A 114453-nucleotide genomic window follows, 5' to 3' on the forward strand; every position below is an offset into this window, starting at 1 on the left:
CTGAGAAAAGTCTGAATCAGCAAGAGAGTGAATAGTCTCTCCATCCACTGATGCAATCAAAACATCACGATTTTCATAGAAGATTTTCACACGACATATTATTTATCTTTTACTTTTGTTTTCATGTGCTTTAAACCCCTTTATAAGTCTAATAGAATATATTATCCCTTACTTACACACTGAAAATGGGTCATTGATCAGTCAGTGGCATCACTTCATTTACATTTAAATAAAATAAAAAAAGTCCTATTTCAAAAGGAACAAACCAATCCCAAATGAATCTTATTCATAATTTTACAATATTAATATGCATGATGTCACACAGTCACACAAGTATCGATATTGGAATACAAAGTATCTGTATTGTAAAATATATAAAATATCGCTATATATTGCAAAATTGATGTACACAATACATACATTTTGCAATATATAGCAATATTTTATATACAGATACTTGTCTACCTGGGGTCTAATTTTTTATTAAAGCTGCAGCTTGAAATTTCGAGACCTCTATGAATAAAATCACATAGTCCTATATTTCTGTCACCCAAACACTTCCTCAAGCTCCTTCATTGCTGTGTACTTAATATAACTGTATAAAATGGCATAACTATAAAACATTTATCAACAGAATTAAATCATGACGAAATACAACAATAAACTACTCATGAATCAATGTTTCATGTCATTTGTAAACCTTTAGTTATAAATGAACAGGCATATTTTCAACAAGTTTCAAACAACTATGCTTAACCCATTTACAAAAGTTTTTTTTTTTCATGAGCAAATAAAAATTGAATGTAATAATTATTAAAATATGCTCACAAAATGTCAACAATATATATTTCAAGTTGTGTGTTACTTGTACATCTTTAATTTATAATGAACAGGTTACATTTATAAAGCATGTTTAAGATTAGGTGACATTTAAGAAAATATCAAACAAGTCACACTGACAAAACATTAACAAACACGAGTTAATCATGAACTAACAAACAATGATCCAACACAGAACAAATATCGCTGGTTTGTAAAGATTTACAAATGGCATAGAAATTCAAGTTTATATCATTAACTCCTTGTTTCTTAACATTCATCTATAATTAAATGTTTATTTTTAATTTATATGGATCCTGCTATTTGAGAGCAATATAAGTCAGCTGGGCTTCCTGGGGTTCACTCCAAAAAAGCATAACATAAGGTATTACAAGTGAAGTCCTCAGGATCTTGAGGGTCCAGGATGCTGCCTTCAAATCTGGTGACAAGGAGGAACTGCGGACAGCTAGGGCCAACCTGTCCCGTAACATCAAAAAAGCCAAGAAGCAGTATTCCAAAAAGATAACAGATCACTTCAGAGACAGCAGAGACACTCGGAGTCTGTGGGAGGGAATAAAGACCATCACAAACTATACAAACCTGTGACAGTGACACCTCTCTGTTGAACGCTCTAAATGAATTCTTTGCTCGCTACGAGGCACTCAACAGAACCCCGGCACAAAAGTCAACACCCCCTCCAAAAGACCAGGTGCTGAAGCTATCTCCAGAGAGTGTGAGAAGATCTCTGAGCAGGATCAACGCACACAAAGCACCAGGTCCAGACAACATACCACGTCGTGTGCTGAAAGGTTGTGCTGATAAACTCACTGAAGTCTTCACAGACATTTTTAACACATCTCCGCAGCAGGCTGTGGTCCCAACATGCTTCAAAGCAACGACCATCATTCCGGTGCCAAAGAAGTCACCACCCTCCCGCTTCAACGACTACCGCCCAGTAGCACTCACTCCAATTCTTATGAAGTGCTTCAAGCAGCTCGTCATGGACCACATCAAGTCTGTTCTCCCTCCCGCCCTGGACCCAGACCAGTTTGCTTGTCGGTCCAATCGCTCAACTGAAGATGCCATCTCCACTGCGCTTCATACAGCCCTCACTCACCTCGAAACAAAGGACTCCTACGTTAGAATGCTGTTTTTAGACTTAAGCTCAGCATTCAACACTACAATCCCACAGCAGCTAATACACAAACTGTTCCACCTGGGGATCAACACATCACGGTGCAACTGGCTGCTGGATTTTCTGACGGGGAGACCACAGGCTGTACGTGTCGGCGGCAAGTCCTCCAGAACCATCACACCGAACACGGGGGCTCCCCAAGGCTGTGTGCTGAGCCCCCTCCTGTTCACTCTGCTGACCCATGACTGCAATCCAAAGTACGACTCAAACCTCTTCAGCAAGTTTGCAGACGACACAACAGTGGTGGGTTTCATCAGCAACAGAGACGAGTCAAACTGGAGGAGTGAGGTGAGCAGTCTGGCCATGTGGTGCACACAGAACAATCTCTCTCTAAATGTGGAGAAGACAAAAGAGATTGTTCTGGACTTTCGAAGAGCGCGGGTCCAGCATGCTCCTCCAACAGTCAACGGTGCTGCTGTGGAAAGGGTGACCAGCACTAAGTTCCTGGTTGTGCACATCACAGAGAAGCTCTCCTGGACCATGCACACTACATCACTGGTCAAGAAAAGAAATCAGCGTCTCTACTTTCTCCGCAAGTTGGGAAGAGCCAGAATCCCAGCCTCTGTTATGTCCAACTTCTACAGAGGGACTATAGAGAGCATCCTGACCAGCTCCATCACTGTGTGACACGGCGTCAGCACTGCCTCCTGCCGAAGGAGCCTCCAGTGCATTGCAAGAGCAGCGGATAAGATCTGTGCAGCCCCTCTCCCCTCTATTAAGGACATGTACTCCACCCATCTCACCCGCAAAGCCATCAAAATCACCAGGGACCCTTCGGACCCATCACACAGTCTCTTCAAGGTGATGCCTTCAGAGAGGAGATTGCGGAATCCACGGGTCAGTTCCAGTCGACTGAAGAACAGTTTCATACACAAGGCCATCAGGAAGCTCAACTCCCCCAAAGCCTGTCCATAAAATAGTATGTTGGAAAAACATAAGGAAGGAAAAATATATTTATTCGTTAAAATGAACCACTTTACACCAGTATTTAGCAACATCCCTTGCTAGATGTTGCTTTTTATGTAATTTTAGCTGTTAAATAAAAACAAATCGATAAGGCAGCCCCCTTATCGATTTTTTCGGTAACAGAGTGAGTCTAAGGGTTAATGACCTGCTGTATGAAACAAACCAGCTGCAGTTTTCAGTTCAAAGCAACTATGAAGCACGTTTTTATTCTTCTGATGCTTTTTTGGGACAATGTGGAAAATACTCTGACTGAACGAGGTACTAATATATTACCTATAATGGCTTTAAGTAAAAATGTGATTTTTTTAATTGTGTTTAAGAATGTTCTCCAAGTGCCAGTCAATGTGAGGCTAAAATAGACAAAAGCTAAGGTAAGGTCAATATGTAAAAACGATGGCCTATTCCTTTAAATGTGTATCATTTATTTCAGCTGTATTGTCCCAGCAACTTTCTTTAAAGGAATAGGCCACAGTTTTTACATACTGAGATATGTTCTTACCTTTGCTTTGACGAGTTCTTTAGGACCTGTCTGATCTTCACCCGTGCCCTCAGTCACGTAAACACAGCGCAGACGGCGTTAGCATTTAGCCTCTCCCCCTCTCCACTATAGATAGTTTTCCATTGACGTCACACTCCTGCATAGTTCCATATGGCGCCATCATGTGTGTCAAGGGTCTAATTGTTTGTGTTACGGATCATTGATAATATGGTGAAGAAATAGTGCTCACACCTGTGTTGTGTTGGGCTGATCCCGACATGACGAAGAGAAAATGTCTCAATATCCCAAAAGTAATTCATCACTAAGTAACAGAAACACAAAAACTTTCGTACAACAGATTTAAACTATGGCCGCCTACCGCTTGTCCCGGGTGTAGGGTCTGACTTTACGGGGCAGCCTGTGCTTATTCCGCTCTGTGTCTGTGTCTGAGTCTCATGTCTTGGCTGATGTACACTGGTTTTGCCAGGATCTGTCAGCTTTTATCTGACAGATAACAGATAAATGAGAAAAAGTGGCATCAAACAGATGTGACAACGGGGCTAGCTGCTAGCATGAAATAAGCAAGTCTAGAATGAGCTCATAGTAGACTTGTATTTTTTCATGCTGCAGTCAAACGCAAACCAGATACAGTTAGCAGCTAGCAGAGAAATGAGACTGGACAAATCACGGAGGAAGCCCAGGCCGTCCCTGTAAAGTGAGACCCGGCGAGAGCGAGTGGCGGCCGGGGAGTGTGAGGAGAAGGCCGGGGAGGCGAGAGCAAGAGGCGGCCGAGGAGTGTGAGGAGAAGGCCGGGGAGGCGAGGCGGCCGGGGAGTGTGAGGAGAAGGCCGGGGAGGCGAGAGCGAGGCGGCCAGAGAGTGTGAGGAGAAGGCCGGGGAGGCGAGAGCGAGGCGGCCGGAGAGTGTGAGGAGAAGGCCGGGGAGGCGAGAGCGAGGCGGCCGGAGAGTGTGAGGAGAAGGCCGGGGAAGCGAGAGCGAGGTGGCCGGAGAGTGTGAGGAGAAGGCCGGGGAGGCGAGAGCGAGGCGGCCGGGGAAGAGCGTGAGTCGCTCGGGGAGAGTGTGAGGAGAAGGCCGGGGAAGAGCGCGAGTCGGCCGCTGTTACTCTCTTCGTTCATCAGAAGGTAAACGCAGCACAGATTGGCACTGATACACGTTATAAATACAGCCATTCCTCATTGTTTAACCGCTCACATGACGGCTGTTTGTTTGGTTCGATGGACAAGTTTAAGTGCACGCTGGGCCTTACGTGTTTTACTGTTATGATTACCGTGCATGTGTACATCACAATGATTATGTTAGCCTACCCATCACATGGCTCATTGTGAGTGAAAAAAAACACATTAGCGACTACAGAACGGCCGTAGTAGACACAATTATTCATGAAATGTGCATGCGAGTCGTGCATAAACATTGTCGAACGCCACACAAAATGGCAGCGCGGCGCAGAGGATCATGGGAACGGAAAACCATCTATAGCTCCAAAACTGGTCAAGATAGAAGCTACCAAACACTTCCACGTTTTCCCTATTAAAATATGGTTACGTGAACACTACAAAGTATAATTACACAAAATTAAACAATGTGGATTTTCAAAGCGGATAAAAGGGGGAACTATATTGTAAGGTGTAATAATACCAGGAGTAGTTTGGCATCCACACAGTAAAGTGAAGATTACTGCGCGGATTTCGAACTACTCCTGGTATTATTACACCTTACAATATAGTTCCCCCTTTTATCCGCTTCGAAAATCCACATTGTTTAATTTTGTGTAATCATACTTTGTAGTGAAACACTTCACGTAACCATATTTAAATAGGGAAAACGTGGAAGAGCTTGGTAGCTTCTATCTTGACCTGTTTTGGAACTATAGAGGAAAGAGGGAGAGGCTAAATGCTAACGCCGTCTGCGCTGTGTTTACGTGATTGAAGGCACGGGTGAAGATCAGATAGGTCCTAAAGAACTCGTCAAAGAACATATCTCAGTATGTATAAACGATGGCCTATTCCTTTAAATGTGTATCATTGATTTCAGCTGTAATGTCCAAGCAACTTCCTTTAATGCGGTCCCTGGACCCAACAGGCATCAAAACTTGGTCTCTAAATCATACGTTTTTATACATTTCTTTCGATACTTAATTATTTTTTTATATACCAGAAGCTTAAACGAATCAATCAAAGTTAATTTACCACTTTACAACAACAAATCTTTTTCTAAATCGTATTGCTCAACAGTACCCAGCCTTACCCTTGGTGCTGAAAAAACACATTAAAACTTAAACCTATTCATTTGTTACTTGCCTAAACGGACATTGAGTCTGTCAATAAAGAATACTAATTTTACCTGATGTTTATGTGTTGAACTGCAGATATTGATTGTGGAGACCCAGATCCCCTGTTAAACGGAGGCGTGTCCTTCCTCTCTGGTGAACCAAACCAGTACGGCTCTGTGGTGCAGTATTACTGTGATGAACCCTATTATTCTCTGCCTCCTGGAGCTGTGAATGGTGAGTTTTCAATATGCTTTAGGCTTGTTCCAGCTCATGTTTTCACAGCGTGGTGTATGCATAGTTGTAACAGATGTCCACCCTCTTGAACACATAAAAGTATTCACCAATAAGCATTAAAATACAACCAGTGCACATGTTCTCCTCTCAAGTAAATACATGAACGGGCGGTGGGAACACAAGTGCAATCTGTAAATGTTTTCAGAAACATGATTTTAAATGCAATCTTTTCCTTCACTCAGTAAGTTTCAGTTGTGAAGCAGACGGAAAGTGGAGAGCTGTCGATGACTTTGGTCTAAAACCCATTTGTTCACCAGGTAATATCCCTCTTTCTGCACTTCCACTTGTGTCGCAGGAGTTGTTTTCTAATGATGTTGTACCTTTAGTCTGTGGTAAGCCCAGAGTCGATTTATTGGGTATCGAGCGGATTATTGGAGGCAGAAATGCTCCACAGGGCAGTATCCCGTGGCAGGTGCGTGTGTCTGGTGGAGGGGGCATGCTCATCGCCGATCGCTGGGTCCTGACTGCTGCCCATGTCCTGAGTCCATACATGCAGCCAAGACCAGCCAATGATATAGAGGTAATAAACAGGAAAATATAATATTTTTTTATTTTTGAAGTATAAGCTCTTTAGTGATAAATCATGAACACGTCCAAAAGAGACAGTTGTTTGATTGCCTTAATGCAACTGGACAGAGCTGTTGTTTTTTGTTTTACTTGTGCAGATGTTTTGGGGAACAAACACTCAGACAGATTTCCAAGTTCCAAATGCGATTGCTGCTTCTGTTCATCTACACCCAGGATACAATAATACTGAGCATTTGAACTTTGACAATGACATCGCCCTGATTAAACTTCCAGCGCCTGTAACTTTTAATAAGTTTGTGATGCCAATCTGTCTGCCCCCAGAGAACAACACTCTTCAAAACAGGACGGGGTAAGAGCAGGATAGAGTCACATGATCTTCTTTTTATTTTATTTGTATTCATATTATTGTAGAGACTAATCTAAAAACAAAAATCTAATAATAATCTGTAATGATTTTAACTGACTTTCAGTACAAACAATTACAATAAAACAATATGAATGTTAAAAATATTCATAACTGATGTTTCCTTTCAGAGTTGTTTCGGGGTTTGGTCTCACAAGGACAGTTGAAAGTGGCTACCATCTATCAAAAACACTTAAATATGTGCGCCTCCCAGTGGTGGATCCAAGGGCTTGCACTAAATCACGCGATGTCCTTAGAAGAACCATGTCCAATGTCCCAGAGGAATCTCTCAACATGTTTTGTGCTGGACTCACAAACGGAAAAAAGGATTCTTGTGAGGGGGACAGTGGAGGTCCCTTTGCCCTCTGGAGCAACGACCACTACTGGGCGGCCGGGATCGTGAGCTGGGGGGTTGGATGTGCTGAAGCTGGCAGATATGGGTTTTACACCCGAGTGTCCAACTACGTGGACTGGATCCACAAAACTATGAAAGAAAACACACACGCACAGTCTCTTCAAGGTAATGCCTTCAGGGAGGAGAATCCACGGGTCAGTTCCAGTCGACTGAAGAACAGTTTCATACACAAGGCCATCAGGAAGTTCAACTCCCCCAAAGCTTGTCCATAAAATAAGTACTTTTGAGAAACATAAGGAAGGAAAAATATATTTATTTGTTAAAATAAACCCCTTTACACCAGTATTTAGCAACATCCCTTGCTAGATGTTGCTTTTTATGTAATTTTAGCTGTTAAATAAAAACAAATCCCTTTGGATAAAGTTCATTATTATTAGTGGGAGGCCCCTAGACATTTTCAAATCGATAAGGGGGCTGTGTTTTTGGTAACAGAGTGAGTCTAAGGGTTAATGACCTGCTATGAAACAAACCAGCTGCAGTTTTCAGTTCAAAGCAACTATGAAGCACGTTTTTATTCTTCTGATGCTTTTTTGGGACAATGTGGAAAAAACTCTGACTAAGCGAGGTACTAATATATTACCTATAATGGCTTTAGGTAAAAATTAGGGATGTCCCGATCAGGTTTTATTGCCCCCGAGTCTGAGTCATTTGATTTTGAGAATTGCCCGATACCGAGTCCCGATCCGATACCTAATACATTATTTTAAAAATTAAGAAAAAAAAACGATACTATTCAACTTGTTTTCATTCAAGGCGCTATATAAATAAAGATCTTCTTCCTCTTCTTCTTTGGATATAGAGAGTAACTCTACTAAGTCTGTTTTCTCAAGTAAGCAAGAATATTAGTCTTTACAGTGTAATATAGTTTACACAGAGAGGGTGATCTAGAATCCCATTCTTTATTAAATGTGTTTGTTGATTGGCAATGAAAACAAAACTTGGTCAATACATTTTTTAAGCACTGCAATGTAAAAAACTGTCTGGCAGCACAGAAAAAAAACACAGCACTAATGTGGCAGTTAAATAACACAATATATTTGGCCAAAAGCTAAACGTGCCATGTTAACTTGATTACAGTCTCTTTAAAAAGTAGATATAGGGTGACCACATTTCCCAGCCTGAAAACCGGGACAGGGTGGAGGTCCGCGCGTGCAGAAACGCGAGGAGGGTTTCTCTGCTCAGTGGGGTCTGAGTAGGCATGGTTTAGTCACATGTAGCGGTGTAATAGCGATAAAAACAGCTGTTTGCTACTTCTCACCGCTCTCTCCGCGTCCTGTCTTCCCGTCCGTTATCACTTCTCTCTCCTTGCTTAGCCTACAGTAAACTCTGCACGGGTTATGGGAGATGTTGTTATTGTTCTCCTGCGCTGGCACTTGTGTGGATTTGTGGATTTCTCAGACAAAGGGGGGACATGGACTGAGCGATGGTGCGAGTGGTTTGACGCAGCAGGTGGAGTGAGTGACAGAGGCGCTGGGCCGGGGGAGAGGACAGAAAGTGGTTCGCGGTAGCTCGAAATCTGATCAAAAGCAACGAGAATGGACACGCATAAATATCCGAGTCCTGATCGGGAGGTGTTGTCCGATTCCGATCGAGTCCGTAGCCACGTGATCGGGCCCGATTTCCCATCACGTGATCGGATCGGGACATCCCTAGTAAAAATTTGATTTTTATTGTGTTTAAGAATGTTCTCCAAGTGCCAGTCAATGTGAGGCTAAAATAGACAAAAGCTAAGGTAAGGTCAATATGTAAAAACGATGGCCTCTTCCTTTAAATGTGTATCATTGATTTCAGCTGTAATGTCCAAGCAACTTCCTTTAATGCGGTCCCTGGACCCAACAGGCATCAAAACTTGGTCTCTAAATCATACGTTTTCATACATCTGCTTTCGATACTTCAATTATTTTTTATATACCAGAAGCTTGAACGAATCAAAGTTAATTTACCACTTTACAACAACAAATCTTTTTCTAAATCGTATTGTTCAACAGTACCCAGCCTTACCCTTGGTGCTGAAAAAACACATTAAAACATAAACCTATTTATTTGTTACTTGCCTAAACGGACATTGAGTCTGTCAATAAAGAATACTATTTTTACCTGATGTTTATGTGTTGAACTGCAGATATTGATTGTGGAGACCCAGATCCCCTGTTAAACGGAGGCGTGTCCTTCCTCTCTGGTGAACCAAACCAGTACGGCTCTGTGATGCAGTATTACTGTGATGAACCCTATTATTCTCTGCCTCCTGGAGCTGTGAATGGTGAGTTTTCAATATGCTTTAGGCTTGTTCCAGCTCATGTTTTCACAGCTTGATGTATGCGTAGTTGTAGCAGATGTCCACCCTCTTGAACACATAAAAGTATTCACCAATAAGCATTAAAATACAACCAGTGCACATGTTCTACTTCAATTGTGTGCTTGCCCTTAGGCTGCGCTATTGCATATCTCTCGGAAGCGCCAGCTTCCCGCCCTGAGAGGATCAAAGAACTGACCGCTCCAATCATACTTGGGGTCCACTCACTCCTGACCCCTATAAAAGGGGGACTCTCCCTTCAATCGTCTCCTTTTTCTCTCAGCTTTGCTCTGAATTGGATTCTCGACTTCTAGAATTGACGAAGATTTCAAGAATTGACAAAGATGACTCACCGCATACCTTCGCTTGAACCCCCGTCGCCCTCCGGCGTCAAGCAACGGGTTTGCGGGTCCTGCACGGCGCCGCTCCTCGCGGGGGATCAGCACGGTAGCTGCTTCCTCTGCCTGGGCCGGCGCCACTCTGCAGATGACGGTTCCTGTGCCGCTTGCCTCGCGCTCCCTCGGGAGGAGCGCGAGCGTCGCCGCGCCTTTTTGGCCCCTGCCTCTCAAAAGTTATCCGATCAGGAATCGGATACTTCGAGCGGGGATTCCCCGGCTTCAGTCTCCCCGGCGCGGGAGCGGAGCCCGCCGCCTCCGCCTGTTCCGAGAAGGGACTGGGCTGCGGACGATGAAGATGATGAGCAGCGCTTCTTTGATGAAGACGCACTCTCTCTTTTCTCCGAGGAGATGCAGCCGCGGGAGCGTTACCCCATGGATCGCCTCATCACTTCAGCTGCGGCTCGAATGGAGCTGACGATGCCTCCGCAGCCCCCAGCTCCAGCGGCGGATCGGTTCCGCGTCCTGTTTGGCAACACCCGCGACAGGCAGCGACCGGTGGTCGTTGCCCCTCGCGTGGATTCCCTCCTCCACTACGCTATGCGTGACTGGGGCAGTCCGTACTCCGCCCGCACTCCAGCACTAGCGTACGGTGTGTACGCCACTGTGGAAGGATGGGGCCAGCCGAAGAGCGTCCCCGCCATCGAGGACGGGATTAGAATGTCCCTTCTCCCGTCCTCTTCTCTCTGGCCCGGCGGTAGAGTGGACCTTCCCTCAGAGCGGGATAGGTTCACAGCTTCCATCCTTAACCGCTGTTACGCTAACGCTGCACAGGTCGTGGCGTTAGCTAACAATATGGCCCTGCTCACCGCCTCTCTGGACAAACTCATCCGCGGTCGTGACCAGCTGTCCCGCGAAGAGTTCGAGGAGGCGGAGACCACCATGGCGGCCTTCGCCCGCATGTCACAGGCTCTTGCCCTCGACGGTGGACGGACCATGTGCGCAGCACAGGTCGGCTGCCGCCATCTTTGGCTGGGCTTGTCCACGCTGAAGGAGGCGGACAAACGCAGATCCCCCCCTCGTCGAGGCCCCGCGTCCTCCTCACGTGCAGCTCCTCGACGCCCCCAGGTTCCGGATCGTCGGTGCAGCGATGATCCCAGCCCGAGGCGTGACCGCCGTCCTGCTCCGGGCTTCAGGGGAGGAAGGGGGGGATTTAAAGACGTGAATATAGGCCGCTCGGCCCGTTACAGCAGGGCTCAGGGGGCCCCGCTGAACGCTCTTTGCCGCTCAGCTCCGCTGCCTGTCAAGGACGCGTGTGTAACGCGCTCTGACTCTTGCACTCGGGCTGCGGATGGAGCTAGCCCTCGTGTCACCGCGGCTATCGCTACCGCGAGCGCACTGTCTCACATGAGTGAATGTGGGCATACTGCTGCTCTGACAGCGAGACCCAGCTGTGATGCGCTGTTCCTCGACAGTGATTGGTCGACTGTACATAAGACAGCGAACATGGAAGAAAGAGGGGGCTCGAGCAAAATAAGGCCTGTGATTGGCTCTCATACTTCTGCTCAGTGCTCGTCTCCGCGCTCCCGCTCTCTGCCGCTGAGGAGCGGGAGAGGAAAAAGGCGATATGACATGTCAGGCACGTTAGCTCCCCATGATGTTGCAGCTCGTCAGCATGCTTCTCTAAAAGCCTCGGGGCAGCGGTGTAAGTCTATGTGTAGACCCTCTTCCCTTACACTCCCCACGCGCTCTCAAATCCCCGCTAAGAAGCGTAGATCTGAGCGCGCTCTTTTCTCGGCCGATGAGTCTGTTCTCTCCCGGGAGCGTCAGCCCTTTCGGGCAGGGCCCCCCACGCTGCGGCTCACCGCCGAGAGCGGAGCCTGTGGGCGGGCCCGTTTACCCACTCTCACTCAGTGTCGTGGTACGGCCCCTGACAGAGTTTTACCAGGTCTGGAAAGACACAGGGCTCCTCAGAGCGCCCTGGCTGGACAGAACGCTCAGAAGGGGATACGCTCTACAATTCTCTCGGAGACCTCCAGGCTTTCGCGGTATCCTCAAGACAAGGTTACGCAGCGCAGCCGAGACAGCGGCGCTCACAAGAGAAGTGGTTTCTCTACTACGGCGCGGCGCCATAGCAGAGGTGGAGCCGCTCAGAGCGAGGATGGGGTTTTATTTCCCGTATTTCCTCGTTCCCAAAAAGAGCGGCGGTGTGCGGCCCATTCTGGACCTACGGGTTCTCAATCACTACATTGTGAAGAGGCCTTTCCGCATGCTCACGGTGCAGCAGCTGCTGCAATGCGTCAGGCCCGGAGATTGGATGACTTCAGTGGACCTAATGGACGCATACTTCCACATCCCCATTGTCCCAGCGCACAGGAAGTTTCTCCGGTTCGCAGTCGGGGACAAATGCTACGAGTATTGCCGCCTCCCATTTGGCTACTCCCTCTCCCCACGCACCTTCTCGAAGTGTGTGGAGGTAGCGCTGGAGCCGCTTCGCCGTCAGGGTCTCAGAATCCTGACTTACATCGACGATTGGCTTATTTTGGCCTCCTCCCCACAGGAGGCCGAAGCCCACACGGCCGCTGTGCTGAGGCACATTTCTCGGCTGGGGCTGGTTGTCAATCGGGAGAAAAGTCGACTGGCTCCGACCCAGGAATTGGTCTATCTGGGTTTGCGCTTGGATTCCAAGGGCATGAGGGCCTCCCTCTCCCTGGAAAGGCAGTCGGTGATTCTGGATCTGGGTCTACGGGTGTTGTACCACGGATTGTACCACGGCGAATCCGCTCCCTGCTCGGCATGATGGCATCAGCCCACCCGGTGGTTCAACTGGGTCTGCTGCATATGAGAGGCCTTCAATGCTGGTTTTCACGCCTCGAGTCCCGCCGTGTGAGGGACTTGACGCGGGTGCGGTTGTCCCCCGCCGCAAGGTCCGACGTAGAATTCTGGTTGGACCCCGAGCGCCTCCATCGGGGGGTCCAAATGGGCTACGGGCTCCATTACACGGAGGTGTTCACAGACGCCTCCCTGACCGGCTGGGGCGGAGTACTGGGCCATCTCACGGCGAGCGGTGTTTGGCCCCCGTCTCTGAGACACATCAACCTCCTAGAGATGGAGGCAGTGCAGAAAGTCCTCCTACACTTTGCCACCCATCTGCAGGGTCGCCACGTGTTAGTTCGGTCGGACAACACCACAGTGGTGGCCTACCTGAACAGGCAGGGGGGGACCAGGTCCCCCGCTCTCCACAGGCTGGCAGCGGAGGTGCTCAACTGGGCGAGCATCCGCCTGGCCTCTCTGAAAGCGCGCCACATTCCCGGATCTCGCAATGTCGGCGCGGACAGGATGTCCAGAGAGGGCGCCCTACGGGATTATTATTATTATTATTATTAATAATGACACAATGTCTCTGTTTCTCTGAGTCAGTCATTCCAATTATTACCAACAAACAGCAGCACAAGCTTTAGAAAATATGAACATTTGATCCCTGTATTTTGCAGTTAGAGCATGTTTGATGATTAAACTTTGAATGATTATTCAATTTAATAACTACTTTTTCTCTGCCTCTCTCTCCCTCGCGCCAAAGGGGCTAAAAAAACTTAAGTAAAAGAGGTCTAGCTTCAACGCGATCTCCGCTGTTTATTATTTCATTAGGACTTTTATTTCTCAAACTCGTTGCCTTATGCTGCTCACTTTGAGCTCCTCGTGGGGCAGCAGCAGCAGCGGAGGTGACCGGGGAGGAGGAGGCAGTGCGCGGTGATGTCGCTTCGGAGGCGGCCAAGAGTGGAGTGAGCTGAGTTAACAGGTGGACGATGTGAGTGTCGGGGCTCCTGTAACCGCCTCCTCACATACGGAACACACGCGCCTTTTTCTCTCCCATGGCCCGGGAGAGCTGGCGCTGGGAGCGTTCAGGCGCTCTCTCTCTCTCGCTGATTCCCCGGAGCCGCGCTCTAAAACCCTTTCCCCGCGGTCCGCGCTCACGTCCCGCGCGTCGTGCATTCGAATAATACTGTACAAAAAATGAGCCGTTCACCTCCACGAACCCGTTCATATCACATCACTAGAGCCGCCGACAGACACACACACACACGCCAGAGGAGCCGTGGACGGGCACACAGACACAATAAAGCGTCTGCAGCCGCTCACTGCAAAAAGTCAAGGATATTTTTTGGTTGAGCGTGTGATATGAGGAGTGTGGCGTGAGAGCGTGTGAAGGCACTCAAATGCGTGTGTCTCACGGTGAAACCGTGAGAGTTGGCAGCCCTGGGCACGACCTCTCTTCGATGGCTGAGTTCAAAGGAGACGATTGAAGGGAGAGTCCCCCTTTTATAGGGGTCAGGGGTGAGTGGACCCCAAGTATGATTGGAGCGGTCAGTTCTTTGATCCTCTCAGGGCGGGAAGCTGGCGCTTCCGAGAGATATGCAATAGCGCAGCCTAAGGGCGGCGCACACATTTCGTAGAACTATAGTTACATAGGTAACTTAGATTTCTCCTCTCAAGTAAATACATGAACGGGCGGTGGGAACACAAGTGAAGGATTTATCACTGGCCACTAGGGGGCAATGTAGGATGTTACTATTACCGGCTAAGTGAGGAACCGGATATATTGGTTGTTACGCTCATGTTCATGGCAAGGTGTTTGATTGTGCTATTCAGCCTAATTCATGTAAGTCCCATGTTTAATGTTTTAAAACGTAATTTACACAACAGTTGCATATTATGTGCAATGTTGTAATATGTAATTACCTATGTTATTGTACGGTCACATTTAGGAGTTTTACCATTCACTTATCCTGCAATTGTTTGTATTATTGTAGGGCTCCTTCATCTCTGTCATTAAAGACATTATTCGACATTGAGGAGTGTTTCTTCATGAAGGAGCCATGGTTGTCGTTGGATGTTCCGTCCCCGGATGCACTTTCGTGACTGAAGATGTGTCTGAAGCCCTCGCCATAGCCCTGCTAACGAATCATGGATTTGCCCATCAAAACCCGCCTGCCACAGCCACGCCAGCCCAAGCCCCAACACCTCTAGGCCCAAAACTTGATCGTCCTAAAGTCGACATCGGTGTATCGATAGAGGAATGGAACGTATTCACACGTCGTTGGGATGTCTTCCGCACTGGCTCGGGCATAGGCGACACCCAGGCTACTTTCCAATTGTTTCAGTGTGCTGGGCCTGGACTCGGAGACAGCCTGTTGAAAGCGAACCCACATGCCACTGGTCATTGGCGGATTTGATGGCCGCCATGCGCTCGCTAGCAGTTATTCCGGTTGCCACATGTGTCCTGCGCACTGAACTGCTTCAGCTGCATCAGGAGCGAGACGAAGCATTCCGGGCCTTCACTGCCAGAGTACGAGGGAAGGCGGAGACGTGTGACTGCAGTGCTTTATGTTTATGTGGCCAGAACGTGGACTACACTGACCACATCATACGTGACGTCCTACTTAATGGAATTTATGATTCAGACATACGTCGTGAGACACTAGGCACGCCTGATATCCTGTGGAAACCCGTGAACGAGGTGATTGCACTTGTTGAAAACAAAGAAATGGCTCGCAATGCTCTCCCGTCACCCACTCTATCAGCCATGTCATCATTTCGGCGCTTGAAGAAGGACCCACCGATGAGCCCCACACAGGCTACAGCCCCAGTAGACAAGGCTAAACAGGCCTCTTGCCCGGACTGTAACAGCGCCTTTAAAGTCTTCACAGAGGGGCCTCGGGGATGGAATTCTAAGCCTCACCAGGTCTGCATTGACTGTTACAGAGCCCGTCGGCGTAAGAGGCGGCCCCCACCATCATCTGAAGGCCAGCAGGCTGCCATGGCCTCAGAGCTGATCTCCCAGATCTCATCAATGGCTGGAGCTCGCCCTGGTAATCATCGTGGGAGTCGACGCCACACTCGCGCTACACATGGTAGTGTCAACAACCCCAAGCCCATCAAGCTTGAGCACCACATCTTCTCCAGGGGCGAATGGAGGCGCGCCAGGCTGAGAGACCACCCCCGGGTGTCAATTACCATCTCAGTGGACGACGCGGGCGTGCCAAGAGGCAGCTCCAGTGGCAGAGGTTCGGACGCTGGGGTAACAATATCCGCCATTGCTGACACTGGCGCACAGTCAGACCTTTGGTCCCTGGCAGAGTTTCTGTCGTGTGGATTCTCACGCGACGTCCTACGCCCCGTCAACCTCAGTCTGTCGGCTGCCAACCGCTCTCCCATAGCCATTGAGGGAGCCTTCTTCGCCATCCTGTCGACAGCCCCGGACAGCGGCGTGGCACCATGCTGCCGCTCCATGGTGTATGTGAGTAGCTCAGTCCGCGCCATGTACCTCTCCTATGAGTCACTTCTCAGCCTCGGCCTCTTGCCTAGAAACTTTCCGTCGACAGATGGCAGGAGAGGGCCTGTAGATGGATACTGCCCTGACATCCTCACCGCACCTACACCCTTGTCTGTCAACGCTACTCGCTCCGCTGGCAGTCGCAGCAGGGACCTTGTTAGTCCAGAGGATGTCCAGTGCTCATGTCCCCAGCGTATGGCGCCGCCACCGCGGCCTGCGGCACTGCCATTTCCATGCACAACGGAGAACAACGGCCGTATGAGGAAATGGCTGCTCGACAGGTACGCCTCGTCTACGTTCAACACCTGCCCCCATCGGGCCTTGCCTTGTATGGAGGGGCCACCTATTGAGATTCACGTAGACCCAGCAGCCACGCCTAAAGCATGCCACACCGCGGCCAACGTGCCCCTGCACTGGCAGCAGAGGGTCCACGATGACCTCCTCCGTGACGAGGCCCTTAGTGTCATCGAACGCGTACCTTATGGTGAACCTGTGACATGGTGCCATCGCATGGTAGTCACTCGGAAACATGACGGCTCCCCACGCAGGACTGTGGACCTCTCACCCCTCAACAGGTTCTGTAAACGTGAGACATTTGCCACTGAATCCCCATTCCATCTCGCCCGTCGCATCCCAAAGGACACTTGGAAGACGGTCACTGATGCCTGGAATGGCTACCATAGTGTGCCTTTGCGTGAGTCTGATCGTCACCTGACCACCTTCATCACACCCTTTGGCCGCTGGCGTTACACCAGGGCGCCTCAGGGCTTCCTGTCTTCAGGGGATGGCTACAATCGACGCTTTGATGCCATCCTCTCCGACTACGAACGCAAGGAACGGTGTGTTGATGACACCATTCACTATGACACTGACCTTGAACAACACTGGTGGAGGACGATTGACTTTCTCACACGTGTCGGTCGGTCAGGCATCGTGCTGAACCCAGACAAGTTCCAGTTCGCAGAGAAGGATGTTGACTTTGCTGGCTTTAGGGTCTCGGACACCACCATCGAGCCACTCCCAAAATACCTGGACGCTATTCGGGATTTCCCCACTCCAGACTCCACGACAGATATCAGGAGCTGGTTTGGCCTGGTGAACCAGGTGGCCAACTACGCCCAGCTACGTGACACTATGGCACCATTCAAGCCTTTCCTCAGCCCTCGGTGCAAGTTCTCCTGGTCTTCTGAACTGGAGGATGCCTTCCAGGCATCCAAGCAGGCCATAGTTGAGGCCATCCGTGAGGGTGTGGAGATCTACGACATGCAGAGACGCACTTGCCTCCGCCCCGACTGGTCGAGGCGCGGAATTGGTTACTTCCTTCTTCAACAGCATTGCGGCTGCGCCTCTGGCATACCGGACTGTTGCCTGGGTGGATGGAGGATCACCCTTGCCGGGTCGCGTTTTCTGTCCTCGGCAGAGCAACGCTACGCAGCCATCGAAGGGGAGGCCCTAGCGGTCGCCTGGGGCCTTGAGCAGACGAAATTCTTCACCCAAGGATGTGACAACCTCGTTGTGGTCACCGATCACAAGCCTCTGGTGAAGATCTTCGGCGACCGCACGCTCGATGAGATTACGAACTCTCGCCTGTTCAGACTCAAGCAACGTACTCTCCCGTGGCGTTTCGACATTGTGCACCTGCCTGGCGTGAGCAATCATGCTGCTGACGCAACCTCAAGGCACCCCTCTCCCTCAGGCACAGCAAACGGGCTCCTGCTGGGATCACAGAGTGTGGCTGATATCACGGAGTCAGCACTCATGGCCTCCATCCGTGACGATGCTCAAGGCCTTGGTGCCATCTCATGGCCCCTCCTTGCTCAGGAGACAGCAGCAGACGCGTGCCTCGCCCACCTCCTCTACCTCATCGAGCATGAGGGGAAGATTGACGTGACCGACCCCGCTCTAGCTAGCCTGTCATCGGTCTGCGAGTCTGTCTACGCGCAGGATGGGGTCCTGTTATACAACGACCGTGTTGTGGTCCCGCCGTCCCTCCGTTGCAAAGTTCTCGAGCATCTCCACGCCGCCCACCAGGGGACTTCAGCGATGGAGCACCGTGCCCGTGCCATAGTTTACTGGCCCGGAATGGCGAGGGACATTCTGGCCACCAGGGCCAGTTGTGCTGACTGCAACCGCAATGCCCCGTCGCAAGCAGCCACGCCCCCCCTGCCATCCTCGCCTCCATCCACCCCATTCGAGGCGGTGTTTGCCGACTTTTTTGACTATGGGGGTCGCCACTACTTGGTCATGGGAGACCGACTCTCGGGCTGGGTTGAGGTCCTGAGCTCCTCAGCAGGCACAGACACTGGAGGCTCGGCTGGTCTGGTTCGCCACCTCCGTTCGTTCTTTGCGACTTTTGGTGTGCCAGAGGAACTCTCTAGCGATGGCGGCCCGGAGTTTATGGCCGGTCGCACGGCGGACTTTCTCCGGTTATGGCATGTCAAGCACCGTGTGTCCTCCGTTGGCTTTCCACAATCGAACGGCAGGGCGGAAGTTGCTGTGAAGTCTGCCAAACGCCTTCTAGCGTCCAATACTGGCCCAACTGGCAGCCTTGACCATGACCGCTTCCTGCGTGCTATGTTGCAGCTGCGCAACACACCTGACCCCGACTGCAACCTCTCACCAGCACAGATTATTTTTGGCCGTCCACTCCGGGATTCACTTTCTTTCGTCAATAGACTGGAAAAGTTCTCCAATCCGCATGTCCGCCCGCTTTGGCGCCAGGCGTGGGCGGCAAAGGAAGATGCCCTACGGACCCGGATGTCACGCACCACTGAGTCTCTGAGGGCTCACACTAGGCCTCTCCGCCCGTTGAAACTTGGTGAGACAGTCTTCCTCCAGAATCAGCTGGGCCCGAGCCCACGCAAGTGGGACAGGTCAGGGGTGGTGGTAGAGTCGCTGGGTCACGATCAATACCGGGTGAGGGTTGATGGGTCAGGTCGTCTGACTTTACGCAATCGGCGATTCCTCCGTGCCTATACTCCGGCCTCCCCCTACACCCTACAGCGGCCACCTGTGCCGCCGATGCCCTCAGTGCCTGGGCGTGAGACCTCACCTGCCGCTCTGGGCCCTGCACCGCCCCAGGGGTTGGCTGTGCTCCCAGTGGACGGACCCCAGGGCATGGCACCAGTTGCGGCCCCACCCCCTGACCTTGAGCCTCAGGGTGACCCCGCCTCTATGGATGCCGTGCCGACCGTGCCATCACAGGCGTCACTGCCCGCACCAACGTCACCCCTGCTCTCACGTCTGAGCCGGGCTAGGAAGCCCCCCAGGCACTACGAGCCTGAGTCTGGCCATTGGATATGATTCTTAGTCCGTTAACCTCTCCTGTAGATTTCCGGACTGGGGGGGATGAAGGATTTATCACTGGCCACTAGGGGGCAATGTAGGATGTTACTATTACCGGCTAAGTGAGGAACCGGATATATTGGTTGTTACGCTCATGTTCATGGCAAGGTGTTTGATTGTGCTATTCAGCCTAATTCATGTAAGTCCCATGTTTAATGTTTTAAAACGTAATTTACACAACAGTTGCATATTATGTGCAATGTTGTAATATGTAATTACCTATGTTATTGTACGGTCACATTTAGGAGTTTTACCATTCACTTATCCTGCAATTGTTTGTATTATTGTAGGGCTCCTTCATCTCTGTCATTAAAGACATTATTCGACATTGAGGAGTGTTTCTTCAACAAGTGCAATCTGTAAATGTTTTCAGCAACATGATTATAAATTCAATCTTTTCCTTCACTCAGTAAGTTTCAGTTGTGAAGCAGACGGAAAGTGGAGAGCTGTCGATGACTTTGGTCTAAAACCCATTTGTTCACCAGGTAATATCCCTCTTTCTGCACTTCCACTTGTGTCGCAGGAGCTGTTTTCTAATGATGTTGTACCTTTAGTCTGTGGTCAGCCCAGAGTCGATTTATTGGGTGTCGAGCGGATTATTGGAGGCAACAATGCTCCACAGGGCAGTATCCCGTGGCAGGTGCGTGTGTCTGGTGGTGGAGGGGGCATGCTCATCGCCGATCGCTGGGTCCTGACTGCTGCCCATGTCCTGAGTCCAAACATGCAGCCAAGACCAGCCAATGATATAAAGGTAATAAACAGGAAAATATTATCTTTTTTTTTTTTACATTTTCTAAATCTCAGATGGAGTTAATGATGTAACTCAGTGGGGTGAGACAGATTGAGGGAACATGTAGACATTTTAATTTTAACAGATTGCACCACTGTGACCACTTTGTTTTTAAAGTATATGCTTGTTTGTGATAAATCATGAACACAGTCAATAGTTTCAGTTGTTTTATTGCCTTAATGCAATTGGACAGAGCTGTTGTTTTTCGCTTTGTTTTTGCAGATGTTTTGGGGAACAAACGCTTGGACAGATTTCCAAGTTCCAAATGCGATTGCTGCGTCTGTTCATCTACACCCAGGATACAATAATACTGATCATTTGCACTTTGACAATGACATCGCCCTGATTAAACTTCCGGCGCCCGTAACTTTTAATAAGTTTGTGATGCCAATCTGTCTGCCCCCTGAGGGAAGTTCTCTTCAAAACAGAACGGGGTAAGAGCAGGATCGAGTCACATGATCTTCATTTTATTTTTTTATTCATATTATTGTAGAGACTAATCTAAAAAATATATATAATAATAATCTGTAATGATTTTAACTGACTTTCAGTACAAACAATTACAATAAAACAATATGAATGTTAAAAATATTCATAACTGATGTTTCCTTTCAGAGTTGTTTCGGGGTTTGGTCTCACAAGGACAGCTGATAGAGGCTACCATCTATCAAAAAAACTGAATTATGTGAACCTCCCAGTGGTGGATCCAAGTGCTTGCACTGAATCACTCGATGTCCTTAGAAGAACCATGTCCGATGTCCCAGAGGAATCTCACAACATGTTTTGTGCTGGACTCACAAACGGAAAAAAGGATCCTTGTCAGGGGGACAGTGGAGGTCCCTTTGCCCTCTGGAGCAACGACCACAACTGGGCGGCCGGGATCGTGAGCTGGGGGGTTGGATGTGCCAGGGCTGGCAGCTATGGGTTTTACACCCGAGTGTCCAACTACGTTGACTGGATCCACAAAACTATGAAAGAAAACACACACGCACAGTCTCTTCAAGGTAATGCCTTCAGGTAGGAGAATCCACGGGTCAGTTCCAGTCGACTGAAGAACAGTTTCATACACAAGGCCATCGGGAAGCTTAACTCCCCCAAAGCTTGTCCATAAAATAAGTACTTTTGAGAAACATAAGGAAGGAAAAATATATTTATTTGTTAAAATAAACCACTTTACACCAGTATTTAGCAACATCCCTTGCTAGATGTTGCTTTTTATGTAATTTTAGCTGTTAAATAAAAACAAATCCCTTTGGATAAAGTTCATTATTATTAGTGGGAGGCCCCTAGACATTTTCAAATCGATAAGGGGGCTGTGTTTTTGGTAACAGAGTGAGTCTAAGGGTTAATGACCTGCTATGAAACAAACCAGCTGCAGTTTTCAGTTCAAAGCAACTATGAAGCACGTTTTTATTCTTTTGGTGCTTTTTTGGGACAATGTGGAAAATACTCTGACTGAGCGAGGTACTAATATATTACCTATAATGGGGATGTCCCGATCGGGTTTTTTGCCCCTGAGTCCGAGTCTGAGTCACTTGATTTTGAGAATTGCCCGATACCGAGTCCCGATCCGATACCTAATACATTATTTTAAAAATTAAGAAAAAAAAACTATATTATTCAACTTGTTTTCATTCATGGTTTTGGATATAGAGAGTAACTCTACTAAGTCTGTTTTCTCAAGTAAGCAAGAATATTAGTCTTTACAGTGTAATATAGTTTACACAGAGAGGGTGATCTAGAATCCCATTCTTTATTAAATGTGTTTGTTGATTGGCAATGAAAACAAAACTTGGTCAATACATTTTTTAAGCACTGCAATGTAAAAAACTGTCTGGCAGCACAGAAAAAAAACACAGCACTAATGTGGCAGTTAAATAACACAATATATTTGGCCAAAAGCTAAACGTGCCATGTTAACTTGATTACAGTCTCTTTAATAAGTAGATATAGGGTGACCACATTTCCCAGCCTGAAAACCGGGACAGGGTCGAGGTCCGCGCGTGCAGAAACGCGAGGAGGGTTTCTCTGCTCAGTGGGGTCTGAGTAGGCATGGTTTAGTCACATGTAGCGGTGTAATAGCGATAAAAACAGCTGTTTGCTACTTCTCACCGCTCTCTCCGCGTCCTGTCTTCCCGTCCGTTATCACTTCTCTCTCCTCGCTTAGCCTACAGTAAACTCTGCACGGGTTATGGGAGATGTTGTTATTGTTCTCCTGCGCTGGCACTTGTGTGGATTTGTGGATTTCTCAGACGAAGGGGGGACACAGACTGAGCGATGGTGCGAGTGGTTTGACGCAGCAGGTGGAGTGAGTGACAGAGGCGCTGGGCCGGGGGAGAGGACAGAAAGTGGTTCGCGGTAGCTCGAAATCTGATCAAAAGCAACGAGAATGGACACGCATAAAAATCCGAGTCCTGATCGGGAGGTATTGCCCGATTCCGATCAGTCCGTAGCCACGTGATCGGGCCCGATTTCCCATCACGTCATCGGATTGGGACATCCCTAGTAAAAATGTGATTTTTATTGTGTTTAAGAATGTTCTCCAAGTGACAGTCAATGTGAGGCTAAAATAGACAAAAGCTAAGGTAAGGTCAATATGTAAAAACGATGGCCTCTTCCTTTAAATGTGTATCATTGATTTCAGCTGTAATGTACAAGCAACTTCCTTTAATGCGGTCCCTGGACCCAACAGGCATCAAAACTGGGTCTCTAAATCATACGTTTTCATACATCTGCTTTCGATGCTTAATTTTTTTTATATACCAGAAGCTTGAACGAATCAAAGTTAATTTACCACTTTACAACAACAAATCTTTTTCTATATCGTATTGTTCAACAGTACCCAGCCTTACCCTTGGTGCTGAAAAAACACATTAAAACATAAACCTATTTATTTGTTACTTGCCTAAACGGACATTGAGTCTGTCAATAAAGAATACTATTTTTACCTGATGTTTATGTGTTGAACTGCAGATATTGATTGTGGAGACCCAGATCCCCTGTTAAACGGAGGCGTGTCCTTCCTCTCTGGTGAACCAAACCAGTACGGCTCTGTGATGCAGTATTACTGTGATGAACCCTATTATTCTCTGCCTCCTGGAGCTGTGAATGGTGAGTTTTCAATATGCTTTAGGCTTGTTCCAGCTCATGTTTTCACAGCTTGATGTATGCGTAGTTGTAACAGATGTCCACCCTCTTGAACACATAAAAGTATTCACCAATAAGCATTAAAATACAACCAGTGCACATGTTCTCCTCTCAAGTAAATACATGAACGGGCGGTGGGAACACAAGTGCAATCTGTAAATGTTTTCAGAAACATGATTTTAAATTCAATCTTTTCCTTCACTCAGTAAGTTTCAGTTGTGAAGCAGACGGAAAGTGGAGAGCTGTCGATGACTTTGGTCTAAAACCCATTTGTTCACCAGGTAATATCCCTCTTTCTGCACTTCCACTTGTGTCGCAGGAGCTGTTTTCTAATGATGTTGTACCTTTAGTCTGTGGTCAGCCCACAGTCGATTTCTCGGTTACCCAGCGGATCATTGGAGGCAACAATGCTCCACAGGGCAGTATCCCGTGGCAGGTGCGTATCTCTGGCGATGCAGGGGGCATGTTCATCGCCGATCGCTGGGTCCTGACTAGTGCCACTGTCCTGAGTCCACTCATGGAGCCAAGACCAGCCAATTATGTAGAGGTAATAAACTGAATAGTCATCATTTTTTCACATTTTCAAAATCTCAGATGGAGTTAATGATGTAACTCAGTGGGGTGAGACAGATTGAGGAAATATGTAGATATTTTAATTTTAACAGATTTGGTTGCTTTTTGTTTTGTTTTTGCAGATGTTTTGGGGAACAAACACTCGGACATATTTCCAAGCTCCAAATGCGATTGCTGCTTCTGTTCATCTACACCCAGGATACAATAATACTGATCATTTGAACTTTGACAATGACATCGCCCTGATTAAACTTCCAGCGCCCGTAACTTTTAATAAGTTTGTGATGCCAATCTGTCTGCCCCCTGAGGGACGTTCTCTTCAAACCAGAACGGGGTAAGAGCAGGATAGAGTCACATGATCTTCATTTTATTTTATTTTGCCTCCAGAGAACAATACTCTTCAAGACGGAATAGTGGGGTAAAGTCATTATTACTTGTTTTATTCTATTATTAGAGCAGAAAAAATGTCCCGTAGAGCACAGCAGCATCCACCATTAGTAAATGGAAGAAATGGGAGAACCTTACAGACGGACAACCATCTCTGCTGCAGAAATCAAGGTTAAGGTGTCCGACATATTGTCCCCATAGGGAAATTTGTCCTCTGACCCGTCCTTCGATGCCACTGGGGCAACCCGTCAGGAGCTGTGGGCGACATCAGTGCCGTGGCCGGGGATCCATCTCCAGATGTCGAGCCAGGCAGATGGTCAGAAACACCTGGCTGGAGGATTCACCTTTTGTACATGTTTTAGTTGATGGGGGAACTGGAGGAAACTGATCCAGAAAGAGAGAAGGGGAGAAAAACATGCAAACTCCACCCAGAAAGGTCCGCACAGGAATTGAACCCGGGACCTTCTTGCTGTGAGGCAAAAGCGCTAACCGCTCAGCCACTGTGTCGAGATGTTTGTCCATCTGAAAGGTTCTCCTTTGATTACTCAGTGTGAGCGGACGGCCAGTATTTCTCATTATGGGGTATTGTGTGATAAAAAAACAATTTAATCCATTTTGGAATGAGGCTGTAACAAAATGACGGAAAAGTTTAGGGGTGTGAAAACTTTCCGGATGCTTTATAAATGTATTAGTACATGCAATACTCTTTCATGTATTGAAACATTATTGTTTCCTTTCAGAGTTGTTTCGGGGTTTGGTCTCACAAAGACAGTTGATGGAGGCTACCATTTGTCAGAAAAACTTCAATATGTGCACCTCCCAGTGGTGGATCCAAGGGCTTGCACTAAATCACTCGATGTCCTTAGAAGAACCATGTCCGATGTCCCAGAGGAATCTCACAACATGTTTTGTGCTGGACTCCCAGATGGAAAAAAGGATTCTTGTCATGGGGACAGTGGAGGTCCCTTTGCCCTCTGGAGTAACGACCACTACTGGGCGGCCGGGATCGCGAGCTGGGGGGTTGGATGTGCTGAAGCTGGCAGATATGGGTTTTACACCCGAGTGTCCAACTACGTTGACTGGATCCACAAAACTATGAAAGAAAACACACACGCACAGTCTCTTCAAGGTAATGCCTTCAGGGGGGAGAATCCACGGGTCAGTTCCAGTCGACTGAAGAACAGTTTCATACACAAGGCCATCGGGAAGCTTAACTCCCCCAAAGCTTGTCCATAAAATAAGTACTTTTGAGAAACATAAGGAAGGAAAGATATATTTATTTGTTAAAATAAACCACTTTACACCAGTATTTAGCAACATCCCTTGCTAGATGTTGCTTTTTATGTAATTTTAGCTGTTAAATAAAAACAAATCCCTTTGGATAAAGTTCATTATTATTAGTGGGAGGCCCCTAGACATTTTCAAATCGATAAGGGGGCTGTGTTTTTGGTAACAGAGTGAGTCTAAGGGTTAATGACCTGCTATGAAACAAACCAGCTGCAGTTTTCAGTTCAAAGCAACTATGAAGCACGTTTTTATTCTTTTGGTGCTTTTTTGGGACAATGTGGAAAATACTCTGACTGAGCGAGGTACTAATATATTACCTATAATGGGGATGTCCCGATCGGGTTTTTTGCCCCTGAGTCCGAGTCTGAGTCACTTGATTTTGAGAATTGCCCGATACCGAGTCCCGATCCGATACCTAATACATTATTTTAAAAATTAAGAAAAAAAAACTATATTATTCAACTTGTTTTCATTCATGGTTTTGGATATAGAGAGTAACTCTACTAAGTCTGTTTTCTCAAGTAAGCAAGAATATTAGTCTTTACAGTGTAATATAGTTTACACAGAGAGGGTGATCTAGAATCCCATTCTTTATTAAATGTGTTTGTTGATTGGCAATGAAAACAAAACTTGGTCAATACATTTTTTAAGCACTGCAATGTAAAAAACTGTCTGGCAGCACAGAAAAAAAACACAGCACTAATGTGGCAGTTAAATAACACAATATATTTGGCCAAAAGCTAAACGTGCCATGTTAACTTGATTACAGTCTCTTTAATAAGTAGATATAGGGTGACCACATTTCCCAGCCTGAAAACCGGGACAGGGTCGAGGTCCGCGCGTGCAGAAACGCGAGGAGGGTTTCTCTGCTCAGTGGGGTCTGAGTAGGCATGGTTTAGTCACATGTAGCGGTGTAATAGCGATAAAAACAGCTGTTTGCTACTTCTCACCGCTCTCTCCGCGTCCTGTCTTCCCGTCCGTTATCACTTCTCTCTCCTCGCTTAGCCTACAGTAAACTCTGCACGGGTTATGGGAGATGTTGTTATTGTTCTCCTGCGCTGGCACTTGTGTGGATTTGTGGATTTCTCAGACGAAGGGGGGACACAGACTGAGCGATGGTGCGAGTGGTTTGACGCAGCAGGTGGAGTGAGTGACAGAGGCGCTGGGCCGGGGGAGAGGACAGAAAGTGGTTCGCGGTAGCTCGAAATCTGATCAAAAGCAACGAGAATGGACACGCATAAAAATCCGAGTCCTGATCGGGAGGTATTGCCCGATTCCGATCAGTCCGTAGCCACGTGATCGGGCCCGATTTCCCATCACGTCATCGGATTGGGACATCCCTAGTAAAAATGTGATTTTTATTGTGTTTAAGAATGTTCTCCAAGTGACAGTCAATGTGAGGCTAAAATAGACAAAAGCTAAGGTAAGGTCAATATGTAAAAACGATGGCCTCTTCCTTTAAATGTGTATCATTGATTTCAGCTGTAATGTACAAGCAACTTCCTTTAATGCGGTCCCTGGACCCAACAGGCATCAAAACTGGGTCTCTAAATCATACGTTTTCATACATCTGCTTTCGATGCTTAATTTTTTTTATATACCAGAAGCTTGAACGAATCAAAGTTAATTTACCACTTTACAACAACAAATCTTTTTCTATATCGTATTGTTCAACAGTACCCAGCCTTACCCTTGGTGCTGAAAAAACACATTAAAACATAAACCTATTTATTTGTTACTTGCCTAAACGGACATTGAGTCTGTCAATAAAGAATACTATTTTTACCTGATGTTTATGTGTTGAACTGCAGATATTGATTGTGGAGACCCAGATCCCCTGTTAAACGGAGGCGTGTCCTTCCTCTCTGGTGAACCAAACCAGTACGGCTCTGTGATGCAGTATTACTGTGATGAACCCTATTATTCTCTGCCTCCTGGAGCTGTGAATGGTGAGTTTTCAATATGCTTTAGGCTTGTTCCAGCTCATGTTTTCACAGCTTGATGTATGCGTAGTTGTAACAGATGTCCACCCTCTTGAACACATAAAAGTATTCACCAATAAGCATTAAAATACAACCAGTGCACATGTTCTCCTCTCAAGTAAATACATGAACGGGCGGTGGGAACACAAGTGCAATCTGTAAATGTTTTCAGAAACATGATTTTAAATTCAATCTTTTCCTTCACTCAGTAAGTTTCAGTTGTGAAGCAGACGGAAAGTGGAGAGCTGTCGATGACTTTGGTCTAAAACCCATTTGTTCACCAGGTAATATCCCTCTTTCTGCACTTCCACTTGTGTCGCAGGAGCTGTTTTCTAATGATGTTGTACCTTTAGTCTGTGGTCAGCCCACAGTCGATTTCTCGGTTACCCAGCGGATCATTGGAGGCAACAATGCTCCACAGGGCAGTATCCCGTGGCAGGTGCGTATCTCTGGCGATGCAGGGGGCATGTTCATCGCCGATCGCTGGGTCCTGACTAGTGCCACTGTCCTGAGTCCACTCATGGAGCCAAGACCAGCCAATTATGTAGAGGTAATAAACTGAATAGTCATCATTTTTTCACATTTTCAAAATCTCAGATGGAGTTAATGATGTAACTCAGTGGGGTGAGACAGATTGAGGAAATATGTAGATATTTTAATTTTAACAGATTTGGTTGCTTTTTGTTTTGTTTTTGCAGATGTTTTGGGGAACAAACACTCGGACATATTTCCAAGCTCCAAATGCGATTGCTGCTTCTGTTCATCTACACCCAGGATACAATAATACTGATCATTTGAACTTTGACAATGACATCGCCCTGATTAAACTTCCAGCGCCCGTAACTTTTAATAAGTTTGTGATGCCAATCTGTCTGCCCCCTGAGGGACGTTCTCTTCAAACCAGAACGGGGTAAGAGCAGGATAGAGTCACATGATCTTCATTTTATTTTATTTTGCCTCCAGAGAACAATACTCTTCAAGACGGAATAGTGGGGTAAAGTCATTATTACTTGTTTTATTCTATTATTAGAGCAGAAAAAATGTCCCGTAGAGCACAGCAGCATCCACCATTAGTAAATGGAAGAAATGGGAGAACCTTACAGACGGACAACCATCTCTGCTGCAGAAATCAAGGTTAAGGTGTCCGACATATTGTCCCCATAGGGAAATTTGTCCTCTGACCCGTCCTTCGATGCCACTGGGGCAACCCGTCAGGAGCTGTGGGCGACATCAGTGCCGTGGCCGGGGATCCATCTCCAGATGTCGAGCCAGGCAGATGGTCAGAAACACCTGGCTGGAGGATTCACCTTTTGTACATGTTTTAGTTGATGGGGGAACTGGAGGAAACTGATCCAGAAAGAGAGAAGGGGAGAAAAACATGCAAACTCCACCCAGAAAGGTCCGCACAGGAATTGAACCCGGGACCTTCTTGCTGTGAGGCAAAAGCGCTAACCGCTCAGCCACTGTGTCGAGATGTTTGTCCATCTGAAAGGTTCTCCTTTGATTACTCAGTGTGAGCGGACGGCCAGTATTTCTCATTATGGGGTATTGTGTGATAAAAAAACAATTTAATCCATTTTGGAATGAGGCTGTAACAAAATGACGGAAAAGTTTAGGGGTGTGAAAACTTTCCGGATGCTTTATAAATGTATTAGTACATGCAATACTCTTTCATGTATTGAAACATTATTGTTTCCTTTCAGAGTTGTTTCGGGGTTTGGTCTCACAAAGACAGTTGATGGAGGCTACCATTTGTCAGAAAAACTTCAATATGTGCACCTCCCAGTGGTGGATCCAAGGGCTTGCACTAAATCACTCGATGTCCTTAGAAGAACCATGTCCGATGTCCCAGAGGAATCTCACAACATGTTTTGTGCTGGACTCCCAGATGGAAAAAAGGATTCTTGTCATGGGGACAGTGGAGGTCCCTTTGCCCTCTGGAGTAACGACCACTACTGGGCGGCCGGGATCGCGAGCTGGGGGGTTGGATGTGCTGAAGCTGGCAGATATGGGTTTTACACCCGAGTGTCCAACTACGTTGACTGGATCCACAAAACTATGAAAGAAAACACACACGCACAGTCTCTTCAAGGTAATGCCTTCAGGGGGGAGAATCCACGGGTCAGTTCCAGTCGACTGAAGAACAGTTTCATACACAAGGCCATCGGGAAGCTCAACTCCCCCAAAGATTGTCCATAAAATAAGTACTTTTGAGAAACACAAGGAAAAATATATTTATTTGTTAAAATAAACCCCTTTACACCAGTATTTAGCAACATCCCTTGCTAGATGTTGCTTTTTATTTATTTATCGATAAGGGGGCTGTGTTTTCGGTAACAGAGTGAGTCTAAGGGTTAATGACCTGCTATGAAACAAACCAGCTGCAGTTTTCAGTTCAAAGCAACTATGAAGCACGTTTTTATTCTTCTGATGCTTTTTTGGGACAATGTGAAAAATACTCTGACTGAGCGAGTAAATAATATATTACCTATAATGGGGATGTCCCGATCGGGGTTTTTTGCCCCCGAGTCCGAGTCTGAGTCATTTGATTTTGAGAATTGCCCGATACCGAGTCCCGATCCGATACCTAATACATTATTTTAAAAATTAAGAAAAAAAAACTATATTATTCAACTTGTTTTCATTCATGGTTTTGGATATAGAGAGTAACTCTACTAAGTCTGTTTTCTCAAGTAAACAAGACTATTAGTCTTTACAGTGTAATATAGTTTCACAGAGAGGGTGATCTAAAATCCCATTCGTTATTAAATGTGTTTGTTGATTGGCAATGAAAACAAAACTTGGGCAATACATTTTTTATGCACTGCAATGTAAAAAACTGTCTGGCAGCACAGAAAAAAAACACAGCACTAATGTGGCAGTTAAATAACACAATATATTTGGCCAAAAGCTAAACGTGCCATGTTAACTTGATTACAGTCTCTTTAATAAGCAGATATAGGGTGACCACTAGGGATGTATGTTCCGATCCGATCACGTGATCGGAAATCGGGCCCGATCACGTGGTTACAGACTGATCGGAATCGGGCAATACCTCCCGATCAGGACTCGGATATTTATGCGTGTCCATTCTCGTTACTTTTGATCAGATTTCGAGCTACCGCGAACCACTTTCTGTCCTCTCCCCCCGGCCCAGCGCCTCTGTCACTCACTCCACCTGCTGCGTCAAACCACTCGCACCATCGCTCAGTCTGTGTCCCCCCTTCGTCTGAGAAATCCACAAATCCACACAAGTGCCAGCGCAGGAGAACAATAACAACATCTCCCATAACCCGTGCAGAGTTTACTGTAGGCTAAGCGAGGAGAGAGAAGTGAGAACGGACGGGAAGACAGGACGGGGAGAGAGCGGTAAGAAGTAGCAAACAGCTGTTTTTATCGCTATTACCCCGCTACATGTGAGATGTTTAAAAGTCCGTGGACAGAGACGAGAGCGCGGCCCGCTGCGCTCATACGTAGGCAAACGCTGAAAGACGAGGGGAAACTTCGTCTCTATGACTTGATAACCACTGCCTCCTCTCTTCGCTCATCCCCGCGCTTCGTTCAGGAGGTGAAATGAAGCACTTGTTGTCACAGTAGCATCCCATGGCTATTCGACGAAGAGCGAATCCATTTATGGTCAAAACAGTTCCACTGTTCCAGGGCAGAAGCAGAACATACAGACCTCAATTCAGGCCCTGCCCCCTGTGTGAGGACCACTAACCACTAAACCACTGTGAGACTGGTATTTAGGACGACTACTAGTTTATTTCCCTTTTTAAAATAGTAAATGGCAAATGGTCCCATTCTCTCACCTCTGGTCCCTGACCCACAGATTGGGAACCGCTGATTTAAAACTAACTGAAACCTGCTCCTGACGGTTGTTTCTGTCTGACCGCTGAGAGCCTGTGAGTCGCCGAACCCGTTTTAGACTGTGCACATTCAGAGAACCAGAGTTACTGTAAGTTACTATGCTTATGAGAACCATGTGGATTCAACTCAACAAAAAGGCCACGGAGAACGGCTTTTTGCTCTCGTCTACTCGCCAAACTACTGTCCGGATACTCCAGACTCACCAGACACAATAAGAAGAGAGTTTAAATGAGAGTGAGGCCCAGAGTTGCAGCCCAGAGTCCGTGCAGAGAAAACATGAGAGCAGCGCCCGGGACACGGGTGACATGATGCAGCCACGGAGGAGCCGCACATGAGGCGAAACACCGGGAGAAAGACGGCCGAGCGGAGAAGCACTTGCGCTTTGGAAGAGACAGGGGGAAGGCGGTCGGTCTCTCCTGCTCATTCACTTCAGACTGCTCCGTTTTGGTGTTAGATGTGGCGAAGTAGGCGGAGAGTGCGTGCGCGTTGTCAGAGCCTGTCCCCGTAACAACGCGTTGATTAATCAGTGAAACAACACCGCAGTTTGACTGAGATGCGGGGCCCTTGCGGCTGCGGGGGCCCTACGCACCTTGTGTAGTTTGCGTATAGGAAGAACCGGCTCTAACGAGAGTAAAGCCGTTCTCCCTGGCCTTTTTGTTGAGTTGAATCCATATGGTTCTCATGAGCACAGTAACTTACAGTAACTCTGGTTCTCTGAATGTGCACAGTCTAAAACGGGTTCGGCGACTCACAGGCAAATTCTCAGCGGTCAGACAGAAACAACCGTCAGGAGCAGGTTTCAGTTAGTTTTAAATCAGCGATTCCCAATCTGTGGGTCAGGGACCAGAGGTGAGAGAATGGGACCATTTGCCATTTACTATTTTAAAAAGGGAAATAGACTAGTAGTCGTCCTAAATACCAGTCTCACAGTGGTTTAGTGGTTAGTGGTTCTCACACAGGGGGCAGGGCCTGAATTGAGGTCTGTATGTTCTGCTTCTGCCCTGGAACAGTGGAACTGTTTTGACCATAAATGGATTCGCTCTTCGTCGAATAGCCATGGGATGCTACTGTAGGGCCCCCGTGTGGATTTTTGCTTAGGGCCCCAGAAGGGCCAGCACCGGCTCTGATGAAAACAAGTGGAATAATATATTTTTTTTTCTTAATTTTTAAAACAATGTATTAGGTATCAGATCGGGACTCGGTGTCGGCAATTCTCAAAATCAAATGACTCGGACTCGGATCGGGGGCAAAAAAACCTGATTGGGACATCCCTAGTGACCACATTTCCCAGCCTGAAAACCGGGTCAGGGTCGAGATCCACGCGCGCAGTGCACCGTCCACCGAGCTGTGCACGCGCGCCGTCCGCCGTGGCTTGAGCGCGGGTCACCTACTGTGGGCGTGTACAGAGTGCTTGTGTTTTACTAAAGGTTTGAGACAACCAGGAGTGACAACAAGTGCTTCATTTCACCTCCTGAACGAAGCGCGGGGATGAGCGAAGAGAGGAGGCAGTGGTTATCAGGTTATAGAGACGAAGTTTCCCCTCGTCTTTCAGCGTTTGCGCACGTATGAGCGCAGCGGGCCGCGCTCTCGCCACGGACTTTTAAACATCTCACATGTAGTGGTGTAATAGCGATAAAAACAGCTGTTTGCTACTTCTTACCGCTCTCTCCCCGTCCTGTCTTCCCGTCTGTTCTCACTCCTCTCTCCTCGCTTAGCCTACAGTAAACTCTGCACAGGTTATCGGAGATGTTGTTATTGTTCTCCTGCGCTGGCACTTGTGTGGATTTGGGGATTTCTCAGACGAAGGGGGGACACGGACTGTGCGAAAAGCAACGAGAATGGACACACATAAATATCCGAGTCCTGATCGGGAGGTATTGCCCGATTCCGATCAAGTCCGTAGCGACGTGATCGGGCCCGATTTCCCATCACGTGATCGGATCGGAACATACATTCCTAGTAAAAATGTGATTTTTATTGTGTTTAAGAATTTTCTCCAAGTGACAGTCAATGTGAGGCTAAAATAGACAAAAGCTAAGGTAAGGTCAATATGTAAAAACGATGGCCTCTTCCTTTAAATGTGTATCATTGATTTCAGCTGTAATGTCCAAGCAACTTCCTTTAATGCGGTCCCTGGACCCAACAGGCATCAAAACTTGGTCTCTAAATCATACGTTTTTATACATTGCTTTCGATACTTTTTTTTTTTTATATACCAGAAGCTTGAACGAATCAAAGTTAATTTACCACTTTACAGCAACAAATCTTTTTCTAAATCGTATTGTTCAACAGTACCCAGCCTTACCCTTGGTGCTGAAAAAACACATTAAAACATAAACCTATTTTTTTGTTACTTGCCTAAACGGACATTGAGTCTGTCAATAAAGAATACTAATTTTACCTGATGTTTATGTGTTGAACTGCAGATATTGATTGTGGAGACCCAGATCCCCTGTTAAACGGAGGCGTGTCCTTCCTCTCTGGTGAACCAAACCAGTACGGCTCTGTGGTGCAGTATTACTGTGATGAACCCTATTATTCTCTGCCTCCTGGAGCTGTGAATGGTGAGTTTTCAATATGCTTTAGGCTTGTTCCAGCTCATGTTTTCACAGCTTGATGTATGCGTAGTTGTAAAAGATGTCCACCCTCTTGAACACATAAAAGTATTCACCAACAAGCATTAAAATACAACCAGTGCACATGTTCTCCTCTCAAGTAAATACATGAACGGGCGGTGGGAACACAAGTGCAATCTGTAAAATCTCAATCTTTTCCTTCACTCAGTAAGTTTCAGTTGTGAAGCAGACGGAAAGTGGAGAGCTGTCGATGACTTTGGTCTAAAACCCATTTGTTCACCAGGTAATATCCCTCTTTCTGCACTTCCACTTGTGTCGCAGGAGCTGTTTTCTAATGATGTTGAACCTTTAGTCTGTGGTAAGCCCAGAGTCGATTTATTGGGTATCGAGCGGATCATTGGAGGCGACAATGCTCCACAGGGCAGTATCCCATGGCAGGTGCGTATGTCTAGTGGTGCAGGGGGCATGCTCATCGCCGATCGCTGGGTCCTGACTGCTGCCCATGTCCTGAGTCCAAACATGCAGCCAAGACCAGCCAATGATATAAAGGTAATAAACAGGATTTTTTTTTTTTTTTTCCACATTTTGTAAATCTCAGATGGAGTTAATGATGTACCTCAGTGGGGTGAGACTGATTGAGGGAATATGTAGACATTTTAATTCTAACAGATTGTACCACTGTGACCACTTTGTTTTTAAAGTATATGCTTGTTTGTGATAAATCCTGAACACAGTCAATAGTTTCAGTTGTTTTATTGCCTTAATGCAACTGGACAGAGCTGTTGTTTTTCGCTTTGTTTTTGCAGATGTTTTGGGGAACAAACGCTTGGACAGATTTCCAAGTTCCAAATGTGATTGCTGCTTCTGTTCATCTACACCCAGGATACAATAATACTGAGCATTTGAACTTTGACAATGACATCGCCCTGATTAAACTTCCAGCGCCCGTAACTTTTAATAAGTTTGTGATGCCAATCTGTCTGCCCCCAGAGGGAAGTTCTCTTCAAACCAGAACGGGGTAAGAGCAGGATAGAGTCACATGATCTTCATTTTATTTTATTTTGCCCCCAGAGAACAACACTCTTCAAGACGGAATAGTGGGGTAAAGTCATTATGACTTGTTTTATTCTATTATTAGAGCAGAAAATGTGTTTCAGCATTAAAGGTCCCGAAGAGCACAGCAGCATCCACCATTAGTAAATGGAAGAAATGGGAAAACCTTACAGACGGACAACCATCTCTGCTGCAGAAATCAAGGTTAAGGTGTCCTACATATTGTCCCCATAGGGAAATTTGTCCTCTGACCCGTCCTTCGATGCCACTGGGGCAACCCGTCAGGAGCAGTGGGCGACATCAGTGCCGTGGCCGGGGATCCATCTCCAGATGTCGAGCCAGGCAGATGGTCAGAAACACCTGGCTGGAGGATTCGCCTATTGTACATGTTTTAGTTGCTGGGGGAAGTGGAGGAAACCCATCCAGAAAGAGAGAAGGGGAGAAAAACATGCAAACTCCACCCAGAAAGGTCCGCACGGGAATTGAATCCGGGACCTTCTTGCTGTGAGGCAAAAGCGCTAACCGCTCAGCCACTGTGTCGAGATGTTTGTCCATCTGAAAGGTTTTCCTTTGACTACTCAGTGTGAGCGAGTATTTCTCATTATGGGGTATTGTGTGATAAAAAACAAATTTAATCCATTTTGGAATGAGGCTGTAACAAAATGAGGGAAAAGTTTAGGGGTGTGAAAACTTTCCGGAAGCTTTATAAATGTATTAGTACATGCAATAATGTATTGTAACATATTGTTTCCTTTCAGAGTTGTTTCGGGGTTTGGTCTCACAAGGACAGTTGATGGACGCTACTATTTCTCAGATAAACTTAAATATGTGCACCTCCCAGTGGTGGATCCAAGGACTTGCACTAAATCACTCGATGTCCTTAGAAGAACCATGTCCGATATCCCAGAGGAATCTCACAACATGTTTTGTGCTGGACTCCCAGATGGAAAGAGGGATCCTTGTCTTGGGGACAGTGGAGGTCCCTTTGCCCTCTGGAGCAACGACCACTACTGGGCGGCCGGGATCACAAGCTGGGGGATTGGATGTGCCCAAGCGGACAGATATGGTTTTTACACCCGGGTGTCCAACTACGTGGACTGGATCCACAAAACTATGAATGAAAACTGAGCTGGCCATGACTTTTTCCATTCAAATAAAAGTTGGATATATATACACTGTATCAATAACTTTAATCTTTTGTCACTTACAAATGTACAGTAGAAGAATATAATAATTATATTTTACTTCAATATGTTACTTCAAAATGATACTAAGCTCCTCAAATGGACATGAAAAAGTATTGTAGAGTAGTTGAGTAGTATAATAAACTAATAAACTACAACCCACCACTGGTGACAGTGGTATTCTGGGTTTAGAGCTCATCCACTTACAAACAGTCAGGTTAAAATGTCCCATAGGACACAGTTTGGTTTGTATTTGCTGTTTTATGGACTTACTTGCAGTTTAGATTGTGGATTGATCCAAATATTTAGTTTATCCTCATTTTGTGTGGCCAAAATAAACATTGCTCGTTCCCGGTCTTTGCGTAGTGAGTTGTTAATTTGCTTGACTTTTCCTTTCACCTGAAAGAGTCTGAACAGTTCAGATGCTGCAGATGTTCAGATGTTCAACCTCAACATGATCCTGACCTGCTGTTGCTCTGGTAAGTTTGCCTTTTATGTTATGTGATCTTATTATTCATATTTAATAAGGAAAAGAAATTAGGCCTTGCTATTTAGTGTTGCTTTAGAAATCGCTGTACATCTTCTCATAATAGAAATAAACTAGTAAGTAAATATTAGTAATTTATATTTGATTATATATAATTCTCAGATGGAGGACTGGAGACAAGATAACTCTTACTGAATAATTTAATTTTTTTGAAAGAAATATCCAAATGGAAAATGCATGCTGAACCTTATTTTTGTTATTTAGCCTGTTTTTTTGTGACTGGAAGCACGAAAGAAGCCATATCAATCTTTTGGCTCAAAGTTCTTTCAACTGACAGCACTCATTTGTGACCAAATACTGGCACCACGTTAAAGGTACGTACACACCTAAACCGGACGAATCGCGCTGTTGTTTCTATTTGAATCTTTTCAGGTGGTGTTTCCGTTTCACTTGTGTCTTTTTTGATGTAGTTACGTTGCTCCAAATTCAGATCTGTCAATTTCTCCTGAATTTTTGTACTCCACTGCATGTTCACTACTCCATCTACTGACAAAAAATACATTAGCCATATCAGAGGAGATGTCATATGCCAGGTTTTGTTTCCACAGCAGGATAATGCACAATTTGAAAAAAAAAAAAAAAACACACAAAAAAACAATAAATGACCCACAAATTAATAGAACAATTTTCAATCAGTCACAAATCAGTCACAAACAAAAGCTGATATATTGGAAAATTAGCTGGATTGACAATGTATTCAAAAGCAAGCAGAGGTGGGTAGTGCTCAGTTATATTTACTCTATACATTCACTGAAGGAAATGTACTTTTAGCAAGTTCAAAAAGTACTCACTCTTAAAATATCCCACAATGAAATACAATGAGACTCTTTAAGAGAAGATGCAAAAAAAATGTACAGACAATAAAAATTGAGCCCAAAATTGTATTGTTTATCTGTCATTTATTTAACAATAAGTCGATTTTTGTAAATATCATGACAGTCCTACTGTGAACGCAACCTATTCCAAGAGTGTGCAGCCCTAAAGTACTTCCCTCATCTGAGACGCCCCTTCTATCCTGAGGCCCAACCAGGAACACCTCCCTCTACTCTTTGAAAGAAACGTTTTATATACTGACTGACCCAATCAGAGAAAATTGAATTACTCACGAATAAAAATGAATGAAAATTATGTTTTCAATAAATGTTTGATTTATTTATCAGTCTTGATTTATTTATGTTCTGGAGGACAGTGAAAGAATGATTAAAGCATTCACCCACCAAGGGAGTGTAGTATAATGCCATCGGACTTACTATATATATATTTGTATCTGCGTATGGTATATGCAGTAGTGCAAGAAAATTGACCTGCATATCTTATCAAGGAAAGGGGATGTTAAGCCAGCTGAGGTGGCTCGGGCATCTGTTCCGGATGCCTCCTGGTCGCCTCCCGCGGGAGGTGTTCCAGGCATGTCCTAGTGGGACAAGGCCTCGTGGAAGACCCAGGACACGGTGGTGGGACTATGTCTCCGAGCTGGCCTGGTGTCGCCTCGGGGTCCCCCCAGAACAGCTGGAGGAAGTGTGTGTGGATCGGGAAATTTTGGGCATCTCTGCTGAGACTGCTGCCCCCGCGACCCGGCCCCGGATAAAGCGGAAGAAAATGGATGGATGGATGGGATGTTAAGAGTCAAACAGTATTGAGAGAGTCGAGAGTTTGATTTACAGCTAGTTATTTGGTAAACGAATGAATCAGTGCAGTGAATAAAGAAACCCTTGAAGGTTGTGGGGGTATAGCGCAAATCAGAAAAAAATAATCACAAAAAATCAACAACAATTATCTTTTTTTTATTCAAAGATTGATCTAGTAAAAGAAATCTCTCTATTTAGAAGAAGAAGAAGAACTTTATTTATATAGCGCCTTTCACAGACATATAGTCACAAAGCGCTTTACATGAGACAATTGTACATTCACGCCATACTCGGTGGTGGTAAACTACGTTTGTAGCTTCAGTTTCCCCTGGGGGAGACTGTCAGAGGCGCTTTCGCGACTACAAACTGCGCCAACGGACCCTCTGACCACCACCATACATTCACTCACACACATCATTCATCCTGGCCTATTGTGCATGTTCTTTTAGTGGTAGGGGAAACCGGAGTTTCGCAGACACGGGGAGAACATGCAAACTCCACACAGAAAGGCCGTCCAGGTGGGAATCGAACCCGGACCTTCTAGCTGTGAAGCGAGAGCACTAACCGCTGCGCTACCGTGTCGCCGTTTAATCATGTTCAGCCAATAGTTTAGAGGTTAATGCTTCGGAACAAAAGGCTCCTCACCCCATTTTAGCCAGTGCTGTCCTGTCTAATAAAGTATGCAGTGTGCACCTCCCAGTAATGAAACCAGGGCATTGCAGTGAATTGCTCAAAGTTCCAAAGGAATCTCACATCATGTTTTGAGCCGGACTCCCAGACAGAGGGCAGGATTCCGGCAGGGTCCCTTTGCCCTCTGACATACGGGGCCCTACATTCAGGTGTCCAACTAAATCGACTGGATCCACAAAACCAACTAATCTTTGTTTAAATAGAAGCTGAGTAAATTGTTGATACTTGAATCCTACCTTGACCTTTTATGCTTGGGGAAACAGAATAAGAAAGTAAACTGAAAAAAAAAGAAAAGCATGAAACTATTTGTGGGCATGTTAATTCATCATTTGAAATTTCCTGTATTAGTCTTAGTGCCACAAATCTGATCAGTAAATGCAAGAATGCAGCGTAAGTAAAAAAAATATCTGTATATTAGTCTGCTGCTGATCCACTTTTGCACATGATATTTGTTTTGCAAATGGGCACTTGGTAAATAATCCCCTGGGTGCTCACCAACCAGTGATTCAAGTGATTCAAATTTTCCATAGGACATAGAGGGGTTGTCATTTTAACTCGATACATTCTGGACAAATTTTCAGTGTTGTGGCACATTCAAAGTTCAATAAACTGAGATTTGTATGTGTGTCATTTTTGTTTATTTAGTCTAGCCTTATGTGTTGTTGCCAAAGTAAGCACAAGCCTGTTCCCGGCATTCACGTCGTGTGTTGCTAATTTGCTTGACTTTCTGTTTCACGTCAAAAAAGTCACGGCTCAGCTGCTGCGGATGTGCAGATGTTTAACCTCAACATGCTGTGGACCGGCTGTGGGCTCTGGTAGGTTTAACAATAAACTTCATTCTTTAATGTTATTCATGGGCTTCTTGATAATAATACGCAATAAAATGAAATTAGTAACTGGTAGTAATGTACATGGAGTTATTTCACGAAGGCAGACTGCAGCATAATTTAGCTCTCAATTTTGTGGACTTTGGATCAACTGTTTAAAAAACTAATATTGACATACAAATCAAAACCTACTCCGTGCAAAGCAAAGGATTATGTCCTATTATTGAAATACACCATATTGTTTTATTCTGACTAGTTTAGTTTGCATAAAGTCAAATTTTACCTTTGGTTTAGATTGATCAGGACCAAATATAGCCTTGTTGTTTTCCTCCGCGGCTCTGATACTATATTGCTATAGTGTCCCTCACAAATATAAAATGTGAGAGTGCAACACGTTATCAGTCTGACTTGTGGAGACATTAGCATGATCGTCTTTTTATAATGCCAATTTAATTGTTTGTCGAGTCCTTTTATTTTTAATGGACTACAAGTCCAGAATAAATAAATCGATACCAGCTCAGCCTTCTCAGATCGGAAATGAATTCAATCCAAACCAGTCAAATGAAGTGAAATTTGCATATTGATTTCTAGCAGTGTATTGATGTCGTTTCCAGGCTCCTCTGTGTGTCAGTACACGTCAGCGTGAGTTTACCTCTCCCTGACGAAGAGCCAGTTTTACATGGAAGTCTCCAGTCTCCCCTCTATCCCAAACCCTACCCCCCAAACCTGCAGCACCAATGGGAGCTCAGCGTCCCAGAGGGCTACAGGATCAGCCTTACTTTCACACACCTGGACATCGAACCGTCTGCAGAGTGCCACTACGACTCACTCACGGTCAGCACAACACACTTTAAAGTTGACCTAACAACTATAGTCCAAACGTGTTCAGGCCAGGTGTCCTGTGAGGTAAAAATAATCTGTACTGACCAAGAGAAGAAAATAAAAATCTCCTTAAATGGTCCCACAGATTCTGTACAAGGGCAAAGTTCTGGGCAAGTTTTGCGGTCAGGAGAACTCAGCTGACGGGCATCACCCTGGAACGCAGCCCATCCTGTTCCCAGGGAACACTCTCACCCTTGTGATGCAAACGGACGAAAACAACCCGGAGCACCACCAAAACGTGGGCTTCTCCGCTCACTACCAGGCCATAGGTACGACCCACCGTAAACTTTTCAATGCAACATACAATCTAAGTTTGAGCTGTTCTGTTTCAGACATAGACGAGTGTTCAGACCTAGAGTTGAACGCTGAAGCCCCGGTTTGTTCTCAGATGTGCCTCAACACGCTGGGCTCGTACCTCTGCTCCTGTCACCATGGATACGAGCTGCGTCAGGACCAGCGCACCTGCCGCTGTGAGTGTTGTTTATGGTTTTCTCAAACATTTCCATCTCGAGGTGGAGAAGTACCAACACTTTGGATACGCTTTTTTATGTTTGAATACGCCTTTTCAACTGAATTCACTCACCAACTTCTTATTTCCTTCACTGTATGCCCTTCTTCAATCATCAGCTCAAACACTATGATCACTGCTCATTTTCCTCAATTTTCTTCCTTCACGATCATAGATATAATATAATAAATATGAGCAGGTCCCGAGTCCTGTGTGAACCTTAATGGCTTCTCTATCTCCTCCTACGTAGCCTATTCCTTCAAAAGGCAAAAGGGCTGGAAGCCCTGCACTCACGGGGTGGGCGGAGCCTCCACAGAGCTCCAGAGCTTGATTGACAGGCTCTGGAGCCAGTCAATGTACTGGAATTGCTTCCAAATTTCGGGCTGCTAAACAAAAACTAGCGTAGTTAAAAATATTTCACCTGCCCCAGCGTGGTCACATGGTACATAGCGATTTTTAGAAAAAGAAAAACTCTTTGGAGCCAGGCTTTTAAGCCGTTCTTGGGACCTTTTAAGTCCCATTAGAATCAATGCTCCCAAGTGTCTCTTGGAGTCGCCCCTGGCCACCAGGGGGTGGTACTACAGCAATGTCAGCTCCCCGCCATAAGGACCATACAGAAGCATGTTCCTCGCCCATTGTTTATGATATAGTAATCAGAAATAGGTCTTCACATCACAGGACTGATGAAAACCATTTCAGGGGACGACCTTTAAAAGGAACAGGCCACCGTTTTTCCATACTGAGACATGTTCTGACCTGAACTTTGATGAGTTGATACGTACCAGCATGGGCTTTGTGCGTGCCTGTGGAAGAGCTTGGTCGCTTCTAACTTCAACCCGTTTGGAGGTATAGGAATATACTGGGAGAGGCCAAATGCTAACAACAGCTTTAGTCTTTTTGCCTGACTAAGTGCGCATATACTCGTCTAAGCTCAGGTAAGAACATATTTCAGTGTGTAAAAACAGTGGCCTGTTCCTGTAAAACTCATTGGGAAAATACCATAAACTGTGAGGGGTAGGAGGTTAATAGTGAGTAAAATAAAGAAAAGACAAAACATAAAGAAACTAAAATTTGACTGGTACTAAATTTAGAGAATTGGTATACATAAAATGCCATGCTTTGGTTAATGCAGCTCTATGCTCAAAGACAGCACAGGTAATCAAAGGCTAGTGTATATGTGACATAATCATTTTCATCAATGCTTAAACTGCTTATGTGCTTTGTCTTTCTGCAGCTTCTTGTATGGGTGGAATATTTAATGAAGCTATTGGGCATCTCTCGAGCCCGGGACATCCCAACGATCCCCCTCAGGAAGTATCCTGTCAGTACATCATTTCTGTGGATCCTGGGTTTAGAATCACTCTCAACTTCTCAGACATTTTCCACATCGAGAGTTTGGAGACGCAGGAAGGACTGAGCTGCCCCTATCACTGGCTTCAGGTTTGACGTCAACTAACTCAAACCCATCAACTGAGGATCTCACAGTGTTCATCTATGCCTCAATTGAGTGAATTTTTTTTTAGATTTTACAATTTCTGCAATTATTGACTGGTAGGCAGCCACTGTTCTCAGTCTTGGATATTCCCTTATAAAGTGTAAGGTAGTGGGTGTTTAGGACTTTGCTTTTTATTATTTTATAAGCATGACCAATCTGCACGTATAGTGTTCAAGATGTGTTGCCATAATACCTCCTGTAAGCAAATCAACTCTAATAAAACCTTTATCTCTCTTCTCAAATAGGTCACAGTTGAAAAGGAAAACCCAGTGACGTTTTGTGGTACAAAGAGCCCAGGTGTGATGGTTCTGAACTCCAGCAAAGTCCAACTGGATTATTACACTGACGATAAAGGCCTGAGCAACGGATGGAGCTTGGACTACACCACAGAAAGTTAGTGGCTATTAGGCGGGTCTAATAATGGAAAATTCAGTCCTCAACATAATTGCAAATATGCCAGATCATCTTTACAATGTTGATGACAATAAAATAGTAAAAGTAATGATGTAAGCTCAGTTTAAAACAAATGCTTTAAAGGGATATTTCAGGATTTTTTTATATAGGGCCTCATTTCCTAGTTATCCAGAGTGTTGTTGATTTCTGGAGATATACATATTTTTTTATTTTTTTTTATTCATGCAGTCCTTATATAATGATGCTAGGCTAGTGCTAGCTAGTGCTAGGCTAGTGCTAGGCTAGTGCTAGGCTAGTGCTAGGCTAGCGCATGTCTGTGGTCACTTGTAGCCTGCATTATAAACAGTCTGACCCAAGCACAGTGCACTCGAGACAAATCACTTTTTAACACCAGACTACCCATATAAATGTCTCTGTTGACTGAATAATTTTTGAAATATAACCATTTTGCATTTAGAAGAATTTATATTTGAGCAGGATCAGCTTCCTGGTTGTAAGCTACGCAGCGGTGGAGTGATCTGCTCCGTCACCGGATCTACAATAGTTTGTTTTCCTGCGGCCGGCATTACTATACGTGGAATTCTTTCTACAGATCAGATATGGCAACGTTTGGAGGACCTACCCCATGATTTTTCAGAGGTTTTAAATGCAGGCTACTAGCAACCATAGACATGCGCTAGCCTAGCACTAGCCACTAGCCTAGCACCAGTAAACTCTTCAAATATAATGACTGCATGAATCTAAAAATATATATCTCCAGAAATCAACAACACTCTGAAATGTCAGAAATGTCAAAAACTAAGAAATGTCAAAAATCCTGAAATATTCCTTTAAACAAAAATACCTACAAAGAGAAATATCTTTGACTGTGAAAATATCAAATTGTTGCAAAATTTTCAGCAACTCTAAAACTTTGCTAAAGCAGTTTTCTGTTTAAATTCTTCTTTTTCCAACTTGTATGCAATAAAGGTTAAGTTTGTTATAGCAGTAAAACCTTGAACAATCTATTGGTGCATTGAAACAACATGTATGTTTGTAGGGGTGCAGTGTCGTCCTCCTGGTACGGTTGCTAGAGGACGGGTCACTCCAACGTTGGACCAATATCTCTACAGGGACTACATCTTCGTGAAGTGTCAAATCGGATACAAGCTGATGATGGTTAAGGCTTCACTATATTATTTTTAAGTCAAGATGTATGTACAGTATCTTTACACAAATGCATCTAACACAATTTGTCTATTAGAATGGACAGGAGATAATCAGCTTCTCTGCAATGTGCCAAAGCGATGGACAATGGCACTTGCCTCTTCCAGAATGTCACAGTAGGTCCACATAAAGCCACTAGTATTAGTTAAGCCATTCAGTGGTGAATGTTGCTACATAACAATAGCAGCTCAACTGTAGTAAAACCTCTGCTGCTCTGCTTTTTGGCAACAACACTAGGGCCGCCATTGGTCCGCCATTGCTGTAGTACCTCCATATCGCCGCTAGTCTCCCATTGAAATGCATTGGACTTTAGACGCGTGAAAAACAACTTTAGAGCCTAGTCCCTAATTTTCTTAAACTTTTAACAGCTAGATATTCCTCCTGTGATAACGCTGGGTGAATTACAATTAAGGGGACCAGGCTGGTTTTCGAAAAAAAAAATGTTCATGACCCCTTGAAGGCTGGACTGTTAGCATTGGAACAGTGAAGATCCCGCCTTTATGCCCTTTTTAGGCACATGCTTCGTCAGAGCTGGGCAGGGGGAATCTGTAAACCTGCCATGATTTCCCCCTCGAGCGCAGTCATTGTGGCAAACGGGGAGGAGTGAGCAGGAGATGTCTATTCTTTTTAACGGTCTATGAGTAAAACAAAACCAATGACATATAAGGACGATAAGGCATGTGGAAGATGTACTAAACTTAAAAGGTGCATTATGCAACGTTTTATGCAAAAAAAAGGTTCATATTTGTGTGTATATGACCTTGTAGTGACCCAGTGGCTGTATGAATGGTCAGCAAGGCGCCTTTACTTTCCATCACAGTGGTTTCGAGGACGCTTCAGGATCAATTGTTTGGAAGGTTTTCACGGCTGACGGACCATCTCACCAAAAAACCTACAAAACATTTGATCCTGGAGCGTTGTAGAGACCACCGTGATAGAAAGTAAAGGTGCCACTCTGTCCACTCATACAACTGCTGGGTCACTACGAGGTCAAATATGCACAAATATCAAGTAAAATCTGCATGGTCACCCCGTTATGTCCTGCTCCCAGAAAAGTAATGTTTAAACAGTTATTTTTGGGTGATTGAATCCACAAGCTCACTCAGCTGAGACCAAACCATTAACCATAAACGTATGTGTGTATGGGTGAACGTTCTACCACCGAGCCACTGCCAATATGAACCATGAATCATCTGCATTTTGATAATAATTAATATATCAATTGTTTCTCCATTTTAAACGATGTTCTTGCAGCATTATTTGATTGTAGGTTTTCATGAGAGTCAATAGTTATTTATTTTTGTTGAACTGCAGTTATTGATTGTGGAGAACCAGAGCCCCTATTAAACGGAGGAGTGTCCTTCCTCTCTGGTGAGCTGAACCAGTACGGCTCTGAGGTGCAGTATTACTGTGATCAACCCTATTATTCTCTGCCTGGAGCTGTCAACGGTAAGTTTCAACTTTACTTTAACTGTTATTTATCCTATGGACAGTTCAATGTTGCCAAATTAGCATGGTGGCATTATGGTGTGTTCTCTGTAGCGGGCACTACCTTGCTCAGAGGGACTTTTTGAGTATTTAAGTCTAGGTTTAGTTTAAAATTTGGGGGAAAAGGTTTGTTTTTTAGAACAGTGGGAGGTAATGTACTCTAGATTTTTTAATTGGCTGACTGCATCATGTTTTTCCTCTTCTCAGTAAGTGTCAGTTGTGAAGCAGACAGAAAGTGGAGACCTGTCAATGACTTTGATCTAAAACCCATTTGTTTACCAGGTAATATTTCTGCACTTCCACTTGTGTCGCAGGAGTTGTTTTCTAAAGATGTTTTACCTTTAGTCTGTGGTAAGCCCAGAGTCGATTTCTCGGTTACCCAGCGGATCATTGGAGGCAACAATGCTGCACAGGGCAGTATCCCGTGGCAGGTGCGTGTGTCTGGTGGTGGAGGGGGCATGCTCATCGCCGATCGCTGGGTCCTGACTGCGGCCCATGTCCTGAGTCCAAAAATGCAGCCAAGACCAGTCAATGATATTAAGGTAATAAACAGGAAAATATTATAATTTTTGTACATTTGCAAAATTTCAGATGGAGTTAATGTTACTCAATGGAGTAAGAGACAGATTGTACTACTCTGACCACTTTGTTTTTGAAGTATAAGCTCTTTAGTGATAAATAATGAACACGGCCAAAATATACAGTTGTTTGATTGCAACTGGACAGAGCTGTTGTTTTTTGTTTTATTTGTGCAGATATTTTGGGGAACAAACACTTATACAGAGACCCAAGTTCTAAATGCGACTGCTGCTTCTGTTCATCTACACCCAGGATACAATAATCCTGATCATTTGAACTTTGACAATGACATCGCCCTGATTAAACTTCCAGCGCCTCTAACTTTTAATAAGTTTGTGATGCCAATCTGTCTGCCCCCTGAGGAAAGTTCTCTTCAAACCAGAACGGGGTAAGAGCAGGATAGAGTCACATGATCTTCATTTTATTTTATTTTTATTCATATTATTGTAGAGACTAGTCTAAAAAAACACATATAATAATAATCTGTAATGATTTTAATTGACTTTCAGTACAAACAATTACAATAAAACAATATGAATGTTAAAAATATTCACAACTGATGTTTCCTTTCAGAGTTGTTTCGGGGTTTGGTCTCACAAGGACAGATGAAAGAGGCTACCATCTATCAAAAAAACTTAAATATGCGCACCTCCCAGTGGTGGATCCAAGGGCTTGCACTGAATCACTCGATGTCCTTAGAAGAACCATGTCCGATGGCGATGTCCCAGTGGAATCTCACAACATGTTTTGTGCTGGACTCCCAGACGGACAGAAGGATTCTTGTCAGGGGGACAGTGGAGGTCCCTTTGCCATCTGGAGCACCGACCACTACTGGGCGGCCGGGATCGTGAGCTGGGGGGTTGGATGTGCCAAGGCTGGCAGATATGGGTTTTACACCCGGGTGTCCAACTACGTTGACTGGATCCAAACAACTATGAAAGAAAACTGAGTTTTGTCACGTTACAATAAAACTTGAAGTACATCAAGTCTGTGTCTGTCTTACCTTGATCCTTTATAAGCGAAAAGCAAGAGAACAATAAAGTAGCATTTTGTTTCGCTTTTGCCATGCTTCTCTTTACGCGCATGCGCAGTTAAGTGTCGCACGCAGCTCATGCAGCTCCAGCCACAGCTCTAATAAGGAGTTTATGTTTTTGCTTAAATTACCAAGACAATGTTGCGCGTTTTTGTTAATTCATAGTAGACTGTTTAAATATCCTTATTTCCCACATGAAGACCAGACCGCCCACCTTCAAACCAAAAGTGAAAGTGGAATTATAACTATTTCACTTTTGATTCACAGTGAACTCGTCTCTTTTCAAATCTAACAAGGATGTTTTTAGTTATTTTGCTTGGCTTCTCTGTGATGCGCGTTTATGGTGAGTATAATAAGTAACTACAGCGATTAAAACGTGTAGCATCGCTCGAGCACCTTTTAACTTCCTGAACTAAGAAATGAATGAAGGTTCTTTCCAATCCGAAAGTGCGCCATTGGAGTGAAATTGATACGAATGTAGGCCATTGGAAATGAGAGAGAAATAATAAGGTAAGACATTGGCCATAGCCTTCTCAAGCAGGTGACTGACTGACTGCTTGCAAATTGAGTGTCCAGGTACCAAGAGAAACAAAGAACTAATGGCCTCGAGGTCATAGCTCTATAATCCTGTAGTAGTTATGGTAAAGTTGTATTTATTATTTTGCACTTTTTGCCTTGTTGTTTTGCTTTTAACCATGTTGTAATGCTGTGTCATCATCAGAATTATACTAAAGTCCATTTATACTTGAGTAACCTTGCATTTTCAGCTCAAAACACACTTACCCCTCACCTGGTGATGTCATGAGGTGGTGTCCCTGTGTGGAAAGAGCTGCATAAAGAGCTTCACCGCACTGGCTCTGATTTTTCTTCCTGTGTGACATTCCTTCTCTACATTTGCCTCATTCCTTAATCAGTGCCTCAGAGTCAGCAGAGGATGGGCCAGGGAATTGCCTTTTCTTTGCATATTACTAAGCTGTCAAATGTGTAAAGAACAGTGCTGCTAGAAAACACCTGAGTAATGCTTAATGTTTCCCAGGGGGCGAGTCGGCGGGTGTGGCTGATTTGGTGCTGTCGTGCGTTTTGGTTGAGGACGGAGCGGCGCATGGGGGCACGGGAGGAGGAGGAGGAGGGGGCGGGTTCAGCCGTACCCCTGCCACCCTCGTCCTGAAGGATGTGTCCGTGGGACCCGACCAATCCCTGGAAATGCTCACTCCCTTCATCCCAGCGTCAGAGCCCGACCCGGAGCTCGTCCTCATTGAAGCGACAGGTTTGTTCAGACTTTTATATTTTGTTTATTCATTTCAACTTCCAATTTGTGTTTCTTTGAGCAATGATAAACTGAAGAAAATGTGCTTGGTTCAGATGGAGGCTAAATTAAAGCTGCATTTTGGAACTTTTTATGTGGAAAAAAAAAGTTCATACATCTGCATTTTTGACCTTTCAGTGACCCAGCGGCTGTATGAGTGGTCAGCATGGCGCCTTTCCGTCACAGTGGTCTCTACAACAATCCAGGATCAATTGTTTGGGAGGTTTTCATTGCCGACGGACCCTCTCGCCCGAAAATCTACAAAACAAGTGATCCTGGAGCGTTGTAGAGACTACCGTGATGGGTGATGGAAAGTAGAGGTACTATGCTGACCACTCATACAGCCACTGGATCAATACAAGGTCAAATACACACAAATATCAACTTTTTTTCCACATAAAAGTTGCGTAATGCAGCTTTAAGCTAAATCTTACAGTTGTTAATTAATTTAAGTTCTGGTGAAAACCCCTGTCAAACTGTCATTATGGATTTTCAACAACTTTAACCATAGGATTCTGCCCATCTCCATTTAAACTTACATTGAATTTACATTTTATTTCTTCATGTGAACTTAGCCTTTTCTAAACATCCTCTGATTCCTCAATGGCAGTGTCCAAACCTGATATTCCCAACTCGGATGTGCTGCTCCACGCTGACTGTAATGGACAAGAGGTGACGTGCGAAATGAGCCGCTTCTCGCCCAATGACGCCCTAAAAACCCCCGACCAGGCTTTCTTCATGGTGTCCCTGAGCATCGAGGGTGTGGACTTCAGCGCGTCGCTGATCCTACAGACTGTGACGGTGGAGCAACCAGCCCAAAGACACAGCAAACTGGGTCTGCCCCTGAGCCAGTCTGGGTCCGTGCAGACAGAGGGTGAGCTCTCCAAAATCAGAGTATAGAAAGAAAGAAGATTCAAACTCAGAATATTGATTTCAAAGCTTTGTCAAATGTGGTGGGTAGGTCTATATAGCTCAAAGGCTTTGTCTATACTGCTTCAACAATAGCTTAATCATCACATTTATACCACCCAATTAGTCTGGCTTAATCTAAACCAAATTCCAAAACTTCTCAAACACTAATTCAAGTCATTTTAACGCACATCCTTTATTACAGTGTGTGAAATAATCCCTGTCTCTCTTTGTCCTCAGTGATTATGGTGGTCTACTCTAATGTTCGGTCCCTCACTGCTCCTCTGAAGGGGGACGTGCTGTTGCCCTGTGGCTTCAAGCAGCAGGATTCACCCCTGGCCCCGGACGTACACGTCGAGTGGAGGGTCCAGCACAGAGGAAAGGGGCGCAAAGTGTTCGAAATGAAGACCCCACTGGAAGACACTGAGGGGAAGGCAGAGAGTAAGTGACTTGATCTATGTTACTACTGTGGTCTGAACTGATGATATTGTAGTTTGACTTGAAACTTCTTCAGGTTGTGGCATAGTGGGTCCCCAGTTTGTTTGGCGCACCCTCACTCGAAATGCAAGACAATTTCGGCTTAATCCCTGTCCACACATGGCGTCATATGCATGTAGTTTTACAATTGAAAGGCCTAAATCCATTTTGCAGTGTGACCTGAACTTTCTATCATTTAAAGCATTACAAAGGCTATCGTAAAATAATGTTATTAAATTCCATCCATCCATTTTCTTCCACAAAACACATTGCACCAGTCCCCTGTGGCTCCTCCTGCAGGTGGTGGGTCCACGGAAGGACGGCCTCTCGATTTTAACCAGGCCTGTTGGTCTCTCTGAACCATCAACTTTAGGGCCTGTTTGCCACAGGAGACACTATCAGCGGCACAAATAGGGCTGGGTCCTGTTGGTATGGGAAAAATAGTTTAGGTACTACCGTTATCGAAAAAAATTAAAGTATCGGGGAAAAAAACTTTTATCTTTAGATACAATTTCTGGTGATGTTGGTCCAGGGACAGCATTAAACGAAGTGACTTGGTTGCTTCAGCTAAATAAATGTTTTTTTCCTCATCTAATTTTTTTCCAAATTTATTTTTTATTTTTTCCCCAATTCACCCCCTCATTTTTGCAAATTTTTATTACTAATATATTCCCTATTTCCCCCATTATTTCCAATTTTTCCCCCATTTTCCCCCAACATTTTTGCACAAATTTTCCTCTTTTTTTTGCCACAAATTCTCCCTATTTCCCCCCAAATTTTCCCCCATTTTTCACAAATTTCTTGACAGATCTTTCTGGTTAAATGACAAATTTTGCTATAGGTATCGAAAAAAAAAGTATCGCTCAGGCATCCTTATCGAAAACCAAATATTGTTAAAGATTAAACGATACCCAGCTTTTCTTATTCCTACCTGTCTCTCTGTCTCACTTTTTCGTGCCTTTGTCCTCGTGCTCACAAACGACTGCATTTTGCCCATTAAATAAAAAACTAAACTAACTTAAACTCACTCTTCAGTCCTTGCAGAGAGGAGTGACTCGTCTGTCAGCGCTGAGAGAGTATTGTCTGAAGGAAACGCTTCGCTTTCCATGAGCAAACTGAAGGTGGCAGACGAGGGCACTTACATTTGTACAGTCACGATCGGACAGTTTCACTCGCAACAAGTCATCCAGCTCAATGTTTTCCGTGAGTATTTGACTGCCCTAAACTGATATTAGAGGTAACAACGTAAACAACTAGCTTGAGACTGTGATGTCTTGTTAAAACACTGCAAAAAGTAAATATTAAATGTCTTGAGGAAATGTTTCTTTTTTTAAGCAGTTTTCACTCATTTAGACTTCTTTCCTGATCTGACCAAGTTTATCTTGCTCTTTTGAGGACGTTTCTGACTAGTTCTAAGGTAAATCTCACTTGAAATAAGAAAGTAAAACTGGCAATGAGATAAGACCAATGTTCTTACCCCACTGGCAGAAAGAAAATTACTTGAAATAAGGACAAAATATATTGAGACCAGTCAGAAACGTCTCAAAACAAGTGAAATAATCTGGGTCAAAAGCCCACCTACATCTTTCCTCGCCAAAACATCTCGGATTATTATGCTCAAATTGAGACTTTTACACTAATCCAGTTAATTACTTTTTGCAGTGAACATGATACACCTTAGATTTATTTATGCTGACGCCGATGTGATGTCATATATTAAAGGTGCTTTTGTCTCTCGTTCTAGAGTTGCCCGAGGTCTCTCTTTCAGATTACAGATTGGCGCTGAAATCTGACACGACACTGAGTTGCCACAGCAGCAAATTCTATCCACTGGACGCTCAGGTATTCAGTCTGTCATAATGGAAAACAAAAAATTAAAGAAAAAAAGTGCAGAATCTTAAACTCAAAACATACAGGAAGCTGGAACGTTTACCTTTGCTTCTTGTGGCTTCCAGATTGAGTGGTTTTCCCGCGGCCCGGAGGACACAGAGCGCGTTGTGTTTCCGGGAAAGGCGTCTCTGTCGGGCCACCGTCGTCATGGTGATGGGACCCTCTCTCTCTCCTCACATCTGACCGTCCCTCACACGGTCGCGCCCGGGACCGAGATCACCTGCGTGGTGTCCCACCCGGCGCTGCACACGCCGCACTCTGAAACCGCCACCGTGAAGAGCCCAGAGCCAGGTGTGTGTGTCGGACAAGGAGTCGCTGAAAGAAATACTTAAACACAAAAAGAAAAAAAAATCTACAGATGATGTTGAACCCGATTATGCTTAGTTTGGCGTTTGCTGCTCAAAGTTTTGCTGTTAATCTTGTGTCTTAAAATACTGGCAGCTGAAAATCCACCAAGCCACTGAAAAATGACCTTTTTGAATTAGATCAATGAATGTAGTAAATCGCTTGAAGGAAGGTAATTTATGTTGAAATTGAGTCGGTTTGAACTAATCTAAGTTAATGCTAATGCCAATGGAACAAGCCTAAATCCCACTTGAAATCAAAATATAATATAAACAAAATATAGCAATACTAAGTAACTTGTTTACCTTAATAAATCCTTTTCGTAGTCCCTCTGGGGGCAATACAAAGGTTGATGGGATGATTGGAGGGTCTTTCATCTCCCGCTGGTGTCTCTGGCCAGAAAACCACAATTGCAACTTGACTGCCACCGGGTCGGAGTCACCAATACACACTAATGGAATCACGAAGAAGAAGCAAACAGGCAAAGCTAACACTACTAAGCACTAGCACTACTTGAACAGTATTTACAGCCAAGTTGGAGTGAAAAAAATGATTTTCATTGTGTAATTGGATGTACAATATCCCTCTCTCCCTTAGCCTTTTCTGTTTAAAGTGCCATGCTTTCCAATGGGAGACTAGCAGCTATATCGAGGTACTACAGCAATGGCGGCCCCTAGTGTCGCTGTCACAAAGCACAGCAGCCAGCGGCCATTGGGGCAGACAGAAAAACTGGATCAGTCCAGTTATTACAGAGATATTATCCATGAACCAGGTCAAAACATTCAGATTTTTATACTTTTAAAGGAATTGTTCGTGTCCTCATATGCAGCCAAGTTATGCTCCGTATGAGGACACAAGCATTCACTTTGTAAACATGCTATTCCTCATTTGAAAGCTAAGAACCTCCATCATTCAGTCACTGGGTTTAAACTAATTGTGACGACACTGGGGAAAGGTGCAGGGATTGTTAGTGGAAATATATGGAAATATAAATATCTTTCACACCATGTAAAATGTTTGTGTGAATCAACAAAGTTCAGAATAATTCTTACCTCTGCTGCATCACATAAAAACAACCAACATATTATTATATTATTAGCTGATGTTTTCCATCTGTTTTGTGTTTTTGACAGATTCGTACTGGTGGGTGCTGGGTTTCCTGATCATCACAGTCCTTTTCTTCTATCAGGTCATGAAGTAAGAAACCAGGGGAAACGTGTGGCTTTTGTTGGACTTGCACTGTTTTTTAAATGTGACTCTGTTTTTAAGCAGCTACTGTTTTGGGATTTGTTGAAAATGTATGGGGCAAAAGTAATTTAAGTTGTTTCCTTTAAATGTTTTACTTGTAGATGGTACTTCATGTAAATTATTGCCTTTTCCATGTCCGTGTATGTGAGAGATTCCTGTAATTTGAATTGACCGACCTTGAATAATAACGTAAAGTTATTGAGGACACCAGATGCTTTTGTGGTTCTTTATTGGCATCAGCAAAGTAGTAGCATGCATCTGTTTTTGTATTTCCTTCTGTAAGTTCAGATCAGTTGAGTGGCACATTAACTAATAGTCACATAAATCTTCTCCATTATCCATTTTCTGTATGAGGTTCATAAATCCTTAGAATCCAGAGTTAAAAGACAAAAATCCATTTTCACCCGTCCAATCCAGCTACATCTTCAGGAGCATCACGTGGTTCTATTTTTAATTGTTTTAATGATTTACTATGTGCAGCTTTTGCTTCAAAAGCAACGCATGTTAAAACAAAGGGACAGTCCTGGTGCATTGTTCAGTGCATAAGCAGTAATTATAAAGTCTCAAAGACATTATACACAAAACTTCAAGGTAAACCACAATGAAAAGGAAAAGTACAATCGGCAGTTAGATTCAGGAATGGCAGATAGACTGATGATAAAACAATAGACACGGTTTGCCATGCAATATTTCATTCAACATCTCAGTCTTCAGCTATGAGCTCCACTTAATGAATCTGACCATACTAACATGCTGAACCTATGTAACTCTGGACATTCATCCGTCTATGGCTGGGCCTCTGTCCAGGACAGAGTTTAACTTGTGAGTGTGCAGGAGATTGTCTGTCAGTGCTACACACTGAGCCACTCAGCACAAAAACAAAGAATTCATCATCCAACATTTACATATCAACATATATCTACAGACCCACTTCTGCTCTTTCATTTTATTGCACTCTAATTTCTTTTGAACGATATTAAACTACTTAAGTATCACTAAGTCTGTGCAGATCTAGCCTGGCTAGTTGACGTCCTGCATGTTTTATAGAGTAGGCTAGCCAGGCTAGAACAGAACACAAGTATCTAGAAAATAAATAATTTCCTGCCTTTGAAATGAGGGACGAAACTGAAGCGGTACCTACAATGCTTTGATCACAAATACACACAGACGGCATACAACAAAAAATAAAGCCAAACGTAATGTTAGTAATAATTAGCTAGAGCTATTGCAGTGACAAAAGGAGTTTGTTAGTTAAGAGATGTTAATTATATTTACAAATGAATGACCCTCAAAAAGTCACGTTATCAAACTTTGGTGCAGACTCTTCCGTGTGCACAGCTCCACAGGCCGGGCGCAATCTCTGTGGTGGTTCCTCTGCGCTCAGCCTGGCATCCCCTCAGATAAACACAAGGTGCAGAGACAGGACAGACTGAGGAAGAACCAGGTGGAGACAGACTCTAAACACTACTGTCGTGGAGGGCAATGGTTTTGATGGAGGGCTGTGCAGGAACAGTTCGATGGAGAAGAGCCTTGGTGCCCTTGTTTTTGTTTTTTTTTCTCCTCTCTTACATAATTCTTAAGTCCATATCCGTCAGCATTGAGTGCCTGAGCTCAGTAGAAGAAGTACACTGCAAATGAAGGAGAGGAGAGGATGTCATTAGTTTAATGGACCTGGCTCTAAAACGCACTCAGCTCAACCCTCTGGCTCACTCTCCGAAGGATAGTGCTGAATGATTTTGCGAAAATATCCAGGAGCATTTTTACCCCAATTGCAAATTTAGATTTACAAATTGTTTCTGTTCACATACACAGTACAGTAGGAGCAAAGAAAAACTGGAACCACATGCATTTCTGATCATGTTAGGTCTAACCTACAGGGTGAGCAAGTTATAAACAATGTAAATAAAGATGTTGAGAGATTCCAGAGGGTTATCAATCAGTTTCCATCCATAAAGCCCCAGACCAGTCAAGAAGTCACTGCGAATGGTACTCACAGAAAATGATGCCCACTACAATGACTCCAATGATCCCCATCATGATCATCATCTGAGGAGAACAAGCACAGTCGGTCTCTCAAGCAACGTAAAGACATTAATGTATATATGTATGAACCTGATTCATTCATTTAAAGGCCTGATTTTTTTTAATTACAAGCTACTAAATTAAAATGCTAGTTGTGGTACAAACATGTTCCCTACACATTTGTAGCGTCCCAACTCTTCACAGAGACGTGTTTATAGGTGCATTTCACATATTGCAGGTTTTTTTTTTCAGGGTCACTTTCACTGCAATGCTAGAAAACTAGCCTGAAAGTTAAAACAAATTGATACAAATGCTCTATAATTAGATGTACAATGTACTCCCTCAAATGTATGAGCTTACAGTACACTAAGGGTAGACAAAACTAATTTGGTTCCCTTAGGGAAAAAAATACAAAAATTGATTTGATTATATTAAAATATTGGTAAATGTATTCATTCTCATCTGTCACTTTGCTGGCTATCTGCACTTTAGTGTGTATTGCACTTTATTGTCGTCTGAAGTGATTATCTTCACTGTGAGACCAATAAAGATCTATCTTATCTAATCTATAGCCGTAACACACTGATCTAAGAGCCTCACACACTGTATATAACTCTGCTGGTGTTTGATGCATGGCCCGCGATGTGCTCACCTTGCAGTTCTTCCACCAGTACTTGTTCTTTAGCTTGGCTGCGCAGCTTTCGAACTGGGAGGCTCCGGCCTGGAGAGCGTCTGCTCTGTCATCCAGCTCTGAAAGCTTCTGGTCCCTTTCCAAAACCTTGTCCACATTCACTCGCATTATATCCACCACCTGCAACATTGAGAAGGCATTTCTGGAGGGGATCGGACTCAGCGTGAGCAGCACCAAAGCCACCACAGCTCAAACTGATTCTTATTATTATTATTTTACATAAAGGTTGGCCCTAATGTGTGTCGATTTACTGAAAGTGCTGATTTTACAGACCTCCTCCACTTGGGCCTGTGTCTGCTGTAAGCGGCGGTTGCTGGATGTGTTTGGAGGGCCAGGTGGGGCTCCACCGGGGGCCCCATCTGCACCAGGGGCACCGGGAGCTCCAGGGGCTCCAGCCGGGGCAGCAGCATCTGGGGCAGACCTGATAGATGGGACAGTTTAGCTGCGGCAACAAACCACAAAAACAACTTTTAAAGAGTGGCTATTGTGGAGATTTACTGAAAGGGTTAATATAATGAAGACTCATGAGAAGTGCATTCACTCATGAGGAATCCGCAGGGATTATAGGCACATTTAACCATTTCAATACCAACATATAGGTCAGAATAATGTATTTTCGTTCTCTCGTTCCTGGGGGGACGATGTTAAGTCTGCGGATACATTATTTAGTGATGCTGCTCAGAGGTTTTCACTTGCGTCAGCAGAATCCAGCAGCAGCCCAAAGAAACCTCCGCAACACAGGGAGACCGCGTGACTTAAACACATACTGACGCATCTGCGCGGATACTTCACAGCTGTTTATGAGGAGAGGATGCAGTAGAAAAATGCGCATGAATACTCACATCTTCTATGCAGCTGTAGTGACTCGGGCAGGAGCTCGAGGATGCAGAGAGGGTTCCCGAGGACTGCGGTCACAATCGGTTAGAGCGATGGAGGCGCTTTGCTCCAGTTCAAAGTAGCCCCTCTGTGAAGTGACTGAGATGCGTTTGCAGGAATTACAAGGGGAGGATCTTGGCAGAGTGGAGCCTCTTATTCTTCTAGCTGTGCATTTATGCCGCAAGAAGTGATCAGCCAAGATCCTCAATAGACGCGCGCGGTCGGAGTTGACGATTTACTGAACAAAGGCAGAATAAAAGAGCGGCACTTCTAAATTAAAATCCATACGTGCAAAACACGCTGAGTGGTGCAGGGTTCGCAGTCTCGTTGACTGTGACTAATGGAGTTTCTTCTTAAAGGTGCGACAATGACGATCAGTCCAAATAAAACAAAAGTTTATAAAATCCAACAGCCTGTCGATTTGTGCGGGTGAGCTTTCCTATAGTTTCACCCGGCCGCAAAGTGCTATTGCACTGAGCTGCTGCAATAATGCGTCTCTCTGCTCCTGCCTCTCCTCCAGTTGGACTCGTAACGACAACGCAGTACCCCTCCCCTCCCCCGTCACTCCCCCTCGCGCTCTCCATCCACACTTTGCAGTACTGCAGTTGTGGGATAGGGCGGCGGGACACACTGCGGTACAGTGAGGGCCGTCAGTGTTGAGTCGACTGTTTCCTCTCGGACGGTCCTGGGATCTCCCTGAGCTTTTCTCTCGCTCCTGGATCATCTTTCTGCGCGTAAAGCTCGCGCTTTATGTTTCATAGTTTGGATTGAACTCACAAGCCTCTTATTTGGACAATATTGGGTCTCGGGTAAAATATTTTTTATTTGTGAAAGTAATCATGGAAATCGTGCATGTGATCACCAGAGCGTTCATAACCTTAAAATTAAAAGTCACCCATTAAATTGTTTCCTCTATTTTTTTAATCTGCCAGTTTTCCCAAAATGTGTTTAGTTTTACACATACTTCCTTTTTATAAAAATCACTCACATTACATCCATAATGGCTTTGTTTGTTAATGGCTTTGTTTGTTAGCTGCAGTGACGACAAAATGTAAAAACAACCAAATGAACTGTAGAAATACTGTACTCAGCAAAGAAACATTGATATGAGGATTTGCTTTGCCCTTACGGAATAAAAACAGTCTTTCCAAATAAATTCCTTTGAGCTTTTAATGTTATTCACCATTTGTTTACAATAATAACAGGTACAAGGGAGACTCCATAGTTTTTCTCTGACAGTGCATACATAGAAAACAGAATAACAGACTTCAGTGAGGCAACAACAGTCCGGGGCACTTTCCTGATCTCAGGGGCAGGTCATCTGTGTTTGCCGTATCGGTTAAAGCGTCGATACAGGAAGCGGAGCCTCTTCTCCAGGTCGTGTCTGTCCTGAGTCATCATTTTGTCTCCCATCATCTTCTTTTTCCTAATCAGCCTCAGCAGTTCATTACCTTTGAACCCCTTCAGCCAGCAGGGGGCAACGATGAGGTCCCGCGGATGTGCCTTGAAATCTCCTGTACATGCAAATGAGAAAAATCAATTAACAAAATGACAAGGAAGACAATACAAAGACTATGGGCGCTCACGATGAACTGGCATAATGGATGAGTTAACATAATGGCCAGGAAACTATAAAGAGAATATATTTACAATGTGACTATGATTCATGACGCAATTCTAAAAAGATAAATGAGAAAACAATCACAGAAAAGCACAATACATGTTGATAATCTGGCAGTTTATATAATCATAAATCACTTATTAAAAAGGCACCTAACTGATTAACAAAATGGTACTGAACGTTCAAATATTTACCTAAGATGCCGATGTTGTCATAAACACCAAACATGCTCCTTTTCTCCGTCCATCTGTCCACTATTTTATACTCGGGGATGGCGTGCATTCGGATCGGGCAGCAGATACCTGAGAAAAGACAGGGAAAATCTTTAACAACCTAAGTGATATAATACACAGATAGAGGTGGGCGATATTGACATGAATGAATATCTCAATATTTTGGGGGATTTACTCCATAATGATGAAGAAGAGATAACTTTGCAAACTATCAGAAATGTACATCTAAATTTGGATTGCTTCGTTGCTCAAAAAGATAACGAAAGTGCAGAAAATAAAAAAAACACCCTTTTTGAGAGACTGCTCATCATCAAGAACACTGTATCTGTATTTTTAGCTTTTACATCTTTATTGTTGGTTTCTTGACAATGGAGATATACTAGATATTGTACATTTGCATATCTTTTAGGGCTGCACAATAAACTGCAAAAAAAAACATATCACAATATTAGGTGATGCAATATCCTTCCCCTAAATCTTCATCTGACTCAGATCGACACATTTGTTTTGCAAACTTAGTAAACTTAGCTTAGTTCAATTTTAGTCTTGTTTTGGTCCTGATGCAGTGTTTGTTGAAGTCGTCTTTTGACACAATTTGCAACGATTTGTATTTAATTAGAATGGACCATATCGTGATGAAATGGCTAAGGGAAATATCGCAAAAATCTTGTTATCGCAATATTGCACAGCTGTATCGCATATCGCATATCGCAGCCCTAATATCTTCATAACAGCAATTTAGAGATTATCTTGTAGAAGATACAATGCTCCCCTCAATACACAGCTATGCTTTTTGTATTGAGGGGATTTTGGTTTACATAAATGAATGTGTTTGACTTGATACTTGCTGTTTTGTCAGCATACATTCCCAATATAAGATCTACAGCAAGTAAGGGTGGGGGAAAAGTAAAGGTATAAAGCTTTAAAATAATGTTTTAATTAAAAAGTATACAAAAACGTAGAGAAATATTTTTATTATTTTCAAAAGGAGTAATTAAGAATCCATTTCCACAGGCCCAATACTGTATAGAGTTCGGGAATGTGATGTCATATCGCTAAGCATTATGGAATTAGCAGCAATTGTAAACTAATGGAGATTTTAAAAGTTAAAATACTGGAGTTATTGTTTACATTAAAACACTTGGACACCACAGTGAGTTACATGTATTTACCAGCAGTAACTCAGCAGCTAATGGAGTTGTTCCACGGCTTTTTTCTCCACTTTTTATACTGTTTTTAGCTAATGTTAGCCAATGGAAAGGCTAACAGCTGCAAAGATGGCGGATCTCCTTGGTAACAGTGGAATTTAGTACAGTACAACTTCAGACTTTTTTTGTAACAGGTCTAAATGACTACATACTTGTAAAGAATAGTATCAGCCTCGGGTGAAGCTACTCTCTATATTTTGATATTCTGTATTGCACTAAACACTTTTTGAGCGCGTGTGTCGGTGAGTTACCGGTGGAAAAGCCTCTGACAGTCCGCAGCACGTTTCCAGCAGACTGACAGGACGCCTTCACAAAACCTCCGAGCAGCGACATCTTCACGGTAAACCTGTGTCACAGTCGAAAGGTGAACTTTACGTAATCATTAAACAAAGCATTAGTGCCATTGTGTGACGTGAAACAGCTACAGAGCCTGATTTCTTCTTCGGCTACTATGACCAATGACCCCTAGCATTAGCATTAGCTTCGAAAACACATCAAATCCAGTCCGTTCGCGTGAATATTACCTGTTTTAAAAAGCGGTGTATTGCGTCTGTTTCAGCAGAACACAATGTATGCGTCTTGTGTCTAAATAACTTTGATACAAACACAGAGGACGTGCTTATGGCTGCCACTTTGCCATGTTTATCGTCCCCACAATGCAAAGCGCTGTTACGGTAATGTCTGGTGTCCTGCGCAAAAAGAAGCACAGTGCTGCACATAATCCGCACGAGGCGCTGTTTACTTCAGTCTCATCCATGTTCAGTCTATCTGTATTAACCTCTTAACCCCCGCGGCAACCGAATGCAGTTTTTCCAGTTCGGCATTACCCAAATCTAAAAGCTTCATGAATGAAGAACTTACAGCCTATGGCTAGTATAATGCCTCATTTGAAAGCTAAGACTTACAAAACTGATATAAGTGGATCTTTTTCCTTGCGTTGTAGCAGTGTTGACACTTTTTTTGACGTTCTTTTTCGTCACATTTTTGTCTCTTTTTCATCATATTTTTGTCTATTTTTCATCACATTTTTGTCTATTTTTCATCACATTTTTGTCTCTTTTTCATCACATTTTTGTCTCTTTTCATCATATTTTTGTGTCTTTTTCGTCACATTTTTGTCTATTTTTCGTCACATTTTTGTAACTTTTTCATCACATTTATGTCTATTTTTCATCACATTTTTGTCCCTTTTTCATCACATTTTTGTCCCCTTTCATCATATTTTTGTCTCTTTTTCATCACATTTTTGTCCCTTTTTCATCACATTTTTGTCCCTTTTTTATCACATTTTTGTCTCTCTTTCGTCACATTTTTGTCGCTTTTTTGTTTCTTTTTGTCACATTTTTGACACATTTTCTTCAGGTTGGCTTTACCCAAATCTAAAAGCTTCTTCACGAAAAAGGGACAATCATCAAATTTTTGTCCCCTTTCATCATATTTTTGTCTCTTTTTCATCATATTTTTGTCCCTTTTTCATCACATTTTTGTCCCTTTTTCATCACATTTTTGTCTCTCTTTCGTCACATTTTTGTCTCTTTTTCAACACATTTTTGTCTCTTTTTCATCACATTTTTGTCCCTTTTTCATCACATTTTTGTCTCTTTTTCATCACATTTTTGTCCCTTTTTCATCACATTTTTGTCTATTTTTTGTCACATTTGTGTCTCTTTTTCATCACATTTTTGTCTCTTTTTCATCACATTTTTGTCTCTTTTTCATCACATTTTTGTCTCTTTTTCATCACATTTTTGTCCCTTTTTCATCACATTTTTGTCTCTCTTTCGTCACATTTTTATCCCTTTTTTGTTTCTTTTTGTCACATTTTTGACACATTTTCTTCAGGTTGGCTTTACCCAAATCTAAAAGCTTCTTCACGAAAAAGGGACGATCATCACATTTTTGTCCCCTTTCATCATATTTTTGTCTCTTTTTCATCACATTTTTGTCTCTTTTTCATCACATTTTTGTCTCTTTTTCATCACATTTTTGTCTCTTTTTCATCACTTTTTTGTCCCTTTTTCGTCACATGTTCATCGTTTTCTCTTTTTCCATCAATTTTTTATTACTTTTTTGTTGCGTTTTCATCCTCGCTTTTAGAGGAAGCTTTTAGATTTGGGTAAAGCCAACCTGGAGATAATGTGCTCAGTTCAGGTGGGGGTTAAGTGGTTAAAAGTTTAAATATCAATACAAATATTTCCATTTTATTGCAAGAAATTCCACTTTTGAGTCATCAAAAAATAAAAAACAAATAATAATCATATTCATAAACCAACTTATGTAACTGTGTAATTTTCCAGGGCCCAGCAAAGAGACACACTGTTAATTTTGAATTCAATTAATTACTTTACAGCTTTGCACCAGTGCCTTTACCCACGCATTTTCACAACCGCAGATATTTCATTTTCACAGTCATAGATAAACGATAGACTAAACCACTAGACTACAATTTTGTGTTATTACTAATGATGTTCAATGGAAGAAAAAAAAAGGTACAGTATTGAGTGTATGGAAAATGATCAAGAAAATCTGGCCTCCTAAACAGAACCATGGGCTTTGTTTCCATTGAAAAGTTGCTGCCTCTAAAACAGGCTGCTTGAGTGAAACATATTGTAGGTGTTCGGCCAGCGCTTTATTTTGTTGTTTTGGCAAATGTTTAGCAAAATGTTTCCTTTAATGGACGTGTATTAATTCCATTCTTAAATAACTTAGACTCTGGGAAGTATTTGCAGCTACATTATGCTGCACTCAAGCTTTTTAAAATCCTTTTGGTCATCTTTGCAGTGCAGAAGCATAGCAGAAATCCAACATTATACAGCCTTTAGAGCTTGTTTAAAACCTCTTAAGCCCCGCCTTAACTGAATACATTTCTCCAGTTCGGCTTTGCCCAAATATAAAAGCAAAACGATGGCAAAAGAGTGACATAAATGTGCCGGAAAAGCAACAATAACACAATAGATAAAGCATCAAAAATACTTGACTAAAGAGTGATGAAAAAGCAACAAAAGATGTGACAGAAACATGAGCAAAACGCAACAAAAATGTGATGAAAAAGAGACAAAAATGTGATGAAAAAGGGACAAAAATGTGATGAAAAAGAGACAACAAATTGATGAAAAAGGGACAAAAATGTGATGAAAAAGGGACAAAAAAAGAGACAAAAAAATTGATGAAAAAGGGACAAAAATGTGAGGAAAAAGAGACAAAAATGTGATGAAAAAGGGACAAAAAAGAGACAAAAAATTGATGAAAAAGGGACAAAAATTTGATGAAAAAGGGACAAAAAATTGACAAAAAATGTATTAAAAAGAGACAAAAATGTGATTAAAAAGAAACAAAAATGTGATGGAAGAAAGGATAAAAAAAGAGACGAAAAATTTATGAAAAAGGGACAAAAAAGAGACAAAACGTGATGAAAAAGAGACAAAAACGTGATGAAAAAGAGTGACATAAATGTGCCGGAAAAGCAACAATAACACAATAAAAAAGTAATACAACAGGTGACAAAAACACGACAAAAAACTACGATCAGTTTTGTAGGTCTTAGCTTTCAAATGAGGCGTGACACTGGCCTATAACCTTGCATTTTATTTAGCAGCACAGAAAGAACATGGTAAATGGTCTCAACTTATATAGCGCTTTTCCACCTACATTAGTCACTCAAAGCGCTTTACAGCAAGGATCCACTCACACGCAGACACTGGGGGCAATGTGGGTGAAGTGTCTTGCCCAAGGACACAACAACAGTGTACACTTTCAGGAGGTGGGAATCGAACCCCTGACCTTCCGATCATGAGACGACCTGCTCTACCATCTGTGCCACTGTCGCCCCAGGAAACATGGTAACTCTACTTGGCTTAATCAGGGATCTTTCTTCATGCGTGACTGAGGTTATTGCAATGCCTCTCCCCACTTATTCTCATGCACATTATCCGCCGCGGTTTGATCAGAATCAGAACGTTATTGTAAGTAAATCCGGGTTATGATGCTGTTTCCGTCCTTTAGTCATTCTATTATTGTGCTGCGGAGTAACATGCAGCCAGTTCCAGTAACCACAAACTACCTGTGACCACAATCCCGCCTTTATCTCAGCACCTATTCTTTGAAGGGGTTTGCTCTCCAGAGGGAAGTGACACAGATGAAGCTAACGGCAATTTGAGCACTGAAATCAGTCCGATAAAGCGTCAGGAGCACCACCTCACGACTTAAGCAGGAGCAGGGCCACTTCAGAATAGGACAGGCTGAATTCAGGATCACAAAAACGTCTAAGGGAAACGGCACAACTTTATTTAAAAGTCAGTGTACAGACTTGAAATCTATATATTGTATTTTTGGAGCGATCTAACTGAAAGAGAAACCGCCTGAAGCGTTTCAGTGTCTTCTCCTTTGCCCGAGAATGGCACAGTCATGTTTATCTGCAAAGCGCGCTGACTGAACAGAAACTCAACTGTCGGTGGAGTGTTTGTTTTGTCATGATATGCGTCAACTGCCAGTAAAACACATCAGCGCCTGTACCGCGCAAATGGACACACGGCCACTGTTTACAATCATTCACAAAGCTTTATCAGTGTCCTACGTGTGAAGAGCGAGAAGTAGAAGCGCATCGATGGAAACTGCTGTGTCTGTATAAGGCATAGGAAAAAGTTACTTCAGCTTAAACAATTGCTGCGCTTTTTTTCACTCCACCTTTTGAGAATGTGTACAATTGTTCATAAAGCTAATCTCTGTCTAATCCAGGGCCAAAACTAGCTCTGAATTTGGTCTAATTTCTGACAGAATAGAGACCAAACCAGGACAGAACTATATATAGTATCTGAATGTATCGTTATATGACAATAGACATGTCATATCGAGGCCCCTGTATGTTTGTATTACCACAGTCTTTATTTAGAACACATCACAGCAGGCACTCTAACTACTCCAGTAAAAGGATAAATAAATGAAACGGAGCTCATTCAGCACAAGAAAAATCTCAATTTGTGCACTTATATGATCCTTTTTTCTTAACCTCTTAACCCCCACCATAACCAAGCACATTTTCTCCAGTTCAGCAAATCTAAAAGCTTCTCGACTGGAGAGTTCAGAGCTTATTGTTCAGTGTAACGCCTCATTTGAAAGCTAAGGCAAAACTGATTAAAAATATGTTCACTTTTGGTGCTTTTTTGTCATGTTTTTGTTGCTTTTTCATCACTATTTTGTCGACCGTGTTGTCGCTATTTTTACTTTTTCTTTTTCAAGAAGCTTTTAGATTTGGGTAAGGTCGAACTGGAGAAAATGTGCTCAGTTCAGGCAGGGATTAAAGGGATATTTCAGGATATTTGACATAGGGCCTCATTTCCTAGTTATCCAGAGTGTTGTTGATTTCTGGGGATATTCATGCATTTGAAGTTTAGTGGTGCTAGGCTAATGCTAGGCTAGTGCATATCTATGGTAACTAGTAACCTGCATTAAAAACAGTCTGACCCAAGCACAGTTTTGCATTCAGAAGAATATTTGAGCAGCATCAGCTTTGTGGTTGTAAGCTATGCCAGTGGTTCTCAACCTGGGGGTCGGAACCCCCATGGGGGTCGCAAGACAAATTTGGGGGGTCGCCAGATCATTTAGATAAAATACACATATTTTCATTAGCAAATAATGTAATGTTTTATTGTAGCATGTGTTTGCTATTGTACCAGTTCGAAGTTCCATGAATTTTATTTCCGCTATTTGTTTTTTTTCTTTGTTTTTTTAAGAATTATGTAGGCTAATGTTCCTATTTCTCACGGTGTGACCCGGGCGGGGGGTCACGAACCCCTTTACCTGTTATAATGGGGGTTGCAGCTCCAAAAGGTTGAGAACCACTGAGCTATGCAGCGGCGGAGTGATCTGCTAGATTGCCGGATCTACAGTAGTTTGTTTACCGGCGTTACGTGAACTCACAAAGGAGCTTTCTAAAAATCAGATATGGCAACATTTGGAGGACGACCCCATGATTTTACTGAGGTTTTTAATGCAGGCTACTAGTTACCATAGACATGCACTAGCCTAGCACTAGCCTAGCACCACTAAACTCTTCTAACATAAGGACTGCATCAATTAAAAATATTTATACCATGAATGAATATATATATCTACAGAAATCAACAACACTCTGGATAAATAGGAAAATCCTGAAATATCCCTTTAAGAGATAAACATTCTGCATATAACTTGTATTATGGGCACTCTGAATCACGTGACAAAACCCAGCCCTAGACAGAACCCTTTCCAAACTAAACCAGCTCTGGAGCGACTGGCTTAGTGGTTAAAGGAGCAAAATGTCAGCAGTTCAAATCCATCTTTGACTGGCGTATACTGTCGTTGTGTTGTTTAGCAAGACACTTCTCCCACCTGTGTCTGTGCTGTTCACTTTTCCAAGTGGTTTGTTGCTGATTAACATGCACTGTCCCTACCCAATAAACAATGGTAATAAAGTACAGTAACCCAACCCCAAACCGTGGACTAAAGGTGGACCAAAATGAACAATAATATGAAGGATCTCAGTATTTGAATTCAGCTTGGATGGAAATTACTGTGTGACGGAAAAAATGAGAAACCCTTCTGCTGAAGAGCCTTATTTACTTATGTTCCACTGTAACCCCCCATTAACATGGCATTATACGCCCCTACGCCTGTGTGCATGTCAGGGGTGTTTTCCTCGATCTGAAAACGTGGACCACAAATTCAGATTGTAGGGCAGATCAGAACATCAGCTGAAGGAAAGACCGCGTCCCCTGACACAGTGACACGAGCTCTGTGAACAATTCTGTAGGAGCCTGTGGTCGTGTTATGGGCGCACCACAAAACAGGAAGAGAGAAGTCACAGATTTTCAATTCGGTCACAGGTTATAATTTCTGTGAAGCCTTTTTCACACTTTTCTCACCAGGTGTCATCGCTTCAGAGGAAAGTGGCAGCGAGACCAAAATAAGGGGATTAAATCAGGACTAAACAAGGTCCAAAAGCAGACATAAAATAGGACTAAATCATGATTGAACCAAGAGTAAAGAAGGTCTGATATAGAACTTAAAGGCACACTGTGTAAAATTTGGGACAATACTGTTGCCGGCAAAACAAAACATCCTCCTAGTGACCAGCTCCACACAGAAAATGCATTTATTGCCGTGTGTAATAAAAGAATGAATTTGGCTTGAGGACCAAACCTGTTTAAATCTCAAATTCTACAGCCTTTTGTCACATCACCATGGAAACGAGCTGTAGACGCACCCACTCCCAGTAAAGTTTACAGTCATATCTTAGGACGGGTGAGCCTCATGTTTGTTTGTACATTTATGAGGTATATTTCGATGATGAAAATATCTGTCATAAAATAAATGCTTGTGTTTCAGTTTGATTTATTGTGTAAAATTCTACGCGGTGTGGCTTTAAAGCGGGTGCAAGCCAATACTTTAAGCTGGTGTGAAACAATGCATTTTCTCCAGTTCAGCTTTACACAAATCTAAAAGCTTCCCGACTGGAGAGCAACAGTGTAATACCTCATTTGAAAGCTAAGGCTAAACTGATCGTAACTTTTCTGCTCTGTCGCCACATTTTTGTCACATTTTTGTCACATTTTTTCCATTATTTTTGTCGTTTTTTTTGTCTTGATTTCACCACATTTTTGCAGGGGGTTTTTTTGCCGTTTTTTTGTTGCTACTTTTGGACTTTTTTTCCATCTCTTTTGTGTCACATTTTTGCAACGCTTTCATTTTTAATTTTAATTTATTTATTGCTTTATTTGGTCGGGACAGTGCATGTTAATGAACATACACGGGTCTCATCATGCATGTAAATTTCCATCCGTCGTCCCACACACACACGCTCTCAAACATGCTCTCATTCATCCTGACCTATTGTACATGTTTTTAGTGGTAGGGGAAACCGGAGTGCCCAGAGGAAACCCACGCAGACACGGGGAGAACATGCAATCTCCACACAGAAAGGCCTCGTCCAGGTGGGAATCGAACCTGGGACCGCTGTACTACCGTGCCGCCTTGTTTTCAACGCTTTCCTCAAGAAGCGTTTAGATTTGGGCAAAGCCAAAACTGCAGAAACCCGTGCTCGGTTTCCGGTGGGGGTTGAGAGGCTAAAACTAATCAAAAAATATACTAAAAACATTTATGACTGGACCTGCCCTTGAATGTTTTCTTGATTATTTTGGGGATAATGTGACCCCAGTTGACACAAAAACAACTGTTGCTCCAAAATATGTAAATATGTTGTTGTCTTGTTTTTCTGTGTTTGTGAGAAATGACACAATGGAAAGAGAGCAGAGAGGATGATTCACCTTCATCAATACCTTTGCAGCTGCTCTTTGAGATCTCACAACCGCAGACCCATGTAATCCTGGTTCTCACACAACAGAAGAGATGTTTATGTGAGAAACAAGGAGTTCAAACAGCCACGGGTCTAAACCAGGACTGAACAAAGACTAAACCAGGAGAAAGGCTGAGAAAGGTCGACACAACACACAAGAAAACCATGGAGAATGAGGAGTTTAAAACACTCAGATGCACTTTTCCATTGCTTTCTGCAAATTTGCAACATCTAGCAGTAAATCCTCATCTCTCTGCACATTTTCCCACAGTCAGATTGAAAACTGCACGGGTTAATCGATTGCGTAAAAGGGCAACAGAGAGAATCCGTGGGAGGAAGTGGCTTTCCCTGTTTACATCTCTGTGTTAGAGTTTCCAATCTGACAAAGACACACCGCCACACACACACGAGCCGAGCGCAGACGCCGAAGTCACGTGTTTTCTTTTTCTTACTGAATGTGCCGCCCTTCACCACATCACTGTATATAAACCCCAGAGACATCTCGCGACACCATTTATCACTCGACCTCCCGAGAGCTCATTACAATATCATCAAAATGGTTTCAAACGTTTTCATTTTCACGGTCTTGTGCCTTCTCTTCAAAGGTGATTTTCTATCGATGAAGTTGAACAAATGTGACATGTTTTGCTACATTTGCTAGCTTTAATACTGTTGTGTTTTATCAGATGGACAGAGTGCAGAGGTGGTGTTTGCCGCAGAGGGCTCTCTGGTCGTCCTGCCTTGTAAGTTGACCCCCCAAACTGTCTCTCCTGGCGTCACATGGAGCAACAGCAATGGGTGAGTTAATGAGGTCACTTATTTACTTTACATTAACGCCGGCGAGTTCCATGTGTAGGTACAGGGAGCGAGACTTAGTAATTACACATGTAGGTACAAGTAATTACACATTAACCTCTTAACGCCTGAAGTGGCCATATGTTCTTTAGTTACCCAAATCTAAAAGCTTCTTGGAAAAAAGCGCCAAAAACAATGAAGTCATGAAAAAGTGGGGGAAAAAAGCTACAAAAGAGCAACACTAAAGTGACAAAAAGAGTGACCGAAATGGGACAAAAAAAAGTGATGAAAAAGTGACGCCAAAAAAAGCTACAAAAGACAGTCAAAAAAGGACAACAAAGCCCAAAAAAAAGAGTGACAAATATAACGCAATGGCAACACGACAACAATGCAAGGACAAATATCCGTTTAGATGAGTTTTGTTCCCTGTACCCACACATGGAACTTGGGCTGTGATCTAAAAAGTGTATAGAATAGACATTTTAAAAGTGCTTTACTTTTGTACTATTAGCCCTTTCAAAGTTAACAGATAATGCTGCCAGACTAAAATGGTTTCATAAACATATTCTCAGATTTTCTTTATCTTTTTGTTATTTTTGTATTTACTTATTGTGGCACAGAGGTTAAATTCCACTCCCTGGACTTTGATTGGTGAAAAAGCTAGAAACCAAAAAACAATATTCCCAACTTTGCGCAAATGAATGTGCAGTAGAGTGTTTTAAAAAGACACAATTCGAGAAACCCGCCGGGCATAACTTAAAAACAAACTCTCTCTTATGTTTAATAGTTCTGTTTGGAAGATGCTGAAGAGCGGTGTGCAGTTATGGAACGCAGCTTGGCAATGGCGGGTCAAATGCCCTCACACGCAGTTCAGCCTGGGGGACTACAGCCTTCAAATACAGAGCGTGAGAGCGCAGGACGCGGGCGTTTACACCTGCACTGTGAAACTGGACAACACTTACAGGCCCGTGACTACCTACATCGACCTCAGAGTCATCACAGGTGAGAAGTGAAGACGTGTTGAGATGGCATTATCTTTTTAAAGACATATCCAAATCCTTATTTCTTTTGTAAGGAATACAGGGAATCATAAACCCTGTCAAAACATCTGCATTATCCCTTGGTGTTTAATTGCACATTGTTTTATGATCAAGTTCTGACACGGTGTCTTTGTTGCAGTGTCCATTTCCCCCGCGGCTCCCATAATGAGGCAGCGCGTGGAGGTGAGCTGCGGTGTGAGCGGAGGGGACTGGCCCAGCGGATCCAGGGTGCAGTGGACATTAAATGGCAGTCCCTATGAAGAGCAGACAGTTCTCAGAGGACTTTACCGACAATCCAGAAACACACCGCTCAGCTTAAGGGCTGCAGAAAATGTCAGAGGAAACTGGACTTGTGTGGTCACTCACAGGAAGAGAGAGTGGCGAGCGTCGGCACGTTTGGATGTTAAAGGTGAGACAGTAAACATTTAATTGTGATGTGATGTTTAATCTAGATCAGTGGGGTATGACTTCGGGACCCACCATTAGCCTACAATGACCCAAATATAAATGTAATTTGGCATGTATCGAATAAAACATTGTATTTTCCACTCAGCTTGGTATTGAACAAGCAGTAGATTTGCCTTTGAGGCTGAAATTATCATCAAAACAACTCAATAACATCCATTTTAACAGACTCAGCAGTGTTTCCATGCCGTTTCAAATGGAAAATATTGAGAAAAATGGAAATGGCTCGTGACCCACAGAAAATGGTTTTCAGTTTTATGTCCTGAAACAACCGCTAAGAATAAGATGAAAAATATACATCTTAATTTCTCTAGTGGTAAAAATAGAAAATGTTTTAGTCACTTTAGATTTCAAAATCTTTATTGCAGCCAATATGAATTGTAGGTGATTTGAATAAGCAAAGTGTCCACTTTAACAAGGGCTGCACTTCCACTGTGTTATATCACGATAATGATATTATTGTGATATTTCACTAAACCATTTCAACACGACATGTTCTATTCTAATTAAACACAAATTGCAACTAACTAGTTATTCAGCAAACTGTGTAATAAAGAAGACTTAAAAAACACTACATCAGCACCACATAGCCAGAACTTTTACACATTTATAAATTCAGTGCATTTTTTGGCTGAGTTTGCGAAAAAGATGAAAACTGATGTTGTGAAATATTGTGGCTTCTTGCGATACGGATATTGCATCACGATATTTTTTTAGTGATAGCAGCTCTAATTTTAACCAAAGCTAACTCTTAATGTCACAGTAGCAAAAGCCCCACTGACATGTTTTCATTTTGTGTTCTCCTTTTCCTCGTCTCTTAAAGGCATCGTCGAGCCTCCAAACGACAGCACAAACATCTACGGGGCGGTGGGCTCAGCCGTGATGCTCCCCTGCGTCTTTTCCAAAGACTTAACCCCTAATGCGCTCTGGGAGAGAATACACAACATCTCCACCTCCAAACCTACCCTGGGGGCGCTCCCTCCCTCATTCTCTGCCCCTGTGGCCCGTGCCTCCACCTGGGACAAAACGGCTGCCCTCGGGGAAGTCAGTTTTGAGGACGCAGGATGGTACAAGTGCTCTGCCTCTGTTGAAGGATACAGGTTAGAGCGAAGAATGCTGCTTGTGACGGCCAAAGGTGAGTTCAGAAGGAAAGATTGATGATTTTAAGTGTTTTTGTGGAGCGTGTTTTAACATTCGCTCTGTATCATTTCCCCCCAGTCGAGGTTGAGGTCCTGTCGATGAAAGAAGCCAGCCTCACTCTGACCTGCCAGCTCAGCGACACAAGCGACGTCACAGAATACGAGTGGATCTACACAGCCTCCGACCTCAGCGGGAATCGGTTTATAGCGTCCGTTCAGAAAGGCAGAAGTGTCCCGCTGAGTGAAGCGTCAGAAGGACAGTGGACGTGTCTCTTTTATGGAAAACAAGGCGTCTTGGGGAATGTGACCTACGACATTCAACACATGAGTCCCGGTAAGTGCCTTTATAGAGGTGGGGGAGGAAGATATTGATATTTTTTTATACCATTCCAGACATCCTCTTGATTTAACCTCTTAACCCCCGTCTTAACCGAGTGCATGTTCAGCTTTACTCAAATGTGAAAGCTTCTCGACCTGAGCTTACAGCCTCATTTGAAAGCTAAGACCTACAAATCTCATCTAAGCTTCTTCCTTGTTATGATTGCCATTTTTGTTGCTTATTTGACATGTTTTGGCTTGATCACAGCTACATTACACTACAATAAATGCCCAAAAAGTAATGAAAACTCAACAAAAAACACTAAAATGTGATAACAAAAACAAGGGAGAAGCTTAGAAGAGTTTCTGTAGGTCTTAGCTTTCAAATGAGGTGTTACATTGGCCGATAGGCTGTAAGCTCACCAGTTGAGAAGCTTTTAGATGTGTGGATAAAGCTGAATAAAATGTGCTTGGTTCAGGTGGGGGTTAAGAGGTTGACTAATAATAATCACACATAGAAATGCTTACAATCAAAATGTGTCACTGGAAAAAATGCCATCTTATCTTAGATTGGTCAAAAGTACTTAAATTAATACAATTTATGCTGATTTTGAGTAGGTTTGGATTTCTTCAAACAAGATTGCCAATGGAACAAGCATTATTTTACTTAAAATAAGAGAAATTAACTTGTTCACATTAATGATACGACAAAAAACACTTGAAATGAGACAAAAAAGTTCTAGAAACTGCTCAAAATCAGCACAAATCCTGATTTTTGAACTACTTTTGAGCAGATTTGGGTGGAGAGGCCAAAATATTTACTCCAGAAAGAGTAATATTGCTTTCTAATAATTTTAGTAAAAGTAAGAAAAGTAAGTAAAAGTAAAAAAGTACTTAAGAAAATGCTACTTAAGTGCTGAGTAACTGTTTGACGCCATATATTGTATGAAACAAAACATAAAATCAGGTGGAAATTGTGATAATTCCAACAAAAATGGCATTAAAATACAGAAATAATTATCCTAAAGAACACGAGTGAATGTGACGCTGATGTGTTTTCTCCCGCAGAGAGACTGAGTGAAGAAAAACCGGCCAATGTCTCGCACAACGCCGCCGTTCTGATCGGCCTGAGTTTGCTTCTGCTCATCCTCCTCCTCACGCTGAATCAGATGTACAGAAACCACCAGAGGGTAAGTCAAATAAAATAATAATCATCTTTCCCGTGTCTTTTGCTGAATCCGACTCATTTGCGCCTTCTTCCCACAGAGGAAAAAGATGCTGCAGTTTCCCGCGCTGGAGACGATCATCCACAACAGGTCTGTGGAGCAAGAGATGATGGAAAGAAACCAAACCAAGCAGTAAACTTGCCTGTACTTTATATTATTCCAAACTGTTGTACAAAGATGTAATGTAAATAGCTGAAATTATCTAATGCCCTTTTGATTGTTTAAACCAGCACTTCTTGTAAATACTGTGTATACATCGTGACATGTCAAATAGTAATGTACATATTTTTGTAATAAATGAATAACAATTACATGTGGTTATTTATTTAAATAATTATTGTGGTTTATTTAAAATTGTAATGCTCTATAAGATGAGAAAGGCTGATGTGTTTGACTTAAATACAAATTAAATAGCTAAACATAACATCCTTTCATTCAAATACTGACAAGGCCAAACTACACATTTATTAAAAAAATATACATCTTTACATTGTACAATTATTTTACAGATCTGTGTGACAACGTCTAATACATTTACCACATTCTCAAGTGAGTGCAAGATTTCTGCTCTGATATGTTTCAGTTTGAGTTTGGTCAAGTCTGTAGAATTATATGCAAGTGACAGAGGTCTTGTACTTGTAATTTCTGTCTGAAGGAAACGTTTTGTTTGTTTATTCACTCAAATATGAGAAGGGTGGAGAGGAAGTGATCTGTTGCTTCAGATAATTCATAGAGAGGACGGTTAACGCTTTTACAATGTTATCTGCCATCTTATGGTTGGGGTTAAAGTTATCTTCTGGAATTATACATAATGAAATTCTCAAAGCGTATTGACTGGAGCGCTAACAGCCCATATGTGATACCTCATTTGAAAGCCAAGACCTTCTTTTTTTTTTTTTAAATATATGTTAGATCTGTGTGAGTAAAACAACTTACATCCCATTTGTCGAGCTGAACCCACTGTGATCGCTACATCAGTAACATTTGCTTGTGTAACTTTTCCTTTTGGTTTAAGTCATTACAGCTTGAGCTTTAATTCTGTCCCTTTTACATTGTTTCTACATTAAATTTATGCAGCCTACTACGTTGTTTTCCAGCTTGTGAAAGCCAAATCCACATGGTTCATTCAGCAGCTAATCTACTAGCTGCTATTGCTAATGTGTGTTTTAAATGAATCATAAATTAGGCCTAATGCTGAGCACATTTAATCAGGCATGGAGCTATTTCCCAAAAATGAGCCTTGACAGAAAGTAGGAATAGATAAACTACCTCATATATTTTTCCTTTCAAAATAAAATAGCTCCCGATCATTTTCTGACAGTGTATTGATGTGTTCGTAAGTAATACTGGCCATTTTCCTGTGGTTCTGATCAATGACTTGGAATATTATATCACCAGAATGAGAAATAATCATTCCTGTCCACGGCCATATTAGTTTTCCTTTTGATTTCACCCAGAGAAGGCAGGGACTCAGCAAAAGTTCCCGGATGTTGCTTCCATCCCTGTTTGACATAAAGCTCCCTTTAGCTGATGGTATGGGTGCTTTAACACAGAATAAAGTCAAGTCAATGTTATGTCACTTGTGCTCTTTAAATTGTCAGCCCCCTCTTCGTAAGCCTTGTTTGTTGACCCACAGGTGCTTTCAGTAGTTAGACCTGACTGCACTCCCCCTCTTCCTGCTCGGACAACTCCTGCAGGTCCCAGAAGGCCAGAGTCTTGTTGATGCCCTCCAGGAGCCCCTCGCTCCCCGGCTGTAAGTGGTCCATCACCTCCTCATCGTCAAAGCACCAGCCGGGCCAGTCCACGTTCACCCCGTCTGAGAAGATCACACTAGGACAAACAGGGGCACTGTCATTATTCGAGAAAAAGTATATCCAGTGCTTGCTTTCGTGTTTCTGATAATGAAAGCCACAAGAAAACGAGATGCAGACGTGTACATATTCAGAAAATGCCACAGATGCAGATAAATTTAAATACTTGCAGCGGCTTAAAGCAGTCTCTCACGGAACAAAGATGAGCGTCCAGATAAAGACTTCAGAAACCCACCACACTTAGCACATGAGATCATGAAGATATGACGAGCGAGTTTCACTTCGTCCTCTTCCTTTTCGAGCAAGTGCATATATGTTTCGTTCTACTGCGTTTTTCTATTCACTGCATTTGTAAAACATGTTTTCTGACTGTAGGTGTATGATTTGCTGTATTTACATATCTCAAAAACAAATAATCAATTTTTAAAAAAAAGGAATGAGTAGGAAGTGAGCAGTAAGTGTCGCAGTGACTCACCTGCTCCTAATGTCGTCCTCGTCTCCATCCACTAGCTGCTCCCTCCAGCCCTGACTCACGCTCAGAACCCTGTGCCTGAGCAGCTCCACCTCCTCCTCCCACTCGCTCTCCCGCTCTGCATCACTGGGGGAGGGATCCCGGTCCACGTCACTTGGGGACGGGGAGGGTGTGGTGGAGACTGAGGGTGATGGAGGGACTTTGGGCCTCATTCGGATCGATGTGTCCGTGAGTCTCAGAGAGTCTCTGTCCCGCTCTTTGGCTCGGATCAACAGCCCCTGCAGTGGAGAGGGAGGTGGCCGAGCAGACACGCTTGCTGTGCGGCTCTGGTGAGTCCTCTCCTGCAGGACGATGTTGGGGATGGAGGCGCTGCGCTGCGCCTTTAGTTTGGCACGTTTATTGTGCAGGGTGAGATCTGGGAGCTCCGACTCAGAGAGGGTCTGAGGGTCGTCCTTCATGGTCCAGAACATGCCCTGGTTCGGCTTGAGAGAGTTCAATGTGAGCACCCTGAGTGAGTTCTTATCAGAGGGTACTGAGCTCCTCTTTGCGGGCACACTGCTCTCTGAGTCCGAGTTGGACGAGGAGTGGTTGGACACAGACGAGGAGTGTGCCACCCTCTGCAGCGGAGACTTGGCAGAGGATGAGGGGTTCTGAGTGCTCTGAGGTCTCCTCCTCCTCAAACCTGGAGACTTAATGTCTTTATGAAAACCCCCAAACTCTGAGGGGTTTGTTCTGGCTGGCAGACTGTGGGTGGAGTTTCTAACTGTCCCGTGTACAGACACAGAGTCCGAGGCCCTTCTTCTCCAATTCAGCCCTGAAGGGTGAAGGACTTCAGGACCATTCTGTTGAAAAGTTCTGTGTTCATTTACTGGATAGTCGATGTCTGGATGCCCTCCCAGCAGCAGGCTGTGCGGCCTCGTATTGTGACTTTGAACTGTGTTGTTGAAGAGGAAATGATGCTCCAGATCAGGAGCAGACTGCACCTTTTTGACGCTCTGTTTTTCTACACTACTTGAAGACTTTTCCCCCTCCAGACTCACGCTGATCCTGGGCTGTGGACTTCTCACTTCCATCTCGATGAGCTCGTATCCAGGAACCACTGGCTGCCGAGCAGGGAGGGACCTGCGGGCTAATCTACGCTGATAGGGAGTGGCGGGCGGAGGGTGTGGGGCCTGCCAAAACGGCACTTCACTGTTAAACACTGAGGTGCCCTGAGGCTCGTCTGCCTCCTGTGGAGACAGCTGCCCGTTCACTGGCTCAGGTTTAGCAGGCTCCTCTGTGACGGCCTTCACAAACGTAGTGTCCTCTGTCGGCGTCTCAGACGGCTGCTCCGTCTCTGCTTCCTCATCGTTGGCTTCGAGCGTTTTAGCTTCCTGCATGAGCCTCCACTTCTCCAGCTGTCTGCTCCGCTCGTTATCTCGCATCTCCCTCAGCGTTTCCTGATACAGAAACATGTGCTCAGTTCGACAAACTTCAATGAATGAGCCCGTAATGTCCGCCCTGGTTTACCTTTGCCCGCAGGACGGTGGAGACCCAGGTGGAGCAGCTGTGTGTGGTTCCTGTCATAAAGATGTAGACGTTCATGACACTGAGGAGCTCCCCGACCTCCACCAGCACAAATGAACCTGGACAAAAGGACACAGTGTGATTGGGGCACCTGCCGTACAGGTCTATATGATATCTTTATGTCCACTCACAGCCGTCTCTAAGCGCGAAGCAGTGAGTCCTGTCCAGGCCAAGAGGAGGACGGATCACCTTCAGCCGCTCGCCTTTCTTCTGGACTTTAGTCATGAGGAGCACATCGGAGAAAAGAAGAGCCACAACCTCCATCTGAAGAAGAGGAATTTTAAAACAAAAATAGGACACATAGTTCAAATATAATATGAAATGCCTGGGTTTCTTACTTTACTGTCTTTTCTTCCGCGGATCTTGAGGTTCTCCTCCAGCAGCAGTTTTCTGATGACCCCAGGACCCACACCACTGACGGGACACGAGAGGTCGAACCGGCTCACCTCTCTCACGTGCTGAGAAACCATACAGCCAGGTCCAGTCAAAGTTATCACGGAAGGTATTTGTCTGCATTTGTGACATAAACAATCTTTACCCTGTCGATTTCTTCATTGATTCCTTCCACTTCGTAGCCCTCCACCCTGTGAGCGGAGATGGACAGTGCCAGCTCCTCATCTTTAAACCTCATGTAGTCATTGATACTTTCCAGGAAACGTATCACGGTGGCTAACTGGACACACAAAGACACAGGTATTTGGGTTTATTGCCAGCTGATTTTAGCCATAGGATCTGGCAACCTAAAATGTGGGCTTTCTGAACAAGTTTGATAATTTGGCCTCCACACAACATCTTGTATAAGGACAAACGACCTCGGTAAAAAGGCCCTCCCAGCAGGTCTTGCTCACCATGGCTCTGAGCGCCAGCTGAACTTCATTATGGGCCGTGTTCTTGAGCACTGCCCCGAGCAGCAGCGGGTACTTGGTGATCCTCTGGTGGGGCTTGGCCTGCATGTCGCCCAGACGCATCCGCTCAGACTGAGGGTGAGTCTCCACCCACTGCACACAAGAAGAGACCATTAAAAACACAGTATTTTCTCTCTAACAATACATTCTTGCTTACAAAGTACATCCTACATTGTGTTATGTGCTTCAAGACCCGCAATTGACATAGCAATAGTCATGTCTCTCCTCCACATTTACATTAATAACGCCATTCGATAGAAAATCTACAATCGCAACTCAGTCTCCTCCTACAGAGCATGTTCCAAAAAAGGACAAAAAGGCGGGAAACTCAGAAGCAACAAGCCTCCAGTTCAATGCATATGACAAAAACCAGCGTGGTTAAAAACATGATACCGTATTTTCCGGACTATAAGTTGCTCCAGAGAATAAGAAAAAAAAAATAACAAGCTGAATAGGCGTACGGTATGCTAGCGTAACACATTGATGGTTAGCTGCATGAAGCATGAACAACGTGGAGGCGTAACTGCACCTTTGACAAGCCTCTCCCAACAGCATGTTTTTCAAGCTCTCATTTGCGAGCTCGTTTCTCTAGATGTTCCTCCATCTAGCTTGTAGCCCGTGATTAGCGTTGTTTTGCTTTCTTCATTGTGGATGAGAGTAACCTCTGCTTTCACGCTTGTTCCAAACTTTCTTTCTGCTGGCCGATTAGCCTGCAGTGCCCTCTAGCAGCATGTGAAAGTATATATTTGAATTTTTAAAAAAGAAAAAAAAATCACATATCCAAAATCAGGCTTAAAAATCAAACATGTTTGATCTCCTACGACTGGAGTCTAGTCGCGTCTTTCTACCGCCCACACGACACAATTCGAACGTCAGTCCTGTCGTGACACTCCCACACTACACGACCCGCCTCCGTGTGACCGCCTTCGACTAGACGCGACTCGAGAAGACTCGGCACGACTGAGAATTAGAGCAAAATCGGGCATAAAAGTCGTGTAGTGTGTGCTGACCTAGCACCCCACGCCAAACTATTAAAAAGGAGCGACTTACAGTCCGGAAAACACAGTACTCTCCTCAGAGCTGTAAAGGAGGAAACTGTATTTTTAAAAACAATAAAAGTCTTTGGAGCCAGGTTTTAAAGTTGTTTATGACACGTGTAAAGTCCCCATTGGATTCCATATTATAGCGAACCTTCTGGAGTCGCCCTTAGCCACTAGGGGGTGGTATTGCAGCAATGACAAACAACCAAAAAGAAGTACTTTCCTCGCCCATTGGCTAAAACTCTTTGGAATTTATTACACAATGGAGCTATGCCAGAAGGAGATTATGAACATAAATCATCTTGGATTAAATCAAATCAAGTGGTTTTGTAAGGCCTAACAACACAACAGGATCAAACATCAAAACAGTGAAACAAATGTAATGTCAAAGCAAATGGTTTAGCTAGTTACAATATTAAATAGTGTCAAGAGCTTCTGTATGCACATGCAGTATGCACATGAATAGCAATTAGGCTTTTAATTAAAATCAGGAACAAGCAGGTCAGTCAGTTCACTTTGCACTAACTGTACAATGAAGTGTTGAAATGAATTGTTTTTGTCACTATGCAACTTTTTTTACTTTCCAATGCTGCATGCTCTAACTGAAAACAAGGATGATGACATTTCACACTTACAATTTTTATCAAACAAGAAGTAATATACCCTCTCCACTCCCACTAGAGGAAAAAAAAAACATATTTCAGTGTCTGTTTGTGCAGCACTAATCTAATCTTGCGGTTTTATAAATGGCACTACACTAATATCGGCCATGGTTTCTACTGAAAAAAAATTGCGCCGTTGAATCATTTGTAGAAACTGTTGGTGTCAAAAGCAGATGGCCTTGAAGGTGTGACTACAGTGAGTCACCCGCAAGCAACAGAAAACAATCACATATTAAAAATGCTACTAAAGCATTTTTTATCTACATTGAAAATACATTAAACACATTAAAACAAAAATACATGCATGTTTATACCTGAACATATGCATGGAACAACGGGCTGCTTTCTGCTTGTCTACGTGCAAACTCCTGAGTGCTCTCCTCTTCCCAACAGTAGTGCTTATACGAAGAGAAACGCCTCCTGAACTGCAGGGAAAAAGGATTATTATTAACATGGTGGTCAGCAGGCTGGTTGGAAACTAGTGTGTGGTAGGATTATAGTTTCAGCAAAATTAAAGGAAAGCTTGTGAAGTCATTTTACAGCTTAGAGACTGTGGCACTGAGCAAAAGACAGAAGTGGAGCCGGAGGTGGAAGAGATTAAGAGAATGGGTACAACATGTTCAACATTTTTTAAGATACAGTATGACAACGTTAGAGGACAGACTGAGATGGTTTGGCTTCATAAATAGGACGGTTGCTGCGGTTAGAGCTGGTAGAAAACAGGATGCCTAAAGCTGAAGTGGGTCACTGAGCTCTGCCTAAATTCACTGTTGCTTTGATTAAAATCAATGTAATCAAGAACCACTGCCTTAAATTAAGACCAAAGAACAAATGTGCAGAGGATAGATGCCAGGTGAAGTTGATTGGTTCTGGTGTAAAGGCTTATCAATTTTGGGAGAATACTTAATTTTTCTGCAAGTGACAGTCTGTAGGTTTAAATGCTTTACAGATGGAGTGGGCCCTGCAAATTTGACATAAAGTAAGAATTATTAACCTCTTAACCTCAACCTGGGCCGAGCACATTTTCTCCAGTTTGTCAAAAGAGCAACAAAAATGAGATGAAAACGAGGATGAAAATGCATCAAAAACATGACAAAAAGACGATGGAAAAGTGACAAAACAGCGGAAAAAAAACGCAAACAGAAAAGTGACAAAAACGGCACAAAAGAGCAACAGAAAAGTGATGAAAAAGTGAAAAAAAAAAAAAAAAACATGTGGCAAAAAAAAGTGGCAAAAAGCAAAGAAAATGTGGCAACAACGCGAGGAATCTTATCCATTTAGATGAGTTTTGTAGATTTGGGTAAAGCTGAACTGGAGAAAATGCACTTGGTTTAGGCGAGGGGTTAAAGGTTAAATAATGAGTTTTCCCTGAAGTCCCTCAGACATTAATAAGAATTCCTCGTGCCATGAATTTGACCAATGAGCTGAGCTTTCCTGTGATCCGGCCTGTAAGGTTCGATCAAGAGGGGAGGGGGCAGCTGGATTGTTTACTTTTGAAATTTCCCTCTTTCCTCATTTTGAAATCTTACAGACTGTCACTTTAATGTTTGAAAGAAGACTGAAATATTAACAGCTAAATTAAGACCTAAATTAGACCTCTAACTCCGTCCAAATTGAGTCATATTACAGTGTGGTTTTCAGAGCACCTGTATAACCTAAATAACTGGAGCTTTTGTGGTTTGCTGCTTATGAGCATTAACATTCAGCCCTATTGCGACAGCATCTTATAAAAAGCAACAGGAAAGTCAATGCTGAAGACTGTTTGTCCTGCACAAAGTAAAGCGTTACCTGCAGACAGCCCGCCTCTAACTTTATAGGGTCGAACGGCGCGCCCGTCCTACGCACTTCCTGTAGCATGGGGTACAGGATGTCCTGCCAGAACAGCTGATGCGCGGTGATGATGGAGGGCAGGTTTGAGAAGAGGAGCTGTGGGGTCACCTAAGAAACAGCACAAAAGTATAAAGTATTAGCATAACTTTGTCTCCATTGACAGATACTTTCCATTGCCACAGTGGAAAAAAGATGATAAAAGTGTGTTCCACTTGAGCTGCTCTGGTGCACAGCGGATGCTCTATGTATGTCAATAACATGCAAATTAGATGTGCCACATGTACAAGAGGGACATACTTGTATTTACTGTAACGCCTAGTATTTCAAATGCTCAAAACAATACATCTCAATTTATAGCAATCAACCCAAACAAATGCAAAATTGATGAAAAGTCTAATGAATGTTTTTAGATTTCATGCTTTATTGTCCCAGTGGGGAAATTTGTTTTCTGCATTTCATCCATTCTTGAACTAGTAACAGAACTTCAGCCAGGATCTCGGTCAGGACTACCGAGCTGGAAGATTTTAGCCAACTGTGCTTTTGGGGGTTTGGGTTGATGGGGGAAACCTACCCAGAGAGGAACATGCAAACTCCACACAGGCCGGAAATGGAACCTGGGACCGTTGTACTGTGAGGCGAGACTGCGACCTTCTGCTGTACCCAGGCCGCCAAATGCTGTGATTTCATGAGTATTGTCTTTTGTCTTTCATTTTTATACACTGCCTGACAAAGAAAAGACACCAAAAAGTAGGCTGCACTCACACTTTTTTTATTTGTATATTTTTAATTTTGTTTAAATTTTTCTTTTTTATTATTTATATGAACATATATGAGTGCGCATGACTTGATACTAGGCTCACACCACCACCGCACACATGAGGGAAACACAAGGAGCCGCCCTGAGGAGGAGGGAGAAAACCCACGAGGTATAGTGACACTAAACTAACACCAGTTACCAATTATTATACTAGCAACTTTCTACACCCTTTACTTTTGAGGTCTTTACCTTTATTTGGATATGTATGCGCAAATATGACAATTTATGGATAATCTTCAATACCTTCTACATTTTTCACTGCAGTGGCATTTATTTTCTGGATCTGGACATTTATTTTGAAATATATTGTATTTGATTTATGTATAGTACTATTGAATACCTTCTACAGCTTTCACTGTAGTGGCACCAAATTGGCACCGCTTGTCAATTATTATACCAGCAACTACCAGCATAAGTACCAGCATACTACAACCTTTATTTTTTAGATCTGGACATTTATTTTGAAATGTTTGTCATAATGTGAAAATGCATGGATATTACTCTTCAATAGCTTCTAGTGACACTAAATTTACACCAGTTACCAATTATCATACTTGCAACTTACTACAGCCTTTATTTTTTGGATCTGGACATTTATTTGACAATTTACGCCAAAATATGACGATTAATGGATGGCAAAATACTTTTTACCCTTTCGCTGTGTTTTCAATAAGTTATAATGAAAGTTGGTTGTTGTTGTTAGCAGTAGCAGTAAGCTAAGTAACTCTTCTCTCGAGTGGATGCAAAGTAATGCAGCAATTTTCCAATGGTTCAATAAAAGACTGTTCTCCCAACATAAAAATAAAGATGTAGTGAGTGAGTGAGTGGTTGGTGGTGGTCGGAGGGGCCGATGGTTGCCTCACTTCTGTCAGTCTACCCCAGGGCAGCTGTGGCTACAATAGTAGCTTACCACCACCAAGTATAGAGTGAATGAATAATGCACGAAATTGTAAAGCGACTTTGAGCGTCTGGAAAACAGCTACATAAGACTAATGCATTATTATTATTAATATAAGATACCTCTAGCTACTATTACTTGATTGCACATTTTCCTGTCTTCTTTGCAGCCCCTGAGTGTTTCCCCTGAGCTGATGTGACAAGTGAATTTCTCCATTGTGAGATCCATAAAGTGCTATCTTATCTCATATGTCGTTGGACCGTCTTTAGCTTTGATCACAGCTCGCATTCACTGTTGCATTGCTTCAATAAGCTTCTGTAATGTCAAAAGATCCAGTGTTGCATTAACAATTCACCAACATCTTGTATTGATGATGGGAGAGTATGACCACTGCGCAAAGCCTTCTCAAGCACATCCCAAATATTCTCAATGGAGTTAAGATCTGGATTCTTTGGCGGCCGATCCATGTGTGAAAATGAGCTCCCTGAACCACTCTTTCATAAAGTAAACCTGATGAATCCTGGCATTGTCATCTTGTCAGGGAGAAGAAATCCATTGATAGAGTAACCTGGTTATTCAGGATGTTGCTGCTGATGTCATTCTTTGGGCCCATAGTGTTGCTGAACCTATACCTGACCAACTGCAGCCTAAATCCAGGTGGACACTTTATTTTTGGTCGGGCAGTGTATAATCCATATAATCCATAATCCAAAGAAATAACCTCATTCACCCTTTCCTAGTCAATACTGTATACATGTGCTACATAAACATCTCTCACCTCGAGGAGAAACCCGTGTTGGTGCAGGTGTAGAAGAGACTCCAGGACCAGCTGAGGAGCAGAGAGGACACGGACAGGTGAGTGGATCAGCACAGGTAAAGACACTACACTGTACATTTAGTCACTTCTTACGTCTCTGATGACCAGCAGTTTGTTGATGTAGATGATCTCCGTGTAAATAAACTCCCATAATGCATCCTGTTGATTCCTCTGCACCTTTGACATCGTCTGAACAGGCAACACAAAACATATATCAGTAGGCGAATTTAGATATGAATATAGATAAGGCATTATAGTGTAAAACATGAACATACTGAATGCGAGGGCACGATGTCCGTCCAGTTGCTCTCCAGACTGGTGCCCTGGTTCTCCTCTGCCCATTTCCACCTCAGGCTCACGGGAACAGTGAAGGCCTCAAGGTTGTGTTTCAAGAGATCCAGCTGTCCGTGTGCCTGCACAAAGAAAAAAGAGCGACTGAAATGTTAGTACAAACAGCTGTGGAGGCAGTAGCTTAATTGAAATGGACTTTTTCTCTGTCTGGTAGCAGCGACAATCACACTCAAATGTGAGGATACACAACATTTTGAGAATCACCAAAGCATTATACTTATCATGTCGAGCCCAAAATACCAAAGACTGTTTGCAGAGGTGGGGAGAGTAGCCGGAATATTTACTTAAGTAGAGTAACGTTGCTTTAAAAGGGACTATACGGAGTCCTAATGTGTATAATGAGCTCACACCTGTTCGCCACAACTGCCTCTAAAATCCTGCACTGTCGAGTTGTTAATTCAATCCGACGAGCTTAATATAGAAGGTGCAGTTACACGCATGACCTGAGGTGGCAGTAGTGAGTATAAAATTACCTTAATTAACTTGCATCTTCTAGTCCCTAAAGTCCATAAGTTCTAAATAATCTTACTCAAGCAGAAGTAAAAAGTAGTGGCGCAAATATTTATTCAAGTAAGAGCAAAAAGGACCTGGAGAAAATTTTACTAGAGTAGGGCGAGTATTGAGTAACTGTTTGACTGTAAAAGGTTGATTCATGATTCTGTAATGACATAAATTATGAAAAACAAAACATGTTCAAAGAAAATACCATAAAAACATATACAAATAAATCCTTATGAAGAATTAAGAAAACAAATCAAGAAATACATCTATTAGAGCTATCTATAAGATTTGTCACTTAAAGATGACTCACAGTGAGGGTAACAGTACAAATACTTCATTTTAATATTACTCTTTATTAATTTCTCCAGTTCGGCTTTACCCAAATCTAAGAGCTTCTCAACTGGAGAGCAACAGTGTAACGCCTCATTTGAAAGCTAAGACCTACAAAAGTTATCATTTTTGTCGTCACATTGACGCTGCATTTTTGTCACGTTTTTTGCGTGTTTTTGTTGCTTATTCATTGCATTTTTGTCATGTTGTCACCTTACAAGTGTAAGCCGTTTTTAATGAAGCTACAGTCAAGTTGGGGCTTTGACCAAATCACAGCTAATCATTATTCATTTATTGGAAAAATTGTCTCTATTATATGCGGCCCGCGACCCAAACTGAGTTTGACACCCCTGTTCGACAGCTTCTGGATTCTTCCATTTAGAATAAATGAAGAATACCTCTAGTAGCTAAGATGAAACCTGTTAGGACCAGCGCAAACACTTACATATTTACATATAATACGTATTTTGTCACATTTTGTGGCTTTTTCATCCACTGGAGAAAATGTGCTCGGTGCTTGAGTGAATGTATCTGAGTACTACCCACCTCTGCTGTTCTGTGTCATTATTGGTAATAGACCAAATTGGTGTGTTCAGTATTCTTGAAGGATGTGTATCTCATGTGTATCTCGTGGCTTACAAGTCAACACATGCCGTCCGTAAGCATTTTTCCTTACTTTGCAGAACAATGATTACAGTTCAGTAGCAACGGAGACTCTTCTTCATCGGTGAAATCAACCCTGCCAGTGAACCATAGCTGTGGTTGCCTGAGTGGGCGTGTGCCACTTTAGAACAAGTCTGTATCTGCGTAACAGCGCGTCGGCATGTGGCGCAGGAGCGAGCGGGCGCCGGGGATTACCTCAGGAGCCGGGTTCTTGTCGGACTGATTGAACAGGACTTGTCTCAGTGCGGCTCTGGGTTTGGCTGCTGCAGACGTCCCTTTGCTGATCGTGGAAAAGTCAGTCACCACTTTCTGCTTTGTCCGCCTCTGGAAAATTCAAAAAGACAAGTTTTGATTAGAACGAGTGGGACCAAATATTGCGAAACAGGTTGAGTTCATGGTGTCAACAAGTTAGATTAATTTGTACCATGGTCAGTGAGAATGCTAATGCTGACTGGGCTGCATTATTTGTCGTATAACCGCACAGTTAGTCCGGCAACAGTTAAATCATGTTCTATATCCCTCCACTGCAGCCGTTTCCATAGTAACAACAAACTACAACTAGCTTCAGGTAAAGAAAAAAGTGAAATAACTAATTTGGGCCTGTTTGTTTTGGACAGGAGTTATAAGCAGATTAAAGGAACAGGCCACCGGTTTTACATACTGAGATATGTTCTCACCTTAGCTTAGACGAGTTGATGTGTAACTGTCTGGTCTTTGTGCAAGCGCTCAGCCACGCAAATGTTGTTAGCATTTATCCTCTCCCTGCAAAGGTATAGCTCCAAATTGGGGTGGAGTTAGAAATGACCAAGCTGTTCCACGTTTTCCCTATTTAAAGGGGCTATACAGAGTTTAAAAATGTTAAAATTAAGTATTTTCCTCCCCCTTCATGTTCCAGCCATGTCCTAATGTGTAGAATGAGCTCAGACCTGTTCACCACAACTGCCTCTAAAATCCTGCATTGTCACTCAAAAAGGTGTCACTTCGGGTCCGAAGTGCCGTCATGCACGAGCTTAATATTGAAGGTGCAGTTACACGTATGACCTGAGGTGGCAGTAGTGAGCATAAAATGGCCAACTTGCATCCAGCCCCTTTAAATACAGTTACGTGAAAAGTTACACGATCCAAGTCTAGTTACACAAAATTAAACATGTCGATTTTGAAAGCGGATAAAAAGGAGCACAATATTATGAGGCGTAATAACACCTGGAGTACTTCGATGTCCGCGCAGTGGTGCTGTCGAAGTCTTGTGTAACTAGACTTGGATCGTGTAACTTTTCACGTATTTAAATAGGGAAAACGCAGAACAGCTTGGCCGCTTCCAACTTCATCCCAGTTTGGAGCTATACCTTTGCTGAGAGAGGCTAAATGCTAACAACATTTGTGTGACTGAGCGCTCGCACTGAGACCAGACAGTTACACATCAACTCGTCTAAGCTCAGGTAAGAACATATCTCAGCAAAAGTAGAAGGTTCTTGACTGGAGCTTACAGAATAGAGTAACACCTCATTTGAAAGTTAAGACCTACTAATCTAGACCTAATCTAAACTTTTACTTACATTGTTACCGTTTTGATGCAAAAAAAAAAATGTTTTTGTTGCATTTTTGTCACTTTGTTTTGTTTTTGCAATTTCCATCACTTATTTCTCCCCTGTTTTGTCACCTTGCTTTTTTGTAACTTTTTTTTATGCTCTTTTGTTTCATCCTAGTTTAATGTCTTGTGAGAGAGCAAAAAAAAGAACCAAAAATGTGACAAAAACGGAACAAAAATTAGATGAAAAGAGTGACGGCAACAACCAAAGGAAAAAGATCCTTTAAGATAAGTCACTTTTGTAGTTCCTAGCTTTCAAATGAGGCGTTACCCTTGACTTAAAGCTGCACTGTAAGCTCCAGTCCAGAAGCTTTTAGATTTGGGTAAAGCCGAACTGGAGAAAATGCACTCCGTGGTTAGACGTTAAACTGTTTTTTTAAACTGTATAATGGCTCCTCGTTGGCAACAGCGGGAAATAACCATGATAGCAAAATACAAGCCACATTCTTTAGCCAACAGAATGCTAACAAGTCTATGACGCTGTGATAAACCTAGTGTGAATGCAAAACGACTGGGTTTGGTTCTACATGTTATGCAACTAAATCCATAAATACAGACTGGGCCGCTTAAATAAGTAGAAGAAGAAACAACCAAATTGAACACAAATCTACATAAGTTAAGCAACATACTTCTCCTGGTTCGTCTTCAATGAGTGAACAACATTGTAACATGGTTTAAAGATCAAAATGGTTGATTTTGCGTATGCCCCCTTTTATTTTCCTTGTCAACACATATGGATTACAGGTGAAATAAAAATGTGCAGATGTGTAGGTTAATGTTCACTCATACTGGTTTGAACAAAAATCTGTTTCAACATTTGATTTTTTTTTTGTTCTTTTAATGTGCCTGTGCACCAAAAGAAACTATGAGAAATTATAATATGCCGTCAGATAAACAAGCATACACACTAATGCACGTGCCTGATAGCTGTAGAACTTCTTGTGGCTCTCTGCTGACCCCCGGTGGTGGAGGGTCGTTTCTACAGGAGAGGGAAGAACGTCCGCGTTGTCCGTGTCCCTCACTTCACCGTCCCTCTGCCGGTCTTCCTCCGCGCCCCACAGATCCACTGCAGCATCCAGAGGCGAGCCATTTCCAACTCCATTCAGATGGGGCACTTTGGAAAGGCTGAAAGAGAAACAAAAATACAGAGTAGCAGCTTGGCCATGAGCACAAGAGAGGCTTCTATAAGGGCTAAACCAGGACTAAATCAGGTCAAGACCAGACTTAAAAGGTGCATTATGGACCTTTTTAAGTGAAAACTGTTGATATTTGTGTGTTTGATCCTGTAGTGACCCAGCGGCTGTCTGAGTGATCAGCGTGGCGCCTTTACTTTCGATCACAGTGGTCTCTAGTACAACACTCTAGGTTCAATTGTTTTGTAGGTTTTCTGATGAGAGGGTCCGTCAACAATGAAAACCTTCCAAACAATTGAGCGTCCTAGAGACCCCTGTGATGGAAAGTAAAGGCGTTATGCTGACCTCTATACAGCAGCTGGGTCAACAAGGTCAAATACGCACAAATATCACCTTTTTCCCCCGCATAAATAAAAAAAAATAGGCAAAACCAAATGTTACTAGGGATGCACCGATCCGATACTAGTATCAAGTGTCGTAGTCCATCGGGTATCGGCTACAAATATCCGATACTGAACCAATACCAGTTTACTTTACAACTTTAACCACTTAAATCTAAGTAAATATGGGCTGTATATCATTTTAAAGCAGTACTAAGTAACTCTTCCCCCTAGAGGTTTTAAGCGCAACTGCAGGTGTAGTAGCAAGTTACGATTTTTTAACTTATTAATTGTCTTGGGGAGTAAATACTACGCTGACAGGAAAGGCGAAGGCAGAGAGGGTTACTGTGCATCCAATTATACAATGGAAATATTTTTTTCACTCAAACTTGGCTGTAAATACTGTTTAAAGTGACGTTACCCTGCAGTTAGCTTTGCCCGTTAGCATGTTAGGTTCTTCTTCGTGATTCCATTAGTGTGTTTTGCTTTCTCCGGACCGGTGGCAGTCAAGTTGCAAACATGGTTTTCTGACCAGAGACACCAGGGGGAGATGAAAGACCCTCCAACCATCCCATTAACACTTGTATTACCCCCACAGGGACTACGAAAAGGATTTATTAAGGTAAACATGTTACTTAGTGCTGCTTTAAAGCTTAGAACCTGGAATTCAATCGCTGAGTTAGTTTTAACCTCTACAAAATGCAGCGGTTAGCATCAGTATGCTTAAGCTAGCTGGAGCATGCTAAACATCAACTAATCAAAGCTCAGTCAGAAACTATGATAGAAATTCCTAAAGTGGCCTAAAAATAAAATAAAATCGGCCACTACTGAAGTCAAGTGATTGTATTTTAGTTTAAGAAATAAGATATAACAGTTGTAATGATCAGGTCACTTCATGTGAGTTTATATTGATGTAACCTAAAGTCTGTCATAAACTCAAGGATATTTAGTGTAGAAAAGTCCAGTGATCCTTGTTTATCCAAGAGTTTATCAATAGATATAATTGATCTGTAATATCATGACAATAAAATATGACTTTATTGATCTTGACATCAACCTGCCATGGGACTACGGATGAACATTAGCCAACATGGCTAACTCCGGCACATTTACATGTTGAACAACACATGTTGATTAAAGGGGCTGGATGGCCATTTTATGCTCACTACTGCCAGCTCAGGTCATACGTGTAAACTGCAGTATCTATATTCAGCTCGTGCATGACGGCACTTCAGACCCAAAGTAACACCTTTTTGAGCGACAGTGCAGGATTTTAGACGCAGTTGTGGTGAACAGGTCTGGGCTCCTTCTACACATTAGGACATGGCTGGAACATGTAGGGGGAGGAAAATACATAATTTTAACATTTTCAAACTCTGTATAGTCCCTATAATTTGCACTGTCCCAATAAAAAAAAAATAATAATAAAAAGAGTCAATTCAAATTTTCACTCAGAAAAAGCCACTTTTTAAAAGGTCTCTTGGTATCGGTAAATATCGGCAGACACTCAAACCCCAGTATCGGTATCGGTATTGGTAGCAAAAAAGCTGGATCTCTAAATGTGACCAGTCCAGTCAACTCTCAGAGCGGAATCCATCCCATCAATCCCACCGTTGTGTCCAAGGGTAAGACATTTCATCCACCTTTTCTCTGAACCAAGTCACAACCAGGAGAAAACAGACCCAGAACTCAAATGAGTCGGTGCTGGTAACATTATAACACAAAAGAGTTCCATATAGTATTATGGGTAATAAAGCCGACATCCATAAAACAGACCACAGCTTTAAAAGACTAAAGCGTGACCACAGAGTTTCAAAAGCATGTTCCTCGTTTGTGATAGTGGTTTTCACTTTGTTTAACTGTGAGCTCAAAGCAAAGGTGTGTCGGCTGCAGCTCTAAGTCAAGTGTTTGCTTTGGGTTTAAATATGGTTAGCCAAGGACTTTTATTCGGACGTGTTTTATCTCAGGCCTGTCTTTTTTTGAAGCAACAACAAACTAAAGGTGGAAAGTACAAATCAGAAAACTAAAGTTCATCACATTGGTGTTAAAATAAGGAAAGTACCCCTTATGATGTTCACAGTGTGGTTTGATATTACTTAATGACGTGCTCTGTGTGGGATATTCATATTTAGAAAGCATCCGCCCAAACATGAATTATGCAACTACTGTATCCACGCAAGACATGCAATGATAACGCCACACGCACAGGAGAAAGGGCTTAAATCACAAATACTGAAGTAGACATGAGTTTATAACTTCTCGATAACAGCAGAAGCGAGAACACAAGGTGCAGCAGAGACATCTTTTTAATTCAGCTTTTACTATAGCTCCCCTGTGACATATTATACTTGGTTTGGCTGTGCATACTTAGCTACTGCACATCGCTGCACAGCCGTATGAGGGTTAAAAAGATTATCACCATTATTATGTCACTGTGGACAAACCAGAAGACACAAACATAGATCAGTCAGATTGCCCTGTCTGACTTTAAACCTCCACTTTGAGAAAAAAGCAATATTCTGTCTTGAACATTGTTATGATATTACTGCAATAATACTAAGCACCCAGATCTGCTAAAGCAAACGTGGGCAGGAAACTGATGTTTTTTTTTATATCGAGTCGGTTTAATCTTTCAGTCTGGAAGTGAACAAGGCCTGAACAAGACTCAGTCCGTCCTGTCCCTCCCTGATCGTCCCCTGAGGATAGAGACCAACCATTTTCCTGGCAAGAGTTACCGACATCTCAGGGCGGCCTGAACAAATCATTATAAATGTCGTTTTGTGTCAAGTGTAATCGGCATGCTTCATTTGCACAACTGCACTTTACTGGAGGCACTTTTTTTTAAAACTATAATTATTGTAAATAATTACAAATGATGATGATTGAGGTTTATTTGATCAAAGCTGTGTTCCACTGTAACCTTTATTTATCATCTATTGTATAGCCTTGTCACACACATGCAAACCAAACTTCCCTCTGCTTGGGACAATAAAGCTGAGTTGAGTTAATCTATACACAGTGTGCTCCATTAAAGTTAAACAAAAACTGTGTTAAAACATGCCTTAGAAATTCTAAGGCAAAATAAGGCAAATGTTGGACTGTGTTAGAAAAGAAAAGATAAAAGATCAGTGATATTGTGGTAAATGGTAAAATGGTCTCTACAGCGCTTTTCCACCTACATCTCGGCCTGTAACAAAATCTAAAGGTCAATATATTGAGGCAGGAAACTATAGTGATAAACAACATTATCGAAGGCGTTATAAAGCCACAGAAACAAACTCTAAAGCTTAAAAATGACAATTAAGCTCTGTTCAAAATGTACTAAATCTTAACAGACCCCACAATGAACATGGAATACAATGAGACAAAACTTGCTATTACATTAGAACAATGGGGGTAAAATGCAAATAAAAGTACTGACGATAAATACTGAGCCCAAAATTGCATTGTTTATCTGTCATTTATTGAATGATAAGTCGATGAATAAATTAACGTGACAGCCCTACCTACATCAATCATTCAAAGCGTTTTAACATCAACCCATTCACACTCTATAAAGATAAAGGAGGATAAAGACGATTTCACACCAGCCCCTGCACATTGAGGGAGAGGCGGTGGAAGCAGCAAACAGCCTAAAGCTTCACATTGTCTAACCAGCTGACATGGTCTAACATAACAACACCTCTGCACACATGAAGAAGGCACAACAGAGCACATACTTCTTGAGGAAGCTCAAACAGTATGAACTTCCTCAGAAGTTGTTGGTGAACTTCTACAAATGTGCAATTGAGTTCATTCTGAGAAACTGTGTGACTGTGTGGTTTGTCATCTGCACAGCGGCTGAGAAAAGGGACCTGCAGCGTGCGGTGAAGGCAGGCAGCCGGACACTGGGACTGGAGCTCCCCCCTCTCAGCTCTGTCTATGCCACAGGGGTGAAGAGGAGGGCAACAAACATTTACAAGGACAGAACGAGTGCTTCATTTGGAAATTTGTAGTTTCAGGAACACTTTAAAGGAGCTAGATGCAAGTTAGTCATTTTATGCTCCCTACTGCCACCTCAGGTCATACGCGTAACTGCAGCTTCTATATTAAGCTTATGCATGTCAGCGCTTCGGACCGAATTAACACCTTTTTGAGTGACAGTGCAGGATTTTAGAGGCAGTTGTGGTGAACAGGTCTGAGCTCATTCTACACATTAGGACATGGCTGGAACATGTAGGGGGAGGAAATGACTTAGTTTTAACATTTTTAAACGTCGTATAGTCTCTTTAAGTCTGATATGATGGATTCGGGGAACAGGACAAAACAGTTGCAGGAACCAAATCAGACCAAATCTTTGCTGGATCCTCCTATATAGTTCGCGGATCCTTTACCCTGAAAAACTGAAACCCAAACGGGAGATCAAATTGTTTGAGCCCCTGCCCTCGGGCAAACGCTTTAGAGCGTTAAAGACTCACAGCAGCAGGTTGAGGAACAGTTTTTAACACCAAGCTGTTCCATCACACCTTAATAAGACTTTAGCACCACACTGTTGCTGCTGTCGCTGTGTTTGTGAGTGCTTTTATTATTATTTATTATTGAGACTGAGAGCTCTACAGATTTCATCATATTTGTGGGTAATGACAAATAAAGCTTTCTGTTCTGTTCTATTCTATTCTATGCAGACACTGGAGGCAAGGTGGGTGAAGTGTCTTGCCCAAAAACACAATGGCAGACAGCACCTGCGGGAGCCCGGTTATAAGGGGAACCGCTTCACCACTTGCCTGGCCTGCCAAACTACATGCTTTTTCATAGATATTTCAAAGACATATAGTCTGGGAGCGAGTATGATCTGAGCGATTTCCCGGTGGGCGTGATTGACAGACGGCATCAACCAATCAGAGCAACGCTAGATACGTCGCAGCAACATGCGGCAGGAAGCCTTTCCAAAAACGTCCTTATTTGCGAGGAACGCTTCGAACGCTGTTTCTTGCTCCGGTTTTAGGGATTTAATTTTTTTTTTCCCCCAAATGATTTAAAACAGACGAGAGAGCAGAAGAAAACATCGTATCACTCGCCGCCATCTCTATTGTTTTGGTAGAGCGTGGTGACGGCTTCCGCCTCTTGGGGAATGAAGTCCCGCCTCTCGGTGCGTGATTGGACCGATGTGGGTAAAATCGTGAAATGATAAGCTGCGAGGAGCTGTCCAGACGGTTCTTCTTTTGAACAGAAAGGAGGAGTGTCTGGCAGGTCAGGCAGCTTCACCACCTGAACTACTATCGCCCCACATGGCTGCTTTGCCGATATATTGTGCAGTCCTACTCCTGACCATGAACCAAGCTCAAGCTCAAGAGAGGAGGCCCCTGGGCAGTGCTGCATTCAGTCACACACTGATCCTGGAGATTGAAGGACAGGTCAAATGCACAGGGCCTTTTAAAGTACAAAAAGAACACTTTCTTCAAAAAGTTAGTGTAAATGTAAAGTCATTGACCCTGAGTGAAAGCAAAACCTCCAAATCCCCTACATAAGGATCCTGAGAGTTTCACGTGGTTGAAGCTTTTGTCACACATCCGCATGGTCCGCACATTACCTGACATCACCTGACACACAGCGGCTCACTCACCCACTCACTCACTGACTGACGGGATAAGTTACAAGCAAGAATGCGCCACTTTTCTCACAAAGCTTCTGTGTCAAAATGAACAATATGTGATCAAAAAGCGGAAAAAAATAAAATAAAGTGGTAATTTACATGGTTTTCGGCGCTAAACCTCCCATTGCAGTCGGGTAATTCCCCAGTGATAGAGCAAAGACTTCAAAGGGCCGATGCAGTGGCTTTCATCACAAGCACCTAATGTTTACAGGGCTTGTCACCAGCGAAATTACGAGTAATAACAATCTAGTGAAGACGGCTGGTAAATGATTTTGGGAGAGTTTGCAAGAAGAGGGTGTGGCTGTTTTCACAAAAATCAATGACATAAACATAGGAGGGAACACAATTATGACATAAGGTAAACAAGTGAAAGCAACAACAAAATTCAGTTTTAAGTTAACACAAATAATAAATCATACAGAAACATGGATGAAGTCTATGTCTGTCTACTAAATCTATCAGAACAAGAGGGCACGAGGGAAAGTAGCCTAAAGCTTTACATTTCTCTGCTGATTCTAATCAAAGCTAAATTGGTCAGAAGTTCAAAGTCCAAAACAAAAATGGGAGAAAAGGCTAAACTCACATTAGATATATGTGATCATGGTAAAGCATGTCCCTTTAGTTAAATATCTGATCATGACAATAGAAGGCAGTATGATCTATAAAATGTCTCTCTATATATTTTATTCATCAAAAAAACAATCACAGCTCCTGTCTTCAGCAAACAGGCTAAAGGATTTTTTTTGTTATGTAGATCACAAAATCAATCAATCAATGCTTTAACATCAACATAGAAGGTGACGAAGAGTAAACATGTGTAGAGGTAAGACTGGCAAGCGCAAAACCTCCTGGACTCTTATCTAAAGTCGCTCAGATCACTCAGAAAAAAGTTCCTTACCTGTGCCGAGCTGGATCCATTTTGTTTCACGCAGTCATCTTTGGTTTCTGTTCGCCACTTTCTCTCTCCACCTCTCTCCCTCTCTCTCTCTCTCCCTCTCTCTCTCTCTCTCTCTCTCTCTGTCGGTGAGGTGTCCCGCCCTCTGCTCCTGCGTTTCACCTGCGCTGCGCCCCGGGTCCGCGCGGCCGCTGCTGCTGCACGAGCGACTGGCCCGACGAGAACAACCTGATCCTGCGGCAAATCACTGCGCATGGGAGGAGCCGCTTCCCTCTGGTAATGTGTCGCGGGTAAATGCTTAAAAGTGCGAGTGGTGCTGACAGATTCCGTCCATTTCCCTGCGGTGTCAATCAGGGTGATGTTGCTTACTCAGAGTCAACAGGAAGAGAGTGAGGGGAGGGGGGGGGGGGGGGGCACTGGGAATGGGGATGGGGGTGCTTCCCTTTAGGCAAATACTGCTGCTGAAGTGGTTGTTTGCAGATTGAGTAAGTTTTCCCCCTTATTTGAGTCTGTCTCGAGTCTGGGGCAAGTTTTTCCCCCACACTTTAATTAAGAACAAAACATGTACATCAATCTTATTTCAACACGTGACAAAAAAGTGAGGAAAGAGCGATGAAACAGGTGACAAAAAAGCAACAAAAACGTGACAAAACAGGCGACAAAAAGAGCAGAAAACACACAACAAAAATGTGACAGAAAAGCACCAAAGATGTGACAAAAATCTTAGATCAGTTTTGTGGGTCTTAGCTTTCAAATGAGGCGTTACACTGGCCAATAGGCTGCAAGCTTCAGTCGAGAAGTATTTCGATTTGGGTAAAGCCAAACTGGAGAAAATGTTAAAGCGGGTTAAGAGGTTAAATATTATTATATATATTATAAATATATAATTTCATCTAATGTGAGCAATGGGATCTTGTTTTCTGTATTTAAGAGTAAAAACTTTGCCCCGTGGACAGATTTCATGAGAATAATTACTCAAACAGGGGTAAATTTACTTCTCTCTCTCTATGGAGACAGGAGCTGGAAGTATCCATGGTAATGTCAGAAAAAGTTGCCCATCTAAAAGGAAAATCCACACTTACCTGTTCATCCAGCTGTGTCCCACAGTCTGAATATTGTTCTTATGGCTTCCTTGACCCCTCTCTCAAACCACCACCTCTACATCTGGTGGGCGTGGTCACTACCTGGATGACTGAGAAACTACATTGTTTTAACAACATACTAAAGAACATAAACTTCATATGAAACAAAAAACAGGTATATGGCCTTTAACCTTTAACCCCGCCTTAAGTGAGTGCATTTTCTCCAGTTTCGCATTACCCAAATGTAAAAGCTTCTTGAAAAAAGATTTTTTTGTAGGTCTTAGCTTTCAAATGAGCCGTTACACAGGCCTTTATGCTGTAACATTTTAGATTTAGGTAAAGCTGAACTGGAGAAAATGCACTCACTTAAGGCGGGGTTAAAGGTTAAAGGCCATATACCTGTATTTTGTTTCATATGAAATTTGTGTTCTTTAGCATAATAATAATAATGATAATAATGCATATATAGCGCTTTTCTGGACACTCAAAGACGCTTTACATTGCATTATTCATTCACTCCATACCCAGTGGTGGTAAGCTACTATTGTAGCCACAGCTGCCCTGGGGTAGACTGACGGAAGCGAGGCAACCAGTCTGCGCCATCAGCCCCTCTGACCACCACCAACCACTCACTCACTCACACACCTCATTCGCTAGGCTTCCTGGCGAATGAGATACTAAACTCCCATCCAAGTACCGACCAGGCCCTTCCCTGCTTAGCTTCCAAGGTCTGACGGGATTGGGCAGAGCAAAGGCGTTATGACCACATGTTAAAACAATGTAGCTTCTCAGTCATCCAGGTAGTGACCACGCCCACCAGATGTAGAGGGTTCAAGGAAGCCATATATGAGAGAACCATAAGCCCGGCCATCAACAGACGAGGGGGGGGCACTTAGGTTCCAGCTGTCCTGGAACAGATCGATCCGGAGGATGCCCCGGACACGGCCTGGACCCGGGCCATGTCCGGGCCCCCGCCAGTGACGTCATCTGTCATCACTGGGTATTCACCATCCACACCCACCACATCTACATCTGGTGGGTGTGGTCACCACGACAACAGCTCTGAGGGAACTGTCTGGATGGACAGCAAAACTGCCAGCTCTTTTTTAAAGTACGTCCAGTTGTGCTGATTCACCCTGTTTTTCAGTTTAGTTTGTTGTAGAAGCAAAAACATGTGCAATGTGCATCTAATTATAAAACGTATTGTTTGTGAACTTGCAGACTAGTTTTTGACAGTGGATCTGAAATGATATGGCTTTAGAACCCACCATCATCCTATTAACATATCCTATATCTTATAACAAGCCACGACCCAGATAAGTATTTACTATAATGCAAAATGCTGTAATTTCCTCACAAATTATTGTTAGATAAGCTTTTAAATATGAAAATGATCAACACAACTTGATAACAGTCACTTTTAAAGACTCAGGTAGAGTTTGCTCACTGGGAAAGGCTCACTACCCACTGATAATAGGCGCCCACTTTCATTGTTTGTATAAAAAAAAGTTTAAGACTTTAACAAGACTTTTTTGCCTTGTTGTTCCGGTCTCTACTAAGTAATGCAGGCCTATTGTGCACCAGTGTTATTTGAAACCCAGCAAGACAAATAATGGACCAAGAGAGGATTATTTACTCCAGGTGTGAGAAAAGCTTAAGAGCCAATTGTTGCCATCGTCAGGAGTATTTGGGACACATGTCAATAAGGAAGCTAACTCAGACAGATGAGGAAACGAGTCCCAACAATCATTAGCAAAGTAATCATCTTTGGGAATGTGGTTTTTCTGGAAGGATTTTGACGCACAGAAAATCATAAACTCATTAAACCTGTCGTCATGTGACCTCTCTCCACGGCAACAAGGAAGAGATTTATCAAGTCCAGACCAGGGACCAAATGGTTGTCTTAGTGAGTAGGATACTTCCAGGAAACTAGGAGTAAACCCTTGATAAACAAAAGAGGTGAAGCGAGGAGAAAACTGAAGGCTTCATTAATGACAAGGTTAAAGAAAGCGATGATAAAATACTTTTATTTTACAAAAACAGAATCACAAAATATAAAATTGATCTTTGCTGCTTGAATACATGCCTCGGTGTAAAAAATAATTGCACATGACGGTTGCTTAACACTGTACATAGAAGTAATCATAAAAATAGTTTGCATTTGAGTGTGTCAATGAGTGAATCACTCAGAGAATAGCATGCCGAGACTGGCCTGGAAGTTCTTGGCAGAGGCAGAGACTAGGTGTGTCCTGTTTTCGTCTGCCTTAATGCTCAGATGATGGGGCTCTAAGGAATGCGTTTTAGGACGTGGAACTCCTGAGAGGGCCGCTTTAGGGCATTAAAGAGGCAAGCTTATTGTTTAGATTCCATCAAAAGTCTTCTTTCTGAGGGGTGATACGTTCCTCTGATAGGTTCAAGTCGCCTGGCACTCACTCAGAGCGGGACAGACGCTGACCAATGGGAGGGGTGGGTGGGGAAAATGACTGCAAGGTGTCTGTGTTTGAGAATAGAGCTGCATTAAAGTGAAAAAGATCTCTCCAGTCAGGCAGATCGTCGCGGAGTCATATCATAATTCCATATATTATAGCCATATCCCACACCAATACATTGCACATACAAATACATTTATCTTGGATGCAAAAGCATAATCCACATCTTTTGTAAAGCACCATCTATTGCAGAGTGTTACGTTCACATCTTCAAAGTTGAAAGTTTGATCAGTGTAGATGTCTTTCTCCTGAGCCATCTCTCAGTAGTTTGGTCCCTTCACAGCGAGAGGTAGGACTCGTGGCAGAAATGAATTGCTGGTTGTGCACAACAATAGTTTCTTATTGAGAAAGCAATACTTGGCTTAACGAAGCAAATAACAAACAAACAAAAAAAACAAAGTCTGCCTGATTCTTCCTGCTTCCTCTTCAAAGACTAAAGGCATCAAGGAAGTAACAGGAAGAGTTTTTATGCGACAAATATTTCAGGATCCTGCGAAGCCTCCCCGACAAGCCCTGGTCATTCAAATAATAAAAATAATAATAATGACAATTTATTTGGTATTTTTACTGCGCTCAATGGGAAAAAGTCCTTTCTGGGCTCTAGAGGATCTTCTGCTGCAGTACCGCAGTGTGGCCACTAGTCAAAATGGTGACAGGGCACAGAATCTATTCAAGACATTTGTGATGATTCCACTTTTGTCCATATTTACTGTATAGAACAGGGGTCCTGAATAAAAATTAACTGGGGAACTCCTTTTAACTTTTTGAATCAAATAAAATAATAATGACTGTGAAAGAATGCTAGAGAATGCTTGATTCCTGAAAAGTTGAATGCCTATGTAAAATGACACAATGTTGCCACTGCAGTGTTGTTTCTCCTGTTAGCTCAGTACAACACACTGAGCCCTGCTTAGTCCTGGTTTAGTCCAGCTTCAGACCTAATTTGTTTAGAAAACAATCAGGAAACAGCGGCACTAACAGTTGCATATTTAATACGATAATTACGGTCTTCTCGCTTATAAAACTTGATGTATTTCAGTCATTCTTCAGCCATTGAAAAAATAAAAAGTGTCATGTCTTGGAGCCGAGGGCGATGCTTCTCCTTCTGTTCATCTGGGCTGTGGTTCGAGAGAAACAGAAGGACCACACGGCCACTCGACTGAGGGGATTTACAGTCGGGTCCAAAGTTAGGATCCCAGGTCCGGGTGAGTTTACGCATGGGTCCGGATCAGGACCGCGGTCTGGTATGTTAAAAACATAAAATGCCAATGCCCCAGTAGCAAAACGTTATATAAAATGCCTTTGACGATATTTCTCCTGCATAAATGTGTTGAAAGCTTCACAGAATGTGATACTGCGTCTCCAGCTCCTGCGCGGTTTGCTCCAGGTGCATGAGTCTCAGTTTGTCCAGCAGTTGATGCAGCAGGGGCAGGTGAAGGACTCCGCCCTGCCCTCCTCCCCGTTGGCCCATGTGGCTGCCCTGCTCCGCCCAGGCCCGGAGCATCTGATAGTGGGCCTCTCTCGACGAGCGGTGGTCCAGTTCAGCTCGCTCGATCACGGTGTCGCTGACGCCCAGACATCGCACCAACTGCTTCACCTGCAGCACCGGCACCAAGTCTAAGAGCGTGTAAATCACATCTGGGACTGCAAAAATACAAAATACAAACATTAATCATTCATCACATTGATTTCAGGAGATTTATTAATAGTTCTTTTGTATTTGTAAACCCGTACTCTTTATTTCCAAAGGGATACAGTCGGGCAGGTTGGATGGCTCTTGGCTGATCACATTATGAAGAGGAGCAGAGTGGAGGGTGTCGCCTGAAGGGTCCTCAAAATGAATTTTAAGCGCCTGTAAAACGACAGATAAACAACAAAATTGATTGTTTAATTTGTTTTCATACTCTTGTTAACGGACATGAGAATAAAACTATCAAACCTCGTATTGTGGAGACTCTACAGATCCTTGTGAGGACAGCAGTTGTCTCTCGGTCTGTCGTTTAGTAACAAAGTGAGTAACGACGATGACCAGCACCAGGGTCAGCACGACTCCAACAACTGCTCCAGCAATCACATTGGTGAGGAGGGGAAGTGTGTCTGCTGCATCTTCTGCAAAGAAGTCAGTTCATTATTTTTTGTTTATTAGAACTTTTAATTTATTTATTTCAGTATCTGTTTTTAGTAGCAGGATAAATCATAGCTCTATCAGAAACCTATGCAGACACAGGGAGAACATGCAAAGTCCAGACTGAAAGACCAGATTGTGACGTCATCATCTGTATGTGTATTATTTAAAATAAATATGTTTGGCACAGCGGAGAAAGCTCAACTGCAGCAAACTTGACCAATGAATGAACAAATTGTAATCTGTAAATGAAAAAAAGAAATGTCCTGCTAAAACTACAACACATTTGAGGAACTTTTAGAGAGATTTTACGGAGATTTTGACACAGTGTTTAATGAGTAGAATCCATGGGACTTAAGATTATTATGAGTTAGTCCAGGATGTAAACTCATAGCGAGTTTCTGTTTAGCACTTTAGCCTTTTTCCCTGTAATAATGTTTTAAGCTTTTAAATAAACGCAACTTTCTGCTGTTGCTCCAAATCCGACATGTCTCTGTCTTCCTTCGGTGAGTGTTTCTGTCAAACTGATTGTGATGTTCATTGTAAACTTTTAGCGTGTCCTCGATACTCTCTGGGAGACGCTCGAATGCCCCGTTAGCGTGTTGACATTCCTTTGCAAGCTAACATTTTGGTTACATCAGGCTGTTCATGGATTTCAAAAATCCAGCTTCCCCTGAAAAGCCTTGACCCTGCACGGTCAGGACTTGTGAGTTAGATTCTCCAGGCCGAGGCGTCCCAGCTCCTCAGGCACAGTCAGGACCAGAGGTAGACCTGGGGCAACACTCAGTAAAGCTTTTCCTGAGACCTCAACAGTTACGGTAGGCTTAGGGCTAGAATGACTTTCTACAAATCATGCATCTCCAAATCTCAAAGCATACTGACAGGAGAGCTGACAGCCTATATGCCAGCAAGGTACTTAATTTGAAAGCCAAGACCGATCTAGCTTGTAAAAAATATTTGTAAGATCTGTTTGAGTAAAACACAAACCTAATGATAACCCAAACCTCAAGGAACAGGCTAACATGATAATCCACCACGTTTCTGATGCAAAACATTGTCCATGGACTAACATGAACAAAAACAATATAAAAATTGGAGAAAATAGCCATGGAAAAACTTAGCTGCCAAGTCAAATACCTAAGTGCTGTGTCCAAACACTTTTATGTGAGGGATAACTCCAGTATTGTGTAAATGTAAAATACTGGCATTCACAGTGAATTTATAACATTTCATCCTGAACTCTATTCAAACCTCATGTCTGGCTAACTTTCTGCTGTCAAAGCAAAGCATGACAACGAAGTTTATTGTGTAAAAAATGACGCAGAGGAGGAGGAGACCGGAATAGTTTGACGTTAGAGTTAATGTAAAAAGTAATGTGTTTTCAGCTCACACAGCAGATTAGAAGAGTACTCAAACATAGATAGATGAATCACTACACAACCGTAGTTTGTTCAGTAACAAACAACTTTTCATAATATGGTTAAAAACAGATCTGGTTTAATATCCTCACTTTAAAGCGTGTGCATTGTGTGCTTTGATTTACCTTTGTGAATGGGGCGCGGGCAGTCTCTTGAACACTCGGCTTCGTCGGTACAGCTGTAGAAAGGAGAGGGAAATGTTCACATCATGGAGAAGGAAGCAGAACAATGTGTGAGGAAGAGATAAACAGAAGTGCAGCGACGAGGTGAAACTTTGACATACAACACAGCAACAGGGATTTTTATGTAGTTTTACGAGATCCTGAATTCTGAATATTCATCATGTTTTTGTGAGCATTTGGAAACCCCTGGTAAATACATAATACGATCGCTAACACAGACGAGTCTAAACCACTGAGTACATTTACATGCCACCAAAATTCGGGTTAATTTTATTTTATTGACCTTTATTTAACCAAGATAGTCCCACTGAGATTAAGAATCTCTTTTTCAGGGGAGTCCTGGCCCCAGAGGGGAATCTATTGTACACGTTTTTAGTGGTGGGGAAACCTACGCAGACACGGGGAGAACATGCAAACTCCACACAGAAAGGCCCGGTCCAGGTGGGAATCGAACCCGGGACCTTCTAGCTGTGAAGCTAGAGCGCTAACCGCTGCGCTACCGTGCCGCCCAAGGTTAAAGTCGATGTTTCTGAACCATTTGGAATAACCCGTTTACATAAGCAGACAGAGTTACTCCTGTTTACATGGTATTTGAAATCAACTGGGATATCCCGATCCAAACAGGGACATGCGGAGAACATCATCACAGAAAATGCTCTCAATGCTTTCTACAGTCAATAATCATGTCTTTCACCACACTAAGTAATCGGTTTAATCCTCGCTCCAAAAGTGTGGCGCTGTGCTGCCGCTTTTTCCTTTAGTTTATTGGCAGGTGCACACTTTCTATACCGAGTATGTCTCGGGATGCTAGTTCTGGGTTTCATACATATATATAATGATATGTTTAGCTCTGTTTTTTAAATGTGTTTATTTGTTTTAATCTATTGAACAGATATGTAATTACAGTGAGAATAAAAGTTCAACAGAATAAAGTATGCAAACATGCTTCTTATTCTTGTATTTCATCGGGGTAATGGTTCAGGTCTCTCAAGGTTCAGTTCACGGTGCACGTGTGATATAAATAGCAAATAAGTTTTGAAATGAAATAACCTAATGTTCATTATTAGGCAGGATTTATTCATCCATCCATTTTCTTCCGCTTTTTCCGGGGCCGGGTCGCAGGGGCAGCAGTCTCAGCAGTCTCAGCAGAGACTTCCCGGTCCACACACACCTCCTCCAGCTGTTCTTGGGGGACCCCGAGGCGACACCAGGCCAGCTCGGAGACATAGTCCCACCAGTGTGTCCTGGGCCTTCCACGAGGCCTTGTCCCACTAGGACATGTCTGGACCACCTCCCGCGGGAGGCGACCAGGAGGCATCCGGAACAGATGCCCGAGCCACCTCAGCTGCTCCTTTCGACGTGAAGGAGCAGCGACTCTACTCCGAGCTCCTCCCGGGTAACTGAGCTCCTCACCCGATCTCGAAAGGTGCGCCCAGCCACCCTGCGAAGGAAACTCATTTCGGCCGCTTCTATCAGCGATCTTGTCCTTTAAAGTATTCATAATTTAAGAAATAAATGGACAATGCTTTTTGATTTTTCAGAGCCGCTTTAGAATAAAATCATGTCCCTTGGGCCCACATAAAATAAAAAAAAAATAAAAAAAGGTAGATCAATAAAGCAGCAGAGTGAAAAGTTTAAGTTTCGCTTTAAGTGATGATGACACACATGTGGCTGCTTGTAAACGTGGTCACAGTTAAACTCAAACGGACAATCAGTAGGTAGCACAGCTTTAAGAGTTGGGCCCGTCATCTCACAGGCTGAACATATTCATGGTCGGACCAATAACAATAATCACTTTTTGCTTTGTGAATGGTTAATAAATGATAGATTCCCAACACTTTATAAATGATTAATAGTGTAGTTAGTATAAAGTGTTTCCAAGGTCTAGATTTCCTCGTCGAATCATGTCACTTCGGACTAATTGGGCCATATAAAGCCAGTATCATAAAATGCGCAGACAATTTTTGCTTCTCTTTGTCTTAAGTCTACGCTGCTTGTTGTAACTTCTCTTTTTGCTGACACCAGTGGAAAGAAACTGGAACTATTAAGCTTTCAAACCCACTTCCTCATTGACGATTTAAAATTAACCTGCACTAAAGCAAACAGAGGGAACATGACTAAAAGGCTTCCTACTTGGAGCAGGGCAGACACTTGTTCTTCACTCTGTAGTAGTCTTTTTTGCATGTGCATTCAGTGTCACCCTCTGGAGTACCTGAAACACACAGAGACAAGTTATAGACCAGAGTAAAACCTTTGAAATGTGTTGCTGTTTATAGGCTTACATTTCTTGACTTCTTTTTCATTGTCGCCACACGTTGAACACACCAGGCACTCGAATGTAACGGAGTCAATGACGGACTTGTAGTAGCCGTTCATACAGCGACAGACTCTGTTCTTACTCTTGGTACATGGTGATTCTTCGATTTCAAAAAGACTTGCTGCGGATAAGAAAAGTTCACTATTAATGTGGTAGCAACTTTGAGAAAAACAAGGTGAGTGCTGATGATCACGGGGTCAGGCCAATGTGCTACTGTTCATTACTGTACAGGCGCTCGTCATATTAGGGCTGAACGATATGGACCACATTTCATTTCACCAAGCATTTTCCAGAAAAATAAAAACAAAACACAAAAGGGTACAGTTTCATTGATGGAAATCTATATCGTTTATAATTTGCTTTTTCAATTTGAATGTTTTGAATGTTCCCCTCCTGGAACCACCACCTTATTGTGGTGGAGGGGTCTGAGCACCCGAATGATCCTGGGAGCTCTGTTGTCGGGGGCTTCGTGCCCCCGGTAGGGTCTGCCATGGCAAACAGGTCCCAGGTGACGGGTCAGACAAAGAGCAGTTCAGAAGCCCCTCATGAGAGACCAACAGGCCCGGTTTGAACCGTGAGGCTGTCCTTCTGTGGACCCACCACCTGCAGGAGGAGCCATAGGGGCTGGTGCAATGTGATTTGGGCAGCCCCACGACCCAGAAACGGACAAGTGGAAGAAAATGGATGGATGGATGTTTTGAATGTTCATATCTCAATATCAATACGATAACGATATATCTTTCAGCCGTACGTCATATAATTAGAATATCACAAAAAAGTGCATTTACTTCTGTTATTCAACTTAAACTGTGAAACTAATATAGGATAGACTCAAAAAGTTTTGTTTTCCCTGTAGTGATATTTTTTGCCGATCTCAGACTGTTCTACATGTTTTAATTAGTACGCTAGAGACTCATTACATGCAAAGTGAGATTTGTATAACCTTTATTTGATTTCATTTTGATTATTATGGCTCACAGCTTGTAAAAACCCCAAATTAAAAATCTCAGAAAATTTGAATATTTAAAAGATGGACTGTGAGCCATAATCATCAAAATTATAACAAACAAAGGCTTGACATATGTCACTTTGCATGTAATGAGTCTATGTCATATATTAGTTTCACATTTTAAGTTCAATAACAGAAGTAAATGCACTTTTTCATGATATTCTAATTATATGACGAGCATCTGTATATGAGCAAGACACATCACCTGCCTTTCCTACAGCATTAAAGTGAGTGAGGCGCAACCAATAGAAATAAGCCTATGGCATCAGTCCATGCATCTATGTTCATTCACGAATCAATCAATCAATTAATCTTTATTTATATAGTGCTCACCCACGTCCTCCCACAAATACAAACACATTGTCGCATTCACACTCTCCCCACCACCTCCCCAGAGACACACCACACAAGCCCCACACACACAGAATGGCCTTTTATATCTGACATATCATTATTTTTTTTATTATTTTTTTAGCAGTTACACTACAATATTTCTCATAACTTTTATTTGATAAGAGTATATATTTTTTCAACTCTAGATGACTAATATTTGATAAAGCCGTACCTTTGCAGCGTTTGCAGGTGAAGCAGTTGCGAAAGTAGTTTATCTGGTCGATGTATTGTCCAGCTGGGCAACGCGTGCAGTTTGTCGTTAGGCCGGGAGCAGGGCAATTTCCTACTAGCTTAAAACCTGAGGAAAAACAACCAGGAAGACAAAATGAAGTGATCAAGATTTATCACCAGAACAAATCCCAAAGGCAACAGTTCAAGCACAATGTCCACTGCGGAGCGGAAAACATTACATCCTGTTGGCCTAATGCTCCTACTATGTATAACAACACTTAAATGCACATTGTGAATCTTGATTTCTAATATGTCTAATTTGTTAATGACTAGTTTGTGTGAAAAGAAGTCCTCATACAAACCTGGATGGCATCTGTCACAGCATATTTGATCCGATGTCAGAAACTGGTTGTCCTGACAGGTCGGCCCCTCTGCCTCAGGGATGGACAAGGACTGGAACGGAGAGATCAAGGTCAGACAGTGACAGTGTGCAGGTGGAGGCGCACACTCAGAAAACGAAAGCCTTCATTGTAAAAAAAAAAATCATTTGCTTCATGAATAAATGACTGAAGTAGTAGAAGGTATTAAGTGAGTAGTGAGTCTATTCTGTAAACATACAGCAATGGGTCTTTTACATAGAGTGGGATGGGAGTATTGTTATTTCCAAACATCATTACTAAAACAGTAGGTTACTAAATTCGTTTGTGCATAATAGTCATTTTTTGTTTAATCAATTAGTTTTAGTGTAATTATATAATGCATGTAAATAGGTTCTGAAGTGTGAAGCGTTCAAGTCATAGGGAAATCCGTATTAGAACTGGGACACAATTAGAGCTATGGAAATTCATCCTCTTTGTCACGTCCTGTACCCGTGTCCGAGAAGGAAGTGAAATAATAAACATCACAAGAATGTCAGACGAGGAAAACGAGGAGATCTTAAATGCAGTTGTGTTATTAGCTTTGTCTAACCTGTCATTTGCACTTTAAAGTAAACATTTCTTGTGCAAACGTAGCTGAGTTCTGAACACCAAGACCTTTTCTGTCTTATATTAAAGGTCAGTATTTATTTCTCACCAAAAGAGGCACTATTGTGAGAAACAGTGCTATAAATGTGAGCTGATGTCTTCGGGTCCCTGCAGGCTCCATGGTCTCCTTCAATCCATCAGAAACAACCTGCAAAACATTGATTGAAAAGAAATGGGTGGAGGACAGATGACTAAAGGCTGACTAAACAATGCCTTTTATTCCAGTGGTCCAAAACGATGACTCTTTACAACTGGTACTAATTAAAACACACGGAACAGTCAAAATCGACAAAAAAAATATCACTTCAGGGAAAACATAACTTTTTCAGTACACATTATGATTATTTGAATACACCAACAATAACAAAGATGAATGGAACTTCATTTCCAAAATATTTGCCCCCCCCCCCCCCCCCCCCCCCCCCCTCCGCCCCGAGAGCCATTGCATTCCGCTGCTGCGCCACCGCTTCACCTTTTACCTACTCTGCGTAACGCTACAGTAATAAGACCTCTATGGCCTAATCAGAGATCAACGTTTGTACTGTTATAACTTTGAATAACAAATGAACGGCTAATCCGTGAATAAACATTTTACTAACTTTGCATCGGTTTCGTTTTTGGCAGTACACCACAGAACGCCCACTCCACACAACCCATGTCTGATATGAATCTGCCGTTCCCACAATGACACGCAGTGACACTTTACCGTCACTTACCTAAGTTTTGGCGACGACACAGTCGGCTGCACACTTCGACCTGGATCATATGGCTTCAAATCATCTCAATTTCGCTCAAAAAGGGCTGAAGTTGAACTTGGTGAACGCAGAGCCACAGCGACAGTGCCCCTCTCGACAGAGAGCGCGGGGCGGGCCAAACGGGAAACAGCCGCGTCACGAGGCAACTTCAAGGAATTAAGTCTGACAAGGAAAAAAAGCGAGTATCTGCTAGTGGTGGAGACAACTTACATCTTAACCGGACAGGAAGAAAATAGATCCTGCCTGAAGCGCATTTATAAACTGACTCACACGGGCATGAGCTCAGGGTCTGCACATCTTTGTGTTCATGTTTTATGGATTGCTTTGATCTGCGTTCTTGTAATCACATGTAACTGTGAAGCAATTTGAATTGCCTTGTGTATGAATTGTGCTCTACAAATAAACTTGTTTGCTTTACTGTTGTGTGCACTAAAATAATGCGCCCTGGGGCAAGGGCACTACCAGGCGCGCGCAGACAGTGAATGCATCAGACCGAGATTATAGACAAGTTCACTGACATGCACGTGGAGGCAGTCACCCCTTCCACTGAAAACCCACATCCTTCACTGCCGTAGATGTAGAGTAAATGGTGCAGAAAAGGAAACTCTCTGTGACTATACTATACTCACTACCTCGCACTTATCCATGCACGTGCTCATAAGCGCGCACTCGCTCTGCCACTGACCGCAGTTGTGGAGAGCTGAATTACTACTTTGTATTTAAATATAGTCTCCTGAATAGCCGACTTCACAGGCGTCTTCTGATTAAACTCTCGTCCTACGGTTAAAATGAAGCCTGTAATGAGGCGCTGTTTGGCTTACTGTAAATCCCAGTTGCATATTCATTCAGTCGCTTCTTAAACCATTTCAGTCAGACTTTACTTTATAGTATGTGAGACTGAGTTACTGCTATTCTTATTACACACTCATTACAGACCAGCCTAAAACTATTGCGTGATTGCAGATTTAAATGTTGTAAACAGGACAACAACAAAGAAAAACAAGAGTGAATGTCTCTGAACAAAAGCACAAAACAAAATGAGACTGAATCCAGTGGAAAATCCGTTGGTGAGGAGGGCCCTGCTCTGCAGAGGGTCTGCACAGCCCACTGACATATGCCTGCAGCCAGAGGAGAGAGACTCATTTACAAAGAGTTGATGCACATTCTCAGATTGACTCAGTGTCACTTTTGATAATGCCCTGACACACTTCTGGTCGTTCAGTCACAGCTCAGAGGGTCTTGCCTCATCTACACTGCAGACCAGGTACGTGCTGATTTGTGTTGATTGAGTTTATTTGAAACACAGGAACCTAAAACATTATGACTTTATAGAAGCATAGGCAGCTTCTCAACATCCTTTTGTTTTTGTGGCACATCTTCAGAGCCAGATATACTGTGTCTCGTCTGTTGAATGTTTCTTCCACAGACTTGCTTCTGATTCCCATCCTGATTTTTTGTTTAGATGGATCTCTCTTGCTTTGCCACTTTGCTGTACCTCTACTCAGTCATTATCCCGGCACTGTCTTTGGAGTGCACTCAAAAACAGTATAAGTGGCCAAGTTCTAATCCCCAGTTTTGCTGCAACAAGTGCAAACCAGGTACAAGCTTTATTTTAATATAGTTACTTAATTCAAGAGATTAAATGTATGACACTGACAAATATCTTACATCCAGGTGAGTACATGGAATACCGTAATCCGAAAAATTGTGACATTCGCTGTAAGCGTTGCACTGGAGAACGCTACACAGAGTCCTACAACGTTGAGAAATGTGAAATCTGCAGAGACTGCAGCAAAGGTGAGTTTTATTTTTGCGATGTTTTCCCACAGTGTTGCTGGTGGAGTGATTCTCATACAGTCACAATGACGAGGAACATGTCATTATTATTATTTGCCCGTCAAGTCGATGCAGACAAACTGGGCTGTAGCACCTATACAGTAATGTGTGGGAGATTGTGCAGAAGAGCGCTTTGAGAGAGAGAAAAGAGTTTGAGCCAATAAGGAAATGCTGGAGTCCCTCTTTTATATGATTCTCCATCTTCATCCTTCTTCTTCTTCCACACACTTTTTGCAGGGATTCTCAGACTTCCCACACTCAAGACATTTCATCTAGTTTCTTTTCTCTCTCATTTGAGTTCTCAGTTATTGACTATGTCCGTGTGCTGATTCAGACTTTCTTGTGAAGTGCAGCACATCTGTGTGTTGATTACATGTTAATTTAGTATGAATCATTAAAACTACACACTGTCCCGGCAGTTCACTTCTTGACAGTAAAAGAGCTTAGAGTTTAGTCAGCGAGGTGTTTGAACTTGATCATTTCACAGGGGTTTACTGTAGAAGTGGCCTGGGGGGCTTTCCCTGCCCTGGCCTCATGGTGGGATCCAGTCAGAGAGAGACTAGAGTGACAGCAAATACAAAAACATCAGTTTATAGTGTAAGATAAATGATTAGTCTCTGGGGACAGCGGGTTTCGCTCTGCAGAACTGACTTATTTCAGCTCAGTTGCCTTATTCTCGGTCAGCTGCACATAGAAAACAGATTCATCCCTTCTGCTTTCCCTTCCTTTTCTCAGCCCAAAACACTCTGCTCCACTTGCAGACATGGGCACTTCCTCCGACCCCTTTGTGTGTTTTAACCTCCAAAACATTTTATTTATTTCCTTTATTTTATCAGGCAAGACATTAAAGGTGCATTACGGAACGTTTTCTGTGGAAAAAAAAAGTTGATATATGTATTTGCCCTTATAGTGACCCAGCATTGCGCCTTTACTTTCCATCACAGTGGTCTCTATGACCTACATCATCAATTGTTTGGGAGGTTTACACCTCCCTACAAAAGAGTTGATCCTGGAGTGTTATAGAGGCCACTGTGATAGAAATAAAGGCGGCATGTTAACCACTCATATAGCAACTGGGTCACTACAAGCTCAAACATGCACAAATATAAAAAACAAAAAAAACAATCCCACATAAAAAGTTGCATATGTCCCTTTAAGAACAATAAATGTTGGCCTGAAAGTGCTTGGTGTGCACTTAAAGGGACAGGGAAGGGGATGCAAAACAAATAAATAATTGCAGTGTGTACATGGAATCATTGTGAGGAGAGTTTACAGCCTACAGTGTGATACCTCATTTGAAAGCCGAGACTTTCTAGATCTGTGTGAGTGAAACACAACTTACATCACATTTGTCGTTCCTAACCCTGACCCTATGTCCCTGATCAGAGCCCATACACCTTCACTGTACCATCCTGATTATTTCAGCGCTAACAACCTTCACGACAAAGCATGCCGTTGCTAAACACTAGGAGCCTTTGTTTTTGGCTTAGCCTTATTAACGGCTTCGCTCCTGTCCATGTGCCCTCTCTTATCAAACTTCTAACATTTAGTACACGGAAATTAGGTGCTTTCCGTTCAAAAGTTACAAGACGCGGGTCCAAAAGTACAACATTTAAATGTGCAAAGCAATGGAAATAACATGTCTTTGGGTCTGTGTGACATCTTTTTCTGCTAAATGTCACATGAAGCGAGACTCTTGGTTGTCTGAAATCTGTTTGATCTCTTATTTGAGCAAAACAGGCAGAGAGACCGTGTCCTATTTAGGGCAACATCTGTACACCTGTGCAGTGCGAGCCATCTGATCTGAGAACATGCCCCCGCACATCCGACTGAAAGCCCCAAAACGTACCAAAACATGCAAACGCTCTTTAATGTCATCATTAAAGAGCGTTTGCATGTTTTGGTACGTTTTAATAATTGATTTCTTCATGCAGAGGCGTCATTCAGGGGTTATTTTAATGTTTCAACACCTTAGCGCTGGTGTTTCAACACCTTCAGACATATCATGCACAATCTACACACTTCAGTCACGTAGGTTGAAATCATCCAGTTTTCTTGGGTTGTTTCATCTAAGTCTATTTCTAGTTCACCTTAAAACAACAGCATGAGAAACATCATCAACATTAATATTTAAAAGTCTTCTCTGTAAGTCCTTCATAAACCATCGCCAGACTCATTCTTCAAGGCATCATTGATTTGTTAGCATGCCATTGGCTAAAGTGGTGGCCAACATCATGAGATAAAAAGTGAGATATCAATGCTGAGGTGCTCAAAAGCAAGTTTACGAGCCAAAACCATGCTTGATGTCACTGAAATGACCAAAACACGGTCTTGCAAAGGCGTCTGGACTTCACAAACCAGAGCAGCCCCACCTCATGACATCATCAGGTGAGAGACGAGAACTCTGAGCAGTTGCAACCGACTGAAAATGCAAGATTACTCAACAGCAACACCACAAGCTAAAGCTCAAAAAGGCTATCTTAAAAAGTCAGTTTAGTTTTATCCAAAATAAAAACAGGCATCAGTAAACAGTGTCTCAAAATGAAACCCTTTTGTGCGTAAAAGAGCACAGTCATACATTTAGAATTACGGTCTTTGAGTCAGTAACTGGCAGTCTCCCTGACTCATTTCTCTTTTATGTTTTGAAGTCCAGTCATGCTTAAAAAAAAAAAAAAGAGTCATGTCCATATGATCACGGGCCGATATAAGCCTGTGTGTGGGTGAGGCAGTATATCCAGTATATAGCTTAGCATGTGACTCTCTTGTTCTGGGACCAGTCAACGAATAAAACCAACGCTTTTGATGAACGATTTCACTCTAGTTTATTTGTCCATGTGCGCCATAATTGCAGATACAGCGTCAAACACAAACCTATTTTTTTCACGTCTGTGTTTTGCGTTACAGATCATATGGAGACCGATACCCAGTGTACCAGGACCCATAATGCCGTGTGCCGATGTGAGAAAGGCTACGCATGTGTAGACCCTGGGTGCTCCTATTGTATAGAGTCTCCTACCACCACAACTACCACCCGGACCCCCAGCACCACAGGTATTATCACTATGTACATGTTAAGTTATTATGGCCCAGCAGAGGTCAGCAAAAACAATGTCACTGGCTACGTTTACATGGTCAGAAAAATCAGATAACTGGAGAGATCAGTTAACCCATTAATCAGACCAGAAATCGGAGAATCCAAAACGCCTTGTTCTGCGTGTGCAAGAGCAGATTTGGATTACTAGAGCAACTGAAAGATCTCCTTGCACATTTCTTCAATCAGGCCCAACTGCAGAACCAGGTGGAGGAGAAAGCGCCTCCATATTTGGACTTAAAGTCAAACTGCTCCATGTGACAGTAGAGTCTTGTGCTTGGTAGCGTAGAGTGGT

General features: G+C 43.1%; 9 protein-coding genes and 1 long non-coding RNA gene across 10 annotated transcripts; 5 read left to right on the forward strand and 5 right to left on the reverse strand.

The window, feature by feature from the left end:
* Positions 1-3157: 3157 nt before the first annotated feature.
* On the forward strand, positions 3158-8844 carry LOC306966823 (complement C1r subcomponent-like; the record flags this gene model as incomplete). The annotated part of the gene is made up of 7 exons (XM_079561639.1): positions 3158-3238; positions 5843-5980; positions 6223-6297; positions 6367-6560; positions 6706-6917; positions 7103-7520; positions 8785-8844. Exons 1-7 carry the CDS (start codon positions 3172-3174, stop codon positions 8842-8844), a joined length of 1164 nt encoding a protein of 387 aa, XP_079417765.1. The 5' UTR covers positions 3158-3171.
* Positions 8845-24887: 16043 nt separating this feature from the next.
* On the forward strand, positions 24888-36486 carry LOC306966824 (complement C1r subcomponent-like; the record flags this gene model as incomplete). The annotated part of the gene is made up of 8 exons (XM_079561640.1): positions 24888-24906; positions 27689-27826; positions 28213-28356; positions 34156-34293; positions 34514-34588; positions 34658-34854; positions 35112-35323; positions 36117-36486. 8 exons carry the CDS (start codon positions 24888-24890, stop codon positions 36484-36486), a joined length of 1293 nt encoding a protein of 430 aa, XP_079417766.1.
* A 3617-nt stretch (positions 36487-40103) lies between these two features.
* Positions 40104-47079, forward strand: c1r (complement component 1, r subcomponent; the record flags this gene model as incomplete). The annotated part of the gene is made up of 12 exons (XM_079561641.1): positions 40104-40219; positions 40846-41065; positions 41199-41382; positions 41446-41583; positions 42856-43061; positions 43362-43509; positions 44570-44688; positions 44774-44852; positions 46051-46189; positions 46436-46506; positions 46570-46766; positions 47056-47079. Exons 1-12 carry the CDS (start codon positions 40179-40181, stop codon positions 47077-47079), a joined length of 1566 nt encoding a protein of 521 aa, XP_079417767.1. The 5' UTR covers positions 40104-40178.
* A 916-nt stretch (positions 47080-47995) lies between these two features.
* On the forward strand, positions 47996-54135 carry tapbpl (TAP binding protein like). The gene is made up of 8 exons (XM_079561351.1): positions 47996-48179; positions 48873-49103; positions 49753-50016; positions 50292-50492; positions 51564-51731; positions 52273-52370; positions 52484-52709; positions 53897-54135. The coding sequence occupies exons 1-8, from the start codon at positions 48134-48136 to the stop codon at positions 53962-53964; spliced, it is 1302 nt and encodes a 433-aa protein (XP_079417477.1). The 5' UTR covers positions 47996-48133; the 3' UTR covers positions 53965-54135.
* An 88-nt stretch (positions 54136-54223) lies between these two features.
* On the reverse strand, positions 54224-58128 carry vamp1b (vesicle associated membrane protein 1b). Its single transcript, XM_079561390.1, has 5 exons — positions 57567-58128; positions 56998-57145; positions 56686-56844; positions 56006-56057; positions 54224-55639 (listed from the first exon to the last, which is right to left on the reverse strand). Coding segments are annotated over exons 1-5 (378 nt in total). The 5' UTR covers positions 57569-58128; the 3' UTR covers positions 54224-55622.
* A 596-nt stretch (positions 58129-58724) lies between these two features.
* Positions 58725-61322, reverse strand: mrpl51 (mitochondrial ribosomal protein L51). The gene is made up of 4 exons (XM_079561389.1): positions 61187-61322; positions 60914-61008; positions 59416-59523; positions 58725-59114 (listed from the first exon to the last, which is right to left on the reverse strand). Exons 2-4 carry the CDS (start codon positions 60993-60995, stop codon positions 58918-58920), a joined length of 387 nt encoding a protein of 128 aa, XP_079417515.1. The 5' UTR covers positions 60996-61008; positions 61187-61322; the 3' UTR covers positions 58725-58917.
* Positions 60926-74183, forward strand: lag3 (lymphocyte activating 3). The gene is made up of 8 exons (XM_079561354.1): positions 60926-61026; positions 69678-69789; positions 70574-70788; positions 70966-71235; positions 72115-72426; positions 72510-72764; positions 73817-73938; positions 74015-74183. Exons 3-8 carry the CDS (start codon positions 70587-70589, stop codon positions 74108-74110), a joined length of 1257 nt encoding a protein of 418 aa, XP_079417480.1. The 5' UTR covers positions 60926-61026; positions 69678-69789; positions 70574-70586; the 3' UTR covers positions 74111-74183.
* Positions 74184-75393: 1210 nt separating this feature from the next.
* Positions 75394-96378, reverse strand: plekhg6 (pleckstrin homology domain containing, family G (with RhoGef domain) member 6). The gene is made up of 15 exons (XM_079561299.1): positions 96269-96378; positions 89146-89350; positions 86833-86961; positions 85068-85205; positions 84886-84981; positions 84754-84804; positions 82219-82368; positions 80745-80855; positions 78672-78821; positions 78362-78496; positions 78162-78281; positions 77955-78087; positions 77767-77882; positions 76261-77696; positions 75394-75804 (listed from the first exon to the last, which is right to left on the reverse strand). Exons 1-15 carry the CDS (start codon positions 96286-96288, stop codon positions 75624-75626), a joined length of 3171 nt encoding a protein of 1056 aa, XP_079417425.1. The 5' UTR covers positions 96289-96378; the 3' UTR covers positions 75394-75623.
* A 4627-nt stretch (positions 96379-101005) lies between these two features.
* tnfrsf1a (tumor necrosis factor receptor superfamily, member 1a) lies at positions 101006-107886 on the reverse strand (the record flags this gene model as incomplete). The annotated part of the gene is made up of 9 exons (XM_079561642.1): positions 101006-101480; positions 101571-101688; positions 101776-101945; positions 102050-102084; positions 103486-103557; positions 105695-105773; positions 105844-105999; positions 107453-107578; positions 107814-107886. Coding segments are annotated over 9 exons (1134 nt in total), but the record flags the coding sequence as incomplete, so codon positions are not given.
* Positions 107887-107888: 2 nt separating this feature from the next.
* On the reverse strand, positions 107889-109374 carry LOC306966594. The gene is made up of 3 exons (XR_013793120.1): positions 109193-109374; positions 108526-108624; positions 107889-107904 (listed from the first exon to the last, which is right to left on the reverse strand). It is a non-coding gene; the product is annotated as an uncharacterized lncRNA (long non-coding RNA).
* Between the last annotated feature and the right edge of the window lie 5079 nt (positions 109375-114453).

Source organism: Gobius niger, assembly GCF_951799975.1.
Source record: "Gobius niger genome assembly, chromosome: 8".
NCBI lineage: Eukaryota > Metazoa > Chordata > Actinopteri > Gobiiformes > Gobiidae > Gobius > Gobius niger.

Coding starts and splice junctions, on each gene's coding strand:
- vamp1b (XM_079561390.1), bottom strand. Junction 56,845..56,997: donor CACAGGCCCAAGTGGAGGAG/GTCTGTAAAATC, acceptor TCAATGTTGCAG/GTGGTGGATATAATGCGAGT. Junction 56,058..56,685: donor ACTGGTGGAAGAACTGCAAG/GTGAGCACATCG, acceptor TGTTCTCCTCAG/ATGATGATCATGATGGGGAT.
- mrpl51 (XM_079561389.1), bottom strand. CDS start 60,995: ATGTCGCTGCTCGGAGGTTTTGTGAAGGCGTCCTGTCAGTCTGCTGGA. Junction 59,524..60,913: donor TGTCAGAGGCTTTTCCACCG/GTAACTCACCGA, acceptor GTCTTTTCTCAG/GTATCTGCTGCCCGATCCGA. Junction 59,115..59,415: donor TGACAACATCGGCATCTTAG/GTAAATATTTGA, acceptor TTGCATGTACAG/GAGATTTCAAGGCACATCCG.
- tapbpl (XM_079561351.1), top strand. CDS start 48,134: ATGTTTTTAGTTATTTTGCTTGGCTTCTCTGTGATGCGCGTTTATG. Junction 48,180..48,872: donor CTCTGTGATGCGCGTTTATG/GTGAGTATAATA, acceptor AATGTTTCCCAG/GGGGCGAGTCGGCGGGTGTG. Junction 50,017..50,291: donor TGGGTCCGTGCAGACAGAGG/GTGAGCTCTCCA, acceptor CTTTGTCCTCAG/TGATTATGGTGGTCTACTCT.
- lag3 (XM_079561354.1), top strand. CDS start 70,587: ATGCTGAAGAGCGGTGTGCAGTTATGGAACGCAGCTTGGCAATGGCGG. Junction 71,236..72,114: donor GGCACGTTTGGATGTTAAAG/GTGAGACAGTAA, acceptor CGTCTCTTAAAG/GCATCGTCGAGCCTCCAAAC. Junction 73,939..74,014: donor TGTACAGAAACCACCAGAGG/GTAAGTCAAATA, acceptor TTCTTCCCACAG/AGGAAAAAGATGCTGCAGTT.
- plekhg6 (XM_079561299.1), bottom strand. CDS start 96,288: ATGGATCCAGCTCGGCACAG. Junction 86,962..89,145: donor AGAAGTTCTACAGCTATCAG/GCACGTGCATTA, acceptor TGAATTTTCCAG/AGGCGGACAAAGCAGAAAGT. Junction 77,697..77,766: donor CCACCGTCCTGCGGGCAAAG/GTAAACCAGGGC, acceptor TTTCTGTATCAG/GAAACGCTGAGGGAGATGCG.